At 43.8% G+C, this 144179-nt stretch overlaps 1 protein-coding gene across 8 annotated transcripts; it reads left to right on the forward strand.

The window, feature by feature from the left end:
* Window positions 1-2978: 2978 nt before the first annotated feature.
* On the forward strand, window positions 2979-100719 carry TBC1D1 (TBC1 domain family member 1). Of its 8 annotated transcripts, none has more exons than XM_060690809.2 (22): window positions 2981-3045; window positions 9028-9503; window positions 44279-44785; window positions 52011-52100; window positions 55193-55297; window positions 55957-56089; window positions 56571-56662; window positions 57576-57686; window positions 58601-58729; window positions 60248-60334; window positions 61081-61367; window positions 70011-70169; window positions 72219-72338; window positions 77836-77975; window positions 82336-82521; window positions 85387-85548; window positions 87533-87691; window positions 90458-90699; window positions 92399-92558; window positions 95257-95426; window positions 97060-97230; window positions 98738-100719. In XM_060690809.2, exons 2-22 carry the CDS (start codon window positions 9087-9089, stop codon window positions 98939-98941), a joined length of 3831 nt encoding a protein of 1276 aa, XP_060546792.2. In that variant the 5' UTR covers window positions 2981-3045; window positions 9028-9086; the 3' UTR covers window positions 98942-100719. The 8 variants fall into 8 exon arrangements, with proteins under 8 accessions (XP_087731546.1, XP_060546792.2, XP_087731547.1 ...); XM_087875418.1 differs by lacking the exon at window positions 2981-3045 and adding an exon at window positions 3070-3270; XM_087875419.1 differs by lacking the exon at window positions 2981-3045 and adding an exon at window positions 5593-6634.
* The last annotated feature ends 43460 nt before the right edge of the window (window positions 100720-144179 follow it).

The raw sequence follows: 144179 nt of genomic DNA on the forward strand, positions 1-144179 counted from the left end.
GGGATAGATAGGTGGAAATTCAAAAAAAAATCCTACCTTTTCTTGTGGGCGTGACTAGGTGGGAGTCATGTGACTGAGTGGGTATAAGTGACGCCCACTCAGTCACATGCCCTCCCCTAGCTACGCCCACTGAACCGGTAGTGAAAACTTTTGAAACCCACCACTGGTAGGTAGGTAGGTAGGTAGGTAGATAGATAGATAGATAGATAGATAGATAGATAGATAGATAGATAGATAGATAGATAGATAGATAGATAGATAGATATAGAGAGAAAGAGAAAGAGAGAAATAGAGATAGAGATATAAAGATAGAGAGATAGAGATAGAGAGATAGAGAGATAGATAGAGATAGAGATAGAGATAGAGTTAGAGATACAGATAGAGATAGAGAGAAAGAGATAGAGATAGAGATATAAAGATAGAGAGATAGAGAGATAGATATAGAGATAGAGAGAAATAGAGAAATAGAGATAGAGATAGAGATAGAGAGATAGATAGAGATAGTTAGAGATAGAGATAGAGATAGAGATATAGAGAGAAATAGAGAAATAGAGAAATAGAGAAATAGAGAAATAGAGATAGAGATAGAGATATAAAGATAGAGAGATAGAGATAGATAGAGATAGAGATAGAGATAGAGATAGAGATAGAGATAGAGATAGAGATAGAGATAGAGATAGAGATAGAGATATAGAGAGAAATAGAGAAATAGAGAAATAGAGAAATAGAGAAATAGAGATAGAGATAGAGATATAAAGATAGAGAGATAGAGATAGATAGAGATAGAGATAGAGATAGAGATAGAGATAGAGATAGAGATAGAGATAGAGATAGAGATAGAGAGATACAAAAATAAAAACTGCAAAATTGGGCCTGGTTAGTCCTTCAGTTGTGGCCCCCAGGAAGTCAAAGCTAAGACAAAACAAATCACCAGCAGTGCAGGGGAAACCACTTCCTATCTTCGCCGAGAAAGAGAAAACAGGCGCTAAATGTTTCCAGGAGTTCAGCTCGGTTTGGAGATGCTGCTTCTACCCTACTCCTTTTTCACTTTAGGATCGCCCCAGGTTCCTTCCTGGATGAGAGCCAGGTTGTTCTAGTGGTTAGAGCACTCGGCTAGAAAACAGGAAGCTCTGAATTCTAGTCCTGCCTTAGGCCGGAAAGCCGGCTGAGTAATTCCTCCTCCTCCTGTCCACAAACCCACCCACCCTCCCTTCTAGCACTGATGATGTTCCCTAGCTCGGTAATAAAATGTCTGCAAGGAAATCACCAAGCTCAGAGAGCACCAGGGACTCCTCCTCCTCCTCCTCCTTCTCCTCCTCCTCCCCCTTCATCATCATCATCATCATCTTCTTCTTCTTCTTCTTCTTCTTCTTCTTCTTCTTCTTCTTCTTCTTCTTCTTCTTCTTCTTCTTCTTCTTCTTCTTCTTCTTCCTCCTCCTCCTCCTCCTCCTCCTCCTCCTCCTCCTCCTCCTCCTCCTCCTCCTCCTGGGTGAGCAGGGGGTTGGACTAGATGACCTCTAAGGTTCCTTCCAACTCAGTTGCTGTTAACCCTTCTATCACTGATGATGTTCCCTAGCTAGGTAATAAAATGTCTGCAAGGAAATTACCAAGCTCAGAGAGCACCAGGGACACCACCTCCTCCTCCTCCTTCTCCTCCTCCTCCCCCTTCATCATCATCTTCTTCTTCTTCTTCTTCTTCTTCTTCTTCTTCTTCTTCTTCTTCTTCTTCTTCTTCTTCTTCTTCTTCCTCTTCTTCCTCTTCTTCTTCTTCTTCTTCTTCTTCTTCTTCCTCCTCCTCCTCCTCCTCCTCCTCCTCCTCCTCCTCCTCCTCCTCCTGGGTGAGCAGGGGGTTGGACTAGATGACCTCTAAGGTTCCTTCCAACTCAGTTGCTGTTAACCCTTCTATCACTGATGATGTTCCCTAGCTAGGTAATAAAATGTCTGCAAGGAAATTACCAAGCTCAGAGAGCACCAGGGACACCACCTCCCCCTCCCCCTCCCCCTCCCCCTCCTCCTCCTCCTCCCCCTCCTCCTCCTCCTTCTTCCTCCTCCTCCTCCTCCTCCTCCTGTGTGAGCAGGGGGTTGGACTAGATGACCTCCAAGGTTCCTTCCAACTCAGTTGCTGTTATCCCTTCTATCACTGATGATGTAACCAAGCTAGGTAATAAAATGTCTGCAAGAAAATTACCAAGCTCAGAGAGCACCAGGGACACCTCCTCCTCCTCCTCCTCCTCCTCCTCCTCCTCCTCCTCCTCCTCCTCCTCCTCCTCCTCCTCTTCTTCTTCTTCTTCTTCTTCTTCTTCTTCTTCTTCTTCTTCTTCTTCTTCTTCTTCTTCTTCTTCCTCCTCCTCCTCCTCCTCCTCCTCCTCCTCCTCCTCTTCTTCTTCTTCTTCTTCTTCTTCCTCCTCCTCCTCCTCCTCCTCCTCCTCTTCTTCTTCTTCTTCTTCTTCCCCCTCCTCCTCCTCCTCCTCCTCTTCTTCTTCTTCTTCTTCTTCCCCCTCCTCCTCCTCATCCTCCTCCTCATCCTCCTCTTCTTCTTCTTCTTCTTCTTCTTCTTCTTCTTCTTCCTCCTCCTCCTCCTCCTCCTCCTCCTCCTCCTCCTCCTCCTCCTCTTCTTCTTCTTCTTCCCCCTCCTCCTCCTCCTCCTCCTCCTCCTCTTCTTCTTCTTCTTCTTCTTCCCCCTCCTCCTCCTCCTCCTCCTCCTCCTCCTGGGTGAGCAGCGGGTTGGACTAGATGACCTCCAAGGTCCCTTCCAACCCTGTTGCTGTTATCCCTTCTATCGCTGATGATGTAACCAAGCTGGGTCACCAAACGTCTGCCAGGAAAGCACCAAGCTCACAAACCAGCCGGGGGGGACCCACCCCCTGCCCTGCCCTCCCCTCCCTGCCCAAGCGCTCCGGACCCTTTCTATTTTTAACCCCTCCCTCTCCCACCCACCCCCCTCCAAGCGAGCTCATGCCTTGCCCCTCCCCTAGCCTTTGGGCTCCTCCCCCAGGAGGGGAGGAAGGAAGGAAGGAAGGCAGAGGAGCCGGCAAGCCAGAGCAGGTAAGGCGGTGCGGGATTCCCCCCTTCCCGGCCCAGGCGATGTCCCGGGAGGGCGCTCGGTCCTTAAACGGGGTCTCTAACCTCAAAGGCTAGAGGGCGGAGGGCTCTAAGGCGACTTTCCCTTCGCCTCTATTTGCAACCAGCCGTCGAGACGGACTTCTGCCTTCCTCCTCCTCCTCCTCCTCCTTTGCAAGCGGCTTCACGCGAACCCCGGGGAGAATTGGGGTAAGGGTCGCTAGGCTTGGCTTTTTTAGCAAAGGTGGGGGGGGAAGGGGGGACCCACGGGTGCAAATCCTCCCCCTCTCTCCCGTCCCCTTAAAGTTGAGGCTGTGTCCGTCCCAGTTTGCAAGGAGCAGCCCCGGTGTCTCGTCTGGAAGGGAAGAGCGGAGAGAAAAAGAAAGTTAGAGAAAGTCAGAAAAGTGAAAGTGGGACTTCTACTAACTAGGAGAAATACCGGGGAGCAAGTTACGGTGCTGTCTTGGCCAGCTTGGAAAAGTTGGGCTGCTTCAAAGGGGCTTTTTGGGGTTGTTATTTGTTGTTATTTGTTGTTATGATTCTCGAGGAAGGTAGCTTTTCTTTTATGTGCACTGAGAGCGGATGCACCAAAGACAAATTCCTTGTGGGTCCAATCACACTTGGGCAATAAAGAATTCTGTTCTGTTCTGTTCTGTTCTGTTCTGTTCTGTTCTACTCTACTCTACTCTACTCTACTCTACTCTACTCTACTCTACTCTACTCTACTCTACTCTACTCTACTCTACTCTACTCTACTCTACTCTACTCCACTCCACTCCACTCCACTCCACTCCACTCCACTCCACTCCACTCCAATATTCTATTCTATTCTATTCTATTCTATTCTATTCTATTCTATTCTATTCTATTCTATTCTATTCTACTCTACTCTACTCTACTCTACTCTACTCTACTCTACTCTACTCTACTCTACTCTACTCTACTCCACTCCACTCCACTCCACTCCACTCCACTCCACTCCACTCCACTCCACTCCACTCCAATATTCTATTCTACTCTACTCTACTCTACTCTACTCTACTCTACTCTACTCTACTCTACTCTACTCTACTCTACTCTACTCTACTCTACTCTACTCTACTCTACTCTACTCTACTCCACTCCACTCCACTCCACTCCACTCCATTCCAATAGTCTATTCTATTCTATTCTATTCTATTCTAATTCTATTCTATTCTATTTATTTTATTTATTTATTTTTCATATTTGTATACCGCCCTACTCCCGAAGGACTCAGGGCGGTGAACAGCCATAATAAATACAAATACATATAGAAGTATTCTATTCTACTCCACTCCACTCCACTCCACTCCACTCCAATATTCTATTCTATTCTATTCTATTCTATTCTATTCTATTCTATTCTATTCTATTCTATTCTATTCCACTCCACTCCACTCCACTCCATTCCAATAGTCTATTCTATTCTATTCTATTCTATTCTATTCTATTCTATTCTATTCTACTCCACTCCACTCCACTCCACTCCACTCCACTCCACTCCATTCCAATATTCTATTCTATTCTATTCTATTCTATTCTATTCTATTCTATTCTATTCTATTCTATTCTATTCTATTCCATTCCATTCCATTCCACTCCACTCCACTCCACTCCACTCCACTCCACTCCATTCCAATATTCTATTCTATTCTATTCTATTCTATTCTATTCTATTCTATTCTATTCTATTCTATTCTATTCTATTCTATTCTATTCTATTCCACTCCACTCCACTCCACTCCACTCCACTCCACTCCACTCCACTCCATTCCAATAGTCTATTCTATTCTATTCTATTCTATTCTATTCTATTCTATTCTATTCTATTCTATTCTATTCTATTCCATTCCATTCCATTCCATTCCATTCCATTCCATTCCATTCCATTCTATTCTATTCTATTCTATTCTATTCTATTCTATTCTATTCTATTCTATTCCACTCCACTCCACTCCACTCCACTCCACTCCACTCCATTCCAATAGTCTATTCTATTCTATTCTATTCTATTCTATTCCATTCCATTCCATTCCATTCCATTCCATTCCATTCCATTCTATTCTATTCTATTCTATTCTATTCTATTCTATTCTATTCTACTCCACTCCACTCCACTCCACTCCATTCCAATAGTCTATTCTATTCTATTCTATTCTATTCTATTCTATTCTATTCTATTCTATTCCATTCCATTCCATTCCATTCCATTCCATTCCATTCCATTCTATTCTATTCTATTCTATTCTATTCTATTCTATTCCATTCCACTCCACTCCACTCCACTCCACTCTATTATTATTATTATTATTATTATTATTATTATTATTATTATTATTATTATTATTAAACCCTTCGGTTGGGTGTCCCTAAAGGCCTTCTTCTTGGAGTCTTCCTTGCCTTGAAGACGGAGAATGGACATTTCAGTTGGGAGAAGTTAATAAAGGCATAATAAACGCATTAATTTTTTCTCGCTTTGAGCTTTTTTTTTTTCTTTTTTTTTTTGCAAAGCGTTGAGGATTCTTTGCACGTGTGATTTAGCCCGCACCCTGAAAAAGTTTTCTCAAGACCTGCTTGAAGAGAAGAGAAGAGAAGAGAAGAGAAGAGAAGAGAAGAGAAGAGAAGAGAAGAGAAGAGAATAATGGAATGGAACGGAATGGAACGGAATGGAACGGAGTAGAAGAATAGAATAGAATAGAATAGAATAGAATAGAGTAGAGTAGAGTAGAGTAGAGTAGAGTAGAGTAGAGTAGAGTAGAGTAGAGTAGAGTAGAGTAGAATAGAATAGAAACAGAGTTGGAAGGGACCTTAGAGGTCTTCTAGTCCAGCCCCCTGCTTAGGCAGGAAACCCTACACCACTTCAGACAAATGGCTATCCAACATCTTCTGAAAAACTTCCAGTGTTGGAGCATTCATAACTTCTTGGGAAAGAGATGCAGTTGAGTTGTTTGAAGCTCGAAAAGTTTTTTTTTAATTTCATTTTCATTTCATATGATTGTATTTCTCAAAATCAGCTGTACCCAGACAACACACTGTCTACATTGAATTTTTTTATGTTTAATTTAAAAAAACAAACAACTTTTTGGTGGGGTTTTCTTTTCTTTTTTCTTTTTTGGAAATGGAGGAGAAACTTTTCCTTTCGTTTTTTGGGTAGAAAGGTCACCCTTTCGTAATCAATGAACATTTTATTTATTTATTTATTGGTTCGATTTATATGCCGTCCTTCTCTGGAGACTCAGGGCGGCTTACAATGCGTTAAGCAATAGCCGTCATACTTTTGTATATACCTGCTTAGTAGGGCTTTCGGTCCCCCTCCTAAGTGGTGTTCTATTTTATACAAAGTTCAGCTTATTGCCCCCCACAATCCGGGTCCTCATTTTACCTACCTCGAAAGGATGGAAGGCTGAGTCAACCTTGAGCCTGGTGAGATTCGAACTCGCAGTAATTGCAGGCAGCTGGTGCTACTTTAACAGCACTTAGTCAACTGTGCCACCAAGGCTCTTCGTGACATCGCAAACCACACTTTGAAAGAGACTTCAGTAGAGTTTTTATTGTGAGGTTCTTCCCTGGTACAGCTTTCCTGGGTTGATTTTTTTTTTTAAATGAATTTTAAAAAATAATAATAATGCATTTAAAAAAATGAATTTCTTAAAAAATAATTTAAAAAAAAGTTTTTTTTTATTAAACAGTTTTTAAAAGTTTTTAACCATTTTCTTCTTTGCAACATTTCCACGTCAGTATACATCCGCTTACATCTATATGTCTATAAACGTGCTTCCTTTCTCCTTTATACGTAGTTAACATATTTATAAAGTAATTCATAAACATACATTTTAAGTCATATATATTTGTACAGATTTACTACTATTTTCTAACTCCTAGATCTTCTTTCTTTGTTGTTTTCTTAGCTTTTGCACCTTTCCTCTAGGCCAGGGGTCTGCAACCTTAAACACTCAAAGAGCCATTTGGACCCGTTTCCCACAGAAAAGAAAACACCGGGAACCACAAAACTCTTCCCGTGCCTGACTATTTCTTGAGTGGCCACAAAACTAGCATACGTAGTTGAATTAAATGTTCTGTTTTCTTCTGAAACTTTTCTTCTCTTGGATTTATCCATGGTTGGCCTACCGGGGGTGAAAAGCTCAATAAATCACGTGCCGGCGGGTGTCGCACATTGGCGGATATTTTGAGTGACAGGGAGCCGCAGCAGAGGGGTAAAAGAGCCACATGTGGCTCCAGAGCTGCAGGTCGCTGACCCCTGCCCTAGCCATTTATATCATTCATTCCATACCAGATAATAGTCTGTTTCTCCTTTATCTTTCATTTTTTTGGTAAGTTTATCCATCTCTACGCACCCTAGCACTTTTCTTATCACATCTTTCCACTGATGGTATAATATTCTTCTTCTTCTTCCAGTTTTGCGCATACACTATTCTGGCAGCGGTTATAATATGTCATATTAAGCATTGTGTTTCCTTATCATAATTTCCCGTGAGAATGCCTAATAAGAACAATTCTGGTTTTAATTGCAAAAAAAAAATAAATAAAAAATTTAAATGCATTAATTATTTACAAAAATAATTAATTAATTAATTTATCCATTTTTTTAAAAAAAAAAATTAACTGTTCTAGCAACAAGTTCCTGAACGAAGAGGGCACACACCCACACCCCTGTGCAAAAGTTGTGCATTTGTGCGTGATGTTCCCTGTCCTGTCTAGGGATCTGTTGAGAAAAAAGATCCCTTTGACATCCAGTAATCTGACCCCTGCAATGGCCGGCATGAGAGAAAGAATTCCAGAAGGACGGTGTGATCCCAGGAATGGCTTCTTTCAAAACATTGCCGGAGATAAATCCTTGATCTGCTTTCTTTGAACTTATAACTACACGTAGTTCTTGAACTTACAGCGATTCATTTAGTGACCGTCGTTTAATGACCGTCACTTAATTTAGTTACGAAAGTGTGGTGCAGTGGCCTAGAGGTTGTGAGCTCTCGCCTCAGAATCTGCAATTAGATAGAGGCAGATATTTCTCTCTCTGGCCACGCTGAGAATATATCTGCCGAACAAAACTCTGCATTGGTGACAGGAAGGGCATCTGGCCAGTAAAACTCAGCTCCATTCAGTTGCCCAGATTCCACCCCGCAAGGGATTATGGTAGCAGTGGAATTCAGTTTTTTTTTATTACCAGTTCTGTGGGCGTGGCTGGGCGGGCATGGTGTGGCATGGTGGGCGTGGCTTAGTGGATGCGGCACGGGAAGGATACTGCAAAATCTCCATTCCCACACCACTCCATGGGAAGGATACTGCAAAATCTCCATTCCCACCCCACTGTAGGGGAAGGATACTGCAAAATCTCCATTTCTACCCCACTGCAGGGGAAAGATACTGCAAAATCTCCATTCCTACCCCACTCCTGGGGGAAGGATATTGCAAAATCCCCGTTCTCACCCCACTCCAGGGGAAGGATACTGCAAAATCTCCATTCCTACCCCACTCCTGGAGGAAGGATATTGCAAAATCCCTGTTCCCACCCCACTCCAGGGGAAGGATACTGCAAAATTTCCATTCCCACCCCACTCCAGGAGAAAAATACTGCAAAATCTCCATTCTCACCCCACTCCAGGGGAAGAATACTGCAAAATCTCCATTCCTACCCCACTCCAGGGGAAGGATATTGCAAAATCTCCATTCCCACTCCACTCTGGGGCCAGCCAGAGGTGGTATTTGCCGGTTCTCTGAACTACTCAAAATTTCTGCTGCCGGTTTGCCAGAACCTGTCAGAACCTGCTGAATTTTACCCCTGGATTATGGGGATTAACATAAATAGCATTGCATAAACAAAATGAAAAACTGAAGGAGGGCTGTTTAGTGTCATTATTGGCGCGATGCTTGGAACGGATAGGAGTAACTACATCAGCTGCTAATAATTTTTTGTTTCCGTTTTAGAATTTCAAGACTGGCCAACCGATTGAGTTGAGGTACCACCTTTCCCGTTTTTTTAAGAAATGGAACCTTTGTCATTCAGCGTGAAAAATCCAGAGGCCTCCAATGATGGTTCGGTTGATTTCCGCCTTCAGCTGATCGGTTCCTTGCCTGTCCATTCTTTAACCACGATGCCCATGCTTCCTTGGATCGTGGCCCAGATCCGACAGCTCAGCATTCAGCCGCCGAAGGAAGACCTTGATGCTAGCCGAATTCGGATCTACGTCTCACCCGCCAGGATACGGTGTGAAGCGGACTCGGGGAAAAATCAGCAGTGGGATCCTTTGATTTGTTCCAGCCTCTTTGAGTGTCGGCCTCAAGATGTCCACAAACTGATACACAACAGCCACGATCCTAGTTACTTCGCCTGCCTGATCAGAGACGGCGCCCCACATCAGCCGAGTATCTGCTACGTTTTCAAAGCCGACGATCAAACCAAGGTCAGTGAGTATTTTGGGGTTGGAGTAAAGCTAGAGGAGATGAGCGATGGAGCAGTGATGAAATCTGATTTTTTTTTTTACTACCGGTTCTATGGGCGTGGCTTGGTGGGCGTGGTGTGGCTTGGTGGGCATGGCTTGGTGGGCATGGCAGGGGAAGGATACTGCAAAATCTCCATTCCCACCCCACTCTGGGACCAGCCAGAGGTGGTATTTGCCGGTTCTCCAAACTACTCAAAATTTCTACTACCGGTTCTCCGAACTGCTCAAAATTTCCGCTACCGGTTCTCCCGAACCTGTCAGAACCTGCTGGATTTCACCCCTGCGATGGGATCTAGCAAACTAGGGCAACTTTTAAGACTTGTGGATTTCCAACTTCCAGAATTCCCCAGCCACTGATCTTAAACGTGCCCCTAACTTAGACGATGTGCCCCAAAAGACAAAGAAAAGTTAAGTCAGTCATTTTTGTAAGGTCTTCTCCATCTGTACAGGTAGTCCTCGACTTACAGAAGTTCATTTAGTGACGGTTCAAAGTAGCAACGAGACTGAAAAAAGTGACTTACGACTTCTTTTCATACTTACAACATTGTGGCATCCCCACTTTAACTAACATCTACCTTTACCCTGGTATAGGACTCTGTGTGTGTGTTTGTGTGGTGCAGGTATTTATGTATGTATTTCATCATCTTTTAACGACTGCACAATCCCTTGCGGGGTGGAGTTTGGGCAACTGAATGGAGCTGAGTGTTTACTGGCCAGATGCCTTTCCTATCGCCAATGAGGAGTTTTGTTCGGCAGATATACTGTATTCTCATTGTGCCCAGAGAGAGAGAAAGCTCTCAAGAACTGAGCTTCTTCAGCTCTTAGAAGCTGAAGAAGCTTCTTGGATGAGAATCGAAATGTCTTCAAAGAAAAACCAGAAAGTCCAGTTGCCTCTTTAAAAAAAAGCCCTTTTGGGACAATTATGACCAGGATGACTGAGAATCTCCATAGAATCTCCATTTGGTAAGTTGAACAATGCATCTAAAATTAGTAAATTAGTTAAATTAGTAACCTGATACAGGTTTTTTTAAAAAAAGTAACTTTCTCCTGTACCATACTGTAATTTGAGAGGTAACATCTGTTCCTGATTCGCGATCTGAACTGTGATAATTGCTCTACATCCTGAAGGCGTGTAACATGTAAACGTGTTAATGTATCACAGCTTTCCAAATTAATATTCGCAATTGAATGAAAGGCTTCCCGGTAGACATGAGTGCTATAATTCCTATAGAAAGGAAATGACTGATAAATTAATTTTAAATGGGCAATGACTTTTCTTGGTATGCTACTATTGACTACCAAAATTGGTATTTTAGTTCTTTTCAGAGTAGCAGGAGACAATTTTCTTTCGTGGAAATTTTAGGGTATTTTTGTTTGTGCTTTGCTTTTCACAATATCCCAAATATCAGAGTCCAGAGCTGTTATGGCCCGTCAGCGGCCTGTGCAGCTAGTAGATGATTCCGACAGCGAGGAGGCTGGTGTGGTGCTGCGCCAGCAGCCTGTGCAGCTGGCACTTGAGTCGGACAATGGGGAGGCTGGAGAAGATGTGGTGCCAGAGGCGGGGATTCAGCCAGGGCCTTCAGAACCTCCAGAAGCTCCCTTAGGTGAAGAGGAGGAAGAGGAGGAGCCTCTTCTCAATGCACGGGCATGCAGAGCTGCCAAAAGGCAGGAGTGGCTCCTCAAGAGGAGGTCTCCTTTAGAGTAAGGCTTGGGGCTATTTGGCCACTACCTTAGCCTATTTAAGGAAGGATGACGACTGAGGCAATTTGCAGAGAACAACTTCATTCACTCTCCTTCACGTCTTGATCTTAGTTCTCCTCAAATTGCTTCTGGGCTTTCTGCCAACCCTAGTAAGATTACGATTATTTATTCTTTGGATTCTTGTAGGCAACTCGGACTAACCCGAGCACAACCAAGCCCCCACCCAAACAGAACACACCCCCATCCAATCAGAGCACAGCCAAGCCCCCAACCAATCAGAACACACCTCCACCCAATCAGAACACAGCCAAGCTCCCACCCAAACAGTTCACACCCCCTCTGGCAGTTAAAAGGAAGAAACAGCTGCAATCACACATTGCTCCTAGAAGCATGAAGCCGAAAACAACAGCCTGAAGATGATGAATGAGACTTCGTCGAAACGTCGCCAAGACACTTCCAATTTTACGCGGGAGAAAACCCAAATAACCAAACACACACACACACACACACACACACACACACACACACATATGTCTTTTTCTTTTTCGTAGGCTTTTATGTGCATATTCTTTCTAGCCAGGTTTTACCTACGTAAACTAGGTTGTTCTGCAGCCCTGGTTCTGTGAAATCTCATTCACAAGCTTCTGGGCTTTTTTTTTTTTTTTCTGTTGACAAACTGCAACTCTGTGTTGCTCTCTGGGAGACTCAGATAGCTATTTCTGCCTTTTAAGGCGTCGTCAGTGAGCCACACCCACTTCTCAGATATTCCCCCTGTAAAGGTACAATGTGTCTTTTTCAATGTTGGTTGAAAATGTTGGTATTCGCATCTCAGGAATATCTGAGATGCGAATACATATATATATGTAAGTTTTCATGGGTATATATGTGTGTACAGTTAATATCTCGGGTTTCTTCCCGTGTAATTGTAAACATATCCTTAAAAGGGTAGTAGCGACGTTTCGACGAAATCACATTCGTCATCTTCTGGCTGAAGTTCTCAGTTTGGTGCTTATGGGCAAACTGTGTGAACGTAACTGACGTTTTTCTATGAAAAGAGGCAAAGGTGTATTCTGATTGGTCAACAGTGTTGTTGTATTCTGATTGGCTGATGACGTAACTGTATTTTGATTGGGTGGAAGTGCTGATGCTTGGTTGTGGGTTAATGGATAAGTTATGCTGGAAATGGTGGCAACACAGGCATTATGATGAATCTTTGATCTATGGTTTAGATTTTGTGTTAAGATTCGTCTGTCTATGAGAGCAGGTTTCCAAATAGTAGGCAGACGGGAGGTGTCATCACGTTTATTCATACAATATGGTCTTTTCTCTATTTCAATGGCCTCTCTGATTATTCTGCCATTGAGATGTTCTATTTTTGCAACTGTTTTTGTGTTATTAAAATTAATATTATGTCCTGTGGCATTTATGTGTTGTACTAATGATGATGTGTGTTCTTTCTTTTGTACTGAATTTTTATGTTCCTCGATGCGCACACTCATTCTTCTGTTGGTCTGTCGAATATATATTGAGGGGCAGGAAGCACATGGGATTTCGTATATGCCTTGATCTTCTAATTCTATTTTATATATATTCGCTCTAAGCGATGTTAGTTCTGGCTATTCTTTCTCAGAAGAAATAGTATTGTAAACCATCAGAACTGCATCAGAACTGCCCTTCTAACTGACTTCAAAACTGCCCACAGTTTTCTAACAGAAGAGCCCGATTTTCTGTCAAGAATCTCCTTTTATACTGTCAACTGTGACAGTTAGGGGAGGGAACATAAAAGCCCTGGAAATTCAAACCCATCAGCTGCCTTCTGATTGGCTCACCCACTTGTCCATTCCAAAAGCCATTAATAAGCACAGCAATTGAGAAATAACTTTTCTCTCACACAACATAGAATAATAGGGTTGGAAGGGAGTTTTTAAAGAAGAGACTGAACAGCCATTTCTCTGGAAAGATGCAGGGTCTCCTGTTTGAGCAGGGGGTTGGACTAGAAGACCTCCAAGGTCCCTTCCAACCCTGTTATTCTATGTTCTATCTGAACTGATCTGTTTTGCCGCTTTCTACACAGCTGGCAATAAGCAAAATGTTTCCTGTTATCCTTCTCTTTTTTCGTTCTCTTCACACGCTCAAATAGAGTTGCGGAGTTATATTTAATATTTTGGAGGATTTTAGACCCAGGAAAAACAGCCGCCCACGAGATTTCTGCAGACTGACAGCTCGAACGCTTCAAAAACTACACCTAATCCCCCAGGACTGTGGCGTGAACCTAAAATATGATCTGAGCTTCTCCTACGTCCTATTAATAGAGAAAGAGATTCCTTTTTAAACAAACAACCCACAACACAACACAGTCTTACGTACTGTGTCGTCGTCTTTCTGAAGCCCGTCGAGCGAAGTTTCGCTCTCTTTAAGGAGAGGCCTGTGAAGGAAAGAAAACAACCCGAATTCGGAACCATAAGATGGACCGTCTAGAATGATAAAATTCTAAAATAAAGTAAAATTTGTGGAAGTGGATTGAACACAACAAATCTCTGCAGGCTTCAGAAATTTAAAAAAAAAATATATGCATGCATGCATTCATTGCTTTGAGCTGTTTTGGTTGGTTTTTGATAGGCATCTCATTTCTTAGGTAACATCATCAGTGCTAGAATGGAGTGGGATTTGTGGGAGTGGGGGGGGAGAGGAGGAGGAAGAGGAAGACGGGGGTCCTTGGTGATGTCTGAGCTTGGATGTTTTCTGGCATACATCTTATTTCCCAGCTAGGTAATATCATCAGTGCTAGAATGGAGTGGGATTTGTGGAGAGGAGGAGGTGGAGGAGGAGGAGGAGGAGGAGGAGGAGGAGGAGGAGGAGGAGGAGGAGGAGGAAGACTGGGGTCCTTGGTGTTCTCTGAGCTTGGATGTTTTCTGGCAGACATCTCATTTCCCAGCTAGTAACAACATCAGTGCTAGAATGGAGTGGGATTTATGGAGAGGAGGAGGAGGAGGAGGAGGAGGAGGAGGAGGAGGAGGAGGAGGAGGAGGAGGAAGACTGGGGTCCTTGGTGCTCTCTGAGCTTGGATGTTTTTGGCAGGCATCTCATTTCCCAGCTAGTAACAACCTCAGTGCTAGAATGGAGTGGGATTTGTGGAGAGGAAGAGGAGGAGGAAGAGGAGGAGGAGGAAGAAAACTGGGATCCTTAGTGCTCTCTGAGCTTGGTTGTGTTCTGGCAGACATCTCATTTCCCAACTAGGTAACATCATCAGTGCTAGAATGGAGTGGGGTGCAGGACAACCACTTGTCAAAGTCAGTGTGGAAGCCAGATTCACTCAACCAACTGGGTTACTAACTGATCAACCTGAAGTGATTCCCTTAACAACCATTAAGCAAGAAAGGTGGTAAAATGGGCAAAACTCAGTTAACAACAGTAATGTTGGGCTCAATTGTGGTCGTAAGACAAGGACTACCCTTACCGTTGCCGAATTAGAGACCATTCTAAAAAATTCACCCATTTTCTTTCCCTGCAAAATTTCCCTCCGGTTTTCTATTGATCCGCCCTGCAAACCAGACTCTGCTCGGGGTTTTTTTTATTTTATTTTGTTTTTTTACCCAATCTTGCACAAGAGATGTTTCTGCAATCCACCACGAGTTGCATCCGAGGGTTTTTCTCCCGAAAAAGACAATTCCGTGGGCCGTTTGCTGCATCCACAGTTTGCAAGAATTTAAAACAGGAAATAGCAGGAATGGAGGGCATCAACGTGGCTGACCGAGTCCTGAACTTTTCAACAAATCGTTTTTAAAAAGCTGAATGCGTCGAAGCAAATCTTTACGATTGTTTTAAACAACAATCCACAACGATAGATGCTGTATATTTCGTATACTTTAGTAATCCAGGAGTATCTGCAAGAACAAGGAGCAGCTCAGCAAACTCTCTTCCTCTTCACCAAGTTTTATCTGTCAACATCCTGCCTCCCACATTCTTGTATTCCTTCTACTTATAGTAATTTCTCGTTGCAGCCACACAGTGGAGCTCTCTCATAGAGAAGAATTGGGCGATCCACTTTGCTCATATCGTTTCCCCCAAAATAAGACCTCCCCTAATAATAAGCCCAATCGGGCTTTTGAGCGCATGGCAATAAGGCCGAGTGCTTATTTCAGAGTTCAAAAAAATATAAGACAGGGTCTTATTTTCGGGGAAACACGGTACATACAGATGATAGATAAATAGTAAGATGGATAGATAGATGGATGGATAGGTAGATAGGTAGATAGATAGATAGATAGATAGATAGATAGATAGATAGATAGATAGATAGATAGATAGATAGATAGATATAAATAGAGACAGGATAGATAGATAGATAGATAGATAGATAGATAGATAGATAGATGATAGATAGATAGATAGATAGATAGATAGATAGATAGATAGATGATAGACAGACAGACAGATAGATGATATAGACATAGACAGATACCCTGTTTCCCCCAAAATAAGACATCCCCTGATAATAAGCCCAATTGGGCTTTTGAGCGCATGGCAATAAGGCCATAATGCTTATTTCAGGGTTCAATAAAATATAAGACAGGGTCTTATTTTTGGGGAAACCCGGTAGTATGTTGAATTACACCAGCAGTCAGCAACCTGTGGCTCTGGAGCCGTATGTGGCTCTTTCATCCTTCTGCTGCGGCTCCCTATCGCCGGTCGGCTCCACAATTGATAGGGCTTTCGGTTAGGACAGGTAGAGGAAAAAGGACGCCACACTAGGAGGAGACTCTATGATGGGGGAACCGGACTTCCGGTCGGCTCCAGAATTGAATGGGGGGCTTCTGGTTAGGACCTTTGTGGCTCTTTGAGTGTTTAAGGTTGCTGACCCCTGGTCTGGTTTGATGAAAAGAAGGATTAGGGGAGACATGATAGTAGTCTTCCGATATCTCAGGGGCTGCCACAAAGAAGAGGGAGTCAAGCTATTCTCCAAAGAGGGTAGGACAAGAAGCAATGGGTGGAAACTAATCAAGGAGAGAAGCAACTTAGAACTAAGGAGAAATTTCCTGACAGTTAGAACAATTAATCAGTGGAACAACTTGCCTCCAGGAGTTGTGAATGCTCCAATACTGGAAGTTTTTAAGAAGAGATTGGATAATCATTTGTTATCCTGCCTAAGCAGGGGGTTGAACTAGAAGACCTTCAATGTCCCTTCCAACTCTGTTATTCTATCTCAGTGATGGCTAACCTTTTTGCCATCACGTGCCAGGAAGGGGGGGGGCGGGGGAGGTTCACGTGCATGTGTGCCCACACCCATAATTCTGTGCCCCATCCCACGCATGTGCACGCGACCCCTGCTCCTGGCATGTGATGGCCCAGTAGACCCGTTTTTCTTTCTCACCTGGCTCCAGATCCTCTCTATGCATCTGGGGAGGGTGAAAACAGCCTTCCCCACCCCCTCAGAGGTCCTCCGGAAGCCCGAAAGGGCCCGTTTTCCAACTTTCGGTTAGACAGGAAGTGACTTTTTTGCTGTCCCCAGCCTCCAGAGTCTCCTAGAGAGGCTGAGAGCTGAGCCGGTGTGCCAGCTGACATGGTTCCATGTGCCAACTGTGGCACACGTGCCATAGGTTCACCATCGTGGTTCTATCTCTTCCTCTGCCAGTCCCCTTCTCCTTTGGCCTTCCATCTTTCCCAATATCAGGGTCTTCTCCAAGGGGTCCTCATTTGGCGGCCAAAGTCTTTGAGCTTCTGTATCTGTCCTTCCCAAGAACACCGGAAGATGTGATTGGATGACCTTGTTGTGATTTTTACTGTGGATGAAAAGTTGTATTTTCAAGTCAACACTGCTTGTATTTTCATTTGAAAATGTTCATAGGTCCCTTTGCACCGTCTGGTATCTTCTTCAAACTTGATTGAGATCAGGATTCCTTTGTTAGGCACCTCGTTTTCATCTTATACTTTTCAACTGGTTTTTTTTCCCCGTTTTCGTTTTTTTAAAACATTTTGCTTTGAATACATGCACAGAATTGGACTTTGAAAAGAACGCAGCCTTTATAGCTCTAGGTGAAGCAAGCAACGGGAAGTGGGCTGGGTATAGGATCGCCGGCAGAGGTTGGACACCTCAATTAAAAACGCAACGGAGGTCTACCATAGCTCTATTCATCATTTTTTTAATTCTCTGCTGATGTGAATTGCTTTCAGCTGTCTTCTGCCAACATAAACAGGGCCGAAGCTTGCAAGGGTTTCCAGTTGCAATCTATGTCTGAAGTATTTCTTTCAGTTCTCGCCAGGAGCCAGAAAGTTGTTTCATTGGCTTTTATAAAAATAGCTGCAAGCATGTGGGACACTGTGTCGGTGGTGTATATTTAAAAATATTGGTTATAGCAGTGATAGCTAACCTTTTTGCCATCGCTTGTCAGGAGGGGGGGTGGGAGAGGTTCACGCGTGCGTGTGCCCACACCCATAATTCTATGTGCCCTGCCCTGCGCATGCGCGTGCAATCCCCTCTCCTCCACGCCGCTCCTGGCACGCGATGGCCCGGTAGGCCCGTTTTCCTTTCTCACTTGGTTCCAGATCCTCTCTATGCATCTGGGGAGGGCAAAAACAGCCTTCCCCACCCCCTCAGAGGCCCTCTGGAGCAGTGGTGGGTTTCAAAACTTTTTACTACCGACTCTGTGGGCATGGCTTGGTGGGTGTGGCATGGCTTGGTGGGAGTGGCTTGGTGGGAGTGGCAGGGGAAGGATACTGTAAAATCTCCATTCCCACCCCACTCCAGGGGAAGGATACTGTAAAATCTCCATTCCGTTCCTAATCCAGGGGAACGTTACTGCAAAATTCCCATTTCCTCCCGATCAGCTGGGACTTGGGAGGCAGAGAATAGATGGGGGCGGGGCCAGTCAGAATTTTTACTACTGGTTCTCTGAACTACTCAAAATTTCCGCTACTGGTTCTCCAGAACTGGTCAGAACCTGCTGAAACTCACCTCTGCTCTGGAGGCCTGAAACGGCCCATTTCCCAACACCTGGTTGGACAGGAAGTGATGTTTTTTGCTGTCCCCAGCCTCCGGAGCCCTTCTAGGAGTCTCTAGTTTGCGATAGGTTTGCCATCACGGGGTTATAGCTTTGGAGTTAATGCATTGCGATTCTCATATGGTTGCAAGACTTTGTAAATTTAGCGTACTGGCGATCCACTGTGTGTCAGCAAAAGGAGGAGTTGACATTGTGTAGGGTCAGAAAATAGGTGGGATTTCCCTCTCCCGTCCTAGCTCTCCCCTAAGATGGGAGAGCACCCCAAAATATCTAGGCCTGTAGGCCGGTACTAATATTTGCACAAGAATTGGTGTTGCTGAAGGAAGAATGCATTGCAAAACCAAGTGTAGAGGTAGTCCTTGATTTATGAGCATCCTTCAGACCAGAATTTATGTCGCTAAGCAAGGCAGTTAAATGAGTTGCAATTGATTTTATGGCCATCTTTTTGGACACCCTTGTTCAATGAAGCTGTTAAGTGGATCACGAGGTCATTAAATGAATCAAGTGTCAGCACTTCAAGCTGCATTTACTCTAGTGCTGACATAAGAAGGAGAGGCGGAGGCATCTGGAAAGGGACGTTTGACTTTTCACCTACTTATTTTCCCTGGAGATAATATCCCCTAGGAGATGGGATGGGAGGGGGAAAATTCCTTTGAGCTGGAGCAGTAGATTAGGGGTAGAATGACTTGGAAGATGGCCAATGAGTGCAAGGGAGTGGGGAACGGAAAGGGAGGGTTTTGTGTCTGGAAGTCAGTGTTGGTTTCTATGGAGTCGGATTAGAATGTCGTGCTTAATAAATAGGAGTTTTTCTTCAAAGACTTTGTTTGAAATGCAATTTATTTGAGACGACCTCGAAACCTGACATCAGGCTTCCTCAATGGCCTTAGCTGGTCAGAGGCTGGCAGCGAAGGTCACAAATGGCACACGTGACTCGAGAATGCTTACGACCATGGTGGCCTGCTGCCGGTTTAACAACTGGTTCGGTGAGTGCGCGCTTCGCCTAAGGCATTTGCACGCAGCGTTGAAAATGGAGCATTTAAAAGCTCAGCTGCTTACCTTCCAAGTCAGCAACGGTTAGTAGAACAGCGGGGGAGGGGGAATCAGCTGCGCCGCGCGATTGAGGAGCTACAAAGCAGGAAATAAAGGACAGGATAGAGCAGGGGCAGGTGGGCGGGGCCAACTGATTATCGGCGCTACCGATTCATCCGAACCGGTCTGAACCGGCTGAATACCACCTCTGGCTTACAACCGTCGTTAATTCATGCCAGTTTCCAAGTGCCAACTTCTGATCACATGACCATGAGGATGCTGCCCCAGTCGTAACTGCGAGGACTGGTCGTTTAGGAACCACCCTTCAAATTATAGGTACATCGCTTGAATCTATTCATCTTGTCCCACTCTTTCTCTGAATTAACAAGCATGCGATAAACTGTATTTTTTTTTTTATTTTCACATTCGTGTATTTTTTTCATAATCCTTTTCTGGAATATGTCCCCAGATTTTGCTCCTTGCCACTTCTTATATCCTTTCAATGATAATTCTTGTAACTCACTTTTCAGGAACATTATTTAATTTGTCATTCTTTCTGCAATCACGCTTATCGCCTTTCCCTTGCTATCAAAATACAATAACGGCCTTCCTCTAATCACTGGATACAGATGCGGTCATCAACACGCATGTTAAATGAGTCACGTTGCCTCTCCATCAGTAAACAAAGGCTGTATTTTAACACTTGTTCAATTGCACCATCAACCTCCGCATTCTTACCGTATTACGGCATTCTCGCTGCTTTTATAACTCTCTTTTCATCAAGTTTTTTTTCCCCTTGGATACTTAACAGGCCTCTAGCATTGATAAAGAAGGATATTTGTAGCTCAAGGTTGAAATAAGAGAACCTCGGTGCTCTCTGGGCTTGGTGGTTTTCTTTACTTTTCATTACCCAAAGTAGATAATATCAGCGCACTGAGGTTGTTACCTTGTTGGGTAATGAAACGTTTGCAAGAAAACAGCCAAGCCCAGAGAGGAGGAAGGATCCCTCATGGATAGCACTATTTCCCATTTTTCTGCTTAACGTATCACCACAAACATTTCCCCTCTAATAGACAAGTCGTCTTATCTGTTAGACAACTGTTTAGTCTGTCTAAATAGTTCATTTAGTGACCAAAGTTACAACGGCACTGAAAAATAAATAAGTTAGGACCGTTTTTCACACTTACGACCGTTGCAGCGTCCCCATGGTCATATCATCCAAATTACAAATTCTGTAAGTTGAGGACGTTCAATTCTGTGGGGGGAAGTAAGCAGTGGGGCCCAGTAGTCTTCAATATCTTCATCAACTACTTAAATGAGGGAATAGAAGGGGAACGTACCAAATTTGTGGATGATATTAAACTGGCAGGAATAGCCAACACCCTAGATCCGTGATGGCGAACTTATGGCATGCGTGCCACAGGTGGCATGTGGAGTCGTATCAGTGGGCATGCGAGCTCAGCTCCGCCAGCTGATTTTCGGGCCTTCCGGGCCCACCGGAAGTTGGCAAATGGGCCTTTTCCAGCCTCTAGAGGGCCTCCGGGTGTGTGTGTGGTGAGGAAGGCTGTTTTCACCCTCCCCAGGCTCCTAGAAAGTCTCTGGAGCCCGGGGAGGGCAAAAAACAGGCCTACCGGGCCCACCATGCCATCATGTGCCAAAAGCGGGGGGAGCCTGGGGGGATCGCGCGCACATGCGCAGGGGGCATTGAAAAGGTTAGCCATCACTGCCCTAGATAATAGGCTTAAGATCCAGATGGATTTTAACAGATTTGAACCCTGGGCCCTATCTAACAAATGAATGAAATTCAGTGTAGAGAAAAGTAAAGTCTTACCCTTAGGCAAGAAAAAAACAAAGTACCCATACAGACTTGGTTAAACCAGGGTTAATAGCAGGAACTGTGAGAGGGATCTTGGAATCTTAGTGGACAAGTGATTAAATATGAGCCAGCTGTGTGTGCAGCGGTGTTATGGAATGAAAGACTGAAAAACAGTCCTGGGTCAGCCAGAGACAGTTTATTGCGCAGGTTCAGAGCCAGATTTGTTCCTGAAATTCTGAACCCCGGAAAGCTCTTTATACAACTGCTTATATATGTTTCCAAGACAAAGGGTTGGGTGAGCACATGCATTTTTCCATATATGGTTAACATATACTTGTTATATGATAATTGACACTTCCTAATTACTAAACCATTATTTTCTAGTTTATAAGATTATCTTTAGCTAGACAACCTTCCTTAGTTCTGTAATTACTAATATGGGAGATTTATTGCTGTCCTTAGGTAATAAGTAACTCTTTGTAACATACATGTCCTTGTGTCTTTGACAGTGAGGCCCCTCAAATGTTTTCCATATGGCTGTCCTTCCGTGGCAGCTAGGCTTCATCAGGAGATATATTACCAATAATGGGATTTAGCTGAATTTTAATCTAATCTCTAAACAAGCACATTTCTCCCTTATAATAATGTGAAAAGAGAGGGTCCTTTAGTGTTCATGTAACTGACCCTGTATGATTCCTATTTTATTCACATTAGCGGCAGCCAAAAAAGCCAATGCAATCCTAAATTGCATTAACAGAGGGATACAATCAAGATTAAGTGAGGTGCTAATACCCCTCTATAAAGCTTTAGTAAGGCCACATCTAGAGTACTGCATCCAGATTTGGTCACCATACTATAAAAAAGATGTTGAGACTCTAGAAAGAGTGCAGAGAAGATCAACCAAGATGATTAGGGGATTGGAGGCTAAAACATACGATGAACGGTTGCAGGAACTGGGCATGGCTAGTCTAGTGAAGAGAAGGACCAGGGGAGACAGGATAGCAGTCTTCCAATATTTGAGGGGCTGCCCCAGAGAGGAAGGGGTGAAACTATTTTACAAAGCACCTGAAGGCCAGAGAAGGAATAATGGATGGAAACTGACCAAGGAGAGATTCAACCTGGAAATAAGGAGAAATTTTCCAACAGTGAGAACAATCAACCCATGGAACAGAAGTTGCCTTCAGAAGTTGTGGGAGCTTCATCACCGGAGGCTTTCAAGAAGAGACTGGACTGCCATCTGTCAGAAATGGTGTAGGGTCTCCTGCTTGGGTTGGGGGTTGGACTAGATGACCTACAAGATCCCTTCCAACTCTGTTAATCTGTATCTGTGTATTCACCAACAATTTAATCAGCCTTCATCATCAACGATCAAATGAATTCTGATTTCAGTGCTTTCTGGAGCTGTTTTCTCTGTAGCTTTCCCACCGATCACCCTGTTCCTATCGCTTTATATACTGTAAAGTTTTGATCCCATCTAATAAACTAATTGCTTTTCCTTCCTTTATAGATATTGGAGTAGATTTTTGCATCTGAATAGCTTTATTCCATGACATCATGCAAGCTAAAATTAATCTGCATTGGATGTTTTTTTTTTTTTTTTTGCTGACCGAAGCATAACAGAGTTGAGAGCATGATGCTATTTCCATTTCTGAAGGAAATTAAACTGACTTGATTGATGGACTCATGAAACATGAGTGGGGTTTAGTTATGAAATAGGACACATGAGCTTCCTGGGGGGGAAGGGAGGTTGTATGTTACCACTCTCATTTTCTGTACAAATATTGTCTATGGCAGCGATGGCTAATCTTTTTGCCGTCGTGTGCCAAAAGCGTGGGGAGTATGGGAGGGGTCGTGCATGCGTGTGCCCCTACCCATAATTTAATGCACCCTGCGCATGTGTGCGCACTCCCCCCGCTTTTGTCACGCGATGGCCAGGTAGGCCCGGTAGGCCCGTTTTTCGCCCTCCCCAGGCTCCAGAGGCTTTCTTAGAGCCTGGGGAGGGCAAAAACAGCCTTCCACAACTCCCCGGAGGCCGTTTCTTCTGTTGTGCGTGCTTATCTCTGCGACGCTGGCGTGGATCCAGCCAAGACTCATTACCCTCATCACTGTCCATCTGTGGCTGCGTGGACATGCTTGGCCCCGGCCCTATCTCTTGCCCTTTGGCGGACACCGAAGGCATTGCCAGAGAGGAGGGTCCTAGAGAGGGAGGCCTTGCCAACTCCTCTCCTTCACTCTCGGAGTCCTCTCCTGCCGATGACCCAGGCTCAGGTAACGGAGCCACAAACATCCTACCATATAGCAATTCAGTCTGGATTGGAAGCCTTACTGCTTCAGACAGGAAGGCGGTGCAGAGAGTGGTGAGGATGGCAGAAAAAATTATTGGCAGTTCATTCCCTTCTGTCCAGGATATGACATATAAGCTTTGGTCCAACTTTTACAGCAAGACATTGCAACTGAGAAAACCATGGCCTTGACTATACGTACTTTTGTTGGCAGGGTGATGTCTCTACTTTTTAGTATGCTGTCTAGGTTTGCCATAACTTTCCTCCCCAGGAGCAAGCGTCTTTTAATTTCTTGGCTGCAGTCCCCATCTGCGGTGATCTTTCCTGGAGCCCAGAAAAAATAAAATCTGTCACTACCTCCATTTCTTCCCCATCTATTTGCCAGGAATTGAGAAGGCCGGGAGCCATGATCTTCATTTTCTTAATGTTGAGTTTCAAGCCAACTTTTGCACTCTCCTTCCTTCACCGTCATCAGAAGGCTCTTTAGTTCCTCTTCACTTTCTGCCATTAGAGTGGCATCATCTGCAAATCTGAGGTTGTTGATATTTCTTCCGGCTATAAGGTTATTTTATCTCAATCCAAAGAAGGAAGAGAAGTGGAGAAAGCATTTCAGAAAAGAGCCTTCTCAGTTCTCCAGAAAGTCAAGTTTAACGGAGGGGAGACGTGCTTTCAGTCTTGCAAGACTTTTAGGCAATGCAGACAGGAAACCAAAAAGATGAGTACTACCAACCCAACTACTATTGGTAGGGTTGCAGTCGCCGAATTTTGCAAGCTTTCGGATGGAATGGTGGGCCTCTGTAGAAAATGGATTGCAGACTCTATTTTTTATTTGTTTATTTATTTTGTCGAGTACATATTAGATAATATATATAAGAATAAGCATGAATTGAATACATAATCATTATCATAAGTTTATTTGTCAAGCATATATAAGATAACAGGTAAAAATATAAACATAATTTGAATACATGAAAAGAGTAAGTAAAAAAGAATATTAGGACAGGGACAGTAGGCACGCTCGTGCACTGATGCACGCCCCTTACCGACCTCTTAGGAATGGGGTGAGGTCAACAGTAGACAGTCTAAGGTTAAAGTTTTGGGGGTTTGGGGAAGAAACTACAGAGTCAGGCAGTGCATTCCAGGCATTGACCACTCTGTTACTGAAGTCATATTTTCTGCAATCGAGTTTGGAGCGGTTTACCTTGAGTTTGTGTCTATTGTGTGCTCGTGTATTGTTGTGGTTGAAGCTGAAGTAGTCATTGACATGTAGGACGTTGTGGCAGATAATTTTATGTACTATGCTTAGGTCAGACCGAAGGCGGCGTAGTTCTAAGTTTTCTAAGCCCAGAATTTCAAGTCTGGTGGCATAAGAGATTTTATTGCGGTTAGATGAATGGAGGACTCTTCTCATAAAATATCTCTGGACGCGTTCAATTGTATTAATGTCCGTTATACAGTGCGGGTTCCAGACAGACGAGCTATATTCGAGAATTAATTAATAATTCCTTAATTAATAATTAGTGAATTCATTCAAAAATAGTTTTGAACGAATCTGTGTTGCCAGATTCTGTGACTACATCCTCAGGGAGTGGGGACGTTAACATCTAAGCTAGCAAGACCTTGAGTTCAAGTCCAGCTTTAGCCATGAAAGCCAGCTGGGGGAGTTTGGACAAGTCACTCTTTTTCAGGCCAACCCAACACAGGATTGTTGTTGTTGTGGGGGGAAAAAATAAGAGGAGGTAGTTGTGTTGGCTATGTTCGCCACTTTGAGTTATTTGTAAAAAAAAAATAACAAAAGCAGGAGACAAAATTCTTTCACAGGGAATCAAGTCATCACATTCAGACGCCAATATATGTCAGTTGTCCCCCCCTAAAGCCAAAGCAAATGTTGGGGAATAAGAGTAGGAAGGAAGCAGGGGTGAAATGCTCCAGGTTCGGACCGGCTCGGGTGAGAAGGTAGCAATGGCGGCAGGCAGTTCGGAGAACCGGTAGCAAAAATCCCTGCTCCCGCCCCCATTTCCAGCTGAGCCCCGCGATCATCAGAGCCTTTTTTTTCTTTTAAATGGCTCTGACCAGCCAAGCTCTGACATCCCAGCTAAATTGCCCGCTAATCAGGCAACTCAGCTTGGATCGCCAGAGTCATGTAAAAGAAAAAAAGTTTCTTTCCCCCCTCCCCCCGTCAAGCCTCCAGCTTGCTTACCTTAGCTGCTGGTCGCAACGCGCTTGCTGTAATACCTGCAATCCATTGCATCAGCAAGCAACTGAATCTCCCTGCCTGCAATCATCGGTGAGCAGCTCTATCTGCAACTTTAAGACTTGTGGACTTCAACTCCCAGCAAAGCTGGCTGAGGAATTCTGGGAGTTGAAGTCCACAAGTCTTAAAGTTGCCAAGGTTGGAGACCCCTGTTCTATTGGGTAAGTTTTTTTCCCCTTTGGGAGCTTTAAAAAAAATAGTTAATTGGGTTTTTTTTTTTAGTTGTTCTTTTTTTAGACCTAACCATTTAAAGTTTAGGAAGTTTTAAATTTAGCTGCTTTTATATAAAAATAAAAATACATTAAAATAAAATAATATTTGTGCAGCTTTCTGAGATTTAGTGTGTTTCTCTAGGGTTTCACTCTAACTACACAAACACACAAAATCTCACAAAGCTGTATGTGGAATTTTGTGTGTGTAAAGTGTGAAAGTTGGTTTTTTGGGCTTTTTGTGGCTTGGGAGGTTCCTGCTTGTTGCAGGGGCCATTTTGGGTCTAGCACAGCTGCTTTTACATTGTGGGTGAGCCAGTTGTGTTGTGTTGTGTTGTGTTGTGTTGTGTGTGCGTAAAGTGTGAAAATTGTTTTTTTGGGGGGGCTTTTTGTGGCTGTGTGAGGTTATTTTTGCAAGCACTGATCTACTCATGTATTTTTGCAGGGACTGATCTACTCATGTATTTTTGCAGGCACTGATCTACTCATGTATTTTTTGCAAGCACTGGGCTATCCATTTATTTTTGCAGGCACTGATCTACCATTTGTTTTCTTTTACCACTGATCAGCTGTAGGGCAGTCCTTTGAAGCCCCGCGGCAAGAGTTTAAACAGTTTTTTTCCCTCTAGTCATCAGCTGGGACTCAGGAGGCAGCAATAGATTGGGGGTAGGACCACATAAAAGGTAAGAATAACGTGGGGGGTGGGAGGGGCACGAGGGACGCGGGGGACAGAGGGGCAGAACTGATTCGGTGACATCATATCGTCGCCGCTACCGGCTTGGGAGAACCGGGCCAAACCGGGAGGAACCCATCACTGCTGCTCAGGCAGGAAACCCTATACCAGTGATGGCTAACCTTTTTGCTGTTGTATGCCAAAAGCTGGGGGGGAGCACGGGGGAGTAGCACGTGTGTGTGTGCGTGCCCACACCCATAATTCAATGCACCCTGCGCATGCACACACGCTCCCCCCGCTTTTGTCACATGATGGCACGATGGGCCCGGTAGGCCCATTTTTCACCCTCCCCAGGCTCCAGAGGCTTTCTTGTAGCCTGGGGAGGGAAAAAAACGGCCTTCCCCACCCCCTGAGGCCCTCTGGAGGCCAGAAACGGCCCGTTTCCCAACTTCCGGTGGGACCGGACCAGTGGTGGGTTGCCCCCGGTTCGCACCGGTTCTATAGAACCGGTAGTAAAACCGGCGGGAGACTCTGGCCACCAACTCCGACGTCACCAAAACACTTCTGTGCATGCGCAGAAGAGCGCACGCGCAGCCCCGTTGCAAACCGGTAGTAAAGGTAAGTAGAACCCACCCCTGGACCGGACGACCTGTTTTTTTCACCCTCCCCAGGCTCCAAAGGCTTTCTAGGAGCCTGGGGAGGGCAAAAACAGCCTCCCCCCCCCGCAGAGGCCAGAAACAGCCCGTTTCCCGACTTCCAGTGGGCCTGGGAGGCCCGAAAATCAGCTGGCCGGCATGCGCATTGCTCATTGGAGCTGAGCTAAGGCAATGCTCACGTGCCCACAGATATGGCTCCGTGTGCCATAGGTTTGCCATCACGGCCCTATACCATTTCAGACAAATGGTTGTCCAATCTCTTCTTACAAAACCTCAGTTTGGATTCTCTCAAGAATTGTTCTACAGCCCAGACAAGGAAGCAGAAGTGAAATGGCCAAAAGTTTGATCCTGTTTCACTTCTCTTTTGACTGGGGAATCCTGATCGTTGAGGTCCACATGCCTTAAAGTTTGTCCAGTATAGGAAATCCTGGCCTACTCGTCTTTATTCATGATGCTCGTCTGTCAGTACTATTTAGAAGAGCATTTCACAACCCTGGCAATTTTAAGATGCGCAGACTTGCTGTCTGGGGCATTCCAGCTGGGGAATTCTGAAAACTGAAGGACGCACATCTTAATTCTCGTCAGGATAAAGAATATAACTGATTTAGAATATATCTCTTCTCTTCATCCAGCCAGTGATACAGAACTGGGTTTACAGCCTCTGGAAAAAGCCTTTATTTGCTAGACGAAATCTGTTCATTCTCACGTTTAGTAAAAGGCTTTTAAATGAAGCGGAAGAATGGCGATTTGGCAGCTTCCCCTACTTTAAAGTAACTGGTGAGACATTTTTTTAGTTAGAAGAATAGAATAGAATAGAGTGGAGTGGAGTGGAGTGGAACGGAACGGAACGGAACCGAATGGAACGGAATGAAATGGAATGGAATAATGGAATGATAATAGAGTAGAGTAGAGTAGAGTAGAGTAGAGTAGAGTAGAGTAGAGTGGAGTGGAGTGGAGTGGAGTGGAGTGGAGTGGAGTGGAGTGGAGTGGAGTGGAGTGGAATGGAATAATGGAATGATAATGGAGTGGAGTGGAGTGGAGTGGAGTGGAATGGAATGGTATGGAATGGAATAAAATAGAATAGAATAATTGAATGATAGTAGAGTAGAGTGGAGTGGAATGGAATGGAATGGAATAGAATGGAATAGAATAATGGAATGATAGTAGAGTAGAGTGGAGTGGAGTGGAGTGGAATGGAATAATGGAATGATAATGGAGTGGAGTGGAGTGGAGTGGAGTGGAATGGAATGGTATGGAATGGAATAAAATAGAATAGAATAATTGAATGATAGTAGAGTAGAGTGGAGTGGAATGGAATGGAATGGAATAGAATGGAATAGAATAATGGAATGATAATGGAGTGGAGTGGAGTGGAGTGGAGTGGAGTGGAATGGAATGGAATGGAATGGAATGGAATGGAATGGAATAAAATAGAATAGAATAATTGAATGATAGTAGAGTAGAGTAGAGTGGAGTGGAATGGAATGGAATGGAATGGAATGGAATGGAATGGAATGGAATAAAATAGAATAGAATAATTGAATGATAGTAGAGTAGAGTGGAGTGGAATGGAATGGAATGGAATAGAATGGAATAGAATAATGGAATGATAGTAGAGTAGAGTGGAGTGGAGTGGAGTGGAGTGGAGTGGAGTGGAGTGGAGTGGAGTGGAGTGGAATGGAATAATGGAATGATAATGGAGTGGAGTGGAGTGGAGTGGAGTGGAATGGAATGGAATGGAATGGAATGGAATGGAATGGAATAAAATAGAATAGAATAATTGAATGATAGTAGAGTAGAGTAGAGTGGAATGGAATGGAATGGAATAGAATGGAATAGAATAATGGAATGATAGTAGAGTAGAGTAGAGTGGAGTGGAGTGGAGTGGAGTGGAGTGGAGTGGAGTGGAGTGGAGTGGAGTGGAGTGGAGTGGAATGGAATAATGGAATGATAATGGAGTGGAGTGGAGTGGAGTGGAGTGGAATGGAATGGAATGGAATGGAATGGAATGGAATGGAATAAAATAGAATAGAATAATTGAATGATAGTAGAGTAGAGTAGAGTGGAATGGAATGGAATGGAATAGAATAATGGAATGATAGTAGAGTAGAGTAGAGTAGAGTGGAGTGGAGTGGAGTGGAGTGGAGTGGAGTGGAGTAGAGTGGAATGGAATGGAATGGAATAGAATAGAATAGAATAATTGAATGATAGTAGAGTAGAGTAGAGTGGAGTGGAATGGAATGGAATGGAATGGAATGGAATGGAATGGAATGGAATAAAATAGAATAGAATAATTGAATGATAGTAGAGTAGAGTGGAGTGGAATGGAATGGAATGGAATAGAATGGAATAGAATAATGGAATGATAGTAGAGTAGAGTAGAGTGGAGTGGAGTGGAGTGGAGTGGAGTGGAGTGGAGTGGAGTGGAGTGGAATGGAATAATGGAATGATAATGGAGTGGAGTGGAGTGGAGTGGAGTGGAATGGAATGGAATGGAATGGAATGGAATGGAATGGAATAAAATAGAATAGAATAATTGAATGATAGTAGAGTAGAGTAGAGTGGAGTGGAATGGAATAATGGAATGATAATAGAGTGGAGTGGAGTGGAGTGGAGTGGAGTGGAACGGAATATAATGGAATGGAATGGAATGGAATGGAATGGAATAATAGAATGAGAGTAGAGTGGAGTGGAGTGGAGTGGAGTGGAACGGAACGGAACGGAACGGAACGGAACGGAACGGAATGGAATAATGGAATGATAGTAGAGGAGAGTGGAGTAGAGGGAACGGAACGGAACGGAATGGAATGGAATAGAATAGTGGAATGAGAGTAGAGTAGAGTGGAGTGGAGTGGAGTGGAGTGGAGTGGAGTGGAGTGGAGTGGAGTGGAGTGGAGTGGAACGGAACGGAACGGAACGGAACGGAATGGAATGGAATAATGGAATGAGAGTAGAGTGGAGTAGAGTAAAATGGAATGGAATAAAATAGAATAGAATAGAATAATGGAATGAGAATAGAGTAGAGTATGTCTCCTCCTCCTCTCCACATACCCTATTCTCTTCTAGTACTGATAATGTTACTTAGTTGGGTAATGAAACGTCTCCAAGGAAAACCACCAAGCCCCGGGGAACAGCAAGGACCCCACAGATCTTAGCACGGCATAACAATTCACGCTTGCTCCTTCTTAAAGAGGCAAAATTGAGTTCAATAAAATATTTTTTATTTATTTTTCCCATTTCTGAAACACCCCCCCCCACCACCATCTCCCTCAAAGGATGGATGCATAGAATCCTCATCCCATTACATTTGGTACCAGCCCAGCCAGTTAATAATAGAGACCTTGGCCAGGAATTTCAAAAAACAGGTCTTTGGCCCACTCCTCTTGATATTTTTTTAAAACCCCAAATCATTCTTCTTTTTTTTTCTTCTTGTCACGTTAAACCCCAGAGCAGGGCTGAAAAATGGCTGAAGTTCACTTAAATGCTGGGGTTTGTTTACACCTTCAGCAAGAGGTGACGTTGATTTTATATGAAGGCTGACATATATTTAACAGTAACAGAGTTGGGAGGGATCTTGGAGGTCATCTAGTCCAACCCCCCTCCTTGCTAATGCAGGAGACCTAAATACTTGGGATTCGAACCGCCGACCTTTCTGATCAATAAGCTCGGTGTCTTAGCACCTGAGCCACCTAGTCAGGCTTTTCTGACTATACTTCCTGCACGAAGTCGTAGCACAGGGTTCAGCAACTTGCAGCTCTGGAGCCGGATGTGGCTCTTTTACCCCTCTGCTGCGACTCCCTGTCATTCAAAATATGCGTCACAACCACCAATGTGCGACACCCGCCGGCACGCAATTTATTGAGCTTTGCAACCCCCGGTAGGCCAACCATGGATAAATCCAAGAAAAGAAAAGTTTCAGAAGAAAACAGAACATTTAATTCAACTACATATGCTAGTTTTGTGGCTGCTCAAGAAATAGTCAGACACGGGAAGGGTTTTGTGGCTCCCGGTGTTTTCTTTTCTGTGGGAAACGGGTCCAAATGGCTCTTTGAGTGTTTAAGGTTGCAGACCTCTGTCCTAGCAGGCCGTTTTTTTCCTTTTAAAGCAGGGTTTATGAATGCTGCCTTTCATCCCAGCACGCTTTCAAAGTTGCCAGTCTACCTTCGTAAATTTTTTTCCCCCTCTTTTTTTCCTTCCCCCGCTCCCTGCCTTTGGCATGTCCCTGCGTGTTCCTTCAACGCCAGCTGCTCAATTTCACAATTTCCTGACTGGTCCACAGGGCAATCTTTGTTGGCCCTCCTTCCCTCCCTCCTCCTTCTTCTCCTCCTCCTCCTCCTCTTCCTCCTCCTCTTGAGGAGGAGAAGGGGTGGGGTTGTCTTTTTGAAACAGCCAACGGCAGGTCTCATCTAGCCTTTGGCCCCGCCCTGTCTTTCTTGCATTCGGGGAGAGCCCATGGACTGGTGAGGCTGATGGACTAGGGACCTCACAGTTCCTTTTGTGAAGGAGGAAGCTAACATATTCCTCCTTTGCAAAAAAAAAAAAAGGGGGAGGAAAACCCCCTTTGGGAAAGCAATGGTCTCTCTGGAAAGGAGTTGATGCTCGAGACAGATGTGGAAGAGCAAAGTCTGATCAAGAAGAGGAGAAGATAGTTGGCACTGGAGCTGGCCAGCCTCGGTCGGCTTCCCTCTTGTTAAGATGTCACCCCTGTTTAACTGGGTAGCAAAGGTAGGATTTTTTTTCCCCCTTGCTTTGATCTTCTTTGTCTTCAGAACAGGGAAGGTTTGAATTTTGGGACGTGCCGGAGAAGAGCACAGCTGGTAAACCATAAATCCCTCAACTCCGGTGATAGCAAATCCATCCACGACTGATTTTTCTTTGAAGTTGCAGACTTATAGCCCCCTGATTTTTAAAGACTCGGGCGCAAATAAGGGCATTGACTAGGTTGTATAAAACAATTGGTTTAACAGGATTGCATTTGAAGCTGCCATTTGTGTTTGTTTTGCTTAAAGTAGCTTTCCGTTGTTTGGAAAAGGTGGAAATGCTGGAGGATAAAAAAAAATAATTCATGCAACGGAAGCCCGGCAGAACCCAAAAATGGAAATGCTGGATGTTTTAAGTCAGCGCTTAGACGATTTTATAGTCTTTTCATTCATTTTGTTTTAAGTCAGCACCGGATAGTACGAAAGATCGGGGTGCATTTTGCGCGCACGGATGTTTTACCCGCTGTCCCAAAATTCATACATGTCAGTCCAACTTTGAGATTCCGCGTTCATAAACCTGACTTTTTACATCACGGAATTAAAACATTTTTTTTTCTCTCCCCATGTCCCTTCTGTGACAGACAATGACTGAAAAGCTGAGCCAGAATAGAATAGAATAGAATAGAATTTTTTATTGGCCAAGTGTGATTGGACACGCAAGGAATTTGTCTTTGGTGCATACGCTCTCGGTGTACATAAAAGAAAAGATACATTCATCAAGAATCATAAGGTACAACACTTAATGATAGTCATAGGGAACCAATAAGCAATCAGGGAACAATATAAATATAAATCGTAAGGATACCAGCAACAAGGTTACAAATATATATATTTGTATATATATGTAGGTCTTTGGTTATTCGGGTTTTCTCCCGCGTAAAATTGGAGGTGTCTTGGCAACGTTTCAACGAAGTCTCATTCATCATCTTCAGGCTGGTGTTTTCGGCTTCGTGCTTGTATATATATATTTATATATGTGTATATATATATATTCTTTATTATTAAATATATATATTTAATTCTTTTAAAATTTTAAAATCTTAAGTTCTGGAGTTCGCAGTATGTCTGCTTCATATATAATTTCATATATAATTATAATTCATATAATTTTAGGATTGTCTCATTTGTTTTTAGCACATATATATTTTACTAAAGAAAAACATTTGATTGTTGATCAGGTATCTGTACGGTTGCAAAAGTTGGAGCACCGAAAACTTCTAATTATTCTCTCAGGAAATTTCTCCTTAGTTCTAAGTTGCTTCTCTCCTTGATTAGTTTCCACCCATTGCTTCTTGTCCTGCCTTTAAGAGCTTTGGAGAATAGCTTGACTCCCTCTCCTCTGGGGCAGCCCCTGAGATATTGGAATACACTGCTATCATGTCTCCCCTAGTCTTCCTTTTCATTAAACTAGACATACCCAATTCCCGCAACCGTATTTCACATGTTTTAGTCTCCAAGCCTTTAATCATCTTAGTTGCCCTTCTCTGCATTCTTTCTACAGGCTCAACATCTTTTTTTACATCATGGCGACCAAACCTGGAAGCAGTATTCCAAGGGTAGCCTTAACATTAAGGGACCTTGGAGGTCTTCTAGTCCAACCCCCTGTTCTAACTGTCCAGAAATTTCTCCTTAGTTCCAGGTTGCTTCTTTCCTTGATGACTTTCCATCCGTTGCTTCTTGTCCTGCCTTCAGGTGCTTTGGAGAATAGCTTGACTCCCTCTTCTTTGTGGAAGCCCCTGAGATATTGGAAGACTGCTCACATGTCACTCCTAGTCCTTCTTTTCATTAAACTAGACATAGCCAGTTCCTGCAACCGTTCTTCATATGTTTTAGCCTTTTAGTCCCCTAATCACCTTTGTTGCTCTTCTCTGCACTCTTTCTAGAGTCTCCACATCTTTTTTACATCGTGGCGACCAAAACTGGATGCAATATTCCAAGTGTGGCCTTACTAAGACATTACAAAGTGGTATTAACACTTCAAGCCACCTTTTCTCTGTCCTCATGGTTTTGTCCATTTATAACCTTGAGGAAAAATATTTACTCATTCCCATCCTTCTGCCTGTTTCACTGGTTGTCTTGTTTGTCTGTGGTTATCCTGGAACGGCAAGTGCATATTTTTAAACAGACAATCTTCTATTATGTTTTTCCTTTTTGTCTTACCACAAACCACTTTCACAGTTTAGATCTTTTTATGCATTTTGGACCAAGACGAGAAGGGGCCTTTTAATATAAACAGATTCGCCTTTTAGCTATTGAGAATGAGAGCAGCGACTTATAAGCACCGTTGGGCCCCAGATTTCTGTTGCTAAGTGAAATATGGAGAGGGACGCGGTGGCTCGGTGGCTAAGATGCTGAGCTTGTCGATCGAAAGGTCGGCAGTTCAGCGGTTCGAATCCCTATTGCCGCGTGACGGGGCGAGCTCCTGTGACTTGTCCCAGCTTCTGCCAACCTAGCAGTTTGAAAGCACATAAAAAATGCAAGTAGAAAAATAGGGGCCACCTTTGGTGGGAAGGTAACAGCGTTCCGTGCGCCTTTGGCGTTGAGTCCTGCCGGCCACATGACCACGGAGACGTCTTCGGACAGCGCTGGCTCTCCGGTATTGAAACGGAGATGAGCACCGACCCCTAGAGTCGGGAACGACTAGCACAAAATTGCTAGTCGTTCCTGTTGGCCACAGCTCTAGAATTTGACATAATACTAGTACGTATTAAATGTACGTACTTAAAACACATAACCTTGGTTTCCTCCCTTTTTTTCCCCCTGTTTTTAAAATCTCGATTTTAATGGTTTTCCCCCCCTCCCCTGCTAATGACCATCACTACTTAATAGATGCTCTCTGGATCAAAGAACGAAATGTATTATTAAAATGTACCAATTAATACAACAAGGAACGCAAGACTATTTCGGGAATTAAAAGCCAAACTTTGTCTAATGGATCCGGGGCAATTTTCAAGGAATATTTGTGTAAAGCAAGAAGGCAAGGCAGTGTGGACTAGTGGTTTGGAGGCTGAATTAGGAACTTGGGAAGCATTTGAAACTTTTTCATGCTCAGGAAAACTCAGGGGGTTGATTTTGATGCTGTTATTCTCTTAGCATAACAGGAAGAGAGTTGGGAGGGACCTTGGAGGTCATTTAGTCCAACCCCTTGCTCATACAGGAGACCTGTACTAGGGATTTGAACCGCCGAACTGCCGACCTTTCTGATCAACAAGCTCAGTGTCTTAGCCACTGAGCCACCTAGTCAGGCGCATAATCCATATCTCATAGGATTACATGTAGTCCTTGACTTACGACGACAACTGAGCCCAAAATTTTCTCTGGCTTTGAGCTTTGTCTCATTTTACGACCTTTCTCGCTACAGTTGTTACGTGAAATGGCTGCAGTTGATAAGCTAGGAACACGGTTGTTAAGTGAATCTGGCTTTCCCCATTGACCTTGCTCGTTGGGAGGTCGCAAAAGGGGATCACGTGACCCCGGGGGACACTGCAGCCGTCATAAATATGAGTCAGTTGCCAAGGGTCTCACTATGGATCACTGTGGGGATGCTGCAATGTCGTAAGTGTGAAAAACAGCCCTAAGTCACTTTTTTCAACGCCGTTGTAACTTTGAGCGGTCACTAAACGGACCGTTGTAAGTCGAGGACTACCTATATTGTTGTGGGCATAAAACAAAAGATTTCTCATGAGCTCTGAAGAGAAAGCAGGATATATATCTAAGTGAAAACGACAACAACAGTCTTGCATTGCGTCTGGCTCCACTTCATTTTTCTTTAATTTTGGGCAATGTCAGCTTTTCTTTTGTCCATGTGAGCTCGGTCGGTGTCATAATAGCAATAGCACTTAGACTTATATACCGCTTCACAGTGCTTTTACAGCCCTCTCTAAGCGGTTTGCAGAGTCAGTTTCTTGCCCCCAACAATCTGGGTCCTCATTTTATCCACCTCGGAAGGATGGAAGGCTGAGTCAACCTTGAGCTTGGTGAGACTCGAACTGCTAAATTGCAGGCAGCCAGCAGTCAAAGTACAGCTTGCAGTACTGCACTCTAACCACTGCGCCACCGCGGCTAATAGATGGAAGGGTGTTCAAAATATATGGATATTTTGCTGGCAGCGCCACATTTGCGGTAACTTTCGTGACGTCGCGTCATTTGTGGCACTCCTTATGTGGACCGTTTTGGAATTTCACCAAAGGTTTTGAGTTCCACCTCATTTCCACGTCCCAAATTGGTCAACCTCCTCTTGATTTGGGCTTTGGTGCAAGCCAAAGCACAACTACGCCTCATAACGTCCTGTGAACATTGCACAGGTGATCCTCAACATACGGCCACAGCTGTGTTGTTCAGTGAGAAATTTGTTGAGCGAGTTTTCCACCATTTTACGAACTTTTCTCGCCGCCTTTGTTAAGCGAATCCATGCAGTTCTTCAGTTAGTAACCCGGTTGTTAAGTGAATCTGGTTGGACTTCGCTTGTCAGAATGATCGCATGACTCCGGGACACTACAACCGACATAAATGTGAGTCGGTCATCAAACATCCGAATGTAAATCACGTAACCATGGGGATGCTGCAAAGGTCGTAAAAGCGGTCATAAGCAGTGATGGGTTTCACATATTCTTATCATTGGTTCGCCCCCCGCGTGCACCTTCCATGCATACGCCTGGTCTTCCATGCATGCGCCCAGCCTTGAAAACATGGCTAAATAAGACGGCATTACGCTGGGGCGAATGGGTGAGGCGGGCCTACCCACAGTTGCTGCTACCGAACCGGTATGAACCGGCACGAACCGGCTGAATACCACCTCTGCTCATAAGTCACTTTTTTTCAGTGACGTTGTAACTTTGAACGGTCACTAAATGAACTGTTGAAAGTCAAGGACTACCTGCATACGGTTGAACAGACGAATAGTGGTTGCCAAGATTTTTTTTAAAAAAGCAGAACGATTTCTTCTAATGCTTCTGGCTTGTAATTGAAAGGAGGAGAAGATGGGAAGCAAAATAATTCTTTTGAGGAATCAATCCGACGGTACTTAAACACTATAGAATAAAATACTGAAAATAGGAACATGAATTATTGAAATAGCTGCTTCATTAGATTTTTAAAAGGGAAGACGCATCCATGATTTTCAAACAAAAAAGGATAATAGAGGATAGCCATTACTCTAGCAAATTATGTCCAGGGGAGAAGAAAATTGCTTATAAACCCATGGGGAAGTTATCTAAATATGGTTTGCAAACAACTAAAGCTTTGCATTTTCAACAGAATTTCATATTTCTTAATCTCAAACTTATTGAGTTACCTTCCTCTTAATATTTGTGACTTCTATCTTTAGATAGGAGAGTAGATAGTATAAGTAGGATAAACAAAATATAAACAAATATAAGTAGGATACTATATACAGTAAATAGGATAGATACAGGGGTGAAATTCAGCAGGTTCTGACAGGTTCTGGAGAACCGGCAGCGGAAAATTTGAGTAGTTCGGAGAACCGGCAAAATACCACCTCTGGCTGGCCCCAGAGTGGGATGGGAATGGAGATTTTGCAATATCCTTCCCCCAGGAGTGGGGAGGGAATGGGGATTTTGCAGTATCCTTCCCCTGGAGTGGGGTGGGAATGGAGATTTTGCAGTATCCTTCCCCTGCCATGCCCACCAAGCCATACCGCACCACGCCCACCGAACCAGTAGTTAAAAAAAATTTGAATTCTACCACTGGATAGATAGGATACTTAGATAGTAGAAAATAATTCAACTTAAAAAAAAATAGCTGAATGCAACCAATAAACATTGGTACTGACTTAATTTACGTCCATAATTGAGACCAAAATTCCTGTTGCTAAGTGAGACGGTCGTTAAGTGAATTTTGCCTCATTTTACAACCAATGTCCCCTGGGTCATGGGATCCCCTTTTGCGACCTCCCGACAAGCAAAGTCAATGGGGAAGCCAGATCTACTTAACGTCCCAACTTAACAGTTGCTGTGATTCACTTAGCGACCGCAAGCGAGAAAGGTTGTAAAATGGGGCAAAACTCACTTAGCCAAGGTTTCACATAGCATCATGAATTTTGGGCTCAATTGCGGTCATGAGTGAATCTGTAGATCCTAGGGGTCACGTGTGCATGCGTGGGGATTGCACATCCATGTGTGGGGGTGGGGCGCAGGCACAGGGAGTCATGCGTGCTATGTGCAGGGGCGGGGGACCACGAGGGTGGGGGAGCACAGGGAGTTGTGTGCACATGCGCAGGGGATGGTGTGTGCGGGGTGTGGGGTGTCGCGCTTGTATTACATTGCTTTCGGCACACGACGACAAAAAGGTTAGCCATCTCGGTACTACAGGCATCTGCAGCAGGGACCTCACCCCATCCGTGCCGTCGAAGTTTCGTTGTGCTTTTTAATGTGTGCTGCACAACCCATGTTAAAAAAAGAGAGAGAGAGAAAGCTTCGGTTGTACAGTTGCCAACAGATTGACCTTTTTAAATAACTTCTGATGGATGTTCCTGGGCAGCGGTCAAGGAAGAAGGTTGCAAGAGAAAAGCAAATTTAATTGCTCAGATCTTTCAGCCTGCCTGGTCAAGGAACAGGGTCACCTGAGCCTTTTTTTTGTATTGGAAAGCTTTGTCTTGTTGCCGTACAATTGTCTTTAGTCGCGGTGTTTAGCCGGTTCTAATCGGTCAGCACGCCGACTGAATGATGTAGCCGCCTAATATCTCTTCCATGGAGGGATCTCTCAGTGCTTGGGACGAGAACTTCTCAGCAGCTTCTCAGATCCTATCTTTTAATTAATCATGGGTATAGAAATGTCAGTGCTTTGAACCTGCGTTGAATTGGTAAGGCGTCTACTTTCGCCGGCTTTCCTGGTTTATAGAAACCAAATGGGAGCCTTGGGAGAACTGGGATGTCAAACTCAAGGCTTGGTTCCGGCCTGTGGGATGGTGAGATCCGGCCTGCGGGGCCTCCCTGGAAATAGTGAAGGACTGGCCCGCAGTGCCTCTGCCAGTGAAAATGGGCTCCCGAGCCCCGTTTCCAGCTGCGACGGCCTCCTGCAACCTTCTACCCGTTTTCCCTGGCAGGCTGCTCGGGCCGCCACAGGTGCCCCCGACATGAGTGACATCAAGCTGGCCACAAACCCTGGCCCCCTAAGGTCAAAACCCTGATGCGGCCCTCAATGAAATCGAGTTTGACACTTCTGACTTACAAGCAGGGGATGAGATTCACATAATTTAGAATAGAATAGAATTCTTTATTGGCCAAGTGTGATTGGACACACAAGGAATTTGTCTTTGGTGCAGACGCTCTCGGTGTACATAAAAGAAAAGATACGTTCGTCAAGAATCATAAGGTACAACACTTAATGATAGTCATAGGGTACAAATAAGCAATCAGGAAACAATATCAATATAAATCGTAAGGATACCAGCAACAAGGGTTACAGTCATACGGTCATAAGTGGAAGGAGATGAGTGATGGGAACGATGAGAAGATTAATAGTAGTGCAGACTTAGTGAATAGTTTGACAGCATTGAGGGAATTATTTGTTTAGCAGAGCGATGGCGTTCGGGAATAAAACTGTCCTTGTGTCTAGTTGTTCTGGTGTGCAGTGCTCTATAGCCTCGTTTTGAGGGTAGGAGTTGAAAGAGTTTATGTCCAGGATGCGAGGGGTCTGTAAATATTTTCACAGCCCTCTTTTTGACTCGTGCAGTAAACAGTCCTCAATGGGAGGCAGGTTGGTAGCCATTGTTTCTTCTGCAGTTCTAATTATCCTCTGAAGTCTGTGTCTGTCTTGTTGGGTTGCAGAACCAAACCAGAAAGTTATAGAGGTGCAGATAACAGACTGAATTTACCTATCAGTTCGCCCAGCACCGGCTTCCACGCATGTGCACGGCTTGAAAATGTGGTTCAATAGGACAGCATAGTTCTTGGGCGGGTTGAGTGGGCGGGGTGAGTGGGCGGGACCCAACCGCAGGTCGCTACTACCGCTTCTCCCGAACCGGCTGAATACCATCTCTGCCTACAATGCTGCAAAGTTGCAGTTTTTTTCCCCTCAAAGTTCACATCAAATTATTTATGGAGGTCCCAGTCAATTTACGTCACTTTCAGAGTAAGGACCACATAAATAATTCTTCACTGGTCTGATCGTTTTGATAGGAACGGGTCAGGGAAAGGAATTAAAAAATTTGAATAAGGGGAATGTGAAAAAGTTATCTTAGAGTGATGTGGGAACACACGTCATGTGGATCATAAAATAAGATGAAAATGGTTTCCTCGCCCATCCAAAGGTTTACAAAATTTTGCAAACCATAGACATGACAGAAGAAGTTCATATAATTGCTTCGTCACCCGTATAAAATCCTTCTTAAAGTCGACACGTTCTGTGCTATTGTGCATCTCTCGGTAAAACAAAGCTCTGTGTATTTTGGAGGTTAATTTGCAATATTATCTCCAATGTATTTCTAGAAAGAATAATATTCCCTGTCTTCTTCCTTCCTATTTTAAAATAATCCATCAGATTTGATTATGGAAGAATTAACTGATGATAGTATAAATTCTGCTCTGTATGTATTTGGTGGACTGAGGACTGAGGGGTGAGAGATTAATTGAAGACTGTAGGAGAAATAATTAGGAGTTGGATGTCAAAGGGTTATAAAGAAAGGTAGTTGAGAGAGAGAGATGACAGGTGATACATAATGATAGAGAAATAAATGATAGATGATAGATAGCTAGACGGACGGACAGACAGACAGATAGATAGATAGATATGAGAGAGAGAGAGAGAAAGAGAGAGAGAGAGAGAGAGAGAGAGAGAGAGAGAGAGAGAGAGAGAGAGAGAGAGAGATGATGTCAGGTTTTACATAAGATAAAGGTTCCCCTCGCACATATGTGCTAGTCGTTCCCGGCTCTAGGGGGTGGTGCTCATCCCCGTTTCAAAGCCGAAGAGCCAGCGCTGTCCGAAGACGTCTCTGTGGTCATGTGGCCGGCATGACTCAACATCAAAGATGCATGGAACGCTGTTACCTTCCCACCAAAGGTGGTCCTTATTTTTCTACTTGCATTTTTTACGTGCTTTCGAACTGCTAGGTTGGCAGAAGCTGGGACAAGTAACAGGAGCTCATCCTGTTATGCGGCACTAGGGATTCGAACTGCTGAACTGCCGACCTTTCGATCGACAAGCTCCGCGTCTTAGCCACTGAGCCACCGCATCCCTGAGATGATACATAATGATAGAGAAATAGATGACAGACAGACAGACAGACAGACAGACAGATATATAGATAGATGATACATAATGATAAAGATGATAGATAGATGGATAGATGGATGGATAGATAGATAGATAGATTACTCATAGATGATTCATAATGATAGAGAAATAGATGATAGGTAAATGATAGATAGATAGATAGATAGATAGATAGATAGATAGATAGATAGATAGATAGATAGATAGATAGATGATACATAATGATAGAGAAAGATGAGATAGATAGGTAGGTAGGTAGATGACTCATAGATGATACATACATAGATAGATAGATGATAGATAGATAGATGATACATAATGATAGAGAAAGATGAGATAAATAGGTAGGTAGGTAGGTAGATGACTCATAGATGATACATGATAGATAGATAGATAGATAGATAGATAGATAGATAGATAGATAGATAGATAGATAGATAGATAGATAGATAGATAGATAGATAGATACTGTAGGTAGGTAGATAGATAGATACTGTAGGTAGGTAGGTAGGTAGGTAGGTAGGTAGGTAGGTAGGTAGATAGATAGATAGATAGATAGATAGATAGATAGATAGATAGATAGATAGATAGATAGATGATACATAATTATACATAATGATAAATAGATGACAGATAGGCAGGCAGACAGATAAAATAGACCATAGATGATGATAGATAGACGATAGGTTGACAGACAAATGATACATAATGATAGACAGATAGATGATGATGATAGATGATATACAGATACAGATACAGATACAGATACAGATACAGATACAGATACAGATATACCCAGTGGTGGGATTCAAATAATTTAACAATCGGTTCTCTGCCCTAATGATTTCTTCCAAGAATCAGTTCACCAAACTGCTCAGAAAGTTAACAATCAGTTCTCTAATGGTGCGAACCGGCTGAATCCCACCACCGGATATACCATTACTAAATACTGGTCAAACAAGCAAATGAAGACAATCACATTTTTGGTAACCCCTATAGAGGCCCGTCACAGGAGAGCCTTTCCAGAGAACCCCTTACAAGTTCTCTTCTACTTTTGCAAAAGTACTTTTTTAAAAAAAATGAGCCGTGGTTAAAGTTCAACTCCACGTTGGCTACTTGAGCCACAGATTATATTCTGAGGATGAGGTCATTCTTCCTGTTTCATTCTTAGGTCATTGTTCTTTCCCTTATGGTGATCCTCTGACTAATTCTCCTGAAATATGTCTGTGATCCATAAAATGACCTTATTAGGTTTCTTTCTCAAATATTATTATTTGCGTCTCGTTTCCCCCCCAATGTGAATAAAGAGACATGCAAAATTCAGGGTTTTTTTGTTCCCTCCAGAAGGACTTATTTTGAGGCCTTCTTCTCTTTTGATTCCTTCAGGCCTTGTGTTTCCATCCAGCCTGCCCTATGAATAGGGAGTCCTCGCCTTACAACCACGATTGAGCGCAAAATAGCCGTTGCTAAGCAAGACAGCTGTGAAGTGAAGTTTGCCTGTTTTACAACCTCTCGTACCGCGGTTGCTAAATGAATCCAGACAGTTGTTCCGTTAGGTTGTTCAGCGAATCAGGCTTCCCTACTGACTTTGCTTGTCACATGACCCCGGGACACTGCAACCAGTGGTGGGATTCAGCCGGTTCGTTGTGGTTTCGGCAAACTGGTAGCGGCGACTGCGGTAGGCCTCGCCTACCAGAAATGGGTTGCAAATCCCGTTGCTACCGGTTCGCTCTTGGGCGTGCTTGTGCATGCGCATGATGCTTCTGTGCATACGCAGAAGAGTCTGCGCAGAAGAGCCTCCCGCCGCTGCTGCTACCAGTTCGCCCAATCCGGGATGAACCGGTAGCAACCCACCACTGCCGTCCACCCTCCCGGATGTAATGACGTCCTATTTTGCCACATTTTGGAGGCTGTGCACATGCGCGGAAGGCGTGGGTGCGAGCAAAGAGTGTGCGTGAAAGGCCGGGCATGCGTGGAAGGTGGGTGCATGCGCTCACATTTGCGAACCGGTATGGAAGGTAAGTAAATCCCACCTCTGACTGCAACCGTCATAAATAGGAACCGGTGGTCAAGCATCCAGATTTTGAACCTCTGATTATGGGGGATGCTGCAACAGTCGTAAGTGTGAAAAATGGTCATGTCAATCTTTTCAGTGGCGTTGTAACTATAAACTAATTTTCACTAAACAAACAATTATTAAGTCGAGAACTACTTGTAGACAGGAAACAAATGGCACACACACTGCCATTTTCCTTTCCTCAAATGCTTTAACTTGGCATGAAAAGTACAGCTAGTGCTTGACTTAACAACATTTCATTTAACAACCGTTCGAAGTTACAAAAAGTGACTCGTTTTTCACACTTACGACTCTTGCAACATTCACATTGGTCGTGTGATCAAAATTCACACGCTTGGCAAGTGACTCATATTTATGACGGTTGTGGTGTCCCAGGGTCACCTGATCCACTATTGCGACCTTCTGACAAACCAAATCAATGGGGGAAGCCAGATTCATTAACAACCGTGTTGCTTACTTAAGTGTCAACTTAAGGCAAGGGGAATGGGAAAATGGCAAAGCAGCATGGCAGCAAAACCAAAAGCACATTCCAGACATATCTCTCTCAAGGCTGTCTCCCAGGGTTATCCACAGCGGCTGGAGGGGAGTGATCTCTACAACCCGCAAAATGGCTCCGTTGGCGAATGTGACTGATGACACACCTTGGGAGGGAGGGGGGAAACAGGGTCAAGTTTGGGTTGTAAATTACGTGGGGTCAGAGTTGGCTTCACTTAACTGGATTTCTTTTGAAGCTTGGCTTGAGGCTTATGATTTAATTAGGGCATCCTGATTAAGAACTGCAGGGATTTGCTGATCAACTGTGGCAAGAAAGATCGTAAAATGGGGGGGGGGAAATTCACTGAACAACTGTCCTTCTTAGCAGCAGAAGCTTTGGCCTCGACTGTGGTCATAAGTCAAGGATCTGTCTGCAAACCAAAGTCAAGAATTGCAATTCTGACACCCTTCTCTCTCGCTTTCTGCTGTGTTTTTTGTTCCTGGTTTCCTCCACTTTGAACACAAATATATATTTTATCGATGTTTATATTATGTATCTGCATATATATTTTGCAGGTGCCTGAGATTATCAGTACCATCCGACAAGCAGGGAAGATCTCCCGTCAGGACGACTTTCAGAGTCCATCTGAAGATCCCTTCAGCAAGAAGTTTGAGGTGCTGTTTTGCGGCCGGGTGACGGTCGCACACAAAAATGCCCCTCCGGCCCTCATCGATGAATGCATCGAGAAATTCAACGATGTGAGTTATACCAAAAACCTGGACGGGTCCCGTCAAAATGACAGCGCCAGTGGATTTTCCATCAGTGACAAATTCCGCTCGGTCTTCCAACCTTCGGCGAGCGAAGAAGATTCCGATAAACCCTTGAGGAAGTCTCACTCTCAGCCTGGACTCCCTTCTTTGGCGTTGAAAAAGGATTTGCATACCTGGAGCCGGAAGAGCAACAGCCTGGCCAGATCCTTGGATGAAGATGACGCCGTTTCACTCAACTTAAAAAGTCAATTTATCCAGGGGCAAAACATACAGCCGACAGATATTGCTGGGAACCGGATTATGTTGTTCACGGTAAAAGCCTGATTTTGCTTGCTTAGCGTTACTGATCGTTGCTGTATTGCTAATCGTTGAAATGCCGCAGATCGTTGAGAAGGGAGTAATTTTGGATGGGGTTTAGAATCAAATAGGGTAGGCCAGGGATCAGCAACCTGCAGCTCTGGAGCCGCATGTGGCTCTTTCACCCCTCTGCTGCGGCTCCCTGTCACTCAAAATATGTGTCACAGTCGCCAATGTGCGACACCCACCAGCACATGATTTATTGAGCTTTTCAACCCCCAGTAGGCCAACCATGGATAAATCCAAGAGAAGAAAAAAGTTTCAGAAGAAAACAATGTTTAATTGAACTAAGGGTTTTGTGGCTCCCGGTGTTTTCTTTTCTGTGGGAAATGGGTCCAAATGGCTCTTTGAGTGTTTAAGGTTGTATACCCCTGAGATAGACCCAGGGGTAGTATTCACTTACCTTCGCTACTGGTTCGCAAATGGGAGCACGCGCGCGCACGCGCCCTGGCTTAGCTCACACGCGCCACCTCCGCGCAGTCACAGGGCCTTCCACGCACGCACAGAGCATCAAAAACATGGATAAATGGGACGTGATTATGTATGGGTGGGTGGAGCCATCCGCAGCTGCCGCTACCAGTTTGTGCGAACCAGATAAACCGGCTGAAGACCATCCCTGGCATAGGCCCACATCTTGTGATCCTTGGAGTCAAATTCAGCCCATCATCCGTTGGGATGGTGGCCTGTAACTTTTAATCTTGGCCAGCTGCCTATTTTTGGAGATTTTAGGAGGAGTTCTCCAGTCTCACTTATAGTGATTTAGTGAAGGGAGAGTCCATTTGGGTCATTTCAAATAATTTCTCGGGATGTTTTTTTCCCAGGCTAAGCTGAGCAGCTGTTTCCGAGATAAATTAACAGCTGATTCGCCTGCTCCCCTCTGTGCCACTCATTTCCCGGATTCTCACAATCTTTCTGCACTTTTCATACCAGCAAATAAACCCAGATAGTCTTCCATTATCTGGTTTCCTTTCCATTTTTGTCTGCACTGACAATTTTATTGGGGTTTTTTTTGCAAATTTTAGGTCAGTTTGGATGAAATCATGAAAGAGAAGGAAAGGAAAGGAAAGGAAAGGAAAGGAAAGGAAAGGAAAGGAAAGGAAAGGAGGGGAAAGGAAAGGAAAGGAAAGGAAAGGAGGGGAAAGGAAAGGAAAGGAAAGGAGGGGAAAGGAAAGGAGGGGTAAGGAAAGGAAAGGAAAGAAAAGGAAAGGAAAGGAAAGGAAAGAAGGAAATAACCAACTAGGTAATATAATCAGTGCTATTCCTAACTAGCTGGGGTAATGAAATGTCTGCAAGAAAAGAAGGAATCACAGAGAGCACCAGGGACCCCTCAATAAAAACAAAGCAATGAAAAGAGCGTGAACAAAAATAAAATAATAAAATCAACAATGAAAAGGAACATAACAAGAATATATCAGTATGATTACCAAGAAAGAAAGGTCGATGGGTAAGAGAGCAGAGGACAAGGAGCAGGAGGTGTATATACCATCTATGTAGATAGTGTAGATGAAATATACAGTATATAGATGGGATTAGTTGCTGTATGTTTAGCCCAAGAAGGAGAAGGCTTAGTATGGTAGCATCTTCCAATCCTTGAAGGGCAGGGAAGAGGGCATCAGTTTACTCTCCATAGCAGCCTAGGACAGGACGAGAAGCAACGGGTAGAAGCTCCTCCGAAGGAGATCCTATCTGGAACGAAGGAGGAATTTCCTGGCAGTGAGAACAATTAATAAATGGAGCAGCTTAGCTTGCCTTCCCAGAGTTATGGGTGCTCCATCACTGGAGGTCTTCAAGGAAAGAGTGAACAACCATTTGTCCTAATGGCATAAAGACTCTTGCCTTGGGCAGGAGGTTGGACTAGAAGACCTCCAAGGTTCCTTCCAGCCCTAGGATCAGGGGTGGGATTCAGCCGGTTTGGGAAAACCGGATGTTCATTTTAATCTGGTTTGCCGAACCGGTTGTTCCAAGGACTGGTTCACACACACACACACCCCATCTCGCCCCACCCCTCCCAGGAGTCTCCACGCAACCCATTTTGGATGCCAGGTAAATGCAGTGCCCACGCGGAGGCTCTGGGAGGGCGAAAAACGGGCCTACTAGAAGTCCAGAAACAGGCCTGTTTCCAAACTCCAGAGAGCCTCCGGTGCCTGGGGGGAGGCCGTTTTCACCCTCCCAGAGGCTCAAAAGAAAAGCCTCTGGAGCCTGGGGAGGGCGAAAAACGGGCCTACCGGAAGTACTGGAAGTCCGGAAAGGGGCCCATTTCTGGCCTCCAGAGGGCCTCCGGTTCCCCAGGGGAGGCCATTTTTACCCTCCTGGAGGTTCCAGAAAAGCCTCCGGAGCCTGGGGAGAGCAAAAACACCTCCCCACACACACTATGGCGCAGGAGGGTGAAATTTTTCAATCCCACCCCTGCCTAGGATTCTATCGTTTTGTGATTCCTCCTGGGGGAGGATTCACCTTGGATCGACTTAGCAACGTTTTCTCCTTTTTTTCACTGCACGAAGCTTCCTTGTCTTCTGTGGGGAAAAGAAAGAGATTCAGTGCATGCTTACTGGGGAATCGATTCTGGTAGATTCCAGTGAAATTGATTTCCTAGGAGGAGGGTCTTTTAAGGACGAGGGTCTTCTCTAGCAGGATTAAACGTAGGTAATACTGACCTTGAGTATGACGCTTCTTTCAAGGATCCTGTGTAACCACCATGGCTTCCTGGAATGGATGTAGCCTTTCTTTCCGTTTAAGGAAATGGGTTATGGTGTAACAAAGAGGAAACACTTCTGACCTTACACTTCCTTCTTTATTGGGCAACTGGCAACTGTCCCTACTTATGAGGAATGAAGGTTGGGTCAAATAAGGAGGCCTTGGTTTTAGAAGAATAGAATAGAATAACAGAGTTGGAAGGGACCTTGGAGGTCTTCTAGTCCAACCCCCTGCTCTGGCACTAAACCACTTCAGACAAATGGTTATCCAATCTCTTCTTAACAATTTCCAAGGTTGGAGCATTCACAACTTCCGGAAGCAAGTTGTTCCACTGATTAATTCTTCTCACTGTCAGGAAATTCCTCCTTAGTTCTAAGTTGCTTCTCTCCTTGATTAGTTTCCACCCATTGCTTCTTGTCCTGCCCTCAGGTGCTTTGGAGAATAGACTGACCTGCTCTTCTTTGTGGCAGCCCCTGAGATATTGGAAGACTGCTATCATGTCTCTCCTAGTCCTTTTTTACATCAGAATAGACACACCCAATTCCAGGAATTTGTTATGAAAAGGTCATAGTTTATGATTACTACTCCTACACAAACGCCTAAATTGTTTCCTGTTGCTTTGTACCAATGCGATCACCTCTTCTAAGAGTCCATGATGAAATATGTCAGATAACTAGGATGGAGGAAGGCCTTGAGATAGGATCCCATCAAAATAAGGCATCCCTCCCCAAAAGGTCTCTGTAATCTTTGCAATTCACCCAGATCTTTTCATTCCATTATACCATCTCAGTTGCCAAAGCTGTTTTTTTTAAAAAAAAAATTTTGGGAACTTTATCGATGTTGATGCTTTTGAGGTTACAGTTTTACACTGTGTGCTGTTCTTCAGCTGTTATGATTTGTGATGGGACTCATTCGGGAAATGTTATCTCTGGTGGGTAGGTAGGTAGATGGATGGATGGATGAGAGAGAGAGGGGGGAGAGAGAGAGAGAGAGAGAGAATGATAGATATAGAGAGCTTAGCAGAGATAGATAGAAGATAGATGATAGATAGAGAGATGATAGATAGAGAGATAGATAGAGAGATAGATAGATAGATAGATAGATAGATAGAATGATAGAATGATATAGAGAGTTTAGCAGAGATAGATATATAGATGATAGATGTTAGATGATAAATAGATGATAGAGAGATAGAGAGATAGAGATAGAGAGATAGAGATAGATTGATAGATAGATGGTAGACAGATGATAGACAGATTGATTGATAGATAGATAGATAGATAGATAGATAGATAGATAGATAGATAGAATGATAGAATGATAGATATAGAGAGTTTAGCAGAGGTAGATATATAGATGATAGCTAGATAGATAGAGATAGAGATAGATAGATAGATAGATAGATAGATAGATAGATAGATAGATAGATAGATTGAGAGAGAGAGAGAGAGAGAGAGAGAGAGAGAGATAGATAGATGATAGACAGATGATAGATAGATAGATAGATAGATAGATAGATAGAGATAGCTTAGCAGAGATAGATAGATAGATAGATAGATAGATAGATAGATAGATAGATAGATAGATAGTGATAGCTTAGCAGAGATAGATAGATAGATAGATAGATGATAGACAGATAGAATGATAGAATGATAGATATAGAGAGTTTAGCAGAGATAGATATATAGATGATAGATAGATAGATGATAGATAGAGATAGATAGAATGATAGATAGATGATAGACAGAAGATAGATAGATAGATAGTAGATGGATGATAGATAGATAGATAGATAGATAGATAGATAGATAGATAGTAGATGGATGATAGATAGATAGATAGATAGATAGATAGATAGATAGATAGATAGATAGATAGATAGATAGATAGATAGATGAGAGAGAAAGAGAGGAGAGGAGATGGAGGGAGGGAGGGAGGGATGCATGGATAGCTGGACGGACAGACGGACAGACAGACAGATGATTGGATGGAGAGAGAGGGGGGGATTGATTTAGAAGAGGAGAATATTTCTAGCTCAGGGCTGAACTGAGCTTGGTGGTTTTCTTGGTAGCACTGATGATGTTACTTAGCTTGGTAATGAAACATTCTGAGAGAAGACAAGCAAGCTCAGAGCACACCCAGACTCTACAATTAAAAAAAAAAAAAATTACTTAATCATTCCATCACGTACAAACTGTTTGCCCTGGAGAGCAGTTCCCACGTAACGGGCCCTTCAGAAGTTTGTCACAGCTCAGCGTAGTGTGCAACTGCCTGCAGGCTTTGACACACGCACCATCGGTGAAGAGTTTCCAAATAAAAAATTAAGCCGCAGAGAGTAAAAACTGGCCCATTAAGAATGCTTCGCAGATTATGAGGTAATGTCTCATGCTCTGCTGGCTTGAGACTGCTGACATCTCACAGTTGCCTGGCAACATGTGGCTCAAAGAATTGCGGTCCGAAATTGCAGCCTGGAATAATGCATACCTGTAACATCATGCATTTCCGACAGGTGTCTGTTTATCCCATTCGCTTTATCTATGCCCTTAAAGCAGTTTTGTACAATAGCTAAAAGCTCCCACGTTGAGGTTCTTCTTCTTGGCACCAAAACAAGATTTATATTTAATCGGACATCTAGTCTGGGCGTCCTTCGAACTCTTTAAAATTAAGTTTGCTTCTGGAAACCATGTAAAAAGGGGTGGGGGCCTTGTAATTTCATTTTACACCTCATCTGATAGACATCAGTGTGGGTGAATGCTCCCAGTTACTTCAGAGGAGGTGCAACCAAATGCGGAGAGATGCTCAGTGCTCCCTCCTTCTTTGAACTCGATAATGGATAATTGCCTACAAATGTATGTGTTTGTTTATTTGCATCCCATCCTTTTGTTGTTATTGTTACAAATAACTGGAGGCAGCAAACATGTCCAAGACACCTTCCCTCCTCCCCCCATTGGACCCACAACAACTGTGTGATAAGTTGGGCTGAAAGAGAATGACTGGTCCAAAATCACCCAGCCAGCTTTCATGCCTAAGGCGGGACTAGAACTCACCGTCTCCTGGTGATTGGCCCAAAGTCTCCCAGCTGGTTTTCATGCCTAAGGCGGGACTAGAACTCACCGTCTCCTGGTGATTGGCCCAAAGTCTCCCAGATGGTTTTCATGCCTAAGGTAGGACTAGAACTCACCGTCTCCTGGTGATTGGCCCAAAATTACCCAGCCGGGTTTCATGACTAAGGCGGGACTAGAACTCAACATCTCCTGGTGATTGGCCCAAAGTCTCCCAGCTGGTTTTCATGCCTAAGTTGGAACTAGAACTCATCGTCTCCTGGTGATTGGCTCAAAGTCTCCCAGCTGGTTTTCATGACTAAGGCGGGACTAGAACTCACTGTCTCCTGATGATTGGATGTGAGGTAAGTGCAGGGCATGTGCGGAGGCTCTGGGAGGGCGAAAAACGGGTCTCCCGGACGTTCGGAAACGGGCCCGTTTCTGGCCTCTGGAGCCCAGAGGAGGCTGTTTTCGCCCTCCTGGAAGCTCCAGGAAAGCCTCTGGAGCCTGGGGAGGGTGAAAAATGGGCCTACCGGAAGTACCGGAAGTCTGAAAATGGGCCCATTTCTGGCCTCCGGAGGGCCTCCAGAACCCAGGGGGCCCTTTTTGCCCTCCTGGAGGGTCGGGGAAAGCCTCCGGAGCCTGGGGAGGGCGAAAACACTCCCCCACTGTGATGCAGGAGGCCGAGTAGGCCACACCCCCATGGCCATGCCCACTCAGCAACTGGGCAGAGAACCGGTTGCTAAAATTTTTCAATTCCACCCCTAAGGAACATGTATTCTATTGGCTGTTGTCAGACTCCCATGGGGCAATGTACAAATCCTAGGCGTTTGTCTGAGCTAAGTTTGGTTGAAGTTTGGGCTGATGCACTGAAGGGGCTTGTTGGGCAATTCCTATTGTGGCTGAGGGCTAATCCTATCTTTGTTCAGACCTTGCTGTAGGGAATTTCAAAATATCCTGTCTTGAATGGATTTCTGCCTGCAGTATTTTGCCTATGAATAGAGCTACCTAGATCTCAATAAGCTCTTTATCTCTTAAGGGCTGGCATCTGCTGTGGGCCATTAAGAAAGGTGGGGGCTATTAAGAGTGAGTCTGCTTCCTGCCTCTAAAAAAACCCCATGTTTCTCCATTTCTCATCCAGGGAAATAAAACATTCTGCCTTTTTAATATTTCCTAAAATATTTCATTCTTCTAGGAAGTGGGTGGGTGCTAACTTTCTACATATCATTCCCAAACATGATCAAAAGTGGCATTTGTTTAATCGGCTTCATCGATGTTTTGACGTCGGCAAATTTGTGGGTTTTTTTTTCCCCCAATATCGCATTAAATAAATCCTCCTTCCTTGCATCCTGTTTATGCAGAATGTTTTGACTCAAAAATGCTGAGCACAATAATGGGAATAATATTGGGGCTGCATTATTGACATTGTTTTTACTTGTTTTCAGATTGGGCAGTCCGAAGTTTACATCATAAGTCCCGAAACCAAAAAAGTAGTTATTGAGAAAAGCTTTAAAGAAATTTCCTTTTGCTCCCAGGTATCCTCTTTTTAATTCCTTTTTTTTTTCATTCTCTTGTCTCTGATTGATTTCTCTGTCTGTTGGTTTTAATACATTATTATCATCATCATCATCATGATTGGATTAAATGGCCATTTGGTTACAGTCTTATACAGGTAGTCTTCGATTTACGCCCGCAGTTGAGCCCAAAATTTCTGTTAAGACATTTGTTAAGTGACTATTTTCCCCATTTTACGACATTTCCTTCCCAAGTTGTTAAGTGAATCACTGCAGTTGATACATTAGTAACCCAGTTGTTAAGTGAATCTGGTTTTCCCATTGACTTTGCTGGTCGCAAAAAGTGGATCACATGACCTTGGGACACACAGCAACGGTCGTAAATACGAACCAGTGGGCAAGAATCTGAATTTTGATCACATGGTCGTAACATGTTGCAAAGGTCGTAACTGTGAAAAACGGTCATCAGTCATTTTTTTCAGTGCCGTTGTAACTTCGAACGGTCACTAAGTCACTAACTGTTGTAAGTCGAGGAGTACCTGTTACAATGGCACTGGAAAAAAGTAATTTATGACCATTTTTCACACATACCACACGACCATTGCGGCATCCCCATTGGCACTTGATCAAAATACAGACAATTGGCAACTGATTCATATTTATGACAGTCGCAGTGTCCCGGGGTCACATGTTCCTCTTTTTGTGACCTTGTGATAAGCAAAATCGACGGGGAAGCCCGATTCAATTAAGAACCATGTTTCTGAGGTAACAATTGCAGTGATTCAGGCCGCAAGATTCACCTCACAACTGTCTCGCTTAGCAACACAAATGTTGGGCTCGACTGGGGTTATAATCGGTTTGTAATTTGGTTTGTAATTCGTTTAAACCATTAACAAGTGAAGTCCAATTTTATGAAGCTGGTTTTTTTTCCCAGATTGTCCAAAGAATAGAGGCAAATGATGCAATTCCATGGAAATCCCCTAATGCTAAATGGGTTGGCGGCCAATCATGATAAAAGAAACTTTAGCATAAATCCCAGAACGGTTATTTCTAGAGGAAATCTGTCATAAATTAAAAGGAGTTTCTTTGAGATCATTTACTTTGTCAGGGAATATTTCTGAGTCAGCCCTTAGCTACTTGCCCTCAAGGTCAAATTCTGTTTTTTTTTTTTTTAACCAGGCCAGCTGGAAATAAAATCTAATTTTTCCTACTCCCACTTCATTTAATGATTAACTTGTAGCAGAGACGGTGGAAAAAAATATTACACCGTGCATCTCTGTTGACAAAGCAAGGCATATGCTACAATTGGCCTCTTCCTTTGGAGGCTTAGCCACAAGATTTGTGGACAACGTTCTCTTAAGGTAGTGCAGTGAAAAATTATCTGTGTTACTTCCTTTTTTTTCCAGTCAGGAGAGTCATTCGTCCTAAAACCAGATTTATCCTGGAGCTGCTGTTCAAGAAAAACATAAAACATAACAAAAATTCTACAGAAATGCCAATCTGGTGTTTCTCAACCTTGCCAACTGGAAAATGGGTGTTATTGAACTCTGGGCCCTATCTAACAAAATGAAATTCAATGTAGAGAAAAGTAAAGTCTGACAGTTAGGCAAAAAAAAAAATGCACATATAGATTGGGTGAAACCAGGCTTAATAGCAGGAACGGTGAGTGGGATCTTGGAGTCTTAATGTTCTGCCCCAGCTACGGACCCCAAAGAACGCAGGACACACAAAGTCTGTACAAACCTTAGTTTACTAAATTAAATCAGTCTTTTTCAAACAAAGTCTGTTAATTAACTTTCTTAATAGCCTACAAGAATCCAAAGAATAAATAATCGTAATCTTACTATGGTGGGCAGAAAGCTCAGAAGCAATTTGCAGGAAACTGATAAGAGAACTAAGATCCAGACGCGAAGAAGAGTGAACAAAGTTGTTCCCTGCAAATTGCCTCAGTCGTCATCCTTCCTTAAATAGGCTAAGGGAGTGGCCAATTAGCCCCGAGCCTTACTCTCGAGGAGACCTCCTCCTGAGGAGCCACTCCTGCCTTTTGGCAGCTCTGTGCGCCCGTGCATCGAGAAGAGGCTCCCCCTCTTCTTCCTCTTCACTTATAGGAGGTTCTGAAGGCCCTGGTTGAATCCCCGCCTCTGGCCCCACATCTTCTCCAGCCTCTTCATTGTCTGACTTGAGTGCCAGCTGCACAGGCTGCTGGCGCAGCACCACACCAGCCTCCTCGCTGTCGGAATCAGCTACTAGCTGCACAGGCCGCTGACGGCCCACAACACATAGTGGACAACCAGATAAATATGAGCTAGCCGTGTGCAGCGGCAGCCAAAAAAGCCAACGCAATCCTAAATTGCATGAACAGAGGGATACCATCAAGATCAAGGGAGGTACTAATACCACTCTATAAAGCCTTAGTAAGACCACACCTAGACTTCTGCATCCAGATCTGGTCACCACACTGTAAAAAAGAAGTTGAGACTCTAGAAAGAGTGCAGAGAAGATCAACCATGATGATAGGGGCAGTGGTGAAATCCAATTTTTTTTACTACTGGTTCTGTGGGCGTGGTGTGGCTTGATGGGCATGGCTTGGTGGGCATGGCAGGGGAAGGTTATTGCAAAATCCCCATTCCCACCCCACTCCAGGGGAAGGATCCTGCAAAATCTCCATTCCCACCCCACTCTGGAGCCAGCCAGAGGTGGTATTTACCGGTTCTCCAAACTACTCAAAATTTCTGCTACCAGTTCTCCAGAACCTGCTGGATTTCACCTCTGATTAGTGGACTGGAGGCTAAAACATATAAAGAATAGTTGCAGGAACTGGGCATGGCTAGTCTAGTGAAGAGAAGGACCAGGGAAGACAGGATAGCAATATTTGAGGGGCTTCCACAGAGAGGAGGGGGAATCAAGCTATTCTCCAAAGCACCTGAAGGCCAGAGAAGGAATAACGGATGGAAACTGATCAAGGAGAGATTCAATCTGGAAATAAGGAGAAATTTGAGTGCGTCGGCATTCAGACATTATAAATGAAGCTTTCCCCTTTTCCTCCACGCAGCCATAAAACGGTTTATACCCATTCCTATATAAACGTTTTGATGCAATGATTTGTCTTTCAGGGAATCCGTCACGTGGATCACTTCGGATTCATCTGCAGAGAGCCTTCCAAGAACAGAGGCTTCCATTTTGTGTGTTACGTATTTCAGTGTACAGATGAAGCCCTGGTAAGGACTCGAAAATAGCAATAGCGCTTAGACTTATATGCCGCTTTACAGCCCTCTCTAAGCGGTTTACAGAGTCAGCGTCTTGCCCCCAGCAATTTTGGGTCCTTGTTTTTACCAACCTCGGAAGGATGGAAGTCCGAGTCAACCGTTGTGCCGGTCAGGATCAAATTGCTGGCAGTCGGCAGAATTAGCCTGCAATGCTGCATTCTAGCCACTGGGAAGGAAGGGAGAGAGGGAGGGAGGGAAGCGGAAGGAAGGAAGGAAGGAAGGAAGGAAGGAAGGAAGGAAGGAAGGAAGGAAGGAAGGAAGGATTAGCAATAGCACTTATATACTGCTTCACAGAGTTTCACAGCCCTCTCTAAGTGGCTTACAGAGTCAGCATATTGCCCCCAATAATTTTGGGTCCTCGTTTATACTGACCTCGGAAGGATGGAAGTCTGAGTCAACCTTTGAGCCGGTCAGGATCGAACTGCTAGCAGTTGGCAGAATTAGCCTGCAATACTGCATTCTAACCACTGCGCCACCGTGGCTCAAAAACTGGCAAAAGGACTAGCAGAAAAGTCCAGAACTTTGATTTTCTCTCCGTCTCTCTGTCTCTCTCTCTCTCCCCCTCCCTCTCTCTCTCCCCCTCCCTCCCTCCCTCCCTCTTTCTCTTTTAGGTGGATGAGATTATGATGACCTTGAAACAGGCATTCAGTGTGGCGGCCATCCAGCAAAATTTCAAATCCCAGCTGCAGTTCTGTGATGGGTGTCCTATGCAAATTCTTCATAAACTCTGTGAAAAAATAGAAGGTAAGGAAAAAAAAAAGCCTGTTTAATTTTTAGGGTGTATATAATTGCATCATTGTATAGATAAGGATGAGTGGTGCGGTGGCCTAGAGGTGGACTCTCGCCTCACAATCAGGAGGCTGTGAGTTCGATCCTAGGTAGAGGCAGATATTTCTCTCTCTGGGCACAATGAGAATATATCTGCCGAACAAAACTCCTCATTGGCGACAGGGAAGGGCATCCGGCCAGTAAACACTCAGCTCCATTCAGTTGCCCAAGACTCCACCCCGCAAGGAATTACAGGGTCTTTAAAATAGGATGATGATTGTAAAGATAAGGATGTATTGCAGCCAAAACAAACATAAATCTTAATTTGCTTCTATCATCACAAGACCAAAGAGCAAATTGTTTCACCCATCCGCAAGTCCACTTTGTGAATTTCGGGTGACCAAATATTCTCTAAAAGGCATGATGCTGACTTAATGTTGATCTGTTTATTTGTTAGGGACGCATCCTTCTAAAACTAAGTTGGAACTGCAGAAACATTTAACAGCACTGAATAACCAGGAGCAAGCCGAGATCTTTGAGGAAGTTCAGGTAACTGCCGGTATATATTTCTTTTCTGGGGAGGAAAAATAACATTTTCTAAGTTGCATTGCTAATTTGTGCCTCTTAGCAGGAGTTGCGTTAAAATCAATGGAAATTGCTTGCACAGGATTAAACAACATCGGTTGATTATAGAATTCAGCAAGATTATGTCATTTGCTAAGTGTGACTTGTCCATACATTATTTTTTTAAACTTCACAATAGTTTTTGGAAGGGAAAAAAATTGACCAAAACATTTTGCTTTATGTTGGGTCGATGCAAATTTTTGCAGCATTGATGGCCCATAGAGGATGTAGGAAAAAAATTAAAAAACAACAGGCATGTGATTACGGTTATACGTTTTTGGAGTCAACCAAATGAACATTGCCTTTAGAAGTAAGGGGGATTTGCTTGGGCATTCACTTCTCCGAATGACAGGATAATGAAAGCTAATTGAAATAAATGGTTTCAGAATTCCGGCGATATATTGTGAAATTGATATGTCCAAGTCGTTTATGGTACAGGTAGTCCTCAACTTACGACCACAATTGAGCCCAAAATTTATGTTGCTAAGTGAGACATTTGTTAAGTGAGTTCCCCCCCCCATTTTACCAACTTTCTTTCCACGCTTGTGAAGTGAAACATTGCAGTTGGTACATTAATAACCTGGTTGTTAAGTGAATCTGGCTTCCCTGTTGATTTCGCAAAAAGGGATCACGTGACCCCGGGACACTGCAACTGTCGTAAATATGAGTCGTAAGTGTGAAACCTGGCCACAAGTCCCTTTTTCGGTGCTTTTTCAGCGTAACTTTGAGCGGTCCGTAAATGAACCGTTGTTAAGTCGAGGACTACCTTTGTTCGCAGCCATTTGGTGATGCGACGAGTTAAGAGAATTAAGCTCTCCTCTTTTTTCCTTGTTTGTAGAAAATAAGGCCAAGGAATGAACAGAAGGAGAATGAACTAATCATCTCTATCCTGAGAAACATGTATGAAGAAAAACAGAAAGACCACATTCACCTTGGGGAAGTTAAACAGGTCTGCAATTTCCTTTTTCCGATATTTGTTTTGAAAGACAGATGGGGAAAATGTTTTCTAACAGCAATCGCGTTAGGAGAGCAGGACTCAGTTTAAAAAAAACGAACAAAAAACAAAACAGGGGCTACAACTTTTGGGGAAATAGTTGCAAATAATTTAACAACCGGTTCTCTGCCCTAATGACTGGCTGGGTGGGTGTGGCTGGGGTGGGTGTGCCCAAGATGGGCATGGGCAGGGGGCGTGACCAGTGGTGGGACTTGAATAACTTAACTGGTTCTCTGGTTGGGTAGGCGTGGCTGGTTGGTCATGTGACTGGGTAGGTGACGTCAGTCAACATACCCAGCCCCGCCTCTCGGCCACTTGCCTCAAAGGCAGAGGGAGGATTCAGCCGGTTCGGGCTAATCCCACCACTGGCTGGCCCTGCCCTGTTTTTCGGCCTGTTTTTTTGGCTTTTTTTCAGGCTGTTTTTTGGGCCCTTTTTGGTCATTTTTCAGGCTGTTTTTTTGGGTCCTTTTTGGCCATTTTTCAGGCCGTTTTCAGGCTGTTTTTCAGGCCAAAAATGGCGATCCCGTTGCAAACTGGTAGTAAAGGTAAGTAGAACCCACCCCTGGTTCGATCTCTGATCGGCTAAGTTTTCTTAAATTGCCTGACAATGACTTCTATTTTTTTTTTTTGTATGCTGCTGCTGCTGATTGTATAACTGTGCCAAACAGTTGCCAAGAAAATGACCAAATGGGAATGAATTAAACTATCTGGAGTATATTCTGAAGTCTTTTACATTTTTCAGCAGTTTTTCTATTACAAAAAAGTCTCCTGAGCGAACACTTTTATTATTATTATTATTTTTTGAAGGGGTTCCTGTTGATTTATCTTTATTTTCTTTTTCAAATGCATTTGTTATCTTAACGTCCTAGACCGGGCAGTCCTCTGGAGAAGCCGTGGGAAACGAAATTCCGAACAACACAACTCGGTTCAAGCTTGACATGCTCAAGAGCAAAGCCAAGAGGTCGCTTACAGAATCCTTAGAAAATATTTTATCTCGCGTAAGTCTCTTTCGAATCTCTTGAAATCCGACGTCACTGTGTTGGCCGTTGGCATCCGAGTGATGAAAAATGTATTTTTGCACTAAAATAAACAACTATATTTAAAACTAAACACGCACCTAGGCATGGGCTTACAACGATGGGAATTGTTATGGTCCTGCGGAGCTGGCAGCAGAGTCAGACAGTGAGGAGGCTGGGGAGGAACATGGGCCAGTCCTGGAGTCTGGGGAAGGCTCAGACGAGGGCTCTGCATCAGAGGCAAAGATGGGGCCTGGGCCATTTGGGAGTTATGTACGGACTCCGGAGCCTCCAGAGTCGGACATCAGAGAGGCAGAGAAACAGGAGGAGCCTGTTCCTAGTGCATGCATGCGCAGAGCTGCCAGAAGGCAAGAACAGTTAAAACAAAAGGGGCAACTCAGGAGTAAGGCTTGGAGATGATTGGCCCCTCCCATAAGACATAAAGGAAGAGCAAAGGCACGTGGACCTTTGCAGGAAGCAACATTGTGGACGGTGTCGGTTTGTACTTTAAAGCTCCGTTTTTGACTCTGTGTTTCCGTGTGGCCTGGCCAAGATACTTGCCAATGAGGTCTTTGGCAGCCTGTCAAAGAAGATGAAGGTGGGTGTTTACCAGCCTTATCCGAAGGACTGTGGCAGACTTCTGTTGGACTATTTATAAACTCTTGGTGATTCAGCATGAATGAAAGGAATTCACAGCCGTTAAAATTTTAAAAAAGGGGTTTTGGGACTAATTGTTTGCTTTTTACTATATTAGGAAGCCTAGGTCAGAACAGGAATAATGAGTGACATATTACGAGTATCCATCGGCGAATACACAGCCCACTCTTTTAATGGGAATTCAGACTAATATTTGGTCATTTTCAATACTTCAGACTTTTCGATCAAGTGTCGTGAGGAAAAAAAATGCAAGTACAGTACAGCTAGTCCTCCACTTACAACAGTACATTTAGTGACCGCTCAAAGTTAACAACAGCACTGAAAAAAAGTGACTGAGGACTGCTTTTCACACTTATGACCGTTGTAGCATCCCCATGATCAGGTGGTCAAAATTCGGATGCTTGGCAACTGACTCGTAGTTATGTCTGTTGCTGTGTCCCGAGGTCATGTGATCCCCTTTTGCGACCTTCTAACAAGCAAAGTCCATGGGGAAACCAGATTCACTTAACAACCGGATTACTAATTTAACAACCACAATGATTCACTTAACAACTCTGGCAGGAAAAATCGTAAAATGAGGCAAAACTCATTTAACAACTGTCTTTCTTAGCAGTGGAAATGTTGGGCTCCATTGAGGTCATAAAACGAGGACTACCTGTAATAGTCAGCGTATTCTTAGCTCACCCCCAAAATTAAATTTAATAATGATCACAGCACCGCTAGAATCTTTTTATGCATTACATTTATGCATTACAAGGAATGCCTTTTGTATGCATTTTCCTGCTTCTGTGTATATCTTTATAATTTTAAATACATATAATAATACGAGGGTTTTCTTGGCAGGGAAATAAAAGCAAGAGCCTACAGGAAACTTCTGGAAGTATTGATTTGGATAGCTCCTTATCCAGCACGCTCAGTACTACAAGTAAAGTAAGTGAATTGTATGTTGTAAAACCAGCACAAGCAATGGAATAGTTCACTTTACAATTTTCTTTCATGAAATGTTTAGCCTCCGATAAATTCCTGCCATAATTATTGTATTTTATTTTTAAAGAGCGAAATCATTTGATCCTAAATGTGCTGCTAAGCCTGGAAAATATGCTTAGGTATTTACTTACCATATGTACATCTGAATAATTACTCAGTACCGATAGGCAAGAAAATACAGCTAGTTAGTCCTCGACTTACAGCAGTTCGTTTAGTGACCATTCAAAGTTACAACGGCACTGAAAAAAGGGACTTAGGCAGAGGTGGTATTCAGCTGGTTCGGACCAGTTTGCCCGAACCGGTAGCGGAAATTGCGGGTGGTCTGAAAACACCCCGGAAAAAGGCCTCAAAACAGCCTCAAAACAGCCCCAAAACAGGCATGTGTACACGAGCTAGGTGGTCTTCGGGTTTACGGTGTTCCAACATGCACACATGCACATACATACATGCCCGTTCCGGTTTGGGCACTCTGTGCCGAAAAGGTTTGCCATCACTGGTGTGAGGTAAAATAGATGATTGGTTGGAAAAACTGATGGAGCCATCAGAGGTGACTAAATTGACTGCTTTAATCAAAGAAACACACCCACTTGGAAACCACTTCTGGACTTTGTGCTCGAGGTGGAAAGAAATGGAAACTTTGATTTGGGTTGTGCTGCTTAGATCGTTCACTGTTTTGCTTCGTTCAACAGGAAACATCTGCCGGAGACCAGGAAAACCACTTCCCCTCAGACAGCCCTCTAAAACCCAATGGATCGGTGGACAATCTTGACCTTCTCTCGACCGCATCTGACGAATCATCTGAAGAACATCCTGCCCAATCAGCCTACCAGGCCTTCAGAAGGCGAGCTAACACCCTCAGCCACATGCCGTTGGAAGCCCAGGAATCGTTTGAATCTGCTGAAACCTCTCCGTCTATTTCGCAAAGGAAACTTCTGAGGTATCATTCCATGACCACAGAGACGCCAAACCAGCAAAAGTAAGATTCTAGCAGGGGGAGGGGGAGGCATGGGGAGGAAATGTTTACAGGTATGTCCACCTTAGGCAAAGGAGAAGGTCCTTGGGATTCATTCTTTGTCATAACCGCAGCATGGATAGTCTGAGATGTTGTTGTGACCCAGGCCCAAGTAGGTATTATCAGACGCAATCAGTTCTAAACAAACAGATTTTATTAGAACAGCTGAGAATTAACTCATTCTCAGCATAGTCCAAACTAATTCAAAACAAATTCTTCATAACACAATTCTTCAGCCTTATCACCAACCTTGGTCTAATTAGGCAACCTGCCAAAGGCTTTTCTTGGCAAAAGTTCAGAAGCAGAAGACGCCGACAAGAAATAAATGCAGCAAGACAAGAAACAAATCTATCAACGTTGTTTTCCGAAAAAGAGCCCAAGAGCCGTTGTAGGTCTTTTAAGCTTTATGGGAGGGGCCAATCATCTCCTGACCTTACTCCTGAGTCGTCCTTTCTGCTTTAGCTGCTCTTGCCTTCTGGCAGCTCTTCTCATGCATGTACTAGGAACAGGCTCCTCCTGTTCCTCTGCCTCTCTGCTGTCTGACTCTGGAGGCTCCGGAGTCCGCACATCACTCCCCGATGGCCCTGGCCCCATCTCTGCCTCCGACACCGAGCCCTCATCTGGGCCTTCCCCAGCCTCCAGGACTGGCCTATGTTCTTCCTCAGCCTCCTCACTGTCCGATTCCACTGCCAGCTCCGCAGGCTGCTGGCGGACCACAACAGATGTTGAGATCAGAGGTGGTATTCAGCTGGTTCGGCCCGGTTCGTGCGAACCAGTAGCAGAGACTGAAGGTGGGCCCACCCACCCGCCTGGATGTAATGCGATCCTATTTAGCCACGCTTTTTAACTCGGGCATATGCACGGAAGGCACACACGTGCAAAGTGAGTGTGCGCACGCGGGGCGAACCGGTAGTGAGAAAATTTGAAACTCACCGCTGGTTGAGATGATTTAACAGCATCTGCTTTCCATGGGAATGTGCTTTATGAATGCAACTTCTAAGTCATCTTTATTAATGATTGAATTCATTACCCTTATTAACTATTAATTGGGTGAGGGAGCAGGCAGCCGTCTTTTGTGATTTTGGACATAGGATGATGATTAAGAGGATTTATTACTCATGTCTATATACAACAGTCTACTCAACTAACAGTCAGCTTTTCAACCCCCGGTAGGTCAGCCATGGGTAAATCCAAGAAAAGAAAAGTTTCAGAAGAAAACAGAAAGTTTAATTCAACTAGATATGCTAGTTTTGTGGCCACTCAAGAAATAGTCAGACACGGGAAGGGTTTTGTGGCTCCCGGTGTTTTCTTTTCTGTGGGAAATGGGTCCAAATGGCTCTTTGAGTGTTTAAGGTTGCAGACCCCTGACCTGGACTGATATACTTGAGTTATTTATGAAGCCAAAATGTATTTTTTTTTTTAAATTTGATTTATATGCCGCCCTTCTCCGGAGACTCAGGGCGGCTTACAATGTGCTCAGCAATAGCCTTCATCCTTTTGTATATTTATACAAAGTCAGCTTATTGCCCCCACAAACTGGGTCCTCATTTTACCTACCTTAGAAAAGATGGAAGGCTGAGTCAACCTTGAGCCTTGGCGAGATTCGAACCTGCAGTAATTGCAGGCAGCTCTTCTTAATAACAGGGTGCTTTAGACCACTGTACTACCAAGGCTCTATTTGGAGGAATAGGTTTTCAGGAAAGAGAATCTGATAAATTTCTAGTCCAAAATCTACCTATGTGATGCCGAAAGATAATGCAGTGAAGAACCTTCTGGAACCAAAGACTGGAAGTATAGGTAGTCCTTGACTTATGACCACAATGGAGCAACTGTTAAGTGAATCACTGCAGTTGTTAAATTAGTCACACGGTTTGTGGAATGAATCTGGCTTCCCTGTTATCTTTGCTTATCAGAAGGGTCACAAAACGTGATCCCTTGATCCCGGGACACTGCAACTGTCATCAGTACATGCCAGTTGCCAAGCATCTGAATTTTTGATTATGTGACGATGGGGTCGTAAGTGTGAAACAATGCCCCAAAGTCACTTTTTTCCAGTGCCTTGGTAACTTTACCAGTCACTAAATAAACAGTTGTAAGTCAAGGACTGCTTGTATATAGGTTACTCCTTGCCCTCCTTTTTATAAACTAGCAAACTGTGAAATTGTGTTTGACGGGATAAATCTGTATTTGGTTGGACTGACATGCAATTTCGTCCTCCTCTGCATAATATTTTTGTTATCATCGCATGTGGAATGCAAAGTTAACGCAACCACATCCTTTCTTCACGAATTGTTTTTTTATATATATATATATAAATTTTTATTATAATTCAAAAAAACCAAAAACAAATGTATAATAGTTTTTCTATCATGGTGTAACATCACCAAAATATCCATGTATATATATATGCACCAATAATCAGAAAGTAAAAATAGAAACTATTTACAGATTCTTATATACAAATTTACATTTCCAATACTTATTGATTACCATAATTATACCATCATCTATAACTATAATCCAACATTACCCTTTATCTCTCTCCCATCATTTCTGGATCCAATCATACCACATGTTCCAACTACTATAAAAATCTGAGTCTCTTTTACCCTTGATCAGTTTTGATCAAGGACTCCGTCGGACTCCGCTTTCCATGATTTTATAAATTATTTTTGAGTCCGTTGGTAAGTCCTCATTCTTCCATTCTTGTGCGAATGCCAGTCTCCCTGCAGTGATTATGTGTAGCATCAGATACCATTTAGTCAATCCAATATTTGTGGGTCTAACCCCCAACAAAAAGGTTTCAGGTTTCAGTTCCACTCTACAGTGTGTAATTTCAAGCAACCATCGTCGTATTTTCATCCAATATTTAGCTGCCAGCGGACATGTCCACCATTGGTGGAAGTAGGTTCCATTGCTATGCCCACATTTCCAGCACTGTTATTTTTTTCCATATCGACATAACCTTCCTCTGAAATACGGGCAATCCTCAATTTACAACCACAATTGAGGCCAACGTTTCTGTTGCCAAGTGAGACGCTTGTGAAGTGAGTTTTGCCCCCATTTTGTGAGCTTTCTTGCCACGGTTGTTAAGTGAATCACTGAACTTGTTAAGTTAGCGACACGGTTGTTAAGCGAATCTGGCTTCCCCCGTTGACTTGGCTCGTCGGAAGGTCGCAAAAAGGGATCACGTGGCCCAGCAACCGTCATAAATACGAGTCCGTTTCCAAGCATCCAAATTTTGATCTCGTGACCGTGAGGATGCTGCAACGGTCATAAGTGTGAAAAACGGTCATCAAGTCCCTTTTTTTCAGTGCCGTTGTAACTTCAAACGGTCACTAAACAAACCGTCGGGAGTTGACGGCTGCCAGTAACTGATAGCTTTTCTGGAAATGCTGCAAAAGTGGATGTAAGCCAACGTGAATTTAATTTCTCGCCAAACGATCATAATACAAAAAATCAAAAAAAGACATGCCCAGGATAAATTGTTACCAGTAAAAAGGAAACGAAAAGAGGAAGGTGAGAATTCTGAAATAACGACGTTTCATTGTCCTCTTTTTGAACTTCGTCTCTAGTCTTCTCCTTCTAATGCCAGATTTTATCACAATGGTATTTACCAACTAGATAGGGCTTGTTCAGTAAAAGCAGAGCAATTTGTTAGCCTTTGAAGTCAGCTTCTTAGTGTTAGAGAAGCAGCTTCTTATTTTGGACATGAAGTTGATTTTGCTTTGGTTTTGTGTCCAGCATAAAAGAGATGTTTGCATTTTATTTATTTATTTATTTATTTAATTTTTTATACCGCCTTTCTCCCGAAGGACTCAGGCGGTGAACAGTCAAAATAAACATATATAAAAATGTGAATAGAAGCAATAAATAATAATTAAGTCAATTTGGCTTATCAGTTAAGTTGACTTAAGATCTTCAGAATAAAATTTACACAATTAGGAAAAGGAAAGAAAAAATTAATTATGCCATCCCGGCTTGGTGAAAGAGGAAGGTCTTAAGTGCCCGACGGAAAGTACGAAGATCTTTTTTTGATTTTGCTTTCCTTTGTTTAAAATTCTTGAAAGCTCTCGTTCATGTGCTGGACAATTTGTTTCAAACCCATACTAGGCGTGGTGAGAGAAAATATATAGAGATTTATGCAGGTGTGGGCTTCAAAAATTTGAGCAAGGGGTTCTCTGCACAGTTGCTGGGTGGGTGTGGCCATGGTGGGTGTGGCCTAGTCAGCCTCCTCCACCACCGGGGGGGTGCGTTTTTGCCCTCCCTGGGCTCCGGAGGCTTTTCTCGAGCCTTCGGGAGGGCGAAAACGGCCTCCCCAGGCTCCAGAGGCCCTCTGGAGGCCGGAAACAGGTAGGCCTATTTTTCGCCCTCCCCACACGCCCTGAATTTAACTTGCATGTAAAATGAGCCGCATGGGGACTCCTGGGAGGGGCAGAGTGGGGTGGACGGGGCCAGCCAGGAGTGGGATTTGGGGGTTCTCCGAACTGCACAGAATCTTAGCTAGAGGTTCTCCCAAACCCTTACGAAGCCCCAGCAGCCTACCCCTGGTTTTATGGTGACCTTCAGCGTCATTTGAACTTCATCTATGTTCTATTAACAGATGAAAAATTCTTGTTAAATAAACATGCCAGAACTCAATATATTGTGTCAAGGCTTCGGGGCAGCTGTCCCTATTTTTGTCAGAAAAAGGATGAGACTAGACTAGACTAGGAATAAAGCAGAACAGAACAAGAATAAGAATAGAATGCAGCATAGCATAGCATAGCATAGCATAGCATAACATAACATAACATAACATAACATAACATAACATAACATAACATAACATCGAATCGAATCGAATCGAATCGAATCGAATCGAATCGAATTGAATCGAATCCCAAAGATGTTTTGTCAAGAGGTAACTGGAGTTTCTGTTTTTTCATTGAAGATGTTTCGCTCCTCATCCAAGAAGCTTCTTCAGCTCTGACTGGATGGTGGGGAATGGAAGGATTTCTATATTTATATTTACATGGTGGGGAATAGAAGGGACGCGGTGGCTCAATGGCTAAGACGCTGCGCTTGCCGATCGAAAGGTCGGCAGTTCAGCGGTTCGAATCCCTAGCGCCGCATAACGGGGTGAGCTCCCGTGACTTGTCCCAGCTTCTGCCAACCTAGCAGTTCGAAAGCACGTAAAAAATGCAAGTAGAAAAATAGGGACCACCTTTGGTGGGAAGGGAACAGCGTTCTGTGCGCCTCTGGTGTTTAGTCATGCTGGTCACATGACCACGGAGACGTCTTCGGACAGCGCTGGCTCTTTGGCTTTGAAACGGAGATGAGCACCGCCCCCTAGAGTCGGGAATGACTAGCACATATGTGCGAGGGGAACCTTTACCTTTATGATGATGGGTATATATATCTATAAAACGCCTTCAAAGAAAAACCAGAAAGTCCAGTTGCCTCTTGGGGGAAAAAAAATAGCATCCGTGGGACAACTTGGCATGTTGGAAGCTAGTTTTTGGACTTCCTTCCCCTGCATTCTTGCACCGTCTGGGGTTGCCTTTCGAACTCTACTAACAGCATGTTCAGCACGTACTTTGATATGCAGGATTGGTACGTAGTAGTGTCGGAAAGAAACTGGTCCTGGCGCTGTTGTTATATTTCAGACCGTCTTATCTCTACTCTGGTGTCTCACCAAGCTTTCCAAAGGTGAGCCTCTCAAGGGCTGGGAAACAGGTAGCTTTACCCTCATTTAAAAACCTGACGTCTGCCAAGTGTTAAAGCTGTAAGCAGCAATACCTGCTCCATGCATTGATGTATTCTGACTACCTGTCTTCATTCTGAAATCATCATCATCATCATCATTATTATTATTGGTTAATCTTTGGTGAGATTCACAGCCTTTGAGGCTGGTTAATAGCTCAGCAGCTCGAGTCCTAACCAAGGACCTAGGAACTGTTAAGGTATCGTCGGAGGATGTAAGCTGTTCCGAGTAAGGTGGTTTTTTGTAGAGTCAAAATGTTCAAGTCTGGCAATTTTAGAATTTCTAAATAGCGGGGTAGCCCTTTGGGTATTGCTCCAAGGGCTCCAATTATAATCGGGACAACACACGATTTCTTTTTCCACAGTCGCTCAACTTCAATTTGCAAGTCCCGGTACTTTGTGATTTTTTCTTGCTGCTTCTTCTTCTTCTTCTTCTTCTTCTTCTTCTTCTTCTTCTTCTTCTTCTTCTTCTTCTTCTTCTTCTTCTTCTTCTTCTTCTTCTTCTTCTTCTTCTTCTTCTTCTTCTTCTTCTTCTTATCATCATCATCATCATCATCATCATCATCATCATCATCATTATTATTATTATTATTATTTAATCTTTAGTGAGATTCACAGCCTTTGAGGCTGGTTAATAGCTCAGCAGCTCGAGTCCTAACCAAGGACCTAGGAACTGTTAAGGTATCGTCGGAGGATGTAAGCTGTTCCGAGTAAGGTGGTTTTTTGTAGAGTCAAAATGTTCAAGTCTGGCAAATTTAGGATTTCTAAATAGCGGGGTAGCCCTTTGGGTATTGCTCCAAGGGCTCCAATTACAATTGGGACAACACACAATTTCTTTTTCCACAGTCGCTCAACTTCAATTTGCAAGTCCCGGTACTTTGTGATTTTTTCTTGCTTCTTCTTCTTCTTCTTCTTCTTCTTCTTCTTCTTCTTCTTCTTCTTCTTCTTCTTCTTCTTCTTCTTCTTCTTCTTCTTCTTCTTCTTCTTCTTCTTCTTCTTCTTCTTCTTCTTCTTCTTCTTCTTCTTCTTCTTCTTCTTCTTCTTCTTCTTCTTCTTCTTCTTCTTCTTCTTCTTCTTCTTCTTCTTCTTCTTCTTCTTCTTCTTATCATCATCATCATCATCATCATCATCATCATCATCATCATTATTATTATTATTATTATTTAATCTTTAGTGAGATTCACAGCCTTTGAGGCTGGTTAATAGCTCAGCAGCTCGAGTCCTAACCAAGGACCTAGGAACTGTTAAGGTATCGTCGGAGGATGTAAGCTGTTCCGAGTAAGGTGGTTTTTTGTAGAGTCAAAATGTTCAAGTCTGGCAAATTTAGGATTTCTAAATAGCGGGGTAGCCCTTTGGGTATTGCTCCAAGGGCTCCAATTACAATCGGGACAACACACGATTTCTTTTTCCACAGTCGCTCAACTTCAATTTGCAAGTCCCGGTACTTTGTGATTTTTTCTTGCTTCTTCTTCTTCTTCTTCTTCTTCTTCTTCTTCTTCTTCTTCTTCTTCTTCTTCTTCTTCTTCTTCTTCTTCTTCTTCTTCTTCTTCTTCTTCTTCTTCTTCTTCTTCTTCTTCTTCTTCTTCTTCTTCTTCTTCTTCTTCTTCTTCTTCTTCTTCTTCTTCTTCTTCTTCTTCTTCTTCTCCTCCTCCTCCTCCTCCTCCTCCTCCTCCTCATCATCATCATCATCATCATCATCATCATCATCATCATCATCATCATTATTATTATTATTATTATTATTATTATTATTATTATTATTATTATTATTATTATTATTATTATTATTATGCAGGATCAGTAGATCCATGAGAGATTAAGCTAAGGTCATAGAAGAAGCACATTTCAGTAAAAAGGCTTGATAGTGCATCCTGATGCCACTTTCTGTGCAAATAGGGCCTATTCTTAGTTAAAGTGCTTGAACGATATCTTTATTTTTACTTTCAGCCTTTCTGTGTCCATCTACTTTATTTGACCTTGCTTTTTTCCTTCCTTCCTTCCTTCCTTCCTTCCTTCCTTCCTTCCTTCCTTCCTTCCTTCCTTCCTTCCTTTGCTTCCTTCTTCCATCCATTCATCCATCTCACCTCCCTCTCCTTCCTTCCTTCCATCTTTCCTTTTCACCCTCTCCTTCCTTCCTTCCATCCATCTATTCTCCTTCTCACCTTTCCTTTCCCTTCCCCTCCCCTCCTCTCCTGCCTTTCCTTTTCTTCCTTCCTTTTACTTTTACTTTTCACCCTCTCCCTCCTTCCTTCCTTCCTTCCTTCCTTCCTTCCTTCCTTCCTTCCTTCCTTCCTTCCTTCCTTCCTTCCTCCATCTCACCTTACCTTACCTTTCCCTTCCCTTCCCTTCCCTTCCCCTCTCCTCTCCCCTCTTAACTTCCCTTGCCTCCCCTTGTCTTTCTTTCTTTCTTTCTTTCTTTCTTTCTTTCTTTCTTTTTTCCTTCCTTCCTTCCTTCTTTCCTTCCCTTTCCCTTCCCCTCCCCTGTCCTCTCCTCTTTTCTTCCCTCTTTTCTCCCCTCTTACCTTCCCTTGCCTCTCTTTGTCTTCCTTCCTTCCTTCCTTCCTTCCTTCCTTCCTTCCTCCATCTCACCTTACCTTACCTTTCCCTTCCCTTCCCCTCTCCTCTCCCCTCTTACCTTCCCTTGCCTCTCCTTGTCTTCCTTCCTTCCTTCCTTCCTTCCTTCCTTCCTTCCTTCCTTCCTTCCTTCCTTCCTTCCTTCCTTCCTTCCTTCCTTCCCTTCCCTTCCCTTCCCTTTCCCTTCCCCTCCCCTGTTCTCTCCTCTTCTCTCCCCTTCCCTTGCCTCTTCTTGTCTTCCTTCCTCCCTCCCTCCTTCCCTTTCTTCCCCTTATAAAACCTGACCAGGGCTGCTAGCAGCTCTAAGCCTTCTGCCAGTCAGGCCTCACCAGCTGCTGCCCTGCATCCTCCAGCTCGACTTCCGTCCTCAGCCTCCTCACCCAATTTCTTCAAGCGCCTTAGGCATAGCTCAAGCGGAGAACAAGGCAGGCAGGCCATGCCGAAGAGGTGAGGAGAGAGAGAGAGATAGTGTGTGTGTGTGTTTGGCATTGCAAAGAGAAGTCATGAATTAAACCAAAATAAGTCAATAGTTTCAGAACCTTGGAAAAATAACCCTTATCTTGCTACTGTGATGTAGCTCTTGGTTATGAGTCAACTACCGTATTTTTCGGAGTATAAGATGCACCTTTTTCCCCTCCTAAAAGGGGGTGAAAATTTGGGTGTGTCTTATATACCGAATGTAGCCCTGCCCACCCACTCAAGGCCCCCACTCTTTGGCCTCTGCCTCCCAGCAATTTACCTCCTTGCAGCAAGCAGCAAGAAGAAACAGCCCGTTTCAGCTTCAGCACAGCCTAATTAGCACAAGTTGATCGTCCATTGCATCGGCCTCCCGACTCTCAGCTGTTTCAGGCTGCAGGGATTGCCATTGCCTATTGCTGCGCGGGCCTGTGCTGCTTGCTGCAAGGAGGTAAATTGTTGGGAGCAGATTCTTTTTTTTCTTGTGCTAATCAAGCTATGCTGAAAACGAAAATGAAAGTAAAGCAGGCTGTTTGCTGTTTGCTGCAATGAGGCAAAATTGCTGGGAGGCAGAGGCAGATTTCTTTTTCTTGTTTTCCTCACCAAAAAAGGTAGATGGGTCTTATAGTCCGGAGCGTTTTATACAGTGGTGAAATATAAAATTTGTTACTACCGGTTCTATGGGCGTGGCTTGGTGGTGGGGGGTAATGAGACTAGGTGGGTGTGGCCAACTTTTCTTTTTTTTGTACTTTTAAAACCATTTTTTCTACAACCTCTTTGGCTGAAGAGGTTGTTTTAAAAAATGCTTTTAAAAGCCTCTGACGATCCCAGCTGAGTTGCCTGATCGTCAGAGGCTTTTTTTCCTTTTAAAACATTTTTTCTATAACCTCTTCAGCTGAAGAGGTTGTAGAAAAAATGCTTTTAAAAGCCTCTGACGATCCCAGCTGAGTTGCCTGATTGTCAGAGGCTTTTTTCCCTTTTAAAAACATTTTTTCTACAACCTCTTAGGCCGAAGAGGTTGTAGAAAAAATGCTTTTAAAAGCCTCTGACGATCCCAGCTGAGTTGCCTGATTGTCAGAGGCTTTTTTTTCCTTTTAAAACATTTTTTCTATAACCTCTTCAGCCGAAGAGGTTGTGGAAAAAATGTTTTTAAAAGCCTCTGACGAGGCCAGCTGAGTTGCTTGATCGTCAGAGGCTTTTTTTCCTTTTAAAACATTTTTTCTATAACCCCTTCAGCTGAAGAGGTTGTAGAAAAAATGCTTTTAAAAATAAAAAAAAAGCCTCTGATGATTGCGTGGCTCAGCTGGGCATTGGGGGGGGGCAGGGATTTTTCCTACCAATTCTCCAAACCACCTGCCGCCATCGCTACCAGATCAGGCGATCCGGTCCGAACCGGGAGCATTTCACCCCTGGTTTTATACTCTGAAAAATACGGTAATTAATTACATGTAATCTAGGAAGAAATAAAACTTGGTGTGACTTTGACTAAGTCTTGGGTTGAAATATGCGTAAACTGAGCCGGTCACAAAGTTATTCTCATTTATTACACGCATATGAAACCACAATCCAAAATGACCCTTCTTGATTCACGTAATATGTGTCATTAATGTTAACACACCCTCAGTTTAAAAATTAAAAAAAAAATAAAAAATTAGGACATCTTCAATAGATACAGGAAGAGTTTCTAGTACAGATACTCATCCTTTAACACCTGGAGTCTCATCTTATGATATTCCTCTACGTTGCCTTCTTTTTAGCCTTGTTTTCAGTTTTTATAACACACTGTCCAAAGAAAAAGACAGAAATGGGAATTTTGTGGCCTTTCCTGAAAATGGAATGAGCCTCCAAGCAAGTTATGTAAAAATAAAATTATACAGCTGGCAGTCTTTGTCTTTGCTTTGTTTTCATTCCTATTGCATTTTTTCCTAATTTGTTGCTTATTCCTTTCTCGTTTGTGTTGTTCTCTCTTTTCGTGTCTGTTTTTTCCCCCGCCACGCTAAATTTCTCCCGTTTTGAGCCGCCTTTTTCAACTTTGCTCAGCATCTCCTACCGTTCTTCTCTCCAGAGAAAACTTCATACTTCCTCTTCCGTGCCAAATTTCTTAAAATTCCTGGCTCCCGTAGATGAAAATGTCACGTCTGACTTTAGGAAGTCCACCAGGTAGGTGGTGGACCTGCTACTTTCAATGGATCGCTGGTTGAGAAAGAGGACTTCAGACATGAGGGGGCATTTTAGAGGTTAAAGCGGGGCTGGGATTCAGCCGGTTCGGACCTGCTAATTTTACATCTGATTCGCTGAACCGGTAGTTGCAAGGACTGGCTGGCCCCACCCTGCCCACCCTACCCCGCCGCTCCTAGGAGACTCCACGGAGTGCATTTTGGATGCCAGGTAAGTACAGCGCCCGCACGGAGAGTCTGGGAGGGTGAAAAACAGGCCTCCCGGAAGTTTTAGAAGTCCGGAAACGGGTCCGTTTCTGGGCTCCGGAGGGCCTCCGGAGCCCGGGGGAGGCCATTTTCACCCTCCTGGAGGCTTGAGAAAATGCCTCTCCATGCCATGGTGCAGGAGGCCAAGTAGGCCACGCCCACCATGGCCACGCCCATCCAGCAACCGGGTAGAGAACCGGTTGCTAAAATTTTTGAATCCCACCCCTGGTTTTGTCTTCAGATTGAGATCAGCTCCATGTTGTGTCCCTGGCCACAGCACAAAACTGGCTGGCTGTTGCTTTCTTCTACGATTTGGGCTAGAGCTGTGGGATTGTGTGTGGAGGAAACCATGCCTGACCAGGTTTAGCTTGGTTTAGACGACAACTTCTGGTTGTCATCTAGAAAGCTCTATATCAGGGGGTGTCAAACAAAGGACCTGCGGGCTGGATCCGGCCCACGATGTGGTTGGATCTGGCCTGCAGGGCCGTCCTGGAAAATGTAAGGGACCAGCCCACGTCGCTTCGGCCCAGTCTACCCAATGCGAAGAGGAAATATGCCAGGAGCTTGGGGACTGGCGTTAAGGTGGCCACACTCACCCAGTTGGCCACACCTGTCCAGTCCCTCAAGGTCAGTCACAGCCCTGATGCAGCAGGGGTGGGCCGCTGGGGCTTCGCAGGTGTTTGGGCGAACCTCTGGCTAAGATTCTGGGCAGTTCGGAGAACCCCCAAATCCTACTTCTGGCTGGCCCCACCCCGCCCACCCCGCCCACCCCTCCCAGGAATCCCCACGCGGCCCATTTTGGATACAGGTAAGTGCAGGGCATGCGTGAGGCTCGGGGAGGGCGAAAAATAGGCCTACTGAAAGTTCAGGAAGGCCGGAAACAGGCCCATTTCTGGCCTCCAGAGGGCCTCTGGAGCCTGGGGAGGCCATTTTCAACTATAGGAAAACCTCCGGAGCCCGGGGAGGGCAAAAGTGCCCTCTCCCTGCCCTGGTGCAGGAGGCCGACTAGGCCACACCCACCATGGCCACGCCCGCCCAGCAACTGGGCAGAGAACCCCTTGCTAAAATTTTTGAAGCCCACCCCTGTGATGTGGCCCTCAATGAAATCGAGTTTGACACCCCTGTCCTATACAGTATTGCTCTGGGATATATCGAGAGCATCTTGCCAAGCATGACTCTACTTATCTAGTCATGAAGAAGGTTTGGGAGATCCCTGGGGAAGAGACCAAGCACCAAGCCTTCTTGATAAAGGCCTCCACGCTTTGGAATACTCTGCTGTAAGGATTATGTTTGGTTTCAACTCTCTTCTTGTTTTGAAAAAAGCTCCAGATACTGTAAGAAAAGGAATGACAGCGCCTAGGGTGGAGTCAAAAGAGGAATCAGCCTAGCGTCTCTAGTAGTCACAAAGGGACCAAGCCCAACCCATCTTGAATTTGTTAACTCTTAATTGACTAGGCCACGGGTGTCAAACATGCCGTGTCACGTTGCCGTCATGTGACGTATCGCGATGTTTTTTCCCCTTCGCTGAGCTGGAATGGGCGTGGCCTGCGCGTGATGTATCCAGCCCACCGGCTGCCACTTTGACACCCGTAGACTAGACTAATGTCACAACTAACCGTCAACATTATTTTGGGTCTAGAGAAGGATTAACAGAATTAAAAGGGGTTGGATTTAGCGCACTTTTGTGGGAACGAACTATTCTGTCCCCGTCTCACACACACACACACACAAACAGACAGCCGGGGGTTAAATAAACTGGCAGACAACCAATTCTTCCGATAAGAAGCTTGGCAGTAGCTGCTTGCCAAGAACTTTACTCATAAAACAAAATACACACAGTCAAGAATTGTCCAGTTTGTAAAATAAATCCAAGGCCTATAATGTTGTTTCCAAAGATGCAATGTGACTCGATAGTAGTTAGTTTTGTCCGTCACAGAGACTGAATGGCCACCTCACCCCCTTTTATACCCTGTGGGGTGCGGTCCAGTGACTCAGCTTAATCTCTGGCACACCTTTTCTTCTGTTGCGCGCGCTTATCTCTGTGACGCTGCCAAGGATCCAGCCAAGACTCATTACCCTCATCACTGTCCATCTGTGGCTGCGTGGACGTGCTTGGCCCCGGCCCTATCTCTTGCCTTTCGGCGGACACCGAAGGCATTGCCAGAGAGGAGGGTCCTGGAGAGGGAGGCCTTGCCAACTCCTCTCCTTCACTCTCGGAGTCCTCTCCTGCCGATGACACAGGCTCCGGTAACGGAGCCACAACACGTACAGACTCTAGGCTGCTTCCTTTTTTGACTCCACCCCCAGGCTATGCCACTCCTCCTCCTCCTCCTCCTCCTCCAGGTATCATTTTATTCTAACAGGACTTTGAAGCAGCAGAGTTGTTGGTCAACCATGTTTTCTGTCTGTCTGTTTGAATTATATTGTGGAGAATAAACAAAATAAATGTGTGTGTACCATAACTTTATTATGCATTATTGATTTTTGTGGTTAATCCATCGAAATAAGAGTATGCATTTAATTTCTAAGATTATGGAAAAATGGTTATGATTTGTCTTTGGTGCATAAGCTCTCAATGTATATAAAAAATATGTGATAAGTTATTTGCCAAGATTAGCACGATAGACCATCATTATTAGCATAAATTAATTACAGATTGGAGTAAATGAATTAAGCGTATTAATAATAAATAATCTCTAATCAATTAATTAGAGATTAATTAGAGATTAGCATAAATTAATTGCCAGGTTTAGCATGATAGACCAATACCAGCAATGCACATGATGTGTTAGCATTGTTTGATTTCTGGTCAACTGTTGATCAGAAACATCAGCAATTTGGCGGTTCGAATCTCTAGTACTACATGAACAGGGGGTTGGACTGGATGACCTCTAAAGTCCCTTCCAACTCTGTTACTCTGTTATCTGACTCTGGAATAATACATAGAAATGAGAGGCGAGTTTACATTATAGGTTTTTCAGGATGGAAATCAGAATATCATTCATAAACTCCAAAATCGTACAAAACACGAAACGTTAAGGGAGACCCTGCCGTTTTCAGACACTTATTTCTCAAAATATCCATGTGATAGTGCAAAGCCTTTGCACAAACACATCACGAGAACAGTAACGATGAGCAGCAAGAGAGTTGGTAAAATATTATGGACCAGATTTGAAAATATGAGAATGAATGCTATATTATTCTCCACAGCAAGGGAAGTTGAGATGGTTAAAATTTTAGCCAAATAAAGAGATTATATTTAATTGCGTCCGGATTTTGTGCTTGCCATGAGAAAAAAAATATACGAAACTTTGATTCTGTTTCTGTAAATTAGACATGCTTATTATTGTTATAGAAATGGCTTGTGCATATTGCTGTGTAAAAGCAAAAAAAAAAAAGTTGCAGTTGTAATGTTGTTAACTTGGAATGTGCCTTTTTTTTCTTTTTTCTTTTTCTCCCTTTATACTATACCCCCTCTTTTTCCCTTCCTCTCTTCTTACTTTTCCATGTTTTTTTTTTCATTTGTATTTTATACTTTGATAAACTACCGTGTTTCCCCGAAAATAAGACATGTCCTGAAAATAAGGCCAAACCTGATTTTTGGAGTGGGCGTAAATATTTAATAAGCCCTAATGAAGGGGTGGGCGTGGCTAGCACCGGAGGCAGCCCTTCCCTTCCTCTGTCAGCTAATGGCAGCTGGGCCCCTTAATCGCGACCCACGGATCAGCTGAGCTGATCGGGAGCTGCCTCTCGTTCTCTCTCTCCCCAGCATTCTTGGCGCTCGCCTGTCTCCCATCCATTCTTCCACCCATCCATCCCCCTCACCTGCAAATCCCTGCCCCGCTCACAAGAGAGGAGCCGCCTGGCACTTCTTGCCATGTGGTGCCCACCCAGCATTAAGGATGGCTTCCTCTGCAGCTTCCAAACCCTGGCTGAAAGCCGCTGGAAGCGGAGAAGATGCCGGTCGGACCAGCCGTCTGCTGCCAAGTCTTCCGGCAGCCGGGGCAGAGAGGCAGCAAAGGGCTGCCAAGTGAGCTGCAGCCCCGCATGGGGAGACCGTGCCACTGCTGCCGTCATCCGAGCACTGAGGATGGCTTCCTCTGCGGCTCTCAAACCCTGTCTGGAAGCCGCTGGAAGCAAAGAAGAAGCCGGTCGGGCCAGCTGTTTGCTGTTGAGTCTTCCGGGAGCCGGGGCAGCCGCATGGAGTTGGAACCATAGAGCGGGAAGCGCACTCCCAGAGCGACCACTACTGATGCAGAGTCTTTCGACAGTGGCCGCTCTGGGAGCGTGCTTCCCGCTCTATGGTTCCAACTCCATGCGGCTGCCCCAGCTCCCGGAAGATGCAACAGCAGGCAGCTGGCCCGAACGGCTTCTTCTCCGCTTCCGGCGGCTTCCAGTCGGGATTTGGAAGCCGCAGAGGAAGCCATCCTCTGTGGTTGAAAGGCGGCAGCGGTGCGGTCTCCCCTTGCGGTGCTGCAGCTTTGCCCTTTGCCACTTCTCTGTCCCAGCTGCCAGAAGATTCTCTGCCCTGGCTCCCGGAAGACTTGGCAGCAGGCGGCTGGCCCAACTGACATCTTCTCCGCTTCCAACTTCTTCCAGCCGGGTGCTCACCAGCTTCGCCCACATTGACATGGTGAGGCCTGGGAGGCGTGCAAGCAGGGGAGGGAACAGGTGCTCGCGCAGCTTGGCGCCTTCAGGCCGCTCGTGTTCTCCCCCCGCAGGAGGGGCGGGGCTTGATGGCGCATGGAGGGAGCCTCTCTCTGCCGGACCCCCCGATAATAAGGCCAAGCCCTTATTTCAGGGTTCAAAAGAAAATAAGACCCTGTCTTATTTTCGGGGAAACACGGTAATTAAAAAGTCGTAACTGCGAGCAGCAAGAGAATGTTATTTCTGAATATTTTTGACGATTTGAAACACCCAATATTGAGTCATTTCTGTCAAGAAGCTCATCGTTTAAAGAAATCAGCCGGGTAATTTTCTCTTTTCGATTTGGATTTGCTGTCAAGACTCTTTAGAGCAGGGGTCTCCAACCTTGGCAACTTTAAGACTCGTGAACTTCAACACTATCGTGGCTGAGGAATTCTGGGAGTTGAAGTCCACGAGTCTTAAAGTTGCCAAGGTTGGAGATCCCTGCTTTAGAAAATTCGTATATTTGTTTCCTCCGAAAAAGCAAAAACAAAACATGTCTTGCAATGATAGCTAAAACAAATAAATTCTGTGACTTCTGATTTTAGGGATAACAAATCTAAGTCCAATGAAGCAGATTTGGCCCCCGAGACCCCTGTGAAGGTTCGACGACATTCTTGGAGGCAACAGATATTTTTAAGAGTGGCGACACCCCAAAAAGGATGTGACTCTTCCGGTTGGCATGAAGGTAAAAATCCATCTGTAGTTAAAGGGAGGGTTTCAATGAATGTCACCAATGGAGCAGTGGTGAAATCTGAAACGGTTTGCTACCGGTTCGCTGGCCACGCATGTGCAGTGCATGCCAAATGTGCGCTGCGTGCATCTGCATGCATGGTGCGTGTTAAGGATATTGTTGTGTTACCAACCAGCAGAGTAAGTGCACAGAGAAACGGTACTGAGAGCAATGAATACAATACATACAAACTTGTTTAACAAAGCTTTTACTTTGTAGTGAAAAACAATTTCATAGTCTTTTAATCAATCCAAGTCTTTAGCCATTCAAATCAATCCGAAGTTACAGATATCTTCTTACCAGACAAACAGCAGTTGGTAATAAACAGCAATTCAACACTGGTAACAAATCACGATGGTAGCATATCCATCCACGTCTTCACACACGAGAGTAACAGTTCCAACCAACAAGTCAAGCAGCAAGTCAAGCAATGATGAGAGCAAGTCCAACAATGACTATAGCTCGGCTTCCTTCTTATATACAGTTTACACTAGTAATTATCCACTTAAGATAAGTGAAGTCAGCAGTGCAATGACTAACAGTACAATTATGATAATTGCAGTCAGCATTCAGTCAGCAGTCATTACAATGACTCATCAGTACAATTATTCAGCATGACATCTGTTACAGCATTACATAAAGTTATAGAATACATTTAAAGTTATAGAACACATATATTGCCTGGACAACTTGTTAGACTTACACCATATCCTAACAGTGCGCATCAAACGTGTGCTGTGCGTGCATGTGCAGTATGCACCAAAAGGAGACTTGGGTAAGTAGAACAGTGAGAGGGGGGGAATCAACTGTGCCACGCGATTTAGCTTCGCTATAAAGCCGGATTTCCTGCTTTCTAGCAAAGCTAAACCGCGCGGCACAGCTGATCGTCGGAAATACCAGTTCGGAGCTTTTTTTTACTACCGGTTCACTTGAACTGATAGTTTTAATCATCACTACCAGTTCGCCGGAACAGGAGTGAACTGGTAGCATTTCACCCCTGCAATGGAGGCTGGTCATTTCCGGCAGTTTTTAGTGCAACCGATTAAATTGGAATTACCAACTTCGAAACACAGAAAATACTGTCTCTTGCAGATAGACCTTGACTTATAACTGTTTGTTTTAGTGACCATTTGAAGTCATGGCGGTCCGGAAAACAGCAACGTTCCGTAGAACTGTGGGAATGTTGTTGCTTTAACTGAAGGGGAAAAAAAGGATCTGTGTATAATACAATTTTGGAGGCCAATGAATCTAATTTTACTTTACATTCCCCCAGTAGAATACACTGAATTAAGTTTTAGCTAGCGGGAGCCCCATTTTCGCATTTTTTTTTTTTTTGTTTTCAAAATAAAAGTCACTGCCTGAATACATGACCAGCTTTGGAGGGATGTAGAAGGGAAAAAAAGTATATTATTCATGGCTTGGGAGTTTTCCAGTAAATATAATTTGGAGAGGAGGGGAAACGTTGATTATTTTTTTCCAATTAGCCAACCCTTCTCTCCGCCTGAAATCAAAATCAAAATGGGAAGTTTCATTGTTTTAAAGCATTGAGATCATGACTTTAAATTTGGGGTCACATTGAAATTGCAAATGGGGTACAAAAAAGGAGAGGCAGAATAAAGTACTGTATATACCCTGTTTCCCCAAAAATAAGACATCCCCTGATAATAAGCCCAGTCGGGCTTTTGAGCGCATGCACTAAAATAAGCTCTTCCTGAAAATAAGCCCTCCACAAAAATATTTAAATGCATGTGCAGCTGATCCCTGCCATTTCTTCTGGTTTCCTCCATGCACCCCTAAATAATAAGACCTCCCCAAAAATAAGGCCAAGAGCTTATTTTGTGGTTCAAAATGATATAAGACAGGGGAAACACGGTAAAAGGAATAATAATTTAGGAAAATGGGTTGGAAGGGTCTTAGCTGCCACAGGAGAGTGTTACACTATACAGGTGGTCCTCGACTTACAACAGTTCATTTAGTGACCATTCAAAGTAACAAAGGCACTGAAAAAAAATGACTTTATGACCGTGTTTCACACTTAGGACCGCTGCAGCATCTTTAAAGTCATGTGATCAAAATTCAACTGACTCGTATTTATGACTGTTGCAGTGACCCAATGGTCTCCTTCTGTGGCCTTCTGACAATCAAAGTCAATGGGGAAGCTGGATTCACTTAACAACCGTGTTACTAACTTAACAACTGTGCCAAGAAAAGTCGTAAAATGAGGCAAAACCTGCTTAATAAATGATGCGTTTAGCACCAGGAATTTTGGGCTCAAGTTGTGGTCGTAAATCGAGGACTACCTGTACAATACTGGAGGAAATCAGCACTATGAAACATGATGCTTTGAGAGGGATGATTTTATTCCTTGTGTCTAATAGTCACACTTGGCCAAATAAAGTATTCAGATTCAAATGCATTACTATGTTTCCCTGAAAATAAGACCCTGGCTTATATTTTTTTTGAACCCTGAAATAAGCGCTTGGCCTTATTGTCATGCACTCAAAAACCCGATTGGTCTTATTATCAGGGGATGTCTTATTTTGGGGGAAACAGAGTACATACCAGGGTTGAAATGTAAAATGTGTTACTACCGGTTCTGTGGGCGTGGCTTGGTGGAAGGGTAATGTGACTGGGTGGGCGTGGCCAACTTTTTTTTTTTTTACTTTTCAAAGCATTTTTTCTAATGGTTTGAAAAGCCTCTGGCGATAAGGCAACTCAGCTGGGATCGTCAGAGAGGCTTTTTAAAAAATGTTTTGAAAAGCCTCTCTGATGATCAGGCGACTCAGCTGGGATCATCAGAGACAGCCAAGAGGTTGCAGAAAAAAATGCTTTGAAAAGCCTCTGAGGATCCCAGCTGAGCCGCGCGATCATCAGAGGCTTTTTTTTTTAAAGCATTTTTTCATCGGAAGAGGTTGTAGAAAAAATGCTTTTAAAAGTAAAAAAAAAAAAAGCCTCTGATGATCGTGCAACTCAACTGAGCATGGCGGGGGGTGGGGAGCGCAGGGATTTTTGCTACCAGTTCTCCGAACCACCCGCCACCATCGCTACCGGATCGGGCGACCCGGTCCGAACCAGGAGCATTTCACCCGTGGTACATACATGTTTCACTTTAATTCACTAGATGGCACTCTTCATTTTGTTTGCAATTCTAGGGGAAAAAAATATTGGTTTATTCAGATTACATGCCCTGATATGGAAACAAATTTGTTGATTCCAAAATACCATGGAATTTTTGTTGTTGTTTTGTTGTTGTTTATTGTAATCTATCTTTTTTGGAATTTCGATGTTTACAGGAAGAAGGTAGGAAGTAAAACACAAATGACTGTCAAAGGTTTAACATGGCAGTAGAGCTTGGTTTATGTGGGGGAAAAAAATTGTGCAGTCTTTTGGATCTAGTTGCTGAGTTGAATATATTTTGCGGGGACAACTGAAAATCCAGCCCATAGAACTTGTTAAGTTCTGTGTATGAGTGGCATTTGTAGAAAATTCTTAGCTAAACACAGAATCATTCTGGGGTAACTATAAAGGTCACTACTCAGAAAAACTGTAAAATCTTGCATAAAATGACTCATGCCTTTGTCCCAAAAATGCTTTTTCAAAAGGCAACGGGACTTTATTTTTCCATGAAGAAGTTTCCCTTCTCATCCAAAAAGCTTCTTCAGTTCTTCACGTCAGAACTGAAGAAGCTTCTTGGATGAGAAGTGAGATGCCTTCAAAGAAAAACCAGTTGCCTCTTGAAAAAGCACCTTTAGGACAACCCTGACCTGAATGACTGAGGATCTCCATGGACATGAATGTATTTGCTACACTATTAGTAGATAAAGTGTCTGGGTCTTGTAAGATTTTCAGTTTCCTGCTGGCCGTTCCTCTTTTGATAATTACTTTCCCAAGGCTAGGATTGATCTAGGACAGGAGTCAGCAACCTGCAGCTCTGGAGCCACATGTGGCTCTTTCACCCCTCTGCTGCGGCTCCCTGTCACTGAAAATATGCGTCACAATCACCAATGTGCGACACCCACCGGCACGTGATTTATTGAGTTTTTTAACCCCCGGTAGGCCAACCATGGATAAATCCAAGAAAGAAAAGTTTTAGAAGAAAACAGAATATTTAATTCAACTACATATGATAGTTTTATGGCCGCTCAAGAAATAGTCAGGCACGGGAAGGGTTTTGTGGCTCCCAGTGTTTTCTTTTCTGTGGGAAACGGGTCCAAATGGCTCTTTGAGTGTTTAAGTTTGCAGACCCCTGATCTCGGAATTCCGACAAATCTTCAAATTAAAAAAATATATATATTTTTTTCTCTTGTCTATTAAGATTATTCCGAACTGGGAGAATTGGCCCCTAGATCACCATTACAGCCGGTTTGTGAAGACGGTCCTTTCGGAGCAACCAAAGAAGACAGAAAAAAGACATCCAAGGAGTTGAGGGAACTTTGGCAAAAAGCTATTATCCAGCAGATAATCCTACTCAGGATGGAAAAGGAAAACCAGAAACTGCAAGGTAAATACCAAATCTCTCCGGAAAAAAAAAAAATCTGTATTTTTGATATTTGTACCAGGAGTAAGATTCAGCCGGTTCGGACCACTTCAGGCAAACCGGATGCTAATTTTACATCTGGTTAACTGAACCGGTAGTTGCAAGAACTGGCTGGCCCCGCCCACCCCACCCCACCCCTCCCAGGAGTCTCTACACAGCCTGTTTTGGATGCCAGGTAAGTATAGCGCCTGCGTAGAGGCTCTGTGAGGGTGAAAAACGGGCCTCTCGGAAGTTCCGGAAGTCTGGAAATGGGTCCGTTTCTGGCCTCCGGAGGGCCTCTGGAGGGCCTCTGGAGTCCGGGGGAGGCTGTTTTTGCCCTCCCGGAGGCTCAAAAAAAGCCTCTGGAGCCTGGGGAGGGTGAACCCTCCCCTGCCGTGGTGCAGGAGGCTGAGTAGGCCACGCTCACCATGGCCACGCCCACCCAGCAAGCGGGCAGAGAACTGATTGCTAAAATTTTTGAATCCCACCTCTGATTTGTACCGAAGACACTAAAGAGGTCGCCTATAGATAGCGTGTTATGCATTGCTTGCTGTGCTTAATAATCCTGAGTTCTTTACCCACACTGAGTTTATTTTATCTTGATAGACACTTTGTTTATTTTATAAATGGCGGCTTTTAAGTCTTGTTCCTGGAAGGGCTGATAAGGGAGCTCAGCCTTTGTCTCCTTTGAACCCTTCAAAGGATGGGATTCTTTAGCTTCAAAAATATCGTCATCTTAGCATCTCTTAGCCGTCTCTTTTAATTTATTTTTGAAAACCTTCTCTCTTCAAGAATATAAATTAGATTAGATAAGATAAATACCCTGTTTTCCCCAAAATAAGACCCAGCCAGAAAATAAGGCCTAGCATGATTTTTCAGGATGCTCGTAATATAAGCCCTACCCCAAAAAATAAGCCCCAGTTCAGATCATCAGCCAGATAGATGCATTTAGTACCGTATTCCCTAACTAGAAAATAAGCCCTAATGTGTCTTTTGGAGCAAAAATTAATATAAGACCCGGTCTTATTTTTGGGGAAACACGGTAGATAAATTAGATAGATAGATAGATAGATAGATAGATAGATAGATAGATAGATAGATAGATAATGATAGATATAGATGATAGATAGATAATGATAGATATAGATGATAGATAGATAGATAGATAGATATAGATGATAGATAGATAGATAGATAGATAGATAGATAGATAGATAGATAGATAGATAGATAGATAGATAGATAGATAGATGAAAGATAGATAATGATAGATGATAGATAGATAGATAGATAGATAGATAGATAGATAGATAGATAGATAGATAATGATAGATATTGATGATAGATAGATGAAAGATGGATAATGATATATAGATGATAGATAGATGATAGATAGATAGATAGATAGATAATGATAGATATAGATGATAGATAGATGAAAGATAGATAATGATAGATATAGATGATAGATAGATAGATAGATAGATAGATAGATAGATAGATAGATAGATAGATAGATAGATAGATAGATAGATAAAAAGGGAGAGAGGGATGGAGATAGATAGATAGATAGATAGATAGATAGATAGATAGATAGATGATAGATAGATAGATAGATAGATGGATAGATAGATAATGATAGATATAGATGATTGATGAAAGATAGATAATGATAGATATAGATGATAGATAGATAGATGATAGATAGATAGATAGATAGATAGATAGATAGATAGATAGATAGATAGGGAGGGAGATAGATAGATAGATAGATAGATAGATAGATAGATAGATAGATAGATAGATAGATAGATAGATAGATAGATAGATAGATATGGATGGAAATAGATAGATAGATAGATAGATAGATAGATAGATAGATAGATAGATAGATAGATAGATAGATAGATAGACCAAGAGCCTTGGTGACACAGCAGACTAATGCACTGTTAAAGTAACACCAGCTGCCTGTGATTACTGCAAGTTCAAATCTCACCAGGTTCAAGGTTGACTCAGCCTTCCATCCTTCCAAGGTAGGTAAAATGAGGACCTGGATTGTGGGGGCAATAAGCTGACTTTTTATAAAAAAAGAACACCGCTTGGGGGGGGGGCGAAAGCCCTACTAAGCAGGTATATACAAAAGTATGAAGGCTATTGCTTAACGCATTGTAAGCTGCCCTGAGTCTCCGGAGAAGGGCGGCATATATAAATCGAACTAATAAATAAATAAATAAATAAATAAATAAATACATACATACATACATACATACATACATACATACATACATACATACATACCATGTTTCCCTGAAAATAAGTGCTTGGCCTGATTTTTGAGGAGTTCCTATTATTTCGGGGCGCCTGGAGCAAGACGGGGCTCCTCTTGCCATCTTACCTGATTTCCAGCTTTGTCTCCCCAACCCTAACCAGAGGAAATGGCGGGTACCGGCTGCACGTTCATTTAAATATTTTCGGGGAGGGCTTATTTTTGGGGAAAGCTTATTTTAGCGCATGTGCTCAAAAGCCCAATTGAGCTTATTATCCAGGGACGTCTTTTTGGGGGGAAACAGGATAGATAAATAGATAGATAGATAGATAGATAGATAGATAGATAGATAGATAGATAGATAGATAGATTGGTTAGGTTAGGTTAGGTTAGGTTAGGTTAGGTTAGGTTAGGTTAGGTTAGGTTAGGTAAGATTAGATTAGATTAGATTAGATTAGATTAGATTAGATTAGATTAGATTAGATTAGATTAGATTAGATTAGATTAGACAGACATTTGCAGAAAATGTGTTGGTGGCCTTTCACAAGTGCGGCTGTCTAACCTGTCCTTTCTTCCTCTTCTAGCTTCTGAAAACGATCTGCTAAATAAGCGCCTGAAGCTTGATTACGAAGAAATGACTCCATATCTCAAAGAAGTAATCTCCGTCTGGGATAAAATGCTGAACACGCCAGGAAGGTCAAAGATCAAGTTTGACATGGAAAAAATACACTCCGCTGTTGAGAAAGGTGAGGTCAACCGATTCCTTGAGGAATGCAAATATGTTGGCACTTTGGAAAGTGTGTTAGTATCTTTTTAAACAGATGCAGTAGCTGTTTATCAGAATATAGTAATGATATTGAATAAATGTATCATGCTTTAAACTGTTAAGCATTATATTACTGGAGTAAAGGTGAGAGTTATGATGTTAGTTATGGCCAGAACTAACTTTCGTGTTTCCCCGAAAATAAGACCTCCCCCGAAAATAAGCCCTTCCCGAAAATATTTAAAGACATGCTCATCAGGTCCCCGCCATTTTTTCTGGTTAGGATTAGGTTGACAGAGCTGAAAATCAGGTAAGACGGCAAGAGGAGCCTCATCTCGCTCCCCGAAAATAAGGCCAAATGCTTATTTTGGGGCTCAAAAAAATATAAGACAAGGTCTTATTTTCGGGGAAACACAGTATTTAAAGAGGCATTTTCAGAGAGAGAGAAAATTCCTATGAATTCATAACTCTCCATTTACGGATCTTTTTCTAACTTCTTTGAGTTGGCAATTCCTTGATTGGGGTATTGTTTATTTCTTAATTGTTGATCTAATATTAATCTTGGTGTTAATCTCTGCTTATCTGACACATAGAGACACACAGAGATAAACACAGACATACCATTCAGAAGAGAGAATCCCCCAAAAATAATCCCAAAATAAAACAGAAAAACCAAAACAATGCTAATCAATACCCAGTTAAACAGAGATTGACACCAAGGTTAATGCCAGACCCACAATCAAGAAGTAAACAATACCCCAGTCAAGGAACTACCAGTTTAGACAATTAATAAACCTTGATTAAAGGAACCACCAAGAAGGCTCCCACCAACTCTGACAGGGCAAGCCACATGTACATAAACAGAGAACAAACCCCACTCCCGTCTAGCACTGATGATATTACCTAGTTGGGTAATGAAATGTTTGCGGGAAAACAACCAAGCTCAGAGGCCGCCAAGTACCCTACAGTCTTCCTCCTCTTCCTTCTCCTCCTCTCTGCAGACGCCTCTCCCTTCTACAACTGATAATGTTACCTAGTTGGGTAATGAAATGTCTGCGAGAAAGCTACCAAACTCAGAGAATACCGAGGATCTCACAGTCCTCCTTCTTCTCCTCCAACACCTCCTCCTCCACTACTTCCTCCTCCTCCTCCTCCTCTTCCAATCTCTCTCCCTTCTAGAACTGATAATGTTACTTAGTTGGGTAATGAAATGTCTGCGAGAAAGCCACCAAACTCAGAGAACACCAAGGATCTCACAGTCGTCCTCCTCCTCCTCCTCCTCCTCCTCCTCCTCCTCCTCCTCCTCCTCCTCCTCCTCCTCCTCCACTACTTCCTCCTCTTCCTCCTCCTCTTCCAATCTCTCTCCCTTCTAGAACTGATAATGTTACCTAGTTGGGTATTAAAATGTCTGCGAGAAAGCCACCAAACTCAGAGAACACCGAGAATCTCACAGTCCTCCTCTTTCTCCTCCTCCTCCTCTTCCTCCTCCTCCTCCACTACCACCTCCACCACCTCCTCCTCCTCTTCCAACCTCTCTCCCTTCTAGCACTGATGACGTTACCTAGTTGGGTAATAAAACATCTGCAAGAAAACCAACAAGCTCAGAGAACATCAAGGACCTCAGAGTCCTTCTCCTCCTCCTCTTCAAACCCCTCTCCCTTCTAGCACTGATGATGTCCCTTAGTATGGTAATGAAATGTCTACAAGAAAACAGCGAAGCTCAGAAAGCACCAAGGATGCCAGAAGAGCAATATTCCTCTTAGCTCCTTACTGATGGCATGAACTGTCTGAAAGACATTCCAGGATAAATGAACTTATCCTAGCAGCATTTCAAGGCCATTCTGGAAGGCCATCCCCATTGAAAGCAATGATTTCCCTTTTTTAAAGCAGGGAGCTTGTACATACCGTACGTTGGTGTCTCATTCACTGCATTTTTTCCCCCTTTGCTCTTAAAATCTTTTGAAAAGGAGTTCCTCGGCAACAACGGGGTGAGATATGGAAGTTTTTAGCAGAGGTGCACCAACTCAAGCACCCGTTTCCGACGAAGCAGCAGCCAAAGGACACTCCGTACAAAGAACTCTTAAAACAACTGACTTCCCAGCAGCACGCAATTCTGATCGATTTAGGTAAGTCTGCCCGCAAGCAAATCCGGTATTCAACTTGGAACGTTTTTGCATTTGCAAAAAAAGGGGTCATATTCAGAAGTGGTATTCAGCCGGTTCGGATCGGTTCACCCGTACCGGTAGCGGAAATTGCGAGTGGGCCCAGACACCCGCTCTGGCTCTATGCCATCCTATTTAGACACGTTTTTGAGGCCGGGCACATGTGAAGAAGTTTCTTAGGGAGTGGTGCAGTGGCCTAGAGGTGGGGCTCTCGCCTCACAATCAGGAGGCTGTGAGTTCGATTCTAGGTAGAGGCAGATATTTCTCTCTCTGGCCACACTGAGAATATATCTGCCGAACAAAACTCCGCATTGGCGACAGGAAGGGCATCCGGCCAGTAAATACTCAGCTCCATTCAGTTGCCCAGATTTTACCCCGCAAGGGATTATGGGGTCATTAAATGAAGAAGATGATGATGATTGAAGAAGTTTCTTTGTGAGCAAATGGCATTCAGAACTTCTACAGGTGGTCCTTCACTTAAAAATCATCGGTTTACTGACCATTTGAAGATACAGTGAGACTGGAAAAAAGTAACTTATTATGCGTTTTCACATTTATGACCTTTGCAGCAACGATCAAACGATTGTGCGATCAAAATTTCGGCAACTGGCATGTACTTATGATGGTTCCACTGTCCTGAGGTCACGTAAACGCCTTTTTGTTACCTTCCCAGACAGCTTTGACAAGCAGAGTCCAATTAACAGCTGCCGCAATTCACTTAACAACGGTGGCAAGAAAAGTCGTCAAACGGGGCAAAATTCACTTCACTTTGCAACAGAAATTTTAGGCCCAATTTTGGTCGTAAGCAGGGGTGGGATTCAGCTGTTTCGGACCAGTTCAGGCGATTTTAATTTTAATCTGGTTCGGCGAACCGGTTGTTCCAAGGACTGGCTGACCCTGCCTGCCCCGCCCCTCCCAGCAGTCTCCACGTGGCCTGTTTGGGATGCCAGGGCGCGTACGGAGGCTCTGGGAAGGCGAAAAATGGGTCTACCGGAAGTCCAAAAATGGGCCTGTTTCCTGCCTCCGGAGGCCTCTGGTGCCTGGGGAAGGCTGTTTTCACCCTCCTGGAGGCTCAAGGAAAGCCCCTGGAGCCTGGGGAGGGCGAAAAAACGGGCCTACCGGAAGTCTGGAAACAGGCCCATTTCCGACCTCCAGAGGGCACACGAAGCGAACCAGTTGTTACAACCGGTGAATCCCACCACTGGTCGTAAGTCAAGGACTAGCTGTGATTTCCTTTTTCTGTTATATTTTTTTTAAAGGGTCGGAGCGTTTTGTTTTCAACACCCGGTCACAAGGAAGAGGTGTCTGCTAAAGGGTCCAAACAATTGGCCAAAATAATTCCATGAAAAAATTCCTTATAGTTATCGGTATAAGTGCGGCCATGTTGAGGCTATAAATTCAGGCTATTTTTGTACAGGTAGTCCTCGACTTACAACAGTTCATTTAGAGACCGTTCGTAGTTATAACGTCACTGAAAAAAGAGACTTATGACCGGTTTTCACACTTACGACCGTTGCAGCATCCTCATGTGACCAAGGTTTGGATGCTTGGCAACTGACTCGTATTTACGACGGGTTGCAGCATCCCGGGGTCACGTGATGCCCCCCTTTGCATCCGTCTGACAAGCAAAGTCAACGGGGAAGCCAGACTCACTTAACAACCGGGTTACTAACTTAACAGCTGCAACAATTCACTTAACAACGGTGGTGAGAAAAGTCGTAAAATGGGGTGAAGCTCCCTTCCTGAATGTCTCACTTCGCAGCCTAAACTTTGGGCTCCATTACGGTCGTAGGTTGAGGACTCCCTTCCTTCCGCCTCCTTCTGTAACATTATACACAACTTCCTGAACTGGAAGATTTTCCTTCCGGAAAATTACCAAACTATTCCTGATTCTGCTTAATGACTGAACGGTTCCCTGCAGGGACTCACTTAACAACTGTAGCAAGAAAGGTGGTTAACATTGGGCAAGGTTCACTTAACGACGCTCTTGCTCAGCAACTTAAACGTTGGGCTCAATTGTGAGTTTTGGGTTTTTTTTATAATATTTGGAAAGTGTTGTGGCCCATCAGCTGCTTGTGCAGCTAGTAGCTGATTCCGACAGCGAGGAGGCTGGTGTGGTGCTGCGCCAGCAGCCTGTGCAGCTGGCACTCGAGTCGGACAATGAGGAGGCTGGAGAAGATGTGGTGCCAGAGGCGGGGATTCAGCCAGGGCCTTCAGAACCTCCAGAAGCTCCCATAAGTGAAGAGGAAGAAGAGGAGGAGTCTCTTCTTGATGCACGGGCGCGCAGAGCTGCCAAAAGGCAGGAGTGGCTCCTCAGGAGGAGGTCTCCTCGAGAGTAAGGCTTGGGGCTAATTGGCCACTCCCTTAGCCTATTTAAGGAAGGACGATGACTGAGGCAATTTGCAGGGAACAACTTTAGTTCACTCTCCTTCGTGTCTTGATCTTAGTTCTTTTATCAGTTTCCTGCAAATTGCTTCTGGGCTTTCTGCCAACCCTAGTAAGATTATGATTATTTATTCTTTGGATTCTCGTAGGCTGTTAAGAAAGTTAATTAACAGCCTTTGTTTGAAAAAGACTGATTTAATTTAGTAAACTAAGGTTTGTACAGACTTTGTGTGTGCTGCGTTCTTTGGGGTCCGTAGCTGGGGCAGAACAGAAAGTGCTTTGCATGACAAAGCTGATTTCTGTCTATGACCATCTCTTTTCTCTCTCTCTCTCTCTCTCTTGTAGGGCGCACTTTTCCGACCCATCCCTACTTCTCATCCCAGCTTGGAGCTGGCCAGCTCTCCCTCTATAATATCCTGAAGGCCTACTCCCTCCTGGATCAAGAAGTAGGCTATTGCCAAGGCCTCAGTTTTGTGGCCGGAGTGTTGTTACTACACATGAGCGAAGAAGAAGCCTTCGAGATGCTGAAGTTCCTGATGTTTGATATGGGCCTTCGGAAGCAATATCTACCGGTCATGATTCTCCAGGTAAAGGACCTGCGTTACGTTTATTTAGTATTGCACCCAGTTATGTGAACTCTATACGGGTAGCCCTCGATGTACGAAGACATTTGGAGTTTGCAGGATTGCTAGTGTTGTGGTCCGCCAGCAGCCTGCGGAGCTGGTAGTGGAGTCGGACAGTGAGGAGGCTGGGGAGGAACATGGGCCAGTCCTGGAGTCTGGGGAAGGTTCGCACGAGGGCTCTGCGTCGGAGGCAGAGATGGGGCCAGGGCCATCTGGGAGTTATGCGCAGACTCCGGAGTCTCCAGAATCGGACAGCAGAGAGGCAGAGGAACAGGAGGAGCCTGTTCCTAGTGCGCACATGTGCAGAACTGCCAGAAGGCAAGAACAGTTCAAACTAAAGGTATGACTCAGGAGTAAGGCCTGGAGATGATTGGCCCCTTCCATAAAGCTTAAAAGAGGAGCAAAGGCTCTTGGGCCCTTTGCAGGAAAGCAATGTTGTTAATTCTGTTTCCAGTCAGCATCTCTGTTTGATTCTGGACTCCGTGTGGCTTTGCCAAGTAGGTCTTTGGCAGCGTGTCAAGGGAGATAAAGGTTGGTGATTATCCCGAAGGACTTTTTGCAACTAATTGGGACTCAGCTGTGAATGAACGTAATTCACAGCTGTTGCAATAAAAGAGGTTTTTGGGGCTACTCGTGTGTTTTAATGACTCAGGAAGCCGAGGTCACAGCAGCTAGCTTCTTCCTTGCTTCGTGGACTCATTTCCCTGTTCCTTTGTTTTGCTGGACTGCGCACAGCCAGACGCTACCATATGCGCGCACATGTGTGTGCTTTTCTCTGGGATTTGCCAAGAACGTGGGAACGTTTGACGGGAAATTTGGAGCATTAAAGGGGAGTTTGAATTCTCAGCCGGCTGTGAGTTTCTACTTGTATGAGTTTCCATTTCTACGGGACCATCACACCTCCACCTTGAAATGGTTGGAGGAAATATTTAAAAACCTGGACTGTTTTTATTTGCATGACCGGATGATCGTTTTGGGGAGGACGATATTGGGGGATAATTTTGATAGATTTGTTTAGCAGGCAATGGATGATTTTTTATTTTATTTTCAAGACAGGAACTCTTCTTAAAAAATGATCACAAAATGCATTAAAACTTAATTTCTTTGCCTGGTTGAACTTACAACTGACTTACGGGTAGGGTGAAAACTCAGAACTGCCTTTCAATTGCGTTGTCAGGGAGTCCTCGGCTTATGACCACAATTGAGCCCAACATTCCTGTTGTTAAGTGCGAGACGTTTGTTAAGTGAGTTTCGCCCACATTCTGCGACTTTTCTTGCCGCAGATGCTAAGTGCTTAGCATCTGTCACCTGGTTGTTAAGTGAATCTGGCTTCCCCTCTGGATTTTGAAGGTCGCAAAAGGAGAATCACGTGATCCTGGGACTCCGCAGCGGTCATAAATATGAGTCAGTTGCCAAGCGTTGCAAATTTTGGTCATGAGGATGCTGCCAGGCATCATAAGTGTGAAAAATGGTCACAAGTCAAAAAAATTTTCAGTGACGTCTTTGCTTCGGTCATTAAGTGAACTGTTGTAAGTCAAGGACTGCCTGAAGCCGCACCTCCCGACGGCATAGATCCCACCCACCACTGACGATTGCAGTGTGAAAAAAAGTCCTAATTTTGTTTCCTCCATGTTTTCTTCTCTCTCTTTTATTCGCTTGGCAGATCCAGATGTATCAGCTCTCTCGACTCCTTCACGATTACCACAGAGATCTGTACGATCACTTTGAAGCCAATGAGATCAGCCCCAGCCTCTACGCTGCCCCGTGGTTTCTGACCTTGTTTGCGTCTCAGTTTCCCCTGGGGTTTGTCGCTCGGGTGTTCGGTAAGTCATCCTAATGTCTGGAGCTTGAATAACTTCGGCCACCTCGGGAGAAGAAGGAAGGTCCCTCATGTTGGAAAAGATGGAAGGCCAAAGGAGAAGGGGACGATTATTTATTTACTGTATCGTGAGAGCATGACAGAAGATAAGTAAACATACATATAGGTAGTTCTGGGTTTACAACAGTTCATTTAGTTGTAAATTCGAAGTTACAACGGCACTGAGAAAATGTCGTGGCCTATCGGCCGCCGGTCCCTCCAGCAGCTGAATCAGAGGAGGAGGAGGAGGAGGTGTGGGAGTTAGGGCCAGCATTGAGGCAACCTGAGAGCTCCGAGGGGAAAGAGGGAATGGAGGTGGCAGAGAGAAAGAGAAAGAGGCGGAGTCTGGGCCGGCCGTCAGCCCTCAGACAGTCAACAGCCCCCAGGTCTGGAGGTGGCTGATGAGGAAGAGGAGGAACAGCTGGGTCCAGTGCCTGACGTGTGGATGCGCCGAAGGCAGAGGAGAGGAGAGCAGTGGAAATCTATGGGCCGGTCCTTGGGACGGAAGAGCCACCACTGCTAGCGAAGCCCCACCCTAACTCTGGGGACAAAAGGCAGGGGGCGGAGATGAATAGATGTGGCAAACAACTATTCATCTTCCTGCCAGACGGACCTGTCAGCCTGACAGAGAAACTTTTTGTCGGGGCTGCCGGCGCGCCTAATAAAGGAATCTTTTGAGTTCACGTCAGAGGGTTTGTCGTGTTTGGGGAGCTGGGTCAGAACAGAAAAGGGACTGATGACCATTTGCAGACCTGTGACCATTGCAGCATCTCCATGGTCATGTGATCAAAGTTCAGTGTCCCGAGGGGATCACATGATCCCATTCTGTGATCTTCTGACAAGTGAAGTCGACGGGGAAGCCAGATCCACATAATAACCGTGTGACCGACTTTAACAAAGGCAATGGATCGCTTAACAACTAGGGCAAGAAAAGTCGTAAAAGGGGAGGCGGTGGGAAACTCACTTCATGAATGTTTCACTTAGCAACTTAAAAGGTTGGCCCCGATGTATGATTTTTCTCGCCGCGTTGGTTAAGCGAACCACTGCAGTTCTTAAATTAGTAATACAGCTGTTAAGTGGATCTGATTTCCCCGTTGACTTTGCTTATCAGAAGGTCGTAAAAGTGATCCCTGGGGCACTGCAACCGTCATAACTGTGAGTCAGTTGCCAAGCTGGTCTGACTTTTGATCCCGCGACCATCGGGGGGCTGCAATGGTGGTGTGAAAAATGGTCATAAGTCACTTTTTTCAGTGCCGTTTTAACTTCAAACAGTCGCTAATCGAGGACTGTTGCAAATCGAGGGCTACCCGTACACACAATCCTGGGAGTTCAGACCACCTACAGAGCTATGACCCCTACCTAACCCCCTACAACAGCCAATAGAATACATGTTCTTGCACAGGAACAGGAAGCTCAAGTGCAAAGTTCAAGAGAAGGTATAAAAACCCCTCATTTTCAACTCCGGATGGTCAGTTGCCCAGGACCTCAAACCCATGTGGTCCTGTTCATCAATAAATGGACCCTCTTTCCAATCAGCCTCCAGCCTCCATTTTGTCTTCAGTGTCTTTCTCCCAGCTTGGAAGTGAACCAGATGGATATTTCTTCCAACGTAGCCATAACTAAAGAGGAGTGGTGCAGTGGCCTAGAGGCAGAGTTCTCACCTGTTGTGGCCCGCCAGCGGCCTGCGCGGATCGTGGCTGATCCCGATGACAAGGAGGCTGGTGTGATGTCGTGCCAGCAGCCTGTGCAGCCGGTGCTCGCGTCGGACAGCGAGGAGCCTGAAGAGGATGTGGTGCCAGAGGCAGAGACTCAGCCAGGGCCTTCAGAACCTCCAGAGGCTCCTTCAAGTGGAGAGAGCGAAGTGGAGGAGCCTCTCCTCAATGCTCGAGCACGCAGGGCTGCCGAAAGGCAGGAGCGGCTATTCAGGAGGAAGAGGTCTCCTCGAGAGTAAGCCTTGAGGATAATTGGCCACTCCCTTAGCCTATTTAAGTCACACGCCATTAGTAAGTCTCTTGCTGGAAACAACTTGTAATTATCATCAGAGCATTTTTGGAAAAGTCTTATCGTATCTTGTTTTCTGGGCTGGTTGCTAACCTTTGCCGGACTTTGGTTTATTCTTGCTACTTAATAAATTTGATAAGGACCGTTGGTGTGTGTCAATATCCTCGGGAATCCGGAGCTGGGGCAGAACATCGCCTCACAATCAGGAGGCTTAGAAGTTGGAAGGGACCTTGGAGGTCTTCTAGTCCAACCCCCTGCTTAGGCAGGAAACCCTACACCACTTCAGGCAAATGGTTATCTAATCTCTGAGAACTTCAACAAATGGTTATCTAAGGCTGTGAGATCGATCCTAGGTAGAGGCAGATATTTCTCTCTCTGGCCACACTGAGAATATATCTGCTGAACAAAACTCTGCACTGGCGTCAAGAAAGGCATCCGGCCAGTAAACACTCTGCTACTTCCATTCAGTTGCCCAGATTCCATCTGGCAAGGGATTTTGGGGTTGTTAAACGATGATGATGATGATGATGATGATGATGATGATGATGATGATGATGATGATGATGGCCATAACTAAAGAATAAATGAAGAGAAATTTCAGATAAACGAATAAAATCATTATCTTCCAATGCGCTTCCTAACATTTCTCCTGTCTCCTCCAGACTTGATGTTTCTCCAAGGACCAGACGTTATATTTAAAGTGGCTCTAAGTCTTTTGGGAAGCCATAAGCCTTTGATTCTGCAGCATGAAAACCTGGAAACAATTGTCGACTTCATTAAAAGTATTCTTCCCAATCTGGGCTTGGTACAGATGGAAAAAACCATTAACCAGGTATGAAGCGGAGCATTGCCAGGGAGAAGCAGAAGCTGCCAAAATGTAGAACAACTTCCTCGTGTAATTGAGACCAGTTTTTCCTAGCCGAACTGCAGCATATTTGTTGCAATGTTAAGATGTTGGAATTTCCTTCGACAGAATTAACGTATTTCTAAACAATAGCCAGATCTGTTTTAAGAAGTTTTGGAGGCTATATTCCCTCCTGCGTCTTCCTGTTTTATTTGGCACGGAGTAAGCTATGGATGCTTGGACAACATCCTATCTTAGCGTGAATATCCTAAGAAACATAATGCCGTGTTCCGTGCACGTAAAAAAAAAAAAAAAAGCAAATTTGACACCGCAGGGCCTAGTCTTCTTTAATGCAAAATCATTGTGAAAAGGTAAAAACAACAGGGAGGTGTATCACAGGGTATATATCGAACAATAAAAGTCAATCCTCTTGATTGGTGTGGCGTGGCCATGGTGGGTGTGGCCTACTCGGCCTCCTGAACCACGGCGGGGGGGGTATGTTTTTGCCCTCCCCAGGCTCCGGAGGCTTTCCTCGAGCCTCCAGGAGGGCGAAAACGGCCTCCCCTGGACTCCAGAGGCCCTCTGGTGGCCAGAAATGAGCCCATTTCCAGACTTCCAGGAGGCCCGTTTTTCGCCCTTCCAGAGCCTCTGCGCAGGCCCTGCACTTACCTGGCATCCGAAACGAGCCGCGTGGAGACTCCTGGGAGGGGCGGGGTGGGGTGGGCGGCTCCAGCCAGTCCTTGCAACTATCGGTTCAGTGAACCAGATGTAAAATTAGCCGAACCGGCTGAATCTCACTCTTGGATTTAAATCAGTGTGTCCAATCTCAATTGTGAAGCTACAGGATAAGCATTCTTCTTTCTGATTTGCAGTGCTTCGGATCTGAAGGCCAGCTGCTGCTTTAGAATATTTGGGCACAAACATTTCACTAGTCTTCAACTCTTTAAAGCCGTTCTTAAGTTAGTAACCCTGTTGTTAAGTGAATTTGGCTTCTCCATTGATTTTTCTGGTCAGGAGGTTGCAAAAGTTTAGGATAGACAGGAAATTCTGCTTAGGAGAATGTTGGCATTCTCAAATCCCCCCGATTTCCTTTATATGATACTAGCTAGACGCCCGTGCTTCACTACGACACTATGTGATTGGGCGTGATAAATTGACACTTAAAGCCTGAAACTTAATGTAGAATGTGTAACTCCATAGCATCAGAGCATGTGAATATAAGGCAACTGGCAGTTGGAACAGAGTTCCTTCCAGGTGGGGAGGGGGAGTAGAATGTCTAGCTCTTTAGCATCAGAGCGTGTGAATATAAGGCAACTGGCAGTTGGAACAGAGTTCCTTTCAGGTGGGGGGGGAGTAGAATGTCTAAGTCCTTAGCATCAGGGTGTGCGAATATAATTCTGTATATGAAATACTAATGATCTGATGGTCATTTCGAAAAATCCTTTCTTAACGAGCACCTAGAAGCCAAGAGGAACATAACATGCCAAATTTCAAGTTTGTAGGCTTTACCGTTCTGGAGATTTTGTGATGAGTGAGTGGTATTTGGCTTTTATATATATAGATGAGGAGACAAATTTGATGTTCATGTGGTTTTCTGTTTATTTTTCTCTTCCCACGGCAGGTATTTGAGATGGATATTTCCAGACAGCTCCAAGCTTATGAAGTTGAATACCATGTACTTCAGGATGAATTAATCGATTCTTCTCTCGATGACAATCAAAGGATGGATAAACTGGAGAAGGCCAACAGTAACTTACGGAAGCAAAACTTCGATCTCCTTGAGGAGCTCCAGGTATGGGCTGCACTTCAGGCGTCACACGTTAAACAACATATTAAGCAAGTCAAGAGAGAACTCGTATTTATTTCTGCTGGATGCAGTCAACAAGGAACACATTTCCCTTGGCCAAAAATTAATTTGCACTAATTTTTTTTTTTCTGTAAACCAATTGGGCCAGCCGTAAGATTTCACACACACACAAAAATTCAAAATGATGTTCCTGATTTAAAATGTAAGGATTTTAAACACTTGGAACTACGAGTGTATGAACAGAATAAACCCCACTCCCTACTAGCGCTGATATCGTCACTTAGTTGGATAATGAAATGTTTGCAGGAAAAGAATCGAGCTCAGAGCGCACCAAGGACTATTACTATTTAGATCCCTTTGTCTATTATTCTATTATTAATATTATTATCATACTTTTATTCATTAAACAAGAAACTCGGTCAACTGAACATTTAAAAAATGTATCACAAATATTATTGACTGGCAGTGATGGTTGATACAGATTGCTGCCATCATCATCATCATTATTATATTTAAATTTATTGCCATACATCTCGTGGTTCAAGACAATCATTTTAGTATTTTTTAAGTTTTAAAATCTTTTTAATATTTGTTAACGTTAATGATTGTAGACATTCATTGTTCTAGTTTGGTTGGACGCTACCCAAAGTCATCTCATGTTTATGAGATGGCCAGCTGTATAAATTAGATAATTAAAACGTCTTAATAAAAAGGACATTAAGGATCAGTTCCTTAGGGATCCCCAAATTTCAACCCAGTTACTTATATCCTGTAGAGTAGACGTTAAAACAATCTACTGCAGCAGGAAGTCCAACTCATTCATTTGTTTTTGAACGAGGTAGAAATCCCAAATCGGAATGGGATTTAGGTAAATGCCAAATGAGTAAAATTGTGTTTTTAATTCCATCTTCACTCCGCATGTAAGGCAACTGGACTTTCTGGTTTTTTTCTTTTGAAGACGTTTCGCTTCTCATCCCAGAAGCTTCTTTAGTTCTGACAGGATGGTGGGGAATGGAAGGATTTATATTCCTTGCAGACAGCTGGTCATTTGTATTCTTTTAGAGAGTCTTTGAGGCCACCTGGAGTTTATCTGTGTCCTCAGGTTCACCTGAGTAAGTGCTAATGGTTCCTATAGTCTGCAATTTTTTGAAAATCCGTTCCTACTCCACCATTCAAAGGCTTTTCCTCCCAAATTGTATAGCTAAAAGTCTATGGAGATTCTCAGTCATCCAGGTCACAGTTTGTCCGAAAAAGGTGCTTTTTCAGGAGGCAACTGGATTTTCATCTGATGGGGGTGGAAACCTTTTGAGTAGTCAGGGATGTTTGGCCTGGTGACCACCAAAAATTTGGAGTTCAACCCCAACATCGGTTGTCATTGATCGTGTCCATCAAGGCTGACAGCTGAAACGTGATGAGTGGGCCTTGTTGCTTACTGGCGTTGTATATTCTTCCATGATCATCCGTATCCTTGTTTCCTGTTTCTTCTTTCAAGGTGGCTAATGGGAAGATCCAAAACCTGCAAGCCATGGTTGAAGTTCTGCTTAATAACGAAGGCAAATTGAACCAGACCATCGTCACTCTGGAACGGGAGAGGAAAGGGTTGTTAGAAACTCTGAAGGAATTCCACACGCAGCCAGCAAACTCCGGTGGGAAAACTCGTCCCTCCGAGCAAGGACGCACAAATGCCACTAACTGAGAATTTAAAGCTCAGCGTAGGAGGAACTCTTCGAATTGTCCGTATCGCCCATGCCTTACCTGTTCTTCGTCTTCCTTTTTTCTCAAATCATGTTGCACACAGGAGGAAAATGTTACAGTGCTTACTTAACGTGGAAGATCTTGCTCATCTACGTCCCAAATTCTTTCAAATAATACATAGACGGAGTACAACCACAGAATAATCTTTAAACTTTACTACAAGTCGACGCATTTCACGCCTGGTTGTAAACTTCTGGAGTTCTTTACCCTACCTACAGTAACCGCTTCTAAGAGTTTCGCCGTAGTTAACACTGAAAGCGTTTAGGGAAATTCCAGGCTGCAAACTTCTCAAGGAATTTCAGTTTTAGGAACCTGCTGGAGTGATTTCTTTCCCATTTAAGGGGCTAAGGTGTATTCATTTATGACCGAATTTCTTTCTCCGAAGCAGAAAGTGGGTTCTGCTTACTCACAGTGTGTTTTTAAAACTTGCCGGCGGGATACCGACTTCGTGAAACAACAAAGAAGCCAAACATCATCCTATAATTTTGGGGACTACTCTTAGTTGTTGCCAATGTAATAAATATGGATTTTTTTGTTATTTTTAATCTAATGTTGTAGCATGGTTGAATGCTTTGAGATCAGGGTTCAGGAGATATCTTTCCTATCTCTCTGTATTGGCAGAATCCGAAGCTTACTTATCTTTATAGTTGACTATGCCTTAAGATGTTGTTTTATTTATTTTTGATTCATTGTGCCACAAGCCTTTGTTTTCTGAACGCAGAGCTAGTCGTTTCCCGTTTTAATTCCAACAGCTCAGTCAGATATCAAGCAAGTTGTAGGTCGATAACACTTCAAACATCACCGTTAAAAATTCCGGAGCCACTTACAAATGAAAGATATTCCGTATACGTGTTGCACTTAGAAGTACATTACACTGAACAAGATTATGGTTTTAAAACAGTTTTATTTTTTTAAAAAAAAAAATAGTTTAATGATTTTTTTTCATTAGGCCTGCAGGTATTGTTGTGCACTTCAGGTATTTGGCAAATATTCGAGGATTCATCACAATTTTAATCAGAATGATTGGTTACGATCACATTTTGTTCAAACACATGTGCACGTTTGTGATTTTCAAAGTTTTAACTTAGTTACGTAATGATGATGAGTTTCGCTGAGTGGTTTGCCACTGATTGAAGTAAATCTGCACTTTGAGGGGGTATCTGCACTACAAGTGTAAATTGATTTAATAACTGTTTCATCCTGTGGGGGGGGGCGGGAACAGTTCAATTTCTAGGGCATGATGGTCTCTGAAAGATAATTTTAAATATCCTTGTCAAATTAATTCATTTGACCCTTGAAAGAAAAGCATAACTAACTAACAGGTCTCCCTTACCTGATGTAGTGTGGTTATTTTTTAAGCAAGAGTTGACTGCATTAAATAAGCAATGTTCTTTTTTAAAAAAAAAAGTTACACTGGCTCCTTGGAAAATAACGGTTGAAATTCAGCACGTGGGGTTTTTTTTGCATTGATAAATATTGGAAATGACAATCTTATTGACTTTGCTGTTTAGTTTGATGTTAGACATCATTACCCACATGTTTATATTCTTTTGTTTTTCCATAATTATTTCATATTGTCAGACACTTACTGCTGTATCTATACACTGTTAGTATGCCCAACAGCATTGGATTTGGACTGACATGACCCCATCTGTAAGTTTTTTTAACACTTAAAAAAAAAAGCAATAAACATCAAATTCATGTGTGATGCTCCAAAAATCCAGAAAAGTCTCTTATCTTCCCTTCCTCATTTCTTTCTTTCCTTTCCTTCCCTTCCCTTCTGGGTTTCATAAATATAAATTTAACATACCACAGGCTTCTAGATTACAGATTGTGTTTTCTAGATTATGTATTGTGCTTTCCAGATCATGGATTGTGTTTTCCAGATTATGGATTGATGATGCTTCCTACATACAACCTTCTCTTCTGGGTTTCTTAAAACATAAATTTAACATGCCACAGGTTTCTAGATTATGGATTGTGCTTCCCAGATTATGGATTGTACTTTCTAGATTATGGATTGATGAAGCTTCCTACATACAATCTTCTTTCATGGGTTTCCCTAAAACATAAATTTAACATTCCACAGGTTTCTGGATTATGGATTCTGCTTTCTAGATTACGGATTGTGCTTTCTAGATTATGGATTGTGCTTTCCAGATTATGGATTGATGAAGCTTCCTACATACTTCTCTTATGGGTTTCTTAAAACATAAATTTAACATTCCACAGGTTTCTAGATTACGGATTGTGCTTTCTAGATTACAGATTGTGCTTTCTAGATTATAGATTGGTGAAGCTTCCTACATACAACCTTCTCTTCTGGGTTTCTTAAAACATAATTGTGGTTGTAAATCGAGGATCCCCTATACTTGCCGCAAGATCAAAAATGCTAGATATCTTGCTGTATCCTAGCATGGGAAGATTTAATGTTGTTTGCTTATTTTTTTAATGGCTGCAATGATTTTTTATCTCCCTGCCCTCTCCCCAAATTAAGTTTTGGGGTTTTAATCCTCTCCAGGAAACTGAAAGGATGGAAAATATCCTGCAGCTTGCAGCCTACTCTACGTGGTTTGTTCCTTTCCCCCAGATTTATTTACAGCAGCTTTTGTTAGAGATGGATGAGTGGCTCTTTATTTCTCCCACCTGCAAAGTCTCTTATCCGTCTTAGCACAGAACCTTCTGTTTGAAGGTATTATCCCCGGAGGGATCTTATCTCTGACACACAGGAAGCTTTTTTTAAGTAGGAAGATCACCTAGGCTTCCTCGCAGGTGCGTGAAGGTGGATTCCTGAGATGAGATTTCCATCTTTGGGTTTCAGAGGAAGGCAATTTAATTAGTCCCGGTGTGCAGTCTCATTTTTTTTTTTAATTCTTTTTTTTACAGCTGAAGAATTTTGCAGGAAATGCTAAACTCGGTGTACATCCTGTAGGAAGTTAGCACCCACCCCTTTCCTAGAGGAATGAAATATTTTAGGAAATATTAAAAAGGCAGAACATTATGTTTCCCTGTATGAGAAATGGAGAAACATGTTTTAAAGACGAAGCAGCTCCCATCTTCCTGCCCCCACCCTTTGTCAATGGACCAGAGGCAGAAACTCAATCTTTGTCAATGGACCATCATCTGCAACACAATAGGACCCATCTAGCAACAGAAACTCACCACATGGCACCTGGGAAGATTACATCAGCCAGCAAGGCTAGCTAAGACCCCCACCCCCTGGGAGTCTGACAACCAATCAGGATACTCTTTCGGGGCCCCAGGAAGTTCAAAGCCAGAGAGGGCATAAAACCCGGGGACTCACTGCATCTCCTCCCTTTTTTCTATTCAGGAACTCAAACCATGTGATCCTGTCCACCATTAAATCATCTTTCCAAGCAGTCTCCTTGTTTCCAGTGTCTTTTTCCCCACTTGGAGCTGAACCCAGAAGGATATTTCTTCCTACATACTCCCACACCATTCGAAATTGTACAGCTAAAAGTCCGTAGAGATTCTCAGCCATTCAGCTCATGGTTGTCTCAAAGATGCTTTCTTCAGGAGGCAACTGAACTTTTCTTGTCTTTTCTAGTTGGGTAACCTTGGTGCATGGTTTTTCCACTTTCGGCTGATTTGCAATCCGACTTTTGATTCCAGGGGGAGTTCTTAAAAAACAAGCTGATAGCTTCCACCTTTATCTGTTAATTATTTTATTAGAGGTGTTGTTTTTTTAAAAAAAGAATAAAATTAAAGAAAACGGATCTGGATCCACGTTGCAAAGATACGGATAACCAGCAGATGGCAATCAGCATTTCCTGTCTCTCTTTTCAACCGTTTAGTTTTCATCCGAATGTTTGCAATCGAGAACTATTAGATTATTTTTGTCAGGAGATATAACCGCTTGGAGATTTGAGGCAGATCTACCATGCTCGATCACTAGATCCTGTAGAACGTAATCTCCGAAGCTGACTAGCGCCTGAGATTGGTTACTTAAGGATTTGATTGAAAAGCACTAAGGCAGGGAACCCAACACCAGCACAGAATGTAGAATAATAGGTTGGAAGGGACCTTGGAGGTCTTCTAGTCCAACCCCTTGCTTGAGTTAGGAGACCCTGTACCAATCCAGGCAAATAGTGGTCAAATCTCTTTGTCAAGTTTCTGAAAGTTGCCCCTAATTAATTCATGAGCCATGATCCAAACTTCAAAGGAAATACAATCATTTATTAGGAGCAACATTCCGGCAATACTCGGATGCAGTTAGGACTGATCCTACGTAGATTTACATTCCCCTATGACCCTGTCTCTCCCCTCCTCTCTGGCCATGTCATAAATCACATTCTCCAATTAACCACTTTGGCTGGCTGTGAAACCTAACACCCTCCTTCTAATTGCGGTCAGGAAGAATGTATGGAATTCACTTCAGTTCTCCCTCCCTCCTGCTCATGGCAACTTGAAAGCTTTGCAAGTTGACACTCTTCTTGAAAGACAGCCTTGAAAGATAATTTAAAAGTTTTAAACAAAACGTTAAAAGGGCTAAAATCCCAAGTATCGCCAAGTGTCTCAATAATTATTTTCATCAGAATCTGAAAAACATCTTTGTTTTTGCTAGAAATGAAGTTCCGATACAATTCCACACCTAGAAAATCGGAATTCTAGGTCATTCTGCACGATCCATACTTTTTCTCCAAAATGGAAAAACATAGGCAGTTTCCTTTATTTTGGCAGGCAATGTATTTACCCCAAAAGGCCTAAGATCCAGGACACTAAAAGAAAACTGGGACAGTAACAAAGCTATCTAACTTTTCCTTGGGCCTGAAACCCAGTTTTTACCATCATAAGGACTACAAACTTAACATATATTTTTTAAAAACGTGACAGGCGACATTCTTGGGTTGCTTAACTTTTCCTGTGCTTAACGCACAATCGCTGACATTGTGCAGTCCTTAGTACTCGATGAGGTGCGCAGGGCATGTAAACACGTCTCTCGCGCCATCGCTTTTGAGCACTCTGCATCTTTCCATTGAGTTTTGAATTGCGAGAAGATGCAATTTTATCTTTCCATGAAGGGGAATTTTAATAGCATCCTTACAACTAGGTGGCAATGTTGTCCTAGTAAGTTATGGGATACCAGTTAATGCTTGTCCAGAATTCCCTCTTTGAAAGGTTACAAACCACAAGACGAGGTGAGAAAGTCAGACAGATAGCCGTTTACAAAGTGGGAGGAAGAAACCATAAAATCAAGCGATACAATTTTGAGGTGCTGGTGGGTACCCCCCAAAAGACTGCACTGCCCCCTCTCCTTGCATGAATCGAATCTAGTCAGTGGTGAAATCCAATTTTTTTTACTACCGATTCTGTGGGTGTGGCTTGGTGGGTGTGGCAGGGGAAGGATATTGCAAAATCCCCATTCCCTCCTCACTCCAGGGGAAGGGTACTGCAAAATCTCCATTCCCTCCCCACTCCAGGGGAAGGATATTGCAAAATCCCCATTCCCTCCCCACTCCAGGGGAAGGATATTGCAAAATCCCCATTCCCTCCCCACTCTACGTGAAGATTATTGCAAAATCCCCATTCCCACCCCACTCCAGGGGAAGGATACTGCAAAATCCTTCCTCAACTTACAACCACTCACTTAGTGACCATTCAAAGTTACAAGAGCACCGGGGGAAAAAGTGATTTACGACTTGTTTTTCACACTTACGACCATTGCAGCATCCCCGTGCTCACTTGATTAAAGTTCCGTTGTATTTATGGCAACTGACTCGTATTTATGACGGTTGCAGTTGTCCCCGGAGTCATCCGTGGTGACCTCCTGTCAAGCCAAGTCAAATGGGGAAAGCCCCGATTCATTTAACGCCCTCGTTGCTCACTGAACAGCTGCAGTGATTCCCTTAACCGCGGTGGTAAAACGGAGGGTGAAAGACAAACGTCTCGCTTCAGCGACAGAAATGTGGGGGCTCCGTGGTCGTCGTAAGTCGAGGATTACCCGTCATCGCACCAGCGTTGTTGTAAGTTCTGAGTAGGGTGTCATAATCATGCACTTTAGCCTTTGGCCTGCATTAGGATGTTGTTGAAAGCAACTTCTGGGAAAAAAATTGTGCAACCGTTCCTGGGACTCTCAAGTTGGCGCGTCAATAAGCATCTCCAAATTCCTTTCTGCCTCAAAGGCAGACATTTTGGGAATGCCCATCCTCACTAGGCTGACGGAGAGTGGCTGCTTGGAGCGGAAACCTAACTTTCTCCATCCTTTGTTGCTTGTAAGCAAAGCGTTAACGACTCTTTTGATGGGTTTCTTTTGAAGGCCCTCGCAACAAACACACTTGCGTAAGACCAGAACTGAGTTTGGAGAAAGGGCTGAACCGACAGAGTTTATCCTTCTGTCAAAACTCACCTCCTCCCCAGCCAACACCAGCCAGGTGGATGGTTTTTTTCCCCTGGTGATGTTTGTTAGGAGGGCAGGGAAGCGAATCCAGGAAAGGGCGCCTGGATAGCTCAGCAGACTAATGCATTGTAATTTAACACCAGCTGTCTGCAATTAAAAGTAAGATCGAATCTCGCCAGGCTCAAGGTTGACTCAGCCTTCCATCCTTTCTAAGGTAGGTAAATTGAGGACCCAGTTTGTGGGGGCAATAAGCTGACTTTGTATAAATATACAAAAGTATGAAGGCTATTGCTTAACGCCTTGTAAGCCGCCCTGAGTCTCCGGAGAAGGGCGGCATATAAATCAAATTAAAAAACAAAAAACAAAAAAACAGGACATCAATCAATGTCATCTGTGAGCTCTAATAAATTAGGACTGCAGAAAAAAACAATTGCTACCAACCTGCCTTCCATGGAGGACCTGTATACTGCACGAAGCAGAAAGAGGGCTGAGAAAATATCGACGGACCCCCCCCCCCCCGTCACATCCTGGACATAACCTGTTTTGACTCCTCCCCTCAGGACGCCGCTGTAGGGCATCGCATGCCAAAACCACTAGACACGAAGGTAGTTTGTTTCCGCCCCACGTGCCATCACTCTGCTAAACACCTCATTCCCCTAATTCTCATTTTTCTCATCTTTCTTACTATCTTCTCCTACTGGTTTCTTAGGATGTTGTCAGTTGTTGTTTGTAATGTCTGATTAGTGACTGTAATTATGATTTATGACCTGTGACCTATCGCTTACTGTTTGTGCACTGCGAGCTTATAAACCAGAGATAAATTCCTTGTGTGTCCAACCACGCTTGGCCAATAAAGAATTCTATTCTATTCTATTCTATTCTATTCTATTCTATTCTATTCTATTCTATTCTATTCTATTCTATTCTATTCTATTCTATTCCATTCCATTCCATTCCATTCCATTCCATTCTTTCTATTCTATTCTATTCTATTCTATTCTATTCTATTCTATTCTACTCTACTCTACTCTACTCTACTCTACTCTACTCTACTCTACTCTACTCTACTCTACTCCATTACCTCTACTCATATTCTATTCTATTCTATTCTATTCTATTCTATTCTATTCTATTCTATTCTATTCTATTCTATTCTATTCTATTCTATTCTATTCTATTCTATTCCATTCTCTATTCCATTCCATTCCATTCTAATCTAATCTAATTGGCTCCTGATCTCCGTTCCTTCCATCGTGACCTGAAGACTTGGCTGTTCAAACAAATGGGCTGACTATGATTCTGGGCTTTAATATTTTATTATTTATTACTTATTTGGTTTTAAGGGGGTTTTATTGTTGCATGCTTTTTAACTTGTGTTCGCCGCCCTGAGTCCTTCGGGAGAAAGGCGGCATATAAATACAAGAAATAAATAAATAAAATAAAATAAATAATTCTATATTCTATTCTATTCCATTCCATTCTAATTCTATTTTAATTCTATTTTATATTCTATTCTATTCTTCATTAGTCTATTTTATTCTATTCCATTCCAATCTAATTCTCTATTCTATTCTATTCTATTCTATTCTATTCTATTCTATTCTACTCTACTCTACTCTACTCTACTCTACTCTACTCTACTCTACTCTACTCTACTCTACTCTACTCTACTCTGTCCTATTCCTATTCCTATTCCTATTCCTATTCCTATTCCTATTCCCTATTCCCTATTCCCTATTCCCTATTCTATTCTATTCTATTCTATTCTATTCTATTCTATTCTATTCTATTCTATTCTATTCTATTCCATTCCATTCCATTCCATTTTCTATTCCATTCCATTCCATTCTAATTCTATTTTTAATTCTATTTTATATTCTATTCTATATTCTAATTCTATATTCTGTTCTAAATTCTATATTCTATTCTATTCTCACATCCCTCACTGTTTCTGCTGCATTCCAGGTAGTTTGCAGACAGTCTTCATAGATAGACCCACGTAGAGTGCATTGTAGTACACCAGCCAGGAGGCCAAGCCACGTGTTACTATGAGGAACACCTTTTTTTCCCCTTTATATAATCTTCTTGGATGTATCTTCTGGAGTGGGGAGAAGTTACTCACCTTGTAGGCATGTGTTTTACCTGTGGAAATGATCGTGTCATATAATAATTAGTACCATTGTTATTATATGATATGTATTTATATTGAGCTCTAGTATTAAGATATATTATAACAAGCCATCAAAACATGGGAATAACCCAATGTGAATGAAAGCCTGCACCAGCTAAAGAACTGGCAGCTGTGATTTTCGCATTGTAGAATAGAATAGAATAGAATAGAATAGAATAGAATAGAATAGAATAGAATAGAATAGAATAGAGTAGGGTAGGGTAGGGTAGGGTAGGGTAGGGTAGGGTAGGGTAGGGTAGGGTAGGGTAGGGTAGGGTAGAGTAGAGTAGAGTAGAGTAGAGTAGAGTAGAGTAGAGTAGAGTAGAGTTGAATTAAGTGCCCTATAGCCGTGATGGCAAACCTATGGCATGCGTGCTGGAAGTGGCACGCAGTGCCTTCTCTGATGGCATGTGAGCCATTGCCCCAGTTCAGCCCCATTGCGCATGCGCATGTGCCTCCCACTGGCCAGCTGGTCTTCGGGTCTCTGCTGCATATGTGCGGGGAGCGGGTTGGATGAGGGGGGTGCACATATATGAGTGGGGGCGGGGCACATGTGGGGGCCAAGCATGCATGGGGGAGGGGTGCATGCAGAGTACATGCACCACAGGTGGGTTCTATATTTTTTTACTACCGGTTCTGTGGGCGTGGCTTATTTTGTGGGCATGGCTTGATGCTCATGTGACAGTTCTTTAGGATTTAGCAGAGGTACTGGTCTATCAGGCTTTTAACTGCTTGCAGAGCTGTACCGGTCTACCCATTTGTTTTTGGAGGCACCATTTGTTTTTGGAGGCACCGGTCTACCACCACACTGCCTTTTAACACTGATCAGCTGGTGGGCGGCCCTTTGAAGCCCCGCGGCAAGAGTTTAAACAGTTTTTTTCCTTCTAGCCGATCAGCTGGGACTCGGAAGGCAGCGAATAGATTGGGGGCGGGACCAAATAAAAGGTAAGAATAACGCGGGCGGGGCAGGAGGGCCCAGCTCCCGAACAAAGAGAACCGGTTCAGTAACATCATATTGTCACCGTTACCAGCTTGGCCGAACCGGACTGAACCAGGAGGAACCCACCACTGACGTGCACATGAGACGAGGGGCGCATGCAGGGCAGGTGAGCATGCCGGGGGGGGCTGAATTCGCAGGGGTGGGGCGCATACAGGGAGCCACACACACATGCGCAGGGGCCGCACACACATTGCATTTTGGGGGTTCGGGCACGCGGTTTAGGCACTCAGTCCGGAAAAGATTAGCCATCGCTGCCCTGTGGCGTCATTTTGAGGGTAGAAGTTGAAACAATTTATGTCCAGGATGTGAGGGGTCTGTAGATATTTTCACAGCCCTCTTTTTGTATACAGTATATAACTGTGATGGCAAACCTATGGCACGCGTGCCACAGGTGGCACGTGTAGCCATATCAGTGGGCACGCCAGCTCAACTCTGGCACGCATGTGCACAATGGTCAGCTGATTTTCGGGCCTTCTGGGCCCACCAGAAGTAGGGAAACAGGATGTTTCCTGCCTCTGGAGGGTCTGGGTGGGGGTGGGGAAGGCCCATTTTTCTTTCTCACCTGGCTCCAGAGCCTCTCTATGCATCTGGGGAGGTCGAAAAGAGATGCTCTGGAGGCTGGGGACCAGCAGAAAACGTCCTGTCCAACCAGGAGTTGGGAAATGGGCCGTTTCAGGCCTCCGGAGGGCCTCCGAGGGGGTGGGGAAGGCTGTTTTTGCCCTCCCCAGATGCATAGAGAGAATCTGGAGCCAGGTGGGAAAGAAAAATGGGCCTACCGGGCCATCCTGGGCCAGGAGCGGGGGGGGAGGGAGGTTGCGCATGCAGGGCGGGGCGCATAGAATTATGGGTGTGGGCACACACGCACGCGAACCTCCCCCACCCCACCCCCTCCTGGCACGTGATGGCAAAAAGGTTAGCCATCGCTGGTATATAACAACAACCTACATTCTTAGGGGAACAAACACAGTATATATTTAAAACAACCAGCCAAAATCCCCTCCTGGTGGATTGTCTGAAGGCAAACCGAATGCTAATAACATATCTCAATTTAAAAATTAAAATAAGGTGGGGGGGGAGGGAGAACCCCGATTAATTCTTCCAACCAGTGTGAAAGGAGGCTTTCTCCATTTTTCATGAACCATCTTTTTTAAAGCTGACTCTATAAACATCGCAGAGAACTGGTTTTCATCAGGACAGGGCGTCTGAGGTGAAAAAAATCCACCCAGAGAGAGATCCCGTGTTTTGTTCTGGTTCACTGAAGACAATAACCAGGGAGTAGAAAAGTTGAACGGAGGCCTGCAGATGATGTTTGTGTCTTGTTTTGGGCAAATACATGGACCCGTCCGCCGCAGATGACAACAAACAGAAAGATCAAAGCTTTTGGAAGTCTAGTCTAAAATGTTCTGCTTAAGTACGCTTTGAGGGCTGTAGGATCAGAATAACAAGACTTGGAAGGAACTTTGAAGGTCTTCTAATCCAGGGGTCCCCAACCTTTCGGACCTCAGGGACCGCTAAATTCATAATTTTAAATCCCGCGGACCACTAATATGATCTGCCTAATGACTGGCTGGGTGGGCGTGGCTAGGTGGTCATGTGACTGGGTGGGCATGGCCAACTTGATGTCACTCACGTCGAGGGGCGCCTCGACGGCCTCTACTCGCCCCTCCCCACCCAGCGTCTCCTCGCCTTCCCGCCCGGGCTCCTTAGGGCCCCAACGGGAAGCAGTTGTTGGAGCTAAGCAGCCGCCACTAGAAAGAGTCGGCAAAACAGCTGGCTCAGTTCAAATTGGATCTGGCCGAGAAGGAGGCTCAGCAGAAGCACCACACTGAGGACTAGGAGCATAGGCTTTCCAAGCAGAGGGAAGACCTGCGGGAGTGCAAGGCCAGGTACCAGCGCCTGGAGGCTCAGCGGGCTGAGATGGTCAGCCAGTTCCAGGCCATGATGCAGTCCCACTGGAATGAGGCCCTCGGCTCTTCGCCACTAGCGGTGCTTCCTTCCAGCCTTCGCCCAAAGCCCCCCACCAGGAGGCTGAAGCAGACCCCACGTCGGAATTTCTGCCCCCCTCCGACCCACACAAAAAGACCCCGAAGGGGGAGACTCTCTGCAGCAACACAAACATTCATTGCATTTATTTGTCCCAGGGGACGTAGTTTGAGGACCCCGGATTTAGTCCAATATAAAAAATGCAAATAATTTTTCTGAGGACCATCAAAATTTTCTCGTGGATCACCAGTGGTCCACGGACCACCAGTTGGTGCTGTTCTAATCCAACCCTTGACTCAAGCAGACCTTATACCAGTGGTGAAATCCAATTTTTTTTTACTACCAGTTCGGTGGGCATGGTGTGGCTTGATGGGCATGGCTTGGTGGGCATGGCAGGGGAAGGAAATTACCAAATTTCCATTCCCACCCCACTCCAGGGGAAGGATATTGCAAAATCCCCATTCCCACCCCACTTGGAGGCCAGCCAGAGGTGGTATTTGCCGGTTCTCCGAACTGCTCAAAATTTCCGCTACCGGTTCTCCAGAACCTGTCAGGACCTGCTGGATTTCACCCCTGCCTTATACCTATTCTGGACGAATGGCTGTCCAATCTCTTCTTTAAAAAAATCCAGCGAGGTTCAAGGGCCCATTTAAAGGTTGTTCCTAAATTGAGCATAATGTTGGACACCGTGTCTCTTTAATAGAGAGTAATTTTCATCAGCGGAGACTAAATTTAGTTCTGTGCTAAACTCCCTGTATCCTTTTTAATTTCCAGGGAAAGGTTGGTAGCTTTTTTTTCCGGAAGGAAAATCTTCCAGCCCAGGAAGTTGTTTATAATGTTACAGGAGGAGGCAAAACACTAAAATAGCCTGAATTTGGCAAACTGTCTCTATTCCAGAACTTTTATGCTTGTCTTTCTCAATTTGGGCACATTTAGCTTCCGATATCTATAAGGAATTTTTTTTTCATGGAAATTTGTTTTGCCAATTGTTTAAACCGTTCAGCGCACGCCTCTTCCTTGTGACCGGGTGTTGAAAACAAAACGCTCCGACCCTTTATAAAAATATATATATATATAACAGAAAAAGGAAATTACAGCTAGTCCTTGATGTACGAGCAATAGTGAGCCCCAAATTTCTGTTGCTAAGTTGAAGCGTTGTTAAGTGAATTTTGGCTCCGTTTTTTACAACTTTTCTTGCCACAGTTGTAAAGTGGATCACGGCAGTTGTTAAGTTAGCAACACCGTTGTTAAGTGAATCCAGTTTCCTCCTTGACTTAGGAAGGACGCAAAAGGGGATCACAGGGCCGCCGGACACTGCAACCATCATAAATATGAGTCAGTTTGTATCTTATGTTTTATGATTATTGTATTTTATGATGATGATCATGATTTATCACTTTTTTTCTTGTATGTACACTGAAAGCATATGCACCGGAGACAAATTCCTTCTCTATCCAATCACACTTGGCCAATAAAGAATCCTATCCTATTGTCAGCACTTCAACCTGCATTTACTCTAGCGCTGACATAAGAAGGAGAAGAGGGGGCAGCTGGCAAGAGGACGCTTGACTTCTCACCTACTTATTTTCCCTGAAGATAATATCCCCTAGGAGATGAGATGGGAGGGGGGACATTCCTGGGAGCTGAAATAGTAGATATGGGGAGAGTGATTTGGAAGAAGGCCAATGAGACGCAGAGAATTGGGGAACGGAAAGGGAAGGTTTGAGGTCAGGAAGTCAGCATTGGCTACGCCACAATCGGGGACAGATTGTCGTGCTTAATAAAATGAAAGATTTCATCAAAGACTATTTGTTTGGAAATGCAATTTATTTTATTTAAGACAACATCGAAACTTGACACCTATCTTATCCTACCCTTCCCTATCCCCACTCCAGTGGTGGGTTGCCCCCAGTTCAGACTGGTTCTATAGAACCGGTAGTAAAACCAGTGGGAGGCTCCGCCCACTGACCCTGACGTCATCAGAAGCAATCTGCACATGCACAGATCCCATTGCAAACCAGTAGTAAAGGTAAGTAGAACCCACTCCTGCCCCACTCCACATCTCTATCTCTATCCTATCCAGGGGTGGGCTGCTGGGGGTTCGCAGGGATTCGGGAGAACCTTTTGCTAAGATTCTGTGCAGTTTGGAGAACTGGCTGGCCCCTCCCATCCCACCCTGCCCTTCCCACCCCACCCTGCCCCTCCCAGGATTCCCCACGCGGTCCATTTTGGATGCAGGTAAGTGCAGGGTGTGCACAGAAGCTCGGGGAGGGTGAAAAACAGGCATACTGGGAGTTCGGGAAGGCCTGAAACGGCCTGTTTCTGGCCTCCCGAGGGCCTCCAGAGCCTGGGGAGGCCATTTTCGCCCTCCCGGAGGCTCAAGAAAAGCCTCCGGAGCCCGGGGAGGGCAAAAACACCCCCCACACACACACACTGTGGTGCGGGAGGCTGACTAGGCCATGCCCACCATGGCCACACCCTCCCAGCTACCAGGCAGAGAACTCCTTGCTAAAATTTTTGAAGCCCATCCCTGATCCTATCCTATCCTATCGCCACTCCATATCTCTATCTCTATCTCTATCATCTCTATCTCTATCTCTATCTCTATCTCTATCTCTATCTCTATCATCTCTATCTCTATCTCTATCTCTATCCTATTCCAATTCCACTCCACTAGGAATTTGGAAACAAAAAAATCCGAGAAGAAAACAACGACAAACAGCTTCGATATTGCAGAAAACAAAATCACACGAATAGGCCTATGAAGTCACATGAAGAAAAGACGATTTTATCAGATTGTGAGATCCCTCTTTATGCCATGTCAGAGGAATGATGGAAGTTCACAAGGAAACAAAAAAAATATGCACACATGTGATATTTTATCATGTACAGGGACATGCTGTGCTTCCAGATGTTGCTGGATTGCAATCTCGAGCAGAGCCTGCCTGCCAGCATCTCCATTGGCAAGGAGTGCTGAGAACAATAGTTGTGCAGTGTCCAAGAGATCAGAGTTTCTCCGCTGCAACTTTAGTCTAACACATAGAGCAGAAAGCAGCAGATTTTATTCATCAATAACCGAATTCGCTCAACGTAAGGAATCAGTCTCCCACTTTTAAGTTCAGGGTGCTCTGTGAAAATAGACCATCATGGGAGAACCCTTCGGTGTCATTCAAGCACAGAAAAATCTGGTCAGTTCCATAAACCACAGTTAAACCGTGAATAAAGGAATACATTCGCGGTTTAAATGTGGTTTATGGAACTAACCAGATTCTCTGTGCTTGGATAATTGATGCATCAAGGCAGCCATTGATTATTTGGCCCTTTCAGGCAAGCACCGCCTTTAAAACTAGGTGGCTCAGTGGTTAAGACGCCGAGCTTGTTGATCAGAAAGGTTGGCAGTTCGGCGGTTCGAATCCCTAGTATCGGTCTCCTGCGTGAACAGGGGGCTGGACTAAATGACCTCCAAGGTCACTTCCAACTCTGTCACTGTTAAAACATTTAAGGGGGTGGGAAGAAGGCAAGAGTTCCTGCAAATAGAGAAAGGGGGAAACGATCGGTTTCAAATTTGGATCCGTTTCTTTCCCTTTGACAGGGCAAGACATCACGTAATAAAAATTCCTCTACTATTGTAACATTTAAGCAGAATCCCTAGAAAGAAAAAGCAAACCAGCCAAACTGAGTGTTTCGTTTCGTTTTTCCTTTTAAAACAAAAACACTGGGGGAAAAAATTAACAATTTCAGGATTCGCACAGCAAAATAAAATTCTTGCTGCCTGGCAAGATTGTAATATGGTGAAGAAGATGCAAAGAACACACAAATACACACAACAAAACAGAAAATGGGGTTTGAATTTTAGGCGGCAATTCCTATCAGCCGCTCCACATCCCCATTATTTGGGAGAGCAAATAACTCTTTTCCGATGGCGTCTCCGTAGCCCAAAACCTCGGAGCCTTAAGCCGTGAGGTGAGCTTTTGCGCTCTGAGGTGATTCTAGCTGAGAGTTCGTACACGTTGTAGGAGTAAAGAGAGGAGCGGGAGGTCTTCAGCTAATAAATAGCCTATTCTCGGGGAGTAAGAATTGCACCTGTGGTAATTTTAACCACGGAGTATCTTCTGAGGAGTAAAACGCTTCAGATAATGTCCCAGTGGTGTCTTATTTAAAGGAATCCAATCCCACAAGTCCCTAAATTGGTTTCCCTCAGAGAATAATACAGGTAGTCCTCGATTTACGACCACAATGGAGCCCAACGTTTCTGTTGTGAAGAATATTGGCCCCATTTTGTGACTTTTCTTGCCACAGTTATTAAATCTGTAGAGATTCTCAATCATCCAGGTCCCAAAAGGTGCTTTTTTTTTCCAGAGGCAACTGGACTTTCTTGTTTTTTCATTCGAAGGCAGAGCCGAAGAAGCTTCTTTGGATGAGAAGCGAAACGTCTTCAAAAGAAAAAAAACCAGAAAGTCCAGTTGCCACTGGGGGGGAGGGGGGGGAAAGAGGTTGTTTAACAACCTCTGAAGAGGTTGTTTAAAAAATGCTTTTAAAGCCTCTGATGATCCCAGCTGACTTGCCTGATCGGCAGAGGCTTTTTTCCCCTTTAAAAACATTTTTTCTATAACCTCTTCAGCCGAAGAGGTTGTAGAAAAAATGCTTTTAAAAGCCTCTGATGATCCCAGCTGAGCCGCACAATCATCAGAGGCTTTTTTTTTTACTTTTAAAAGCATTTTTCGGCCGAAGAGGTTGCAGAAAAAATGCTTTTAAAAATTGGGGAAAAAAAGCCTCTGATGATTGTGCAGCTCAGCTGGGCATGGGAGGGGAGGTGGGCAGGGATTTTTGCTACCGGTTCTCCCAACCACCCGCCTCCATCGCTACCGGATCAGGCGATCCGGTCTGAACCAGGAGCATTTCACCCCTGCTCTAGACCCTTATTATCTATCTGTTCCCAAAAGAAGGCAAGCAATCTGAGGAGATTCCTGTATTATAGGCAAGACACAATAAAGTAGTTAGGTTTGACTCTACACACGTGGATTTGGTTGCTTGCATCTGGCAGTTTGTTCTTAATTGCTAATTGTAAATAAGCTTAGGCTTAATTTTGCTGTTAATATGCTATTTAAAGTGACCAGTATTATACGTTCAGGTAAAATGAACAATTCTTCGTTGTATAAAGGAATTACGGAGGTCTACCAGGACTTAGGAACTCATTGGTTTAATTATGAACAATTGTAGGCATGTTTTCAGCAAGTTCCTTTATCCTTTAATTGTTCTCTCTGCTTTGGGGTGGAGACCTATGAATAAGGGTGGGGCAGAAATAGGCTCATCCTGTGCAAAGGATCTGAACTTGGGTCAGGTTTATTGGAACAATAAACTATATGACTTGGGGCCTTTACTCTGGAATTCTTCACGGGCTGAGGCAGCTACGCCCTGCTGAAATAATTCCAGCTAATCTGGTTGATCGGGTCAGAAGAAATGATGTCTCCAACTCCACCCCAGGTCCCCACCCGAAGAGAAGAAACTCACGGGGCACACTTCTGAACACGCTGTAACAGCAACTGGTGTCAATTACAACCGTCATCTTTTAATAAGCTGCACATAAAAATTCAGCAAACAATGCAGAGGAAGCAAAGAAGCTTGGTAAACTGCCTCGACATGCTTTCTTTGCCAAATTTCATTTTTTTTTTGTTTTGTTTTTTAGCTCCCCTTCAACAGCAATAGCTCGTATCTTTCTGCCAGCTAAGGTTAGGATTGGTTGAAATATACGAGGCTGAAGTTAGCAACGATACAATTTTAAGGAATGAGTTCCACGTTTAGCTTTTTTTTCTGCTATAAGATGGTGTCTTCAGCTCAACCCCATAGCTAATGCAGTTTACAGATGACCCTGAGTACTTCAAATCTAATGTATAGAATACAAAATAACAGAGTTGGAAAGGACATCTCCAGCCTCTAGCAGGAGAACCTATACTAGGCGTGGCTAACCTTTTTGCCGTCGTGTGCCAAAAGTGGGGGGAGTCCACGTGTGTGCCCACACTCATAATTCAATGCGCCCCGCCCCCCTGCACATTCCCAAGTCAGCAAACAGGCCGTTTCTGGCCTCCAGAGGGTTGTGGAAGGCCGTTTTCGCCCTCCCCAGGCTCCTAGAAAGGCTCTGGAGCCTGGGGAGAGCAAAAAAATGCGAGAGGTGTTACATGGGAACGTCATGTCGCTCCCATAACCACCCGCGCGGCCGCACTCTGCGCCAGTTGGAGACTCCGAGTGCTCCTCAAGGGGAGCCCCATGTAGAGAGCGTTACAATAGTCCAGACGGGAGGTGACGAGGGCATGAGTTACTGTGCGTAGGGAGTCCTTACCAACATACAGCAGAATTCAGGTCAAGTAAAACACTTCTATCTATGAAGTTGTGCTGATTTCAGGAGGCGTGTCGACATGTACATATATTTGAATTCCTAAATACTCTGATTGCTTCATTACATAATTGGGGTGCCATGACTTAAATATATATGTCCCTCACGTTGTTTGCGCAAAGTATCTATGGAGCCAGAGGATTAAGCTGCCTATTTTGTGATTGAAATCAGTGGGATTTAAAAGTGGGTGAATCACCTACTTCTTAATAAAAGAGATCAATAGGGAGAGATCTGATTGTACTGGTGCCATCGGCTAAAAACTTGTCTTCGTCATGCGTAGAAGAAGCTTCTCTTTAACAAATTAACCTGGCTATATGAAGTGTTGGCCCAGAAAGGAACAAGATCAAAAAATGTGGGTGAGTCAAAAAAACACATACATAAATATAATATCATGCCAGGTCCTTTCATAGAAAGATATATTTCTTCCTGGAGGATAGCTGGTTGGACGGTCGGTGAGCTTGTCGATCAGAAAGATTGGCAGTTCGGCGGTTCAAATCCCTAGTATAGATCTCCTGCGTGAGAAGGGGGTTGGACTAGATGACCTCCAAGGTCCCTTCCGTTACTGTTACTGGTTGTTACTGACCAAGTAAATAAGTTTGCTGCCCACCTTTCTCCTTTGATTTCTGGATTTTGGATTGCAAACCCAAACGCAAGGCCTGAATGCAGTGGTGAAATCTAAAATTTGTTACTACTGGTTCTGTGGGCGTGGCTTGGTGGGGAGGGGGGGTAATGTGACTGGGTGGGCGTGGCCAATTTTTTTTTAACTTTTAAAACCATTTTTTCTACAACCTCTTCAGTGAAGAGGTTGTAAAAAAAAATGCTTTCAAAAGGCTCTGACGATCCCAGCTGAGTTGCCTGATTGACAGAGGTTTTTTTTCTTTTAAATGCCTCTGACGATCAGGCAACTCAGCTTGGATCGTCAGAGGCCTTTAAAAGAAAAAAAGCCTCTGTCAATCAGGCAGCTCAGCTGGGATCGTCAGAGGCATTTAAAAGAAAAAAAAGCCTCTGATGATCGCGGGGCTCAGCTGGGCATGTGGGGGGGGGCAGGGATTTTTGTTACCGATTCTCTGAACCACTCGCCTCCATCGCTACCGGATCGGGCAATTCGGTCCGAACCAGAAGCATTTCACCCCTGCCTGAATGGCTATGTCATATTTTATCCTAGAAATAATTCCCTCCGCTCCAGTTAAAAGGATCTTTTAAAATGCATAATAAAGGATTTTGAACCAATAGCATCTGGTGCAAAACAAAGGACTGGGGAGATCCACATCTGAAGTCAAAGCTTCTCCAAAGCGGAGTCACGTCATCTGAAGTGCCTCAATGCAAAGCATAGGATTCCATGAACTGTGATATTTCAGACCCTGTTACTTTCCAAAGGCCAACAAATTGACTTTTATACCTCGTGGATTATTTTCATCAAATAATTGAAGCCTTTGCAGATATTCTTGGATTTTGCAAAACTGTGTAAACGTTGGGCCGTTCCTGAGGTATAGGAAAGGAGCTATTCATCATTTTAATTCGTTTGATTTTATAAATTGGGTGTTTTAATCTGTGTTTCGGCCAAAATATTTAATAATTTTAAGGGACTTTTAATATTTGTATTTTATCTTGGCTGTTCACCGCCCTGAGTCCTCCGGGAGTAGGGCGGTATAGAAATTTGATAAATAAATAAATAAATAAACAAATAAACAAATAAACAAATAAACAAATAAACAAATAAACAAATAAACAAATAAACAAATAAACAAATAAACAAATAAACAAATAAACAAATAAACGAATGAATGAATGAATGAATGAATGAATGAATGAATTCTGGGTAGACTTGAGGTGCTTTTGAAAGAGAGAGCCCTCATTGGCTCCCTCTCCTCTTGCTTATTTAATAAGAGGAGCACAAACTTCTGCCATCAACTCTGATGTTGTTTTTTTAATTGTGTAAAAGCAGAAAAAACTTCTTCTTTTTTTTAAATAAGGAAAAAAGAGAAGGTAGGATTTGTTAGACAAATTAAACATCATGCTACAGATGCTCCATTCAGGTCTGTACGTGAATGTCTGCCATAGTTTTCTTTCTGAATCATTAGCTTCTCCAGATGTTTGTTCACCTTTTCTGCTGCAATCTTCTTCCCGTTCCTACTCAACAATGCACTGCTCCTTAAGGGCTCTTTTAAAAAAATCCAGATGTGCAGGCCCGGGTCGGGATTACACAGGCAGTAAGGAATACACCATATGGAGTTAGTTCTTTCTGGCATGCTCCAGGAAGCAAGACTGAGGGAAAAGCAGAGCTCCTGAACTCTCATCCTGTTTATTTGGGGATACCTTGGGGAAGTGGTACCTCATCAAGGTTTTGGTTACCACCTTTAGAGCGCTCCATGGCTTAGGACCTGGTTATTTACGGGACCGCCTACTACCACCAATAGCCTCCCACCGGCCAGTATGCTCTCATAGAGAGGGACTCCTCCGGGTGCCGTCAGCCCAACAATGTCAACTGGCGGCCCCTAGGGGGAGAGCCTTCTCTGTGGGGGCACCTACTGTCTGGAATGAGCTCCCCCCGGAGATACGGAGGATCCCGGATCTGCGCACCTTCCGCCGTGCTGTGAAGACCTTTTTATTCCACCAGGCGGGCTTGGCCTAATCTTTTCCCTCTTTTTAATATGTAAATTTTAATCTGTTTTAAATTATTGGGGTGTTTTAATTTGTCTGGGCCAAAATGGTTTAATTCGATTTAAACTGGTTTTTTAAAATTTTTGTATCTATGTATTTTATTGTTTGGCTGTTCACCGCCCTGAGTCCTTCGGGAGTAGGGCGGTATACAAATAAAATAAAAATAAATAAATAAAAATAAATAAAATCATTCATATGAAAAAGGGTCTCTCATCAAAGTCCAGTTCCTCAAAGTTTGCTATCAACTTTAAACAAAACATCAGTTTATTCCTTGACTGAGTTAGTTCTGTTATATTTTAAACATTTAAATCTATATAAGTCTTTAATATTTTTTTTTTTAAAAATTGATTTCTGAGAGGAACCATTGCAAAATACGTGCGGAGAAACTAAAACCTGGAAAAAAAGTATTATATAAGTTCACAGGCCTGTTGTGATGGACTGTAATACATGAAATTATGTATTAGTTGTTAATGTTCTCCAGTCTTAAACTAAGACTTTTTTTGATTAAAAAAAGTTTGGTGGCGCTGAGGCTTTAAAGATAGGAATATATTCATTATTTCAATCTATATAGCAGCCCATCTCACATATATCATCGTGGGCAGCTCAGCAATTAAAAAACATTAGAAACAAAATTTAATTTAATTTAATTAATCATATTTCTATGCCGCCCAACTCCCAAGGGACTCTGGGTGGCTTACAACAGAAATAATACAAACAGTGAACATAAAATATAAAAAAACACACACACATTATAAAAGCATTTTTAAAACATTAAAAACACATTCACACCATCCATGGCCGGATCTCGCAAGATTGAAGATCAACGGTCCCAGGCCTGCCAGAAAAGCTTTCCAGAAGGCTAATAGGGTAGGGGTAGTCCAGACCTCAGGAGGTAACTGGTTCCAGAGAGCCGGGGCAGCCACAGAGAAGGCCCTCCCCCGCGAGCCCGCCAGCCGGCATTGTTTAGCTGACGGGACCCGGAGGAGACCAACTCTGTGGGATCTTACCGGTCTCTGGGAGCTATGCGGGAGAAGGCGGTCTCGAAGATAGCCTGGCCCTGAGCCATGTAGGGCTTTAAAGATAATAACCAACACCTTGAATTGTGCCCGGAGACCAATAGGGAGCCAATGCAGCTCGCGGAGAATTGGTGTAATGTGGGTATATCTAGGTGCACCCACTATAACTCGCGCGGCTGCATTCTGGACCAACTCTGTGGGATCTTACCGGTCTCTGGGAGCTATGCGGTAGAAGGCGGTCTCGAAGATAGCCTGGCCCTGAGCCCTGTAGGGCTTTAAAGGTAATAACCAACACCTTGAATTGTGCCCGGAGACCAATAGGGAGCCAGTGCAGCTCGGGGAGAATTGGTGTAATGTGGGTGTATCTAGGCGCACCCACGACAGCTCTCGCGGCTGCGTTCTGGACCAACTGTAGTCTCCGAACACTCTTCAAGCTTAGCCCCATGGGTAAAAACAAGACAATATAAAATAAAGGTATTAAAATATAAAACAGTGTTTTAAAAAATCCATATATAAATCACAGGACACAATCCAGAGCTGTCCCATCACCCATTACCGATTATAATAACACAATCCAGAGCTGTCCAATCACCTATCACCGATTAGAATGACCACTGCCTCAACTACCACACTCCATGGCAAAATCACATCTTGAAGACCTTCCATAAAGCCAGTAGGTCAATTTGATCTCTGGAGAGATGAAGTTCTAAAGAGCGGGGCCCATGGCAAGAGTTTTATTAAGGAGAATTCAAGTGAACAAGGAATTTGGTTAAGTGAGTATTATTTATTATTTATTAATTATTTTATTATTAATCATATTTCTATGCCACCCACTCTCCGAGGACTCTGGGCGGCTTACAACAATCGACAGTATACTAAATAGCATATTGCCCCCAACAATCTGGGTCCTCATTTTACCCACCTCGGAAGGATGGAAGGCTGAGTCAACCTTGAGCCGGTGAGATTTGATCCGCTGATCTGCTGAACTAGCAGTCAGCTGAAGTAGCTGCAGTACAGCACTCTAACCACTGCGCCACCTCGGCTCGGAGTACACTTGGAGTACACTTTTACAACATCATAAATATTTGACTTTTTAAAATTTTTTAATCAAGGCTACAGCCATAGAATATCTTGATGGTCTCTGTTCCAAATACTCACCAGGATCAACCCCCACTTACTGTCGGACATAAAGGCTTCAGGTGGTGCTAGCTGTTAGTTTTCAACTGAGCAAAACTTAATCGTTTTAACAGACTGTTTTCCACAAATCAGAAACTGAATTGCTACTATAAGGTGAAATCCTGTGTTTAAAAAGCAACACATCAAGCAAGAAGAAATCATTACTAAATATTCAACTTCAAGTTAATATCATAAACAATTCGTGTTTTTAAAATAAATGATTTACGATGTAAGCCTAGATGGCTTTTCAGAAATTAATCCAGTTTTGTTCAGCAAGGATCTCTATGGGCATAAAATTCTAGCATTCGGATGCAGTACCGGGTTTCCCCGAAAATAAGACCCTGTCTTATATTTTTTTGAACCCCGAAATAAGCACTTGGCCTTATTTTTGGGGAGGACTTATTATTTGGGGGTGCGTAGAGCAAGATGGGGCTTCTCTTGCTGTCTGATTTCCAGCTCTGCATTTAAATATTTTCAGGGAGGGCTTATTTTCGGGGGGAGGCTTATTTTAGCGCATGCGCTCAAAAGCCTGATTGGGCTTATTCTCAGGGGATGTCTTATTTTTGGGGAAACAGAGTATTAGCAATCAAAATTATAAGAGCCTGAGTGGCGTAGGAGGCTAATGCCTCCTAAGGCAGCATTTAACATCCAGCTGCCTGCAATTACTGCGAGTTCAATTCTCACCAGGCTCAAGGTCGACTCAGCCTTCCATCCTTTCTAAGGTGGGTAAATTGAGGACCTAGTTTGTGGTGGCAATAAGCTGACTTTGTATAAATATACAAAAGGATGAAGGCTATTGCTTAGCGCATTGTAAGCCGCCCTGAGTCTCTGGAGAAGGGCGGCATATAAATCAAATTAAAATCAAATTTTTTTAAAAAAAAATTTGGTTCGTAATGTCAACCTACAGTAAATATCTGAAAACTGAGTTAATCAAATCGAATCTGCAGGTCACAGAAATATTCCCTCTGCAGCCAGATGTTTAGAAAGCTACACAACCCTGGAAAAATCCTTGAAAGTGCCAAACATTCTGCATTTGTGATCACAAATCCAAAGAAAATCCCCAACAATACTTTTTTTTTTCCCCCTTTTGTTTTGTTGTGCCCTGAAGCCCTAAGGGAAGTGTCTTGCTTGCATCTGAAGATAATTCTCTTCGACTCTTAAATTAATTCCAATGCAATCTAATTAGACCATGTTCAAATCATGCATTATTTATAAAGATTATTGTAGTGAGCATCGGGGGCCAAAAAAATAATAAAAAAAATCCTGACTTCATTTCATTCAAGAAGAGCTTGGCTGGTTAAGAGAGCGTGAGATAATTTTTTCCAAGGGTGTAGCCTTGAGCAGGGTCATCCATTTGGGGAGATGAGGGAGAAACTATAAAATAAAAAAAAAAGTCAAGATGGGATTTTGTAGAGAGGGATGAAGGAATAGCCCTTATCCAAGGACAGGAGGAAGAGAGGCGACCAAAATAACAGTCGGTAAAAGAACGCTGGATCCAGGGCAGAGTTGTAACCTGATAAAATTTGGTAGAATGAAGTTCACATGAAGTGTTAATACCACTTTATAATGCTTTGGTATGACCATACTTGGACTACGGCATTCAGTTTTGGTTGCCACGATATAAAAAAAAAGATGTAGAGGTTCTAGAAAGAGTGCAGAGAAAAGCAACAAAGGCAATTTAAGCAGTGGTGAAATGCAAAATTTGTTACTACCGGTTCTGTGGGCGTGGCTTGGTGGGGAGGGGTAATATGACTGAGTGGGCGTGGCCAACTTTTTTTAAAAAAAACTTTTAAAACCATTTTTTCTACAACCTCTTCGGCTGAAGAGGTTGTAAAAAAAATGCTTTTAAAGCCTCTGATGATCCCAGCTGACTTGCCTGATCGGCAGCAGCTTTTTTTTTTTTAAAGCCTCTGACGATCCCAGCTGAGCTGCGAGATCATCAGAGGGTTTTTTTTTTTTTTACTTTTAAAAGCATTTTTTCGGCTAAAGAGGTTGTAGAAAAAATGCTTTAAAAAATAAAAATAAAAGCCTCTGATGATTGCGCGGCTCAGCTGGACAATGGGGGGGGGAGGAGGGCAGGGATTTTTGCTACCGGTTCTCTGAACCACTCGCCTCCATCGCTACCGGATCGGGCGATCCGGTCCGAACTGGGAGCATTTCACCCCTGGTTCCAAGGCTGTAGTCATTAACAGACTTGTCCTTTAGAAATATAAATAGCCCTCCAAAGAGAAGGCTAAGAGCCTGAGTGGCGTAGGAGGCTAATGCCTCCTACTGAGGCAGCATTTAACATCCAGCTGCCTGCAATTACTGCGAGTTCAATTCTCACCAGGCTCAAAGTCGACTCAGCCTTCCATCCTTTCTAAGGTAGGTAAATTGAGGACCCAGTTTGTGGGGGCAATAAGCTGACTTTGTATAAAATATACAAAAGTATGAAGGCTATTGCTTAATGCACTGTAAGCCGCCCTGAGTCTCTGGAGAAGGGCGGCATATAAATCAAATTAAAAAAAAAAAGACCAGATGGTGATAACTAGGTTTTGAGCTACCAAGCCAACATCCTGGCATTCCTCTTTCTACCCATCAAGGTTTGGTCCACAGATGAAGGAGGACAAAAGAAACCTACAATACAAGCCCTTTCCTTTTCTCTCCCTTTCTAAATATGGGAAAGCTGCTTGCTACGGCTGTCAGGCAGCGAATTGCAGCAAAGTGTTGAACAAGCCAAAGAATGTTACGCTGTTCCCGGTTTCTCTGGAGAATTTCCAGTTTGTAACCATGCCTAACGAATACTTAAGAAAGGAAAGAAACCTGTGATTAGATATTTATATTACAGTGTACTTTCAAAGGTTAGGATGTCCTGTTTGCCTTGTTCTGCTAAAAACACACGCTTGCTCATACCTGCTGAAAAGTAAAAGGGTTTTGTTTTGTTTTGTTTTAAACTCAGTATGACTTATTCCAGTTTAAGTATTTGTTATAACAGAGGATTCCTCAACTTTGCCAAAATCCAGAACTGGAGTATACAAATCTTGCCTGGGATTAAGGATGGCACTTCTTCAAGGCACTTCATAGGTCTGACACTGTCTCTAAAATGAAGAAGTAGACTGTCCACGAAGTCATCATTGGCATCCCTCAGTCTCAAGAGACGATGGTCTCGTGCTCTGGAAAGAGGTCCTAAAACAGCATCTATTGTGACTAAAATGGCCGATTCGAGAGTGGCCATCCCTTCCACACTGAGGGCAGATACATTCGGTCCCCTGCCCAGCCCCCAGATTTTGCCGGTTCCGGGACTGCCTCTTTGCCTCAAGTGTCTCTTCGAATCGGAGGAGGCCATGCTGCGTCTTTGGCCTCCAAGCTGAACGATCGGAGGTCAAGGTTTCCCAGTTGTTAATGTCCATTCCCAGGGCCTTTAGGTCCCTCTTGCAGATATCCTTATGTCGCAGCTGTGGTCTCCCTCTGAGGCGCTTTCCCTGCACTAATTCTCCATACAGGAGATCTTTCAGAATCCGACCATCATCCATTCCCACGACATGCACCAGCCCAGCGTAGACGTCACTGTTTCAATAGTGTATACATCAGGGGTGAAATCTAAAATTTTTTGCTACCGGTTCTGTGGGCGGGGCTTAATTAGTGGGCGGGGCTTGGTGGTAAGGTGACTGGGAGGGCGTGGCTTGTTGGTCAGGTGGGCGTGGCCAAGTCAATGTCACTTCTTTGCCCTTTTTTAACCAACAAAACACAACACAACACAACTGGCTCACCCACAATGTAAAAGCAGCTGTGCTAGAACCGAAATGGCCCCTGCAACAAGCAGGAACCTCACACAGCCACAAAAAGCCCAAAAAAACCAACTTTCACACTTTACACACACAAAATTCCACATACAGCTTTGTGAGATTTTGTGTGATTGTGTAGTTAGAGTGAAACACTACAGAAACACACTAAATCTCAGAAAGCTGCACAAATATTATTTTATTTTATTTTTATATAAAAGCAGCTAAATTTAAAACTTCCTAAACTTTAAATGGCTAGGTCTAAAAAAAGAACAACTAAAAAAAACCCCAAATAACTATTTTTTTAAAGCTCCCAAAGGGGAAAAAAACTTACCCAATTGAACAGGGGTCTCCAACCTTGCCAACTTTAAGACTTGTAGACTTCAACTCCCAGAATTCCTCAGCCAGCAAAGCAAAACTGGCTGAGGAATTCTGGGAGTTGAAATCCACAACTCCCTGCCTGCTTGATTGCAGGCAGGAAGATTCAGTTGCTTGCTGATGCAATGGATGCAGGGATTACAGCAAGGCGTTGTGACCAGCAGCTAAAGTAAGCAAGCTGAGGGGGGGAGGGGGAGGGATTTTTGCTACCGATTACCAGGCAGAGCCATTTAGAAGGAAAAAAGTTTTTTTCTTTTACATGGCTCTGGCGATCCAAGCTGAGTTGCCTGATTAGCAGGCAACTCAGCTGGGATCGTCAGAGCTTGGCTGGTCAAAGCCATTTAAAAGAAAAAAAAAGGCTCTGATGATCACGTGGCTCAGCTGGGCATGGGGGGCGGGGCAGGGATTTTTGCTACTGGTTCTCCGAACTGCCCACCACCATCGCTACCTACTCGCCCGAGCCGGTCTGAACCGGGAGCATTTCACCCCAGTATAAATGCTAGAAATTCCAGCATATTTCAAGACTGCGCTATTTGGAACTTTGTCCTGCCGGGCGATGCCAAGAATTTGTCAGAGACAGCACATATGAAAGGTGTTCAACTTTCTCTCCTGCCGTGCGTAGAGGGTCCAAGACTCACTGCAGTACAAGAGTGTCCTCAGGATGCAGGCTCTTTAGACCTGGATCTTTGTATGTTCCATCAGCTTCTTATTAAGCCATACTCTCTTTGTAAATCTGGAAAATGTGGTGGCCGCTTTACCAATACGTTTTTATTCAGCTCAGTATCTAAAGAGTGTCAGAGATAGTTGAGCCGAGATACACAAAGTCGTGGACTGTCTCTAAAATGAACAAGTAGACTATCCCCAAAGTCATAGGTTTAAATACTACTTGTTTATATAGTCTCGTCAAGACCCATGTGAATAAATCTGAATGCTAACCAAAGAAAAATAATTTCTTTTAAAATAGCAGTTGGGTATAAAATGTTATCTAGATCCAAGGATGGAAGGAGGGAAGGAGGGAGAAGGAAGGAAGGAAATGTAGGAGAAGAGGGAGAGAGGGAAGGCACTGTGTGTCTCCAGATGAGGACAACTGTCCTCATGGGTTTAGAATCCATATAATTGTTGCCAAATCATTCAACCTTGGTGAAAAGTAGCATTTATGATGCTTCCAAGAAGTAATCAGGTGGCTGTTTTCATAGCTTTTTATTTCTGGAGTTGAGGAAGTGGGAATCAAAGTTTTTATTCATAGGTAAAGGTAAAGGTAAAGGTTCCCCTCGCACATACGTGCTAGTAGTTCCCGACTTTAGGGGGTGGTGCTCATCTCCGTTTCAAAGCCGAAGAGCCAGCGCTGTCTGAAGACGTCTCCGTGGTCATGTGACCGGCATGACTACACGCCAAAGGCTTACGGAATCTGTTACCTTCTCACCAAAGGTGGTCCCTATTTTTCTACTTGCATTTAAAATTCATGGATCAGACCATATGAGTCCATAAAACTTATCTGTCAATTAGGCCATATTTTGAACTTTACTGCACTTGACTCTTGAGTTTGGAAATTACCTCAGGTTGGATAACTTCTCGTGGACAACATCCACATATGTGGTTGCTAAGCTAGATGGCACATCAACACTAAAGCACCAAATTAGTGCAAAATTAGCAAAGCTTCTTTGAGTGGAAGAGGAGGGTCACCGTGGTGGTAAGTTTCGTGCAGATTAAAATATTAGTGAGCTTTCTTCTTCCAAACTTTCCGGACCTGTATTCTCCAGATGCATCAGAATTGTAAGGCCAAAATTCCGTCCCAATTCATCCCTCATTTCATTGCCAATGATTGGCAAGATCCTCTTATCTTGTCCGCTATTTTCCCCTTTTTGATTTTTCCCAGTCCTATAATCCCGTGTCCTATCGACCACTGCATTAAAGTCGCCAAAGAGACAAACTTGCTCTAATTCCAGATCTCGAATTTTCCGTCGCACTTTCCGAAAAAAGGTTCCCTGTCTAGTGTTAGGGGCATAGATTCCTATTAATAATACCTTGCTCTGTAATAATTCAACTTCCAATATCAACATTCTTCCTTCATCGTCTGCATATAGTTGTTTCGGAAATAGATGTTCTTTTACGTAGATTGCTACTCCTCTCTTCCTCTCCTCGGTAGCCTCTACGAATAACTTCCCTGCTTTGGGGCACGTCAATAAATTCGATTGAGATAACTTAATATGGGTTTCTTGCAAGCATGTTATATCTACTTTAGCTTTAACAATTTTCTTTCTTTTTTTTTTTGAAAAAGTTTTATTTTAGATTAAAAATAAAAGAATAAAAATAAAAAAAACACAACAACAACAACATAAAAATATCATCCTTACAAACAATTATAGACAGCATCTCAATCGGTTGAAATCATTTCATGCTTACAATTCTCCAGATCTCCTCATATAACAATTATTCTTTACTTAAACTGAAGATAAATATTTAAACATTTCATATATGCTATCTCATCTCCATACTTTTTTGTCAAACCATTGATAAAATATCTCCCATATCAAATAATATTGTTTATCTTCCTGTTCTCTTATTTCAAATGTCAATCTACTCATTTCAGCACAGTCCAACATTTTCATAATAATTTCTTCATCAGTAATTATCTTCTCTCCTTTCCAGTTTTTGGCAAATACAATTCTGGCCACTGTTAAAATGTTCACAATTAAGTATTGTTAATTCTTTATTAAATGTCTCTGGTAAAATTCCTAATGAAAATATTTCTGGTTTAAAGTCAATATGTCTCTTTGTCATTTTTTCTAACCACGTATGTGTTTTAGTCCAAAATCTCCTTGCTTCCACGCATGTCCACAGCTTTAACAATTTTCGATAAAACACATCTTCTCTTTGTCGGGGTATTGAGGGCGTTGACATTCACCGTCAATAGCCTCACCCCTTGATCCATTTTTATGTATTAGTCCCTTTAGCTTTGGATGTCAGGCGAGTCTCTACTCCATACTCTTCTACTCCTCCTTCCCCCTTCCTCCCGTCCCATTTTCCTTTCCCATAATATACTCGTGCTCCTCCTCCAATCATCCCTCTGATCCCCTTTTACTATCTCTTTGTCTCTTTCCTGTTCACTAGATCCAACAAATTTTTTCACAAAAACAATAGTGATCTAAAGTTGAATTTCTTCACCCCGTGAGACAATCGGTGTGGGCAGCCTATGGGCCTTTCCTATGTTTTTCTTTTAAGCTGTAGGCAACATCTCTCATTTCCAAATCTGAGTGATTGTTGCAGGCGCCATTATGGCGCCATTCCTTTCGTTCCTATAAACACCAGTGAAAGAATCGCATCTCTGCAAGACACTTTCGGAGGAAACTGTTGAAGGGAAGTGAAGGTGGCTTGCATCTGATATGAGATGCCGGCCTGCAAGTTCTCTAGAATGGCAGCATTTTGGAAGGCAAATTATTCAATGACAGTTGGAGATGCACCAAAGCTAAGTCGGGCATTAATCAACTCAATTGGTGAATGGAGACAGCAGCCTATGTGGTGCTGTTGAAGCACCGGTACTGTGCTTTAGTGGTTATGATGGGAGCAGATCAATGGCCAGGAAGGAACACAATGCCATTTTCTCATTTTTACATATCTTGGTAGGGCTCTAATTAATTTTCTGCCTAGTTACCCATGAGGTTAACTCTGTGACTTCTTATTACAGAACGATGTCGTTTTAGTAATCAGCACCACAGATCCTGGTGGCTTGAGTTTTCTCTGTCCTGTCTTTATCTCCACAAGACGGATGGATATGATGGAGGGAATGGAAGGATCGATGGATGGATTGATGGAGGGATCGATGTACAGGCAAATAGGATGGATGGATTAAGATAATACACAACTGGCATATCAGGTTCGCCAGTTGCGACCCTTTCTTGATCGGGATTCCCTGCGCACAGTCACTCATGCCCTCGTCACCTCTCGCCTAGACTACTGCAACGTTCTCTACATGGGGTGCCCCTTGAGGGGCACCCGGAGGCTCCAACTGGTCCAGAATGCGGCCGCGCGGGTAGTTACGGGAGCTGCATGGCGTTCCCATACAACACCTCTCCTGCGTGAGCTGCACTGGCTCCCAGTGGTCTTCCGGGTGCACTTCAAGGTGTTAGTTATCACCTTTAAAGCACTCCATGGCATAGGACCTAGTTATCTTCGAGACCGTCTGCTGCCACCGACGACCTCCCATTGACCTGTACGCTCCCACAGAGAGGGCCTCCTCGGGGTGCCATCAGCCAAACAATGTAGGCTGGTGACCCCCAGTGGGAGGGCCTTCTCTGGGAGCCAGTGCAGCTCGCGCAGGAGAGGTGTTACATGGGAGCGCCAAGTCGCTCCCATAATCACCCAATAACGGAGTTCAACTCTGAGCTACTACAAATACTCTCTTCCATCAGTATTTCCTGGTCTGTCTGCATATAACGAATGATCTGAAATAATTTAAAAGTTGGCAGAACTCTACACCTTCTGTAGACACAATTAGCTTTGATTTTCCTTCCACCTTCCTGTTTTATTGCCGTCTCTTAGCACAGCGTTTTTATGATACCTAGAAGACACAAATTGTTCTAATCGCAGCCATAAAACACGGGCACTACAGAGGTGTTAGGCAAAGACCTGGGTCTGTGCTCAACCACCCATCGTAAGTCCTTTGAACTAGATTTCTCCTGACAGATGTCTTATTAAGGAGGTTCTTGGAAGAGGTGCCTCCCAAACTTCTGTTTGTGTTGACCTAAATTGTGCTTGGCTGGCTCTGTTTAAAAAAATAAATAAATAAAAGAAAAACAAAAGCAATGCCAATTCCACAAGGGTTGCTATATAAACATCCCAGCCCAACATGCAGAAGGCAGAGTGAAAGCTGTTGCTATGCCAGGGTTTTAAACATGATAACTTGCAGGCATCATTTTCAGAAAAAGTTTGGAAGCCAACTTCATTTGCAGCTTGACTGGGGAAATTTCCAGTGGGACTGCTATTACCGGTTAGGGAAAGCGAGTACTTTTAAGAGATATGGGTGCTTTAGGAAATAGAAAGCAGGAAAAAAAAAAAAAAACTTTATTGGTCCTTTTAAAAAAAAACAGTGTGAAGTCTTGATTTCAGCTAAAATATCTTTTTTATTATTATTATTTATATATATATATATATATATATATATATATATATATATATATATATATATATATATATATATATATATATATATATATATATATATAAATTTGATTTATATGCCGCCCTTCTCCGAAGACTCAGGGCGGCTTATAATGTGCTCAGCAATAGCCTTCATCCTTTTGTATATTTATACAAAGTCAGCTTATTGCCCCCACAAACTGGGTCCTCAATTGACCTACCTTAGAAAGGATGGAAGGCTGAGTCAACCTTGAGCCTTGGCGAGATTCGAACCCTGCAGTAATTGCAGGCAGCTGGTCTTAATAACCAGCTTAATAACAGGGTGCCTTAAACCCCTGTACTACCAAGGCTCTTCTCCGGAGACTCAGGGCGGCTTACAATGCGTTAAGCAATAGCCTTCATACTTTTGTATATTTTATACAAAGTCAGCTTATCGCCCCCACAAACCGGGTCCTCATTTTACCTACCTTAGAAAGGATGGAAGGCTGAGTCAACCTTGAGCCTGGTGAGAATTGAACTCGCAGTAATTGCAGGCAGCTGGATGCTAAATACTACCTTTAACAGTAGCATTAGTCTGCTGCGCCACTCAGTCTTGAGCCAGCTTTGCCTGAAAGCACGATTTTCAAATTCAAGCCTGAAACTTCAAATGTTTTGCGTACACTTTATGTCATCTGCAATATTAAGGATGAGCACTAGATGGCAGCAAAGGGTTTAAATATTCTTCAACTCAGCTGTTTTTCTATTGAAGAGTTGGATTTTTGCCTCTAGATAAGGTACTCAATTCTTTCGGTATTTAGAATTAATCTGTGTTTTCCTTCCCTTCGCCGCACTGTAATTTTTTTATTTTTTAACCTCACCGATATAACAAACTCACCCGAAGTTGTTTTTGCAATTAATGTGTAAATGCAGTTTAGGTCTTGTATTCCAAATTGACACACACGTATTCAGCTGGTTAATTACTTGCTGTCAACTAATTGCAAATATTCAACACTTTGCGTCTCAGCATTACCAAGCTCACAAGATGACTGCAAAGATAAATAGGAAAGAACAATTCACCTACAGCGCTTTGAAGGTACGGTAGGACTCTTTTCACCCCCTAAAGTGGAAGTGTGATGCATCGTGTGGGAAACTGCTGAAGAGTACTTTCAATTACGAGATGTCCTGTTCTTTGACCGCCCATGCAGTAGGGAGGTGTCCCCCATCAACTGAGTTGCATCTTTGTCCTATTTAAGCTTCGTGCCAAGCAGCTCAGCCTTGATCCTGATCGATGTGAGAACTGAAGTGTCACAAGTCAGTTACTTCTTTCCCTTAGAAAACTTACAGATCCATCCATATTAGAACATAGAATAACAGGGTCAGAAGAGACCTCGGAGATCTTCTAGTCCAACCCCCTGTTCAAACAGAAGATCCTATACCATTCTGGACAAAGGACTGTCCAGCAGGGATGAAATGCTCCCGGTTCGGACCGGATCACCTGATCCGGTAGCACTTTCCACCGTGCTCTTAAGACCGTCTTATTCCAGCAAGCCGGCCTGGCCTAATTTTTCTCCCCTTTCTTTTAAATTTTTAAACTGAATTTTTAATTTGTTTTAAATTATTGGGATTTTAATTGTCGTGGGCTAAGTATTTAATTTGGTTTTAAATTGTTTCTAACTTTTGTATTCCTGTATTTTATCCTGTGCCTGTCCACCGCCCTGAGTCCTTTGGGAGTAGGGCGGTATATAAATTTAATAAAACAAACAAACAAACAAACAATCCAAAATCCAAAAATCAAAGGAGAAAGATGGGTAGCAAACTTATTTACTTGGTCAGTAACAATCAGTAACAGTAACAGAGCTGGGAGGGACCTTGGAGCAGGGGTGAAATGCTCCCGGTTCGGACCGGATCGCCCGATCCTGTAGCGATGGAGGCGGGTGATTCAGAGAACTGGTAGCAAAAATCCCTGTCCCTCCCATGCCCAGCTGAGCTGCGCAATCATCAGAGGCTTTTTTTTTTACTTTTAAAAGCATTTTTTCTACAACCTCTTCCGACGAAAAAATGCTTTGAAAAGTTTTATTTTTAAAAAAAAGTTGGCCACGCCCACCCAGTCACATTACCCCCACCACCACCAAGCCACGCCCACAGAACCCGTAGTAACAAATTTTACATTTCACCCCTGCTGTCCAGCCACTTATGGAAAACCTCCATGGTAATAATTAATACAATAATATCTATGAGTTATAGTGACTTATAAGTGGCGTTTAAAATTATAACGTGGGATTTATATATTTCTCAGCTGTAATTGGAGATTATGGCATCTCTGTTGTTATGCCCCCAACCCCTCCCCACCACCCCCATCGGAGCCTCAATCTGAATCTTCGTTCCTTGTCCCGGATCATCACAGTTGTATTCTCTGCTTACTCTGCTAATATTCTTAATGCATTGAGTAGCCTTCTTTCAAAACAAGTCCAAGTAGTCGTTGACGTATGACCACAATTGAGGCCTAAATCTATGTTGTTCAGTGAAACAGTCGTTAAGTGAGTTTTGCCCTATTTTATGACTTGTTGCCACAGTTGTTAAGGGAATCACTGCAGTGGTTAAGTCAGAAACACTGTTGGTAAGTGAGTCTGGCTTCCCCGTTGATTTGGCTTATCACATGACCCCAGGACACTGCAACCGTCATAAATACGAATCACTTGCCAAGCGTGTGAATTTTGATCACCTGACCATGGGGGGATGATGCAACGGTCACGAGTGTGAAAAACGATGTCATTTTTTTTTCCCCCAGTGCTGTTGTAACTTTGAACGGTTATTAAAAGAGATGTTGTGAGTGGAGAATTTCCTAATGGTGAGAGCAGTCAATCAATGGAATGGCTTGCCTTCAGAAATTGTGGCTGCTCCACCACTGGAAGCTTTCAAAAAGAGATTGGACTAGAAGACCTCCAAGATCCCTTCCAAGTCATTATTCTATCTTCTAAATCAGGGGGCTGCAACCTTAAACACTCAAAAGAGCCGTTTGGGTCCGTTTCCCACAGAAAAGAAAACACCGGGAGCCACAAAACCCTTCCCGTGCCTGACTATTTCTTGAGCGGCCACAAAACTAGCCTATGTAGTTGAATTAAACGTTCTGTTTTCTTCTGAAACTTTTCTTTTCTTGGATTTATCCATGGTTGGCCTACCGGGGGTTGAAAAGCTCAATAAATTGCGTGCTGGCAGGTGTCGCACATTGGCGGTTGTGACGCATATTTTGAGTGACAGGGAGCCGCAGCAGAGGGGTGAAAGAACCACATGCGGCTCCAGAGCTGCAGGTTGCTGACCTTTGTTCTAAATCAAGACGGGAAGGAGAATTGGAAGAGAAGCTTCTAGCAAGGTGAGGCTGATGCGGCTCTAAGAAAAATGTATAAATTGGTGGAGAGAGAGAGAGAGGGAGGGAAGGAGGGAGCGAAAGAGAGGGAGAGAGAAAGAGAGAAAAAGAGAGAGAATATGAATATATCCTGGTTGAGATCATTGGGTTGATTTCCAGCCTTCCCTCTGAACAATACCACCTCATTCTTGGCTTTGCAGAGTCAACGGCTCCTGCAGCGGAGAGATTGTGCAACGGCCGATTTGGAATTTGCCTTGCCAGACAGCAAAGCGTGATTGCACAGATCCACCCCGCCCTTCATTAGTGTCGGGGATATTCCTTCACACCCTGTCCTGCCTCGCAGAGGGAGGGTTTGCACGTATGCTCCCAGACAGCAAGGCTACTGCACTTTTCGCCTCTAATTAAATAGGATTGGGAAGAAGCTGAGGTTGAAGCGTAGCAGAATAGCTAGTAGAGAGATAACATCTGGTAGCCAACCGAAGCAGGATCAGAGATTTGCAGCCCATCATTCAGAGTGCCGACTGAATGGTAAACATGCATCGAGATGACGCAACCATCAATGCACATGCTTCTATTCCCATGGCTTCCTCCTAAGGCAGGACTCAGCTGAGGCATGTTAATCCACCTTCAAGAAAGCGAGCTCCACGTTTCTTACAGAATAACTGAATTGAAAGGGACTTCGGAGGTCTTTTAGTCCCCATCCTGGCCCAAACAGGAGGCCTTATACCCGTGACGGCGAACCTATGGCACGCGTGCCACAGGTGGCACACGGAGCCATATTGGTGGGCACGGGAGCATTGCCCAAGCTCAGCTCCAGTGCGCATACACGTGCCAGCTAGCTGATTTTTCGGGCTTTCCGGTCCCACCGGAAGTTGGCAAATGGGCCGTTTCTGGCCTCCAGAGGCCCTCCAGGGGCTGAGGAGGGAAGGCAGTTTTTGCCCTCCCCAGACTCCTAGAATGTCTCTGGAGCCTGGGGAGGGCGAGAAAGAGAAGAATCAGATTATTACAAAATATGGAATAATTGGTATAACTGGTTAAAAATGAGAAATAAACAAAAAATATAGGGGGAAATATTACCGATTTAAATTAAAAAAAATGTTATTAGATTAAGGAGAGGTGAAGAAATATATTATAAGCAGAATTGTAGAATGTCGCTTTGAAAAAATGCTTAAGAAGAAATCATACTCTTTTTGTGTATATGTTGTATAAATGTTTGTTGTGTATATGTTATGTTATGTCTTTTTTAATGTTTATACTCAATAAAAATTTATTTTAAAAAAAAAGAAAGAAAGAAAAACTGGTCTACCGGACCCACCATGCCATCGCGTGGGGAATGTGGGGGGGGGTCGTGCGCACATGCGTGTGGGGGTGGGGCACATTGAATTATGGAGGTGGGCACATGTGCGCGCAACCCTCCATGCTCCCGCTGCTTTTGGCACGCGACGGCAAAAAGGTTAACCATTAAGCACTTCCAATGATGAAGCACCCACAACTTCTAGAGGCAACTTCTGTTCCATGGATTAATTGTTCTAACTGTCTAACTGGAAATTTCTCCTTAGTTCAAGGTTGGATCTCTCCTTGATAAGTTTCCACCCATTGCTTCTTGTCTTGTCCTCAGATGCTTTGGAGAATAGGTTGACCCTGTCTTCTTTGCGGCAGCCCCTCAAATATTGAAACACTGCTATCACGTCCCCCCTACTTCTGCTCTTCCGTAGACTAAACATACCTAGTTCCTGCAACTATTCCTCAAATGTTTCAGCCTCCAGTCCTCTAAATCAGCGGTCACCAACTGGTGGTCCGTGAGAAAATTTTGGTGGCCCGCAGAAAAATTATTTGCATTTTTTTATATTGCACTAAATCAGGGATCCTCAAACTATGACCCCTGGGCCGGATATGTGCAATGAACGTTTGTGTTGCTGCAGAGAGTTTCCCCCTTCGGGATCTTTTTGTGTGGGTCAGAAGGAGGCAGAAATTCCGATTTAGGGTCTGCTTCGGCCTCCTAATGCAGGGCTTTGGGTGAAGACTGGAGGGACACACCGCTGGTGGCGAAGAGCGGAGGGCCTCGTTCCAGTGGGACTGGAACTGGCCGACCATCTCAGCCCACTGAGCCTCCAGATGCCGGTACCTGGCCTTGCACTCCCGCAGGTCTTCCCTCTGCTTGGAAAGCCTATGCTCCTAGTCCTCAGTGAGGTGCTTCTGCTGAGCCTCCTTCTCGGCCAGATCCAATTTGAGCTGAGCTGTTTTGCAAACTCTTTCTCGTGGTGGCTGCTTAGCTCCAACAACTGCTTCCTGTTGGGGCCCTAAGGAGCCCAGGTGGGGAGGCGAGTAGTGGCTGGCAGGGGAGGGACGAGTAGAAGCCAGCGAGGTGCCCCTTGATGTGAGTGACATTAAGTTGGACATCAAGCTGGCCATGCCCCCCCCCAGCCACATGACCACCTAGCCACACCCACCCAGCTGGTCATTAGGCAGATCATATTAGTGGTCCACGGGATTTAAATTTATGAATTTAGTGGCCCCTGAGGTCCGAAAGGTTGGGGACTCCTGCTCTAAATCATCTTTGTTGCTCTTCTCTGCACTCTTTCTAGACTCTCAACAGCTTTTTATTTATTTATTTTTTGGCATCGTGGTGACCAGAACTGAACAGAGTATTCCAAATGTCGTCTTACCGAGGCAGTATATAGTAATATTAATACCCAATATTTAATATTTCTTCTTCCAGACCAGGCTTTTAATGGAAGATGAGCCCCTGGGCTGCAATAATTTTTAAAAAGGAGCCAATTATTCATACCTGATCTCCAGGGAAGGGGGTGCTGGGGGTTCGGCAGAACCTTTAGCTAAGATTCTGTGCAGTTCGTTCGGAGAACCCCCAAATCTCACTCTTGGCTGGCCCCACCCACCCCACCCCTCCCAGAAATCCCCACATGGCCCATTTTGGATGCATGTAAGTGTAGTGCACGCTGTTGTGGCTCCGTTGCCTGAGCCTGGGCTATCGACAGATGCAGACTCTGAGAGTGAGGGAGAGGAGTTGGCAAGGCCTCCCTCTCCAGGACCCTCCTCTCTGGCAATGCCTCCGGAGGACACCGAAGGCCAAAAAATAGGCTCAGAGCCAAGCACATCCCCGCAGCCAAAGGTGGACAGCTTCAAAGGAGATAAGTGCTGGCTGGACCCTCGGTAGAGGCGCAGGGAGAAACGTGCGCAGCAGAGGGGAAGGTGTGCCAGAGATTAGCTGAGTCACTGGACCACACCCCACAGGGTATAAATGTGGGTGTGGTGGCTGGTTCAGTTTGTGATGAGCAAAAACTGGAAATAATCCATGATCTCTGCGTTACTGGACTTTGCCTGCTTTATCGGACTGCATTTGGATTAATCCTTGTATTGTTGAAACTCTGCCTGTTTTATCGGAATGCTTGCAGTCTAATCTTTGTTTTGTGTGAGTAAAGTCTGAATTGGCAGCTAGCCACTGGGTTGCTGCCAGCTTTATCTTCAAAGAGTTTTGTCATGTGGTTTATTAACTCTGGGCTGTCTGTGAGAGTGCGTGTGTGGTACGGGGGCAGAACACACGCGCAGAGGCTCGGGGAAAATGAAAAACGGGCCTACCAGAAGTTCGGGCCCATTTCCGGCCTCCAGAGGGCCTCCGGAGCTCAGGGAGGCCGTTTTCACCCTCCCAGAGACTCAAGTAAAGCCTCTGGAGCCTGGGGAGGGCAAAAATGCCTCCCTACCTTGGTGCAGGAGGCTGACTAGGCCATGGCCACCCAGCAATCAGGCAAAGAACCCCTTGCTAAAATTTTTGAAGCCCACCCCTGCTGATCTCCCGCAGTTAAAAGATAGACCAGGTTTGCTTTCAAGGCTAATGTTCCTAAGGAGGACTCATTAAGGATAGTCATCCTGCGTCTTCTTCTTCTTCTAGCTCTGGAGCAGACACATTGCATCACGGGCTGAACGCACAGACTGTAAACAGAGCTCTTCTGGATATTTTAAGGCTGACGTCTGGAGGTGGCGAGGGGGAAGCGCGTGCCTTTGAGTGAGGAGGACTTGTGGTGCCTTGGAGAAATCAAATGGGTTTGGGGAGTGGTGAGAAACTGCTTTCCCAGAAAACGCTTCCCAGAAATCTGGCCTTCTGTGTCGCAAGGAGCCATAAAAACATTGTGCAATGTCCAGCTGCAAGAATGCTTTGGGTAATGGAGCAGAACTCTGTGGCAAAAAAATAAATAAACCTTCATCACAGAGGAGATGAATGACACACATGTGCATTAGGATGTTGACTTTAGCAGGACAACTGGTAATTTTTGTGTACGGAGCCCTAACTGTAAAGCAGAGATGTCCGACCTTGGCAACTTTTAAGACTTGTGGACTTTAATTTCCAGGACTCCCCCGGATGCTGGTTGGGGGAATTCTGGGAGTTGAAGTCCACAGGTCTTAAAATGGCCAAAGTTGGACAGCCATACTTTCCCATACTTAAAGGTAAGGTAAAGGTTCCCCTCACACATATCTGCTAGTCATTCCCGACTCTAGGGGGCAGTGCTCATCTCCGTTTCAAAGCCGAAGAGCCAGCGCTGTCCGAAGACGTCTCCGTGGTCATGTGGCCGGCATGACTCAACACCAAAGGTGCATGGAACGCTGTTTCCTTCCCACCAAAGGTGGTCCCTATTTTTCTACTTGCATTTTTTACCTACTTTCGAACTGCTAGGTTGGCAGAAGCTGGGAGAAGGAACGGGAGCTCACCCCATTACGCGGCACTAGGGATTCGAACCGCTGAACTGCCGACCTTTCGATCGACAAGCTCAGCGTCTTAGCCCCTGAGCCACCGCGTCCCTCTTCCCTTACTTACCGAAGATAATTCACACCCTAAATGAGCATCTCCACCTTAAAAATAAGGACAATTATTATTATTTTTTTAAACTATTGTGATCTACTTCTCTTCCTTTCTCTCGTTCATAAGGCTGTTTTATAACACTGAAGTGTCATAAACGGGAAGGGCCTTCACACAACTTTACTCCGTGTGCCAGGTGCACCCATTCCTGGACCAATGTACTTTTCTGATAGCTGCCCACACCCTGGTCACCTCCCGTCTGGACTATCGTAACGCGCTCTACATTGGACTGCCCTTGAAGTGTATTCTGAACAGTTTTGCACAAGCCTAGACTTGACACACAGAGACAAGTTCAGATTGCACAAAACTGTATGAAATACTCTTCAAGGGCAGCCCCATGTAGAGCGCGTTACAATAGTATAGCAGAATAGTATGGTACAATAGCATAAAACAGAGGCTGCCAATGGGCTTCCGGGTCTAATTCAAGGTAGCCCAGATAAAACGTCTTGTGTGGTCGATAGGTGTTTTTAATCGATGCAATCTAATATTTATGTGATTAATTTTGTTTGCTTATTAGGTTGCAACGCAATAACTTTGTGTCTTTTGCTGGCTTACATCGATTAAAAACAGTCTCCGTCCATTATTGATGATGTTGAGGATGGGGAAGCATCATGTTGGTGTCAATTGTTAGCAACTACACAGATTTTCTCCATTACGGTCTGTCCCTTATAAAGTTCTTCAGATCTTCCTACTATGCAGCCATTTTTCTTATAACTGAGTTCATCCATCTTGCTGCTGGTCATCATCCATCCATCTATCTATCTATCTATCTATCTATCTATCTATCTATCTATCTATCTATCTATCTATCTATCTAATCTATCTATCATCTATCTATCTAATCTATCTATCATCTGTCCACCTCTATCTATCTAGCTATCTAGCTATCCATCCATCCATCCATCATCTATCTATCTATCTATCTATCTATCTATCTATCTATCTATCTATCTATCTATCTTCCGGCAGGCCTGGGGCCATTGATCTCGCTCTTGTGATCTGGCGAGATCCGGCCATGAATGGCGTGAATGAGTTTTTAATGTTTTTAATTTTTCAATGTTTTTTTATAATTATTTTTTAAAATGTATTGTGAGCTGCCCTGAGTCTTCGGAAAGGGGCGGCATATAAATTAAATTAATTAAATTGAATTAAATTAAATTAAATTAAATTAAATTAAATTAAATTAAATTAAATCTATCTATCTATCCATCATCTATCCATATCTATCTATCTATCTATCTATCTATCTATCTATCTATCTATCTATCTATCTATCTATCTATCTATCCATCCATCATCTATCCATATCTATCTATCTATCTATCTATCTATCTATCTATCTATCTATCTATCTATCTATCTATCTATCTATCTATCTATCTATCTAATCTAATCTAATCTAATCTATCTATCTATCTATCTATCTATCTATCTATCTATCTATCTATCTATCTATCTATCTATCTATCATCTGACTTGTTTACCACCTATCTTGCCTAGAGGTGACTCTGTGCAGCTTCCAAAATTTAAAAGCCAATTAAACATTGAAACAATAATTGCTCATAATACAACAGCCATAATTTACCATTAAAAAGTTGGGCAGGGACAGAGCAGTATGCACCTGGGGGAGGCTGGGGGTCTTGTCTTCTTAATCAGCCACCTCCGGAGCGATGCATACCTGTTGGAGCCCCAGGCCAATTGGCAGAGCCAGGTCCTCAGGCTGTTACAGAAGGGTTCAAATGTCACTTCAGGGGGCACGATGTGCCGCAGGGCAGGAGCCATTACAGAAAAAGCTCTTCCCTTGGATCTTACCAGTCAGAATTCCTTGACCACCAAATGCCCCTTCTGCCAGCACTGGTATTGCATTAGTCTAAGACAGTGGTGGGTTGCCCCCGGTTTGGACCGGTTCTATAGAACCGGTAGTAAAATTGGCGGGAGGCTCCGCCCACCAACACCGACATCATCAGAACGCTTCTGCACATGCGCAGAAGAGCACGCGCGCACGCGGCCCCATTACAAACCGGTAGTAAAGGTAGGTAGAACCCACCGCTGGTCTAAGCGTGAGATGACACAAGCATGAGTGACTTCTGCTCTTCCCTTCCAAATTTCCCAATATTCCAACCTTCTCCAGAGTGTTAAATCTTTATATAGTGCGTCCAGAACATAACAATTTGAGTAAAAACTCTAAATAGATGACTCATGGTTTTTTCCCCCCTTGGAAATTCATGGTATTTGGAGGAGTCTTTTCCAATAACAAAGTTCAAAAGCAGCATTACTCACAACATACCCTTCCCCTCCCCCCCAAGCATTGTTATTAAGATGAAATGAAAATAATATTCCTATAACCATTGGATTGAATTGAATTCCTTTGAATTTGAATTGAATTCCTATAACCAAAGAATTGAGGTCTTTGAATTATATGGTGCTGGAGAAAACTCCTGCGAGTCCCTTGGACTGCAAGGCCATCCAACCAATCGGTCCTAGAGGAGATCAACCCTGACTGCTCTTTAGAAGGCCAGATCCTGAAGATGAAACTCAAATTCTTTGGCCACCAAATGAGAAGGAAGGACTCACTGGAGAAGAGCCTAATAATGCTGGGAAAGATTGAGGGCAAAAGAAGAAGGGAATGGCAGAGAACGAGGTGGCTGGATGGAGTCACTGAAGCAGTAGGCATGAGATTAAATGGACTCCAGAGGATGGCAGAGGACAGGAAGGCCTGGAGGAACGTTGTCCATGGGGTCGCGATGGGTCGGACATGACTTCACAACTAACAACAACAACAATAACCCATTTACAATTGCGGAGGTGGGGCAGGGCTTGTGTTGGGACGTCCCATCTCCCATCTGACCGATTCTTCTCCTTCTCCTTCACCTTCTCCTTCCCCACCTTCTCCAACACTGGAGGTTTCTAAGAAGAGATTGGACAGCCGTTTGCCTGAAACGGTATGGGGGCTCCTGTTTTTGAGTAAGGGGTTGGACTGGAAGACCTCCGAGGTCCCTTCCAACTCTGTTATTCTTCTGCCCGATTCTTCCACCTCACCTTCACAATGAGAAGCAGCTTGTGGAAATTTTGGCTCTCCGTTTGACTGAGTTCTGATGGGAATGGCGCAGAAGGCCTCGCGGATTTGAAGCAGGCACCCAGGTGTGAGTTAACAGTTTCGCAGCAACCCCTCGGGTGACGTTTCCTAGCTTCTCCTCCATTCAGCCAGCCCTTTACTGGCAGGTTCGGGCTGGCCAACATCCATTTTCTACAGCTTTCTCTTTTGAAACGCAGCCAGCATGCCATTCCTACATGGCGCACAAGGTCTCTGCTGTTCTCTTAATAGCTGATAGATGATAGATGGGTAGGAAGGTAGGGCAGCTTTGTTTCATGGCTTCAGGCACGAGAGCAAAGAGACGGAGAAAAACAAGGAGCAGCAAAAGAAATGATTCAGCTACCAGTTCATAGGAATTGGATTAGCGGTACCAGATCTGAGCTGCAAAAATACGGATGGCCAGTAAGTGGCAGCAATGAGATACAGAAGAGATGGATTTTGCTGCCATCTATTGGTGTGATTTTTTTCCATTCCTTCCTTCCTTTTTTCTTTCTTTCTCTATCTCCCTCCCTCCCTCACTCCCTCGCTTCTTTCTTTCTTTCTTTCTTTCTTTCTTCTTTCTTTCTTTCTTTCTTTCTTCTTTCTTCCTTCCTTCCTTCCTTTCCTTCCTTTCTTCCTTCCTTCCTTCTTTCTCTTTCTTTCTTTCTTTCTTTCTTTCTTCCTTCCTTCCTCCCTCCCTCCCTCCCTCCCTCCCTCCTTCCCTCCCTCCCTCCCTCCCTCCCTCCCTCCCTCTCTTTCTTTCTTTCTTTCTTTCTTTCTTTCTTTCTTTCTTTCCCAGACTGTCAGATCCAGCCCAAGAGCAACATAGAACAAGCCAGTCAAAGTCCATTCTTTATTTCTTCATAATACATAGACAGAATTCTTATAATAATCTAACCCTAAAAATATATCCTAGGACTGTGATGTTGAACCGGTGGCACGCGTGTCACAGGTGTCACGCGGAGCCATTTCTGTGGGCACGTGAGTCATCGCCCTAGGTCACCTCCATCGCACATGCGCACCTCCGCCAGCCAGCTGATTTTCGGCTGGCCCCGCCCACACTGTCCCTCCCCTCCCAGGAATCTCCGTGTGGCCCGTTTTGCATGCCAGGTAAGTACAAGGCTCATTTGGAGGTTCTGGGAGGGCGGAAAATGGGCCTTCCGGAAGTCCAGAAACGGGCTGTTTCCGGTCTCTGGAGGGCAAGGGGAGGCTGTTTTCGCCCTCCCCAGGCTCCAGAAAAGCCTCTGGAGCCTGGGGAGGGCAAAAAACAGGTCTATAATTGTCAGGGTAAATGTCTAACAATCTCTCTATCATAAGCTCACAGCCCTGCAAGGGTTAACTGACCACACATCCTATCATCCTCATAACCACACCTTACCTTTTGGCTCCTCCCCCTGTGTATAAGAGCTCCCACCACATGGAGAACCAGTAGTTCCAGATGCATACCTGCAAGAGATAGGCAATAGTCAGTGACTATCAATTGAATGGACCTGGGAACAATCCAGGCCCAGAATAAAGAATTAAAAGAAGATATACCTGTGTCCAGTGAGTTATTGGGTTAGATCCATCACTGCACACATTGTCAAAAAAAAAAAAAAAGAGGAAAAAAGTGTGTTTTTTATTTTTTTTAATATATAATTTTTATTAAACAGTTTTTAAAAAACAAACAAAACAAACAAACAAAAACAGATATTTACATCTTGTTTTCAACATCTTCGCATCAGTAATCCATATTTATACATTTTCTTTTTCTTATCTTAATCTATCTTTTATGCATCTATTTGTAGTATATCATATTTACAACGTTATAATATATTCTCTTAATCTAAATATTTTATTTACATTTAACATAAACAGGTGCCT

The sequence above is a fragment of the Pantherophis guttatus genome, chromosome 8 (genome assembly GCF_059756535.1).
Source record: "Pantherophis guttatus breed Tessera chromosome 8, ASM5975653v1, whole genome shotgun sequence".
In the NCBI taxonomy this organism is placed as follows: Eukaryota; Metazoa; Chordata; class Lepidosauria; order Squamata; family Colubridae; genus Pantherophis; species Pantherophis guttatus.

Coding starts and splice junctions, on each gene's coding strand:
- TBC1D1 (XM_060690809.2), top strand. CDS start 9,087: ATGGAACCTTTGTCATTCAGCGTGAAAAATCCAGAGGCCTCCAATGAT. Junction 9,504..44,278: donor AAGCCGACGATCAAACCAAG/GTCAGTGAGTAT, acceptor TATATTTTGCAG/GTGCCTGAGATTATCAGTAC. Junction 44,786..52,010: donor ACCGGATTATGTTGTTCACG/GTAAAAGCCTGA, acceptor ACTTGTTTTCAG/ATTGGGCAGTCCGAAGTTTA.